This window comes from Sarcophilus harrisii, chromosome 4, assembly GCF_902635505.1.
Source record: "Sarcophilus harrisii chromosome 4, mSarHar1.11, whole genome shotgun sequence".
Taxonomy (NCBI): Eukaryota; Metazoa; Chordata; class Mammalia; order Dasyuromorphia; family Dasyuridae; genus Sarcophilus; species Sarcophilus harrisii.
In genome coordinates, this window is record NC_045429.1 from 23,977,530 (window position 1) to 24,092,123 (window position 114,594).

The following is a 114,594-nucleotide window of genomic DNA, read 5'->3' on the forward strand; positions in this document are numbered from 1 at the left end:
CCTTTGGAGCTATCGTTGATAACTTTGGTCAGAGCAGTTTCAAAGGAAGGAAAAAGTTAGAAGCCAGACTGTAAAAGGATAAGAAATGAGTGAGAGGAGAGAAAGGGGAAATACTTTTTTGTAAATGGTCTTTTCAGGTTTTCAAATTTGGCCCACAACGGTCAGAAAAGATATAGGACGATAGTGGGAATGGAAGGAGCAAGTTTTTTGAGAACGGGGGAAATATAGGAATGCTTGTAGGCAGTAGGATAGGAGCCCATAGACAGGGAGAGATTAAAAATAAGTGACTAACAGAGGGGGCAATCTATTGGAGATGAGATAGAATAAGGATGGTAGAAGGGTCTGTCTCTTTGTATGAGGGAAAAGATAGTGGCACAAGGCATCTGAGTAATATGAGATGAGGAGGAGGAGGGGAAAAGAAGAAACTCATGCTGAATGGATTCAATTTTCTCTGTAAAATTATGAGGCAAGGTTTTTAGCTGAGGTGGCTGGAGGGAAAGGAGCCATGGGAACTTTGAGAAGGAACTAAAAGGTTTGGAAGAGCTCTTGTGGAGGGTGGGGATAGCGAGTTGATAAGGGAAGTTTAGGAAGATTGCCTAGCATCAGTGAGGACCCAGTTGAGGTCATGCAGAATAAATTTGTAGTAGGCCCGAACACAGAAGTTGTGTGATTTTCCCCAGGAAAGAGTGAGAAGGAGATGGATCCAGCCCTCAGGCTTAGTAAGGTTCAATTGTTGAGATAATAAGGAGCCTAGAGATTCAAGAGGACAGGGTAAAGTTGAATTGATTCACAAGGGCTGACCTTAAACAAGGGCTTACTTTCTACCACAAACTCCCTCTTACTCAATTAACTTCAGGGACATCCCAATTCCTCCAGGATCAAAGACAAATCCTCCTTTGGGCATTTAAAGTCATTCAAAAGCCAAACTTGCATTTTACCTTTTCAGCCTTCTTACATTTTATATCCTGGCTGGAGAACACTGTCCTGCTTTCAGTTGCTGGAACAAGACTCTTCATCTTTCAGTATTTTCTCTGGCTACCTGCTCTGCCTGGAATTCCCTTCCTCCTCACTTCCATTTTCTGGCTTCTTTCAAGTTCCAACTAAAATCCCACCATTTTCTCTAGGAAGCTTTTCTCAATCCTTCTTAATTTTAGTGCCTTCCCTCTGTTGATGATTTCCTGTTTCTCTTCTTTATAGCTTGTTTGTACATATTTGATTTCTTGTGGTCTTCCTGATTAGATTCTGAGATCCTCTAGGCAGGAATATTTTTTTCTTTTTTGCCTTTCATTATAACCCCAGTATTTAGCACAGGGCCTGGCACTAATTGGCAGACTGATAGGAGAAGACTACTACTTAGAGGGGAAGTGGTAGCTGGGGAGGGAGTACACAGAGAGGTAAATACAAAAAATATTCAAATACCCTGTTGTGGCTCTATGCCCACCTCTCCTATGGAACTTGTTGCCCACGTCTGGCCAGGTTTGCCATAGACATCATGCTTTCGCAGTTCCCCTTGCCAGGGTGAGGGGACCAAGGGAATACATGGCAACCTTCCTCCCATACTTCATTCTTGCCAAATTAGATTGCTAGCTGTTCCCCACTCCCCCAGCACTAAATCTCCCACCTCTGTGCATTTGTCCTGCACGCCTTTCTTTGCCTCCCAGAATCCACCACCTCCTGCTTTAAGAATCACCTTCTCTTCAGTGTTTCCCGGCCCCAGTTGCCAGTGTCCTATCCTTCTTTTGACAACCTTGCACGGTACTACTCTATCTAGCCTGTGTGTACCCTCATGATGTGGAAACAACATGAATTTGGAGCCAAAGAATCTGAGTCTAAAATCTAAGTTTGGGTATTTATAGATGTGTGAACTGGGCCGTAGAATTCCATCTCTTTAGGCAGCATTTTGCTCCTTCTTGGATTAGAGGGCCTCCGAGGGCCCTTCCAGCTCCAGCTCATGCTCCTTTGTCCTTCTCCTCCGCCCTCATATCTGCCTGCCATATAGTAGGCACTTAATAAATGTTTGTGAAATTCAACCGAGTGGTGAAGGTTTGAGAGGGTGGTTAAATCCTGGCCAGCTGGTCCTGTCCATGGCACAGCCGATCTAATCTATTCAACCTTAAAGGGAACCAGACAATAGGCTCACATCTTGAGCCTCCCAGCCTCAAGGCAAAAGGAGACTCAAGAGGAAAGGGGACATCTTGGAGCCAGACAGGGGGGTCCCCAGGGTGTGCCCCTTCCATCTTTGAGGCCTTTGTTGTCCAATTCAATCGGGTGTGTGTGTGGGGGGGGTGTCAGCTCACAGGGTGTGGGAACCTAAGCCTTGACAGAAGAAACCAGGCACTAAGACACATGAAACAACATCGAACAATGCAAGGCAAAATATAATTAATTTAAATTTTTTCAGGCCTAAATCCTGAAAGAGCTAATTAAATTTTTGAAATAGGATGAAATTGGGTTGGGTTAAATTCCCCTCCCAGCTTCTTCATTCCATTTCCATTAACAACAAAAGACCACAAATCAAAAATTTTGCCCAAAGGGGCTGAAAAACCTTTACAAAGGCCCAGGTTCTTTCTTGGAGTTTGTTTTCTTTAGGTTTTAGAAACTGGAATTGTGGGAATAGGCTTTTAAAAAAAAAATTGGAATAAAATAAAATAAAAAAAATAATAATAAAGGTTTTAAAGGACAAAGGGGACTTAAACCAAAAAGCAAATTTTAAAAATGGAAGAAGGGCTTGGGCAAAACAAAACAGAAGTACCTTGACCTTGGCATAGGACCTCCGGAAAAGAATTCTGGGCTGGAAATTCCTTTGCCCCCTTTCTTTCTTCTGTTTTGTTCTTCTTCCTTTCTCTGTTGTCTTGTTTTCTTTGTTTTTTCTTTTTTGTTCTCTTCCCGCCCCGCCTTTCCCTCTTTTTTTGTTTGCTTGCCCTCCTTCTTTCCTTTGCCTTTGGGCCTCCCACCTTCTTCTTTCCCTTTCTGTCTTTTCTCCCTCTCTCTGTCTCTTCTCTGTTCTCTCTTCTCTCTCTTCTTCTTTTCTCTGTGTGTCTCTTCTTCTCTTCTCTTTTTCTTCTTTCTCTCTCTTCTCTCTGTCTCTCTCTCTTTTCTCTTCTCTGTTCTCTGTCTCTTTTCTCTCTCTCTCTGTTCTCTTTTTCTCTCTCTCTCTCTTCTCTCTCTTTCTCTTTCTCTCTCTTCTCTCTCTCTTCTTCTCTTCTCTTTCTCTCTCTTCTTTTCTCTCTTCTCTCTCTCTCTTTTCCTCTCTTCTCTGTCTTTTTCTCTCTCTCTCTCTCTCTTTTCTCTTCTCTTTTTCTCTCTCTCTCTCTCTCTTTCTCTCTTTCCTCTCTCTCTTCTCTTTCTTTTTTCTCTCTCTTCTTCTCTCTTTCTCTCTTCTCTTCTCTCTCTCTCTCTCTCTCTCTTTCTCTTTGCTCTCTCTCTTTTCTCTCTCTTGTCTCTCTCTTTCTCTCTGTCTGTCTCTTTCTCTCTCTCTCTCTCTCTCTTTTCTCTTCTCTCTCTTTCTCTCTCTGTCTCTCTTTTCTTCTCTTTCTCTATTCTCTCTCTTTCTTCTCTTCTTCTCTCTTCTCTTTCTCTCTTTTCTTCTCTCTTCTTCTTCTCTCTTTTCTTCTCTTCTCTCTCTTCTCTTCTTCTTTCTCTTGTTCTTCTCTTTTTCTCTCTCTCTTCTCTTCTCTCTCTTTTCTCTTTTCTCTCTTTCTCTCTTCTATTTCTTCTCTCTTCTCTTTTCTCTCTCTGCTCTTTTTCTCTCTTCTTCTTCTCTTCTTCTCTACCTCTTTTCTCTCTCTTCTCTACTCTTTATTTCTCTCTCTCTCTTTTCTTCTTCTCTTCTCTTTTCTCTCTCTTCCTCACATTTTCTGTCTCTCTTCCTCTCCCTCTTTTTTCTCTCTCTCTTCTCTTTCTTTCTCTCTCTTTTCTTCTCTCTTCTCTTTTCTCTCTTTTCTTCTCTTTTCTTTTCTCTCTTCTCTTTCTCTTTTCCTCTCTCTTCTCTCTTATTTCCTCTCTACTTTTCTTCTCTTTTCTCTTCTCCATTCTTTCCTCTCTCTTCTCTTTCTTCTTTCTTTCTCTCTCTTCTCTTTTCTCTCTCTGTCTCTCTTCTTTTTCTCTCTTTTCTTTCTCTCTCTCTTCTTCTCTTTTCTCTCTTTTCTTCTCTTCTTCTCTCTTTCTATTTCTTCTCTTCTTCTCTCTTCTCTTTTCTCTCTGTCTCTCTTTCTCTCTCTGTCTCTTTTCTCTCTTTCTTTTCTTCTCTTCTCTTCTCTTCTTTTCTTCTCTTCTCTCTCTCTCTTTTCCTCTCTTTTCTTCTCTTTTCTCTCTCTTCTCTTTTCTTCTCTTCTTCTCTCTCTTCTTCTCTCTTTCTCTTTTCTCTCTGTCTTGTCTCTCTCTTTTCTTCTCTTCTGTCTCTCTCTGTTCTTTTCTCTCTCTTCTCTTTCTCTTCTCTTCTCTCTCTTTCTCTGTCTCTCTCACACACACACAATGTTTTAGATAAGACAACAGGGTCATCGGCTCCAACACTAAGACTAGGTACCTCATTTCCATGGCCAAAGGGCGTCCGGTCATTTCCTTTAACACACAGAGGACCAAAAACCCTCCAAATATATGGCATCATTAAAACCATTTTATTAAGCAAATCAAAAGGGCTGGAAGGAAAACCCAAATCCTCAAATCAAACCCCTTCCCTCAGAAACTGCCATGCTTAGGAGGCGGCTGCAAAAAAACAGAAAGCCGAAACCTGGGCCCAAACGTGGCGAAACTTTCCTGGGTGGTTATTTCCCTCTTGGACCGCCCAGAGCTCAGTAAACCAAAGCCTCTCCCTATGGGATGTTGACGTCAATTTCGAAATCAAGGACTGGGTGTGGGCAAACCCTCCCACCTGTGGCCGGGGCCTAGACGGCTTCGCCCCCAAGTTCCCGGCTCTTTCGGGCTCCTCCGAGGCTCGGGGCTGCAGGTGACGCTCTCCGAGGCTCTCGGCTTCCCTGCCGGCGGAGGGGGGAGCCCCAACGTGGAGCCCAGAATTCGGGGTCCCGCACCCTGGCCCTGGGCTCCCCCACTTTGTTGCCGGACCCCCGCCGGCGCCGAGCGCCCGGGCGAGGTCTCGCCGCAGGGGCTGGTTCCGGCCCGGCTCCCCGTCCGCCGCGCGTTCGGAGGTGGGTGGGGAGGCGGGTGACTGCACAAGTCCCCGACTGTCTCTGGCCGGAGACAGGCAGGCTGCGGGTGGGGCGGGGGAGACGGCGTTGGACCCCCCAGGCTCAGCCCAGCCCCCCCCCTCGCCCCCATCCCCCCCCGCACCTGTTTGCCTTTCGGGGCCGGCGCTCCAGCCCCTCAAGTGGGACCCTCTCCTCGAACCCCTCTCCCCCACGGCCCTGCCCGGGAGCGGACGGGCCTAACAGGTGTGCTGGCCCCGAGCCCCCGCCCTCCTCCCTCCGAGACGGGGGGGGTCCCAGCGCTGCCCGCGAGGCGCCCCCCGCGGGTCTCTGGGCAGACGGACTGCGCTCCCGGCGAACGGGCGAGATGGCGGGGGCGGGAGAGGGTCCTCGCGCGTGAGCCCGCCCCCATCCCCGGGGCGCATCCGTGAGCCCCCCGCCCCTGGCTGGGATGGGGGCGGGGGGAGGTCCTGGCACCTGCTCCCCAGCCTCTGCCCTGCCCGGGTCTTTGCGCCCACTCTCTGCGGGGGGCGGTCCTTCCGCCCGCTCTCGCCCCCGGGGGGGGCCCAGGGAGGGAGGCTGGGGGCTCGCTCTCAATCCCAGTCGCGGGGATGAGGAGGCTCGTGCCCCTTCCCTTCCAAGCTGGGGGGGGGGGCGTTCCCCGGTGTGGAGCGGGGCTCGTGCCCGTTACGCGGCTCGGGGAGGAGGCGGAAGGGGGGCGGCCCCCGGCGCCGATCTGCAGCCCCCGGTCTCCAGTTCCGTCCCCTCCCCTCCCCTCCCCCTCCCTGGGGGGCGCCCTGGCGCCGGGCCCCGGCCCTCGGGCCGCCTCTGCCGGGCCCCGCCCCCCGCCGGCCCCGCCCCCGCCGGCCCCGCCCCCTCCCCGCTCACCTCCTCCGCCGGCCCTCCCCCCCACAATGCAGTTCGCGGCGCGACGACGGCCATGGCGGCAGCGGCGTCCTGAGCTCGTCGCGTCCGGGCCTCCAGCGGCAGCGGCGGCGGCGGCGGCGGCGGGGAGCGGCGGGCGCAGCGCGGACAGCGGGCGCTGGGGCCGGGGCGGCGGCGGCGGCGGCGGCGGAGGCGGAGGAGGGGCGGCAGCAGCGCAGCGCGAGCCCGGCATGAGGAGCCGCCGCGCGAGCCCCGCCACAGGTAGGCAGCCGGGGGCAGCGGGGGGCGGCAGGGGGGGCGGGGGCGCGCTCCCCGTCCGGCCCCCCGTGGGGCGCCAGTGCCCAGCCCGGCTCGCGGCTGCAGGCTCCTTTGCTGGCGCGGGGGCTGCGGACCCTCCTCCCGGAGCCCCCCGAGAGAGCGCCCCCGAAGGGGCTCGGGGGGGCCGGGCAAGCGGCGGCGCAGCCCGCCCGTGCGCTCCCCGCGGAGCCCGCACCATCGATCTATCAACTGATTGATCGGTGTCTGCCCGCCTTATCGAAGGGCGCCCCGCGCCCGCTCCGGGGCCAGGGTCCCCGAGCCTCGCTCCGTCCGGGCTGCTCGCGGCCGCTTCCCTCGGGCGCCTCGGAACGTGCCTCCCCGGACCTGGGCGAGAGAGGCGGCCGAGGAGCCCCCCGGAGGCTCGGGGGGAGGCGGGGGGGGGACCCTGCTTCCGATGGGAGGGGGTGGCGGAAGGAGGATCCCGTGCCCCTGAAATGTGGCGGGGGTGACGAGCCGGCGGCGAGAGAGAGAAAGTTGCCTCTTTCCTCCTCCTCCTCCTCCTCCTCCTCCTCCTCCTCCTCTCCAGTGGCGCGGCCGGGGTCAGTGCGGAGGGTCCAAGTTTGCGGGCAGCAGCCGCCCCCCACGCGCCCCCCCCTTGTCTCGGTCTCTCTCCCCAGGAGTCGTTTCCTCGGAGTGTAGCCTCCGCGCTGAGCCCCGGCTTTGGAGAGCTGGAAGGATGGGTTCGCTCTGACACTTGGTGATGTTATTCTGTCGTTGTGTGTAATGTGGCAGGATCCGCTCTGTCTCGAGCCTTGTAAGGTTTGCAAAGGGCATTTTCCAGGTGGTTTTTATGTCCAGAGAGAGACGGCTTCTCGTCGTATTTGATTATTAATGAAAGAAATGTAAGGGCTTTGGGGGGGGGGGGGGAGCGAAAGTCTTTTAGTGATGTGTCTCTGCTGTGTTTTGCAATTCAGTTATTCATTGAAGTTCAGGTGGAAGGATCCAGAAATGAAACTTATTAGGAGATAGCTGGGAGTGGAAAATGAAAGTAATTGGCTTATCGAAAATTATCAAATACCTAAGTGCATTTGCATATTGATCCGCTTAGAAATGACACAATATAATTGATCTGTTTTGAAGAAAAGACTCCATCCCAATGGACTTTTTTTTTTTTTTTTACAATTCCTAATCATATTTAAAATAAAATTTAAAGAGTGTTTGGGACATAGGAAGTGCTTTTAAAAAGGCTTTGTCTATCTAAAAGTCCCTGACAGCAGATACAGGAGTCTTTGTGTTATTAGGAAAGCTAAGACTTAATCGAATCTTTTGCTTCCAAGAATGTAGCAGTGTACAAAGGTGGACCAGGAAATTTTTGTTTTCATAAAACATGTGATTAAAAACAAAGTTGAATTTTAGAAACACTTTTTTTTTTTTAAAGCCTTCTTCCAGCCACCTCACTTTGCCAGCAACTGGTTGGAGAATTTCTTTTGAATCTTAAAGCACATTCTGATTTGTGAGAATACCATCAATCCTTCAGTGTTTTTACATTGTATCAGATTAGGATCCTCCTGTGGAGAAAGTGTTTAAATGAATTGTCACCAGAAAGTTCCAGCTTTTAAGAAACACATTTTTTGATATATAACTGCTTGTGACTTATCTTTATCCTAGTTCAAAGAAAGCCACCAAACTATTGTTAGAGCAAATTAAAATTTGATTCCTTCTAGAATAATTTGTATGTACTTATCTTAAAGACATTTTGTTGCTGGACACTGAGGCAGTTGCTCCAAATAAACTTTTCTTCTCCCTCTTCCTTCCCCCACCCCCTAAAAAAGTAATTCTAGACAGAAGCTGGGGGAAAACGATAGGACATCTCACAGTGGGATATGTGGATTTTTCATTCTGAAGTCTCCCAAGGATACAGAATTGTTTTTATCTCCTTGATAAAAAAGATATAGTCACTCTGTTTTTGCATCCGAATCTAGAAGATCACACTATTTGAAAAATACATAGAGGCCAGCATGACCTTTTTCATAAACTTGGCCATTAAAAAAAAAAAAGGAACAAGTATATAAATGCAAAAAATAAAAATCTCAGGATATTTTCTTTCTCAACCCCGTGTTCAGAAGAGTGGTTTGAACTGCCATATAAACGTAAAATAGATATTTTTTAAATGTACAAATATGGTTTAATAGATCACTTCCCCACCAAGAAGTTCATTGTTTTCCCATAGTTGTCAAGAAGCATTTATTGAGAACCTACTGTGGGTCTAGTGTGCCATCTTATTTAGCCTTGCAATATACTATTCCTATTTTGTAAACTGAAAGACTAAAGCACATTGAATTGACTTGCTTAAGATCACAGTGTGATTGAACCTTGGCCCAAGGCCAGGCCTCTTGGACCAGTGACAAATTCACTTTGGGTTTAGGAGCCTATTGATTTTTTTTTCAGATTTTAGGGTTTAACCATGGTGACACTATACACAGAGACACACATATACCCCTTCCCGCCCCCAAAATGAAATTACAAATTACCATTGGATAACTTAAATTGAACTTTTGATAAAAATTAGTCTAGATAAAAGATCTAAGTAAGGTCTTTCCAGCCACAAATCCTATCTCAACTTTAATGTTTTTAATGTGAATAAGAGGAAAATGTTATTGTTCGGCTTTTTAAAGATTCTTTATCTGTCCTAAATCATGAAAAAAATGTTTTAAAGATGACCACTATTTCCTTTAGAAGAAGGCAGAGAGGGTTCTCTGCTAGCCTCTCTTTACTGTTTTCCACCTAATCTCTCTCCCACCTCTCTTGGCAGTTTTAGTCCCATTGCTGTCTCATAAACTTACCCAGTAAAGGATTTTTCTTGTCTGCTTACAAATTTGTGCTAAAGTTTGAATGTGTATTTGTACACTGTTCACTGCTGGTGCTTGCAAGCACCAGAGTATTGGCTTCCAAATAAGCCTAGAAAATTGTTTGATGAAACAAAGTTTTATAAACCTGTCTTGTCACCTGGAAATCCAGGTACTGCTCTACATAGAGTTACAGAGGTTTTTGAGTCTTGTTCAAGCTCCAAGGCAAGGTTTTGGAGAGATTTAAGTTTAGGTTGAGCTAAAGTTGAAGAAGGGACATGGTGCTCTCTCTGACATTAAATGTCACCCCTTTCTAAATTAAAAGTGACCATCTGTCCTGACAAAGTCAGGAAGTTCATCCATCCCAAGATAACAGTTGTTTTATTGAGATGTAATCTCAAATTCCAAATGCTGCTGTTCATTCATTTTAGCTTATATCGGGACACCAATAGGATGAATTTTTAAATCCAGATTCTGTAAATCATTTGGCTTTTTTTGACAGTAAAAACAAAAAACACGCCAAAAAAAACCCTTTTCTGAATCTTGATTGTTGATTGTTAACATGATTTTCATTCTCAAAATTGGGGTTTGAGAGGAATCTGGGATAATGGAAAGAGTAGCACTCATTTGAGATTGTGATTACTCCCTTGGTTTTATCTGGATGATCCTGGAAAGGTCCCTTTTACCTTGAGGGGACTAAATTAGAAAATTCTGACATATTCTTTGGTTGGTGATCCTCTCTGATTTTACACTCTTAATTTGGGGGGGGGGGGAGAAATGATACAAAAATATTGCTTATTGTGTGCTAAGAAAAAGTAGGCCCTTTTCCTTAGGAAACTCCTAAAACAAGTACAATCTAGAATATTTTACATGATAAACGGAATTACAGAAAAGATAATGTGGTGTGAAGTCTGAGGTGGAAGGTCATGACCTGAGCGATAAGGAAATAACTGGGGAGGGAAGTCATGGTAGATGAAGAAGTGAATGATTTAAATGTTGTAACAATTTCCCCAAATCTTTTTCTGTTAAATAGTAACAGAATAGTAACAGTTGATGCAAATACTGAAATTTATCACATTGTCTCAATTATCAGTTTGTAAAATTCAAAATTAGGGAAGATTTCAGTTATTTTATTTTTTAGCACTTAATAGTCATGCCAGATTAAATGAGGGGCTGATCCTCAGCAAGCCTTCATCATGCTAGAGAATTGTCACTGGACTTTGAATGGATGTGGTCTGCAGCCCCCTGTTTTCTCTGAGTCTTTCTGGTGTCATTTTCTGGCCCAGTGTCTGCTTCATTGGTAGATGAGAGAAGAGCAAGCCCATTTCCATGAAATATTTTCAGGTCTGGCAATTACTAGTCCTGGGTTCTCATCTAATTGATCTGAAAGTAATGAATGAAATGGTATTTCACAATCTCTAGCTTTTGAACACCAATATCTCAGTTCCATATTATCGAAGCAGCAGCTCAGCCAGATCACAAACTGCCATGAACAAGTGAACCCCCACATCAGGTATACACTACTGATGCTCTGGAGACCCGCTTGAAACTGGGAAGGAACAAGAAAGCCAATGTACTACTTGGGTAGGCTCCTCTGTGACAGAGTCAGCCCTGATTATCTGTGTTTTCTCAGAACAGGGAAAGTACGGGTTGGGTAATTGAAATCCATGGGTGATTCCCAGACCTCATTTTAAAAGCCAGTAATTTCAGTCTGTTCCCTTAACCAAACCACAGCTACTGAAAAGAAGCAAGATTTTTATTTGTCCTGACCACCTTGGGTGAAAGTGCTAAATGAGTTAAAGGTTAGGTGGCTGGAGAAAGTTGGAAAAGGCATGGATAATCCACAAATGAAACATCAACTTCCAAATAAACATTTCAAAATCCTACTTGTTCACAAGGGAGGTAGGGAGAGACAATTCTGATCACAAAAACTCTTTGGAGTTACCCAGAAAAAGAACTGGGTAAATTTTTTAAGCTTTAATAATTGTAACTCTAAATAGTGATAACTACATTAGGGTTCTAATTAGTTTTCCATTAGAAACATCAAAAATCCTTTGCTTCCTATTTTAATTTTAGTAAATTTTTAATGTTTTTATTCAACAAGTATTCACCAATTATTGAATTTGTGAATTATTGAGAAATAATCTTCTATTGATCAAAGAGTGGACTTGTATCGATCACTGTAGTAATGGCATCAGTAGCAGGCGATAAAGTATGATTTCGTTTGAACATGTTCTCAGAAATTTGCAATATTTTTGTCTGTTAAACCTTAGGATAGGTTAATTAGCCTATTGCTATCATTCCAGAATAACAAATAACCAAGAGTTCCATATTAGGTTTTAAGATTTATTAAACATTTTTAATGATCTCTCTTCATTAATAATGCATGCAAACATTTCATTATATGAAGATATTTAGACCTCTGGTTATTTGGACTATTTTGTTTAGCCAGCAGGGTAACATTATAGGCAAATGCAGTGTCCTTCCTTATAGAACATGAGTTTCTTATACTTTTTTATAACTTGTTGAATTAAAGCAACAACGGCACATTAGCAAAGACTCCCAGGACTTCCTGGTTTATTCAGTTCATTTCCCCAAACATTTATCAAGTGCCACTAAGTTATTCTGCCTTGGTGATTTACTTGGTCTTGTGAATTTCAAGGGCTCAATCAAAATGGATGCTCTGTCAACCCAGATGTTTTATGGGTCTGCAAAAAGTCTTCTTGTTGAATTTACAAAACGAATGGGGCCACTCCATGTAGATTAGTGTGGCTTCCTGGTCTGGCTCACAGAGCAGTTACTTACTTGGTCAGCACCTACCCCATATGATTAGGATCCTAGTCTTGTTGGCTGGCTCTAAAGCAGAACTTGGAGGCCTCATAAAACATTATTTACATACAACACCCGCTTCAGTTTAGCCATCCCAGCTTGCCTGAAGTGAGCAGGCCCTCCAGTGCTTAGATCCCTGGAGGAATTCCGGTCACTAAATCCGGAAGTCATTCAGTGGAGAACTAAGGGTTGGTACTCTTTGAATTTAAGAACATTTTCAACAGTGAGCCTGTCAGAAACTGGTTCTAGCAGTATCTATTTCTGCTTGCATTTCTAGGTTAGAGAGTATAGGAAGGGATGGGTCTTAAGACATCTCTCAGGTATCTAGATTTTCTTATAACTCAGTTGATAGAATTCATAGAATCAACAAGCTTTTTGTTGATCACCTTGTATTACTAGCTGCTAGGATCATAGAAATATAGTGTTATAACTATAAGGAGTGATAGAGGACATCTGATCCAACTCCCCTTCTCAGTTGAGGGGACCAGGGCTCAGAGAGATGGTGACTGACTGCCCCAAGTTACACTGTCCACACAGTGCAAGGACATGAGTTTGAATCTCCCTAGCAAGAGTTAGGATCCCGACAGAGGTCCTTATTTCAGATCCAGAGCTCTTTTAATGGAATTAGCAATCGTAGGCTATTCAGCCAGACATTTGGGGGGAGAAGAGGAAGAAAGGAATGGAGAGGGGGCTCATTCCCAGCTGCCAGCCCTCAGGACTTTCCACTTGAGGTTTCTCAGGACCGTTACTGTACTCAAATTCCTTGATGCTTTTAGAGATGATTTAAATCATTTGATTCATAATCCAAGAGATAACCACAATTAAGAAATGAAAGTTCACTTTAATGTAGTTATCTACATTACCTTAAGATGGTATCTCGCCATCAATTATCACAAGGTATTGTGATTGTTTTGTGATGTTTAGAATTGTTTTATAGCGGATTCAAGAAATGTCATAGTTCTGTGGTGCCCAAGTGGAAATTGAGGCACAGAATCGCTATTGTGCTTCAGGTATTTTTTTTTTTTTTTTTTTACTGTGAGGGGCATTTCCAGCAGTGAGTTCTTCCCCACTTCCATTAAGAGGAAAACTTCTCAAAAACATTTAGGACTCTTGCCATATTTTATGGGCTACTCTCTTCATAACTCCCCTAAGACTTAGTTTCCTTATCTGGAAAAATAAAGAAATTTGTCTAGCTTATCTAGAAGACTTTTCCCAGCTCTGAAATTCTATGATTCCAAGGGTAAAGAAAATACTTTTTTTAAAAAAATTTCACAAGTTAAATAAAGGAATTTTAAGCATGTTAGAGCTGGGGTCCATTTGATCTTAACAAATATTAATAGTACTTGGAAAGGAAATGGAAATAAGAGCTTCCCAGAGTATAAATTTTTACCTCTTCCTATATAGCTTGATGCTGATAAGCTAGAGCAGTACCTTGTATTTAGGATCCCAGACTTCTAGTCTGGTGTATCATGTTGAAGTTCGTCAAGAGGAGGTTGGAAATGGACCAATATGTCTATGCTTTTCCCTTGAAAAGGAAATGAATGCAGTCCAGATCCTGTCATTTTGTTCTGCATTGTTAAAGCTTCTGCTCTCTTTATTGATTGGTTTTTTTCAATTGCCTTGAATTCCCTTTCTTGATCACTTTTAAAAAGAATTAACTAGTTTAATGATGCATTTGTTTATTATACAAATTGTTCACATTGTAACAGCTGAGAATTGGGAGGACATGTTTGTGATCAGTTTAATCAAGTTTTACTTAGTTCTACAAATCTTTTTTGAATCTGTTTTAGGAAGCAGAGTCCCAGGATCTTAGAGCCTCAATTTCTAAACTCTTCATACACTTCCTCTTTCTGTCTGAGTGGTTTCTAATAAACTCCATAACAAAATCTCCTTCCCAAATGTTTCCCCATTTTGGTTCCTTGATTTCTTCACCCAAGTTAACATTCCACTGGTTTTATTTTTCTTCCTCAATCTCTTACTGGAGAGTTTTACTCAATTATTTCTCTGGCTGTCCTGGGACATTCTTGGGAAGACAGGAGCTTCTTTCTCAAAATATCTAGCTTTTTCTTCAGGAAGAACCTCAAATTTCTTTTGAAGTTTGAATTGTACAGCTGCCTTTTCTCTCTCTCTTATCCTGTCCTGACAAAGAAAACCCTTTTTACCCATTGAAACCTTGTTTCTGTTTACACTTTTAAGAATCCTTCATTCTTCCTAACAATCTAGAGTGTAGAAAGGTATCATGTCATCCCTTCATCTTCTTCGGGAGAAATATCAGACATAGAGCACAAAAAATAGGCACTTGATAACAGAATTACAATTTCTTCAACTTTCTATAGAGGTTGAGATTCCCAGTCTCTTAAAACTGCTTGTGGATGTTTATCTACTAAATAAATCTACTGTTTAAAAAAATTATATATATTTCACATCCAATTTGCTTACCTGCTCCTCCCTATTCACTCTGTCAGTCTATTTAGCTTTCTTTCGTTACACTTGTGTTTTCTTGCCTTGCTCTACCTTGTGTTACCAAGTACCTTCTCCTTGTTTTTCTTGAGTCTTCCCTCTTCTTCCTTGATTGTCCTTAAGTCTTTACTTATTTGTTACCCTCTTTTTTAACCTCAAAGTAGAATCCAGGTCATCATTACTCATATTGGATTCATAATTTCATCAGTTTCTCCCTAATGTTTGCCCATTTCTCCTTAACTTTTGACATACTTTACCTACATGGTTTCCCTCCCATAGGATTTTATCTTTCTTCTCCTGTTCTCCCCTTACTTCCTGTACCTCCCTTTTCTCATGATAGCCAGTAGGATAAGTGCTCTACCCTCATCAATCCTTATCTCCAGTATTGTGTTCAGTTTGGATACCTTGAGAGGCTAAAAGGTCTTGAATCAGTGACATTTGAAGATCTGTTGAAGTGACTTTTGAGGATCTTGGTGTCTTGAGCCACATCGCTTTTCTCAAGTCTTTGAAGAGCAGTTTTGTAGTGAGCAGATCAGACTTGCTTTTTGTGGCCCTGCGGGCAGAACCAGGTGCAGTGAGTAGAAGTAACAGAGAAATCACTTTTGACTTCATGTCAGGAAGAGCTATCCCACAGTGGAAGGGGCTGCTCCCGAGAACAGGGAGTCGGCTTGTCAGGTACGATTCTTTTTTGTAGAGGGCTTTGGAGTGGAGTCATTGGAGGCCTTTCACAACACTCAGATTCTATAATTTGGTAATTTATTCCCACCATTTTTTCCCCCTCGAAGCATCAGAATTTTACTACTATCAGGTTTCCTGTTTATAAACAGGAGAGTCCTTAGTTCCCAGTCAAGAACTCCACCTAATAAAATATTGGTAAGGTTTATTTCACTCTATAGCAAACAAAAAGGATTCATGCTTAAGCCCATTTACTGGGGAGGAATCTTCCTTTCCCTCTCTGGTAACTTCCCCCCACTTTCCCCAGAACCCTAAAGGTCTTTTGTACTTAGACTTCCCTTTTATTTGAACTATGCCATTTTCTCCCCACTCGCCCAGCTCCCAGGCCACTCAAGGAGAAAGTATTTAAGGTGGATTGTATATGTCCCCAATAGAATTGGCTCAACCAGAGGGACAGAGAACAGTTGTCTTGACTGTTATAGAGGCTGAAGTCAATTTCTCATGTTTTCCTCTTGGGTGAAATGAAGTCTCCCTTGCATTGTTTTTTTAGCCTGAGAACTCTATACTTTTTGGTAGCCATCTAGATGTGAGCCCTCCATTCCCTATGAGCCGTAGCCTCAGGATTGCTTCTCTGATCCTGCAACTTGCACAGAGCTCACAGTACCAGTGAAAAGCAACATTTGGTTTGGCTGCTTGTTCTTTTTTGTCCCTGGCTCCTGCTTTGTCCAAGAACTCCTCTGCATCCAAGAAGCATGGCCCAGAAATTCCCATGGTGTTTGGACACTGCTTATTCACTGTTACCGGCGGGAACTCCTCAGCCCCCTAGTGCCACTATCTCTGGGACTTCTCTCTTGAGGGGTTTTATGGATAGACAGGCTTTCCTTAGAGGGAATGGAACCCGATGTTCCAATCCAATGTATCAATAGTCCAACCCATCTATGTGTGTCTCTTTTCTGCAGCTCCGGTCTACCCGTTTTAAAGGCCACGTCCAAGGGAAGCCCAAGTAGCGTCATCCTCAATTTGGTGTCCTTGGAGTCAGACTACCCAGGGTAAGGTATCATACACCTTATGAAGGAAATTTCAAAAATAGCAAAACAAAAACATCTTGCCACCCTTAATGTCAAAGAATTAACTTTGTCAGGGGAGTTTCATGTCTCTTTAAGAGACATAAAAGGTATTTAGATTCCTCTTGGGTGCAGCCCAGGCAATTACGGTAACTATTAAAATGGTGTTAATAAGTGAGATTCCATAAAAACATTTAAAAGCTGTTTTAAATTTTATTAGATTAGGTGACTGATTGCAATGATATTGAGGAATTAATTTGAAAGATATCTTGAGCAAGGGAAAGAAAGCAAAGGTATGGAAAATTCTCAGATCTTGTAACGATCCAAAAAAGGCAAACTATTAATCAATCAGCCAAATAATTGTTAATCACCTATTATGTGCAGCGGGTACTATGAAGACAAAGAATGAAATAATCCCTGCTCTCAAGGAGCTTAATTCTATCTGGGGAGACAAGTATATAAAAATAGATACCTGCCTTCCCATCTGGATAGACTTTTTATGAGAATAATCTCTAGGTGAATCTATGACTTCTTCAGTGAGGGGATTATAGATGAGCAGACTCTTGTAAAGGGATAGTCTACAGTAAACTATATTTTGTCATTAAACAGTCTACTGAAAAATGTAAATAAGATCCTACTATGCTTATTGTTGATTAAGTTTTTAAAAGCACATTTGATTCCATCAGAGCAAAATGCTGCTCCAGATTGTTCTTCCAATAAGGGATCTCCATCAAGACTACTTAAGATTCCTTGAAGGATAATCAACAAGTGTTTATTAAGCAGCTTCAGGAGCCAGACTCTGCTGAGTGCTATGGGTCAAAGACTCCCCCAGAATGAAAAAGTCTCTACTTTCAAAGAGCTCCCTCTAATCATTAATGTTAACTGAGGCATAAAACAGTAAGACAAGCCCGCTAGCATTGTACACATTTATCGTCCTGCCCTTGTGTACAGTCCCAAGTGAAAGAGGTATTCTAGATCCTCCTGTTTGTACTGTTTCCATCCAGCCCCCATACTTGCACAGTGGAAAAGATACTGACCAAATTCTAGGGGAAGAAGAATGTCCATTTTCTAGATTGCCATACAGTTGAACAATCTATAGCTCTCACTCATTTTTGTGTGTATATCTTGTGTAGATGTTGCAAACAGACAATGGGAAGGTCCAAAGTGTACAGGAGGAGGAAGGGCAGAGTGTGCCGAATTTCTTGGGAGAATGACAGGATTCTTTTAATGACCTCACAAATTCTTCCAAAAACACATGCCAGTGTTCTGCTGGTGGCGTATGGCTGCAAGTCAAAGAATTATAAAATAATCTGCTGCAGAGGCAAGTAGAGAAGCACACAGCAAGTGAACAGGCTGCAGGCAGTGCATCTATTAAGAGTTAGGAAAAATCAAGGTAAAGGGAGGTTGTGAAAAAGGTGACAAGAGAATTAATATTTGAACAAACCGTGTGGATGGATGGTTGGATGGGTGTCCCCCTGGTACATTCTCAGTGTCAGGAAAAATTGAGAGGGCCTCCTCAGCCCTTGGGTGGTGGGTTCTCTGTGGTGAATCTCAAGAAGAGCCAGAACAAGAATTGAGCAGCACGAGTTGCAGACTTCCTCCAAAGAGTTGGAGAACCCCTGTCTGGTCTTGTGGGTTGGAAGGTCAGCCAGGCACAGGTGAGGAACAGTTGATCTACTTACCTGAGTCTGAGGTTAAAGGAATCCAGCTCCCCAATGACAAGAGAAAAAGGGAACATTTCTACTGAAGGAATATTAAAGGAACGTGGCGGGGTCACCCATTTGAAATATCTCCTAACAGAGGTAGCTTAGTATTCTACATTATCTCACTAACATAAGGCCTCGTGCTCAGGAAATGAGGGTTGAATTTCTTATTTTAGGTAAACTTTTTTTAAACTAAAAGTTAACATACTGCATATTATTTCTATTGAAATATTTTGGTTTTGGCACATTGGACCAGCCACAAAAAATTCACAATTAAATCCTAACATACTTTATCTAAGTTAGCATTCTTAATTTTATATATTTGTAACTGATAGATTGTGGAACTTAGTGAATATATAGTTCAGGGGTTTACGTTTGAATTTAGCAGAATTTGTTTTTACCTGGAAAAAAGATTATGTTCAGTTTTAATCTTTATTAAAAATGTTATTTGGACCAAATCTGGATTTGGGCTTTTAATTTTATGGCAAGCTGAAGAGTGAAAAATCCTGGTGTTTTTAAAGTGTAACATAGGTACATTTGAAATATAGAAATCAATTAGCAGTAAAATTGTAAGGCCATTTCCTACTTATTAAACATTTGTGTTTTGTGGCATATGCGTTGTTCCTCCTCTGGGATGACAATTCCCATTATATCCCTAGGACTAAATGGATTCTGGTGGCTTGATTTTATTAATGTCAATTTGGGGTGATGTCGGTGGTTTTGTTCACTTATCATTTATTTTTTCACAGAATGATTAAGCTAGTCATACTTCTAGAAGTGCAGAAAGTCTATTCAAAAGTATTTTTCTTTGTCTAAAAAGGCCTGTGAAGAAAAAAGTAAAGATTAACAGTGGAAATAGGAAGAGCTTGATTTATGAAAGGGTTACCTGGTTAATATCCTGGAAGACATGTGGATTCACCTGGTCCAACAACTCAGAATTTCTGGGTTCCCTACCTTTCTTGTTTTTACATATTAACTCTAAAGATTATTGTTTTCAACTTTGTATTGGTTGATATTTTTATTGAGTAATTACCTCCTACTCTTCAAAAATTCCCTTGTTGTTTTGATGTCATGGTTCCCATAATATCATTAGAACCTCTTCATTGGGTACCTCTCCAGTCTGTTGTATTATGAGTATGATTTAATTCATTGTGAAATGATTAGTTTCTGGATTTGGGTATTTCTCATTTTAGGAAATGATTTTTTTGAAACTTCATTATGTCCCTTATCAGATGTTTATTGTTCTTGTTGTGATTTTGACATTTTGATTGATTGATTATTTGTTTACTCCAACAGACAATATACTTACCTAAACTGGATTGAAAGACACGCACATTACTAGAGATCATCTTTTTAAAGGTATCTCAAGAGAAAAGAAGCAGGTCTTCATAATAATGGAAGAGTCCACAAGCTCTAAAAATGGAAATCATGAACCAAGGAAGTCTGCTCGTGTTGTTTATGAAGAAAGCAAAGCTCTTAGAGCTCCAACCAATCAGAATTTGAAACCTAGAAATGATAGAGTCATAAGGGACATTGGAAGAAGTTCTCCAAGTGGGAATAGTAACAAAAAAAATAAACAAAATGATGTTTGTACAGAAAAAATAGAACTTAAATCATGTAAGGTAAATACCTCTAGTGTCCCAGGCACCAAAGACTTGGGATCAGTCCTTCAAGATCAAAGTCATGGCAAAGCAAAGAAGTCACCGGGACCACTCGCCACGGGAGAAGGTGTGAAGCCAGTGAGAACCCAGCAGGTGGAAGACAATGCTCCAAGCTCATCAGCTCCAAGCTCATCCGCTTCTGAGAAGGACGTAAAGAAAGAAACCTCACCTACTACTGTCCAAAGAGGGAAGCCAGCTCTAGAAAGTGCTCCGGGCTCTCCGAAACTGAAACCATCTACAGATCATACCAGTGACCCTGGGCATGCTGTTTCAGGAACAGAAGACAAATCTGATGACCTGAGTAAGTAGGAGTTACTCTGCACATCACCTTTCTTTGGAGGGAGAGAAGAAATTTCCGTTAGAAATGCTTCCTAATTTGGATTGCTTAATTACCTTTGTTTCCAAAGAGAAGTCTTTGTGATATATTTTCCTCTTAAAGCTAAATTCAGTTTCATAATAGATCTGAATGTTGGATGTTAGTTAATAATTACATATTACTTTTAACTGATCTTTTGGGGGGAAGAGCCAAGGAGATGGTGATTAGGAGGCAGGGTTATTAAGTGATCTGTCCAGGTCATACAGGTAGTAAGTTTCAAGTGTCTGAAGCTAGGTTTAAATTCAGTTCCTTTATCTACTGCGCCACCTAGCTGCCCTACTTTTAACTGATCTTAAAGATTATTTTTGCTTTTGACTTTATACCTTCAAAAACTATTTCAAAAACCTCATTTAGGTCCTTAGTGAGCATGCAGCTATAGTTTTAGATAGGTACTTGGTAGGTCCCTATTTGTTTTTTAAGAGTTCCAATGCTTTGTCCATATTTAGTAAACCTAATTACCCTTAAACAGCTTGAGAAATAGATTCATAGAATATTCGGGTTGGAAGGAGCTTTATCTTATGTCTGGAAATGACTGGTTAGAGTTGATAGAAACCTACCTCTCCACACTCCCTAAACACAGTTTTCTGTCCATTGTAAATCAGATTCCTTCTGATTTTGAGAGGATGAAGGACCAAAAGAAAGTGAGAGAGATTATTTGATTATCCCATCTATTTCTAGTCTATAGAGATCTGAGTAGTAATGCCTTCAACAAATGTAGCATTTAGGTAGAAACTGCTTCCAACTCCATTGAGAACGATCTAGTTCTAAATTTCATTTCGGACTCATTAAGCACCCCATTTAGCCTTATAATTAACCCAGCTGTTGCTTAATGATACATTGGCCATGTCTCCTGAGTGTTTTGATGCCAGTTTCATTGGAATTTTGAATGATTCATCTGTCCCAGGTAACTTTTCCTGATGCGCTGAAATTGGAAGGAAACAGTCATACTGATCCTGGCTGGTTGTAGAAATGAACAAGCTGTGTTCCTGTTTTCAGTGTTCAAGAAGACCTCCGATCAGACCATATCCTTAGAGTATCTGGCCCAATACACCCTCTTTTTATAGATGAGCAAACTGAGGCTCCAAGTTGGAAAGTAGCTTGCCCAAAGTTGAATGGCTGGTAGAAGTGTTGGAGGCAGGGCTCAGGCTCAGCTTTCCTGATTTCAAGTCCAGTGAACAATGTAAAAACAAAATTTTCTTTTCTTTCTTTTTTGCTGAGGCAATTAGGGTTAAGTGACTTGCCCAGAGTCACACGGATAGGACGCGTTACGTGTCCAAGACTAGATCCTCCTGAATTCAGGGCTGGTGCTCTATCCACTGCACCACCTAGCTGCCCCTAGTGAAAATTTTCAATTAGATAATATTTTTAAATTTGATTTTATTTACTTTTAAGCCTAGGCACATTTATTAGTTTCACTTAAGCTAACAAATGGCTGCTCGGTTTTTCCAGTGCAACTTAAATTTATACTCCCCGCTAAGGTTTACAGAGTGTTTTGTCCATATTCTGCCATTTGATGCTCTCAAATTGGGGTAGAGATGCTATTTATTATCCCTGTGTTACAGATGAGGAAATGGGAGTGGAGAGAGTGCCTTGGCCAGATTCCTACAGCTCCTAAGAAACCTGTTACAGGCAGGATTCAGACTGAGGGCTCCCTTAGTCTATTGCTCGACCTCTGTCTTTGGGGGGCTAGAGAGAGCAGTGGTTTTTAAATAAATATACAAGGGAAATGACTCCAGATGTCTTGACAACCCTCCCTTTGCTTCGCTAATCTTATTTTTGTTTTTTTCCATATAGTGAAAATTGTCTAATCCTATTAATGAGGTCTGAGCAAATGTTATTTCACTTTAGAGCTCATAGCCAGAGTGCTAGGGATCGATTCTGATCCAGCGACAAGGAAGCATGAAACCTTTCCTGAGCCCTCAAGTTGGCGCCTGCCTGCTCTTGGGCCCATGTTCTTGACCTCTTATTAGCCTGTTTCTCTCACAGGTGTTGTTGTTCCCAGCCCTTTTTCTCACTTCTGCTTTCTCTTTTATTCTTAATGGCTTTGTCTTCCTCAGAAAAAGTCGCAGGTAACTCATAGAACAGAGACGTCTGATTCTGTTGTAATGTGGTTTTAATGGAACAATAGTAATCAATAATGTTCTTCAAGTAGGTCAAGTTCCACAAATGACCTCGCAGCTTCACTCATGGCTGTGGATCCAGTTGCCTGGGTAACCCGGCTGAACCTTTGAGCTTTTTAATCAAATTGGTTGTGAAGGCTGCTGGTGGTTATGTCTGCACCATTAGACTTGACTTGGAAATTTGGTATACACAGGTACCTGTGTTTTTACCTCCACATGTGGAGGAATGTTTTTGAGCAGGTCTGAGGACAGGAGAGTCTACAGAGTCTAGAGAGGAGTCAGAAGGATAGACCCCTTGTTCATACAGTGCATAGATTGCTGAAAAAGCACATAGGAATTGGATTTTTGTAGCTCAGACCAGGTCTCAAACTAATTTAGTGAAACTTACTTCTAAAAGGAATCTTAAAGTGATGTCTTTTGTAAAAAGTGGCCTTATTATGAGAGTTTTCCTTCCTGTTGTCTCCTCCTGCACATAGATAGATAGATAGATAGATAGATATAGTATTTAATTTATCTTCTCTAAGGTCCTATTTTGGTATCTTAGGGCTGGCAAGTAACCCTGGGCTCTTGAAGATTGGGCAACAGAACAAGTTCTTCAGCCAGACTTATGTTGAGTTTGAATACCGAGATCCTAAGGTCCAGCCCCCCCCTCATTGTACATAAGGGGAAACTGAAGCTTCAATGGCACAATAATTTATTTAAGGTCACCGAGTAGTAACAGAGTTAAGATAGAAACTGCCATGCAGGGCCTTCTACATGCCAGACACTGCACTAAGCAATAAGGCCCTGCCCTCAGGGAGTGTATGTTCCTGGGTGCCAGGCCCTCTGTTCTTCTTGTTATACCTTGTGGTGACAGCAGCGGCTCAAAAACTGTTTACTCTCTAAAGTGTTCTCTGTTTGTTTCTTGGGATGCAGAAGTGAATTTAATCTCAGAGTCTTGTCTTGTGTCCCCAGAACTAACGGCAGGGAGTTCTGGGGCCAAGAACAGGAAAGGACTTGTGTGCTTCTGAGCCCAACATTGGCCATGAGAGAATACCCTCTGATCAGATGGTTCCTGTCTTGGCTGTTAACTCAGGGCTGGTCTGGAACAAGTCAGTTCCTTGGGTCCTCACATATGTGGATCTCCCCCTTGTCCCTCTTCCCCTGTGCTTCTGGCCTTCTGCCCTGGAGTATTTGGTGAGAGCCCCAAAGACCCGAGTGTGGCTTTCCTCCAGCTCTCCTCTGGGTGCTCTTCACGTTCTCCCCCAGGAGTGGGTGTGCTCCAGGGAGGTTCTGGCAGTAGCAGCAGGTGAACTGAGGTGCTAGGAGAAGAGGAGGGACCAGGACATGCAGCAGGACCAGGTCCGAATCCTGGGCAGATCTGGACTGTTTGGAGCTGCTTCAGGTGTAAAATTGGGCACTAGCACACTCCTCACAGTGAGCATCTGATGAGAAGAGAGTGTCATGCTTTGTGCTGCCTCGGGGGGACCTTGGTCTTCTACTCCGAGTGGGTCAGCAGGCTTCCTGCCCCGGAAATGGCAGCTACCTTCTTCCTCTTCTTCATGTCCCAGGCCTCCTGATAGTGATGACTTCCTGCCTGCTTCCTTCTCCAGGTAAACTGAAGAGTGCTGAGCCACCGAAAGACCCTCCTTCGGAGCTGGATTACTTAGAAAACGCCACCACGATTGACGAGTCGACTCTGACCCCTGAGCAGAAGCTGGGGCTGAAGCAGGCCGAGGAACGCCTGGAACGAGATTACATCTTTCGCCTGGAAAAAGTAGACTATCCTCCTTGGCTTCTTGGGGAACTCGGGGCTATGCAGCTTCTCATTCTTCTCCTTGCATGTCTGTCCCTACTGGGCTGGGGGCTGGCCCTCTTCCTCCCTGGTCAGTGGTTGTGGGTTCCACACTTCTCGGTTCCTGGCTGCCTCCTTTGCTCAGACACGCCTCTTCCTCTGCCATTCATCCCTGAGAAAGTGGGGAGCTAAGGACTGAGTTCATGATCAAGGGCCAGGGTGTTGGACAGAAATCATGCTGGGAGGGAGTTCATGGGAGTTTGGGTGATGGCCCTTCCTGATATGGGAAGAAGGGTCTGGGGAAGAATTCTCCAATAGGAAGAGCTCCGACTTGGAGTGAGGGAGGTAATGGCAAATTAGCCAGTCAGAGAAGAGTAGAAGCATTAGGCCCAGGGAGGGGGTGGGGGTGGAAGGTAGGAAAGAAAAGGAGGGGAGAAGAGGGGAGGGAGAAAAGGCAGGAGGACCAGCCTTACAGAAGGCCTCCAGATTGAAGAAGACCCCAGAAATGGTATCCCCAGTGCTCCTTTCAGTGTTTCTGGCCCACCCCTTTCCCATTTTGTTCTCAGCTGCTCTTTCTGGCTGCTGGCAGTGGGAAGCAGCCTGGTATATTCCTGGGATAAAGGAACAAGGTTGTGATTGGTAAAGGGCTGGTTCAGAAGAGATGGCAAGGGAGAGGGATATGGTATGTTGCTGGCTTGGGGCATTTACTTAGTAGGAACCTAATATGAACATGACCCATACCCTCTTCTCTGTCATTTCACTTTGCTCTCTTAATCCTAGCCATGTTTCCAACCTAACATGTACAGTGTGTTTGGGGACTCCAATTCCCTTTTCAGCTTTTTAAAACTCAGCAGGATTGTCCCTCCCAAATCCCTTCTGGCTTATAAATGCCCATAGTGCCTCCAGTGGCCTCATCTAAGCAAAGCGCCCTCACGTTTGATGCCATAACTGAAGTCTCTTATTAGGAGGGCATCTCACAGCTTAGCGGGTGCTTTTTGTCTGTGTTAGGTGCCCTGGCCCTTAGAGCACCCTGAATTAGGCAGAGCAAGGCCTTTGTACCGAAGAGAGAAGTGAAAGTAGCACTCCAAGTAGGGTGTAGGTCTCCCGGAGGAGGAGGGGCTCTGAGAGGGGAGGGCATGCCTTCCTGGGAGTGACCCGGATGCCTCATGGCAGGGAACTCCAGCTTCCTCATTTATCTCGTCGCTGATAAAAGCACCTAGTGAGCTAGGGAGGACTCCAGCCCTTGTGGCCACTAGATCACAAATGAGGAAAGTCTCAGATGACTTCATCTTGGTCCTGAAGCTCTTGGGGACAGACTCTACTCCTTGACTTAGATTGGGCGATCCTGTCACATGCTCTTCTTCTCTTTCCCTACAAACACATATTGTCTGATTAGGTCTGGTAGAACCAGCTATTCTGTAACCTCGTTACATTACTATTATGTTACCATAAAATTTGAGGCTATACTCTTGAACCTAGTCAAGAGTATCAATGAAGGCAGATTTAGAAATGGTCCGTGGTGTCTCTAGTTTTACATTCTAAAGTATGTTTAATTATGGAGGGAGGGGGTATTTCAGGAAAGATAGCATCCCTTAGACCGGGGTCACTCTTGTAAAACACACCAGCCTTAAAGGAAAGATGGCGCGGGCTGAATTCCGCTTTATGGCAGCATGCTCTCACTCCTCCCACTCCTAAAGACCCCGGACAGCCATCTGACCGAGCAATGTGGCAGGGCCAGCATAAGAGCCTGCTGGCGAGTGCAGTGGCACCCCCTTAGTGCTGGGGGGGGAGCAGCAGCACCCTCCTCGGGGCCCCAGTCTTGGCCACATGAGCACTTAGCTGAGCACCTCTTTCCCAGCCTCTGCTTGGGCAGGTGAGTTACTTGACAAGGGGGCAGGACTTGCCATTTCTCCCAACTTCATTTCACTTTTCTGTCACCTAAATTGGTTCCTACTAAATTTGCCTCTTCCTAACCTTCAGAGAAGTGCATTTGAAGGTCTGATTTGTTGATTCAATTGATTTAATTGAGAACAGCCCAACTTGGGTGTTTTCTAGGCTTCATGTCTTCTGTTACCTCTTCACTTTTCTCTTTCAGCGCTCCCCGGAATACACCAATTGCCGATATCTATGCAAATTATGCTTAGTTCATATTGAAAATATCCAGGGAGCACATAAGCACATAAAAGAGAAACGGCATAAGAAAAATATCACGGTAAGTTTTTTTTTTTGTTTGTTTGTTTCTTAAATTTTCATGTCAAAAAAGAATGTTCTATTCGAGTTTTTAATCAGAGTATAAGTAAAGTCCCTTTGCATTCTCTAAAATCTGAATGTTTAAGTAGGAGCAGCACTCCATATGGTGATGGTCAGGGAGGAGGACCTGTGTAAGGAGCAGAGTGCTCCTCTTCCAGGCTGGGGGGTCACCAGCTTAAAAAGGGTGTGAAGTGACAAGCCAGGGGCCATTTTGTTGTATTGGCCACAGCTGCTGCTTCCATGTGGGTAATTTGGTGTCTTTTTCTGGGGGTAGTAGACTTTTTATGCCTTTTGGTAATAATTTGGTATAGGTAATGATTAAAAAAAATTTGGCTCTGAATTTGCTTCCTTACTTCCATGGGTACCTCTGATGTACCTTATTAGCATTGTACTAGGGACTTAACTGCCTTTTGTATTTGATTTCCATGACTACCCAACAAACTATTCAGAACATGTCATGTAACATTATTTTTCTTTCATTCGTTCATTTATTCATTCATCTGAACCTGTCATCACTCAACAATATGAGAGCAGAGATCTATTAAAAACACCAGATCCAATGATCCCTGGCTCGCTCTTTCCATGTCTCTCCCAACAACTGGACCATTGGCTCATCCCACTGAATTTTCCACCTCCCAGTCAGCTGTTTGTGGTCCTGTGGGATCCAGTCTACACAAAGCATTATGTGTAGGTGAAAATAATTTTGTTAAAGTATTCTTGCATCATCTTCTCATTAAACATGCTGCTAATATGCCCTGTTGGTTGAACCCTTTAAGAAGAAAAGCGGGCCTGCAAACCTAAGTGCTTGGCCAAGAAGCGTACTCTAATTGGGAATTGCAGATAAACCCAAGGACGTTTAAAGAAGGGAGGTATCTTGCTTCCCTGGCTTTAGAGTTCCCAAGGCTAGGTGAGCTCTATCTTTAGCCAAGCTTTCATTACAGAGAGACTTTTAGTTTAACAATGAACTAACCTCTGGCGGGAGGGGCTGCCTGGAAATAGGAATAGCGACGGGACGAGCTCTCTCCTCCTGGATCATTCATAAAGTTGGTCATGGCTGGTGTCGACCCCTTAGACTCTTTGACTCGAGTCAGCTTCGGAACTTCTCTTAGGGCAGAGCAGTTGTGACGGTCTAGTCTGGGCTCAGCCTGAGAAAAGCTTGCCGCCTGTTAGAAGGGCCTCAGACGCTTTTACTATGAACCACGTGACGATCCATCGTGTAGAGGCAGAGAATATGTAATGTCGCCCCAGCCGCTGTTATTTCATCCTGATGTTGTGATGGTGGGGTATGGTTCTAACACATTAATGACAGCCTGCTGCCTGAGGTACCCACCACTGGTGGACAGCAATGATCTGCGGGAGTATCGGTGCCTTTCCCCGTGCCATTAATTCCCTGAGCTTGTCTGCTTACTTTCACCACATTGCTTATTGCTCATGTAGAAACATTCCCGTGGAACTAACTGCTTCCTTACCTCCCCTGTGTTCTGCTTGCCATGAGGAGATTGGATTAGATGGTCTCTAAGGTCCTTTCCAGCGAGAAATCCACCCATCCTGTGTTTTCCCAGAGCCCCTTGGCATGGGAGAGGATGCGCTTAGATGGTGTTTTCGGAAAAGTTTGCCTTCTTCCCCCATTCCTAGGGACGAGGGTGCCCACTTTGCAGCTGGACTGTCTCACAATGATAATAGAGGACGTCAAGCTGCAGCTGAGACAGAGTCTTCTTGTCTTATCCGAAACACAGACACCTGCTCCGTTGCACCTGCCATGCTGTAGTTTGAGGCAAAGAATGAGGCATTCTGATTTTATTCAGCACAATAGGAATTTTTTAAAACCATGTACAGTTTTTCTATATGCTCATTATCCCCTAACTGCTCAAACCCAGGCCTTTTCTCAGTCGTCCTCCTTCTGCTGCTACTACTTCTGACCTTCCTTCACTTCTGACCACAATGTTCTTCCCTTGGCTCCTCCGACCTGGCTGCCTTTCCTCCTTTGTTTGCCTGATCCAAATTCTCATTAGTGAGAGCTGCCCGTTGCCGCTCCCTGTGTCCCATGGCTGTGTCCTGGGCCCTTGTGCTCTGTCTCTTTGTTCCTACGTCCAGGTTTCCAGCTATCAGACAGCGCTCCCTGGACTTTCCATCTTCCTTTTAAACAAAACACAACTTTGTCTTCCTCCTTCCGCTTTGCCCATTGGTGCCTTTCAGGTCACCCAGACTGGAGACCTTAGAATCCTTCCTTGTTCCCTTTCCCCTAGGCCCTGTGGCCAGTCATTTTGCAAGTCTCATTGCTGCTGCCTCCACAGTATCTCTTGTGTCTTCCCCCTTCTTTCCATACTCATTTGCACCCTCCTCAGGTTATTGCAATCCCTCTTCATTGGTTTCTCAGCATTGAGTCTCTTTGCTCTCAAGAGGCAGCTAGGTGATTCAGTAGATAATGCACATGGGGTTGGAGACCTGGGTCTCTGGGTCACTCTGAGCAAGTCACTTAGTCTCTTAAAATGAGGACCTCACAGGGTTGTGAGGATCAAACAGATTGATATTTTTAAAATCCTTAGCATAATACCTGGCACTTAGGAGGTGCTAGATCAAGGCTTACTCCCTTCCCTTCTGTCCTAAGCCTTTCTCCAAAGAATCCTATAAATTGGTATTCCTAAAGTACGTGTCTGACAGCATGACCCATCCCCACTCAAAAAGCTGTTTCCTCTCAAGTAAAAGAGGAATCCCCCCTCCCCTGACACTTCCTCTCTTCTCCCTTTTCTGGTCTCCCTTTGACATCTCTGGCCCTCTCTGTGGTTCTTTGAGTCTAACCTTCTATCCATTGCCTCTGGGTGCTTGTCTCCTGGGCCTGGAATGCACTTTCTCCTCCCCTGGACCTTTGTGAGCCCTTCCACTTCTTTTAGCCGCCTCTTCTGTGAAGCCTTTCCAGATTCCTCCCTGATGCCTTGGACTCTCCCTCTTGAAATTATCATATTAACTTAAGTACATGTTGCCTCTCCTTCCTAGATTTTAAGCTTAATAGGTGCTTGGTAGGTGCCTAGTAAATGTCTTTTTGTTTTGTTTTGTTTTGTTTTGTTTTGTTTTTTAATTGAATTGGAAATAGGATTTAGAGCTGGAAGGGCCCTTAGGTATAGATGATCTAGTCCAGGCCCCTCACCCTGATAGATGAGAAAACTGAGGTGCAGAGATTAAGGACTCACTCTAAGTCACCAAGTTAGGAGGTGATAAAATAGGATTCCTAGCTGGTGCTTAACAGAAGGCCTTGCACGCAGTAGGCCCTTCATAAATGTTTGTTGAACTGAAACTCAGGCCCTCTGACTAAACTCAGAGGCCTCTAGGCATCTTTACGCTGCCTCCTGTATTCATAGGTTCACCTTATAATTTTTTGTCCCCTGATAGGAAAAACAGGAAGAAAATGAATTACGAGCCCTGCCACCCCCTTCCCCTGCCCAGCTGGCTGCTTTGAGCTCCACCCTTATGCAAGCAGCAAAAGAACAAGGGATTTCGGACAATGACTTTGGGTTCCGGCAGGAAATTGTGACCGAAATGGAAAAGGTTATACAGCAGCGCCTACCAGGTACAGAGGCTTACCGTCATCATCATCATCATCATCATCCTCAATCAGGGGCTTTTCCTCAAAGGTCTTACACAGAGCCTCCCATCATCTTCTTCCCCTGTTTTCTCTATCATAAAAAAGTTTAAATTAAAATTTTTACTTTAAAAAGCAGTTCTTCTCTGCCTTGCAGGGACTCCTGTGAGAGTCATATTTTTGTATTATTTTATCTACAGCACAGTGAAGAGCTGTTTCTGTTTTACAGAGGGACAGAGAGGATTTAAGTAAATAAATGTGCAGCCACTAGAACGCATCCCTGCCTTAGCAGCAGCATCCACAGGATTGGAATTGTGAGCTTAAACCCTCCTCTTAGAGATCCAACAGCCCCTTCCGTAGCCCTTGAGAAAAAGCCCTGGTGGGTTGCTGCAGCCAGCGTAGTTGCGAGCCTGTTCTCGCTTAGCTGGAGCCATGGATGAGAAACAGCTCCCCCCTCAGAGGCCTGGGATCACATGACCACCATACCATGCCTGCCCCTTAGTGGGGGGAGACTTCTGACCCATAACAAAGGGACCAGAGGGTTCCATGGAAGAAAATAAAAGACGTAAGGGCATTAATGTTGAGGCAAGAAGATAGGCGATCAATTAGGTTTTGACTGGGACAGAGATGTTGAGTTCTCATTGACATTTCTGCTTAAGTAGCGGGTTAAAGTGTTATTTAAAGCATCCCCTCTCCATTGCTTGGGGGTAGCCAGATCCCAGGATGAGAAGTATCAGCACATTTGGTCTTCCTTCTTTGCGAGGCCCTCAGACCTGTGGCACAGGAAAGCTCTGATCAGTCTGCAGGCCCATGGAAATGGCAGCTGAGAAAATCAGTTAAGTTTGGGAAGGCTTATGGCAGAATATTTGCCACCAGGTGATGATTGTTTTTGGCCATGGCAACTCATCAAAGAATCTGCCGAGGCTGGAAGAATTGTGTTGGACATCAGCAGGGCAGGTGCACTCCCATACAGTCCTGCATCTCCCAATAGCTGACCTTTTGTCCTTAAACAGTCTTAAAGACTCGCCTTATAAAAATGTGAAAGAGAAAATCACCGGTACCTTTTTGATTTAGCCAGATCATTTTCAGTCATCATTTGATAACAAGAGCTTTTCTGCTTCAAGAAGAGAATGATAGAAAATCACAGTTTGTGAGAACACCCTGCCTTTCCAAAACGAATCATTGTTCATTCTAGCCTCAGTCATAGAACAGGCTGTCCCACTCATCCTCAGGCTCCCAGATGTGCGCTATCTCTCAGGCTGATCCCCTTGAGATTAATTCTGAGGTGGCACGAGCTGCCCAATTGTCTCCCATTTACCTCTCTTCTAAGATAATATTAGTCATGGCATCTGAGAAGATCCCGATGGCAGCCATTGGCATTTGTGGTTATTAATGACTTGGCTGTACTTCAGCATTGGAAAACTCATCCACCCTGAGTGGACATGGTTTTCCTCCCAGCCCAGATGTGCTGTTCTCTTCTAAGTAGTAAATAGTTTCGGTGCCAGGTGGCCAGAGTCTCCCTGGTGGGTAGCCAAGTGTACACGAATCCTTCTCTTTCCATTCTCTCCCAGTTAAATTGTCAATGAAAATCAAAGTAAAGTCTGAGATTGACAGCTAAGCCTTCCTTGCCTTGGTATCTCGGTCTTGTGGCTGGTCAGAGTTCACCTGTTAGAGAAGGAGAGAAACGGAAAGAGGCACATCTTGGTGGGTTTGTTGTGATTTCTTTAGGGCACTGTCATCTTGTGTGTTTTATGCCTAATGCCCTTCTCTTGTCTTCCAGACTGTTCGCTTAGGCTGTATGGCTCCTCTCTGACTAGGTTTGCTTTTAAAAGCAGTGATGTTAATATAGATGTAAAATTTCCATCCAAGGTAAGTAGCTGTAAAAGTACCTTGTCACTGATCCTCTGAACTCGATCTCTATGCATCCCTTTTGTTCGATATCATTTCCCCCAAAGTAAGAGGACAGTAGTCTCTTTAGGCCTGAGTCCTGCAAGTATTTGTCCGTGCAGATGCTCCTTAACAGAAGAGGCCTGAGTGGGCGCCTCTTCTAGAGCTGACCATTATTATGATAATAGCAACAACTCAGGGTGACAAAAAGCTTTCTTCCCAGCAAACTCTGGGAGTCGGTTAGACTGTTATCCTTTTGGACCCACAGAGGAGGGCTAGAGAGGTAAGTGGTTGACCTACTGACCTTCAGGGGTGTCACTTGGCAGCTGGAGTCTCCTCCTGTGCCTCCTGCCTGCCAAGTGCAGGCCTTTTCATGTTCTTCCTCACTGCCAGGCCTGGGTGCAGTGGAATTTTTTTTTAAATCATTTGTGTGTAAGGATCTCGAATCAGATTATTAAGTCATAAAATGTGCTTTTGAGGTTGGTTCTGACATAACTTGAGTATGTCACAGCCTCTATTCCAGTGGAGTCATCTCTTTCATTAATGACAGTCTAATAAATATTAAATATTAAGACCGACAAGCTTATTGTTTGCAATAGATTTTGGTGGTAAGCCTCTTGGCAGTCTGCTGGTAGTTCTCATGCCAAATCATCCCTAACAAGCATTCAGAGCAGTGACTATCCCCTTTGCTTTTGCAATGAAATTGTAAAATCACTTCTCTTTCTAAGGACTCACAAGTCACCACCTTGTGGTGGTGCTTAAGTACTAGAGCCCACATCATTTGCTAAAGGGTTATTTCTGTTATTGAGATAGATGGTAAATAAAAACATAAAACATATTGATTTTCTTTTCATTTCTGTAATTTTAAATTAAAATGATGGTAATTTTGTATTAAAATGCCCTTTCATGAAGTTGAGTTTACTCTGATGTTCTACCATTTGGACTTGTAAACCTATATTGATTCTACCTTGTAATTTTTTTAGATGAGTCACCCAGATGTTCTGATTCAGGTGCTTGACATATTAAAAAACTGTGGTAAGTTGTTTTTTTTTTTTTTTTTTTTAAATTGGCTTTTTCCAAAGAAGGGTGTGATAGGACATTTTGAGTTTAAATTGCTTATGTAGCTAACAAAATTTAAATGCCTATCCTCAGCACATTTGAGTCATTTATTTCTTTCATTGTATTTATCCTAGGATTTAAGTAGTAGCTATGCTAATTCTTGAAAAGATTATTTCCAACCTAGAAAAGTCAAAAATAAGTAGAATGGAAGCAGTTATATTAAAAGTTTCAACCTCTTTGGGTTTTTTGTTTGTTTATTTTGAATACTATCAAAGCAGAAGTCCTTAGACCAGGACAGAGAACTATTTCTACTTGTAAAAGGGGGGACATAGTGAGAGACTTTGAGAAAAGGGAAATACCAATGGAGTAAATACAGTTTTCTGTGAATTTGGAGATGTTTTATAGCCCTAGTTTAACTGCATTTAAGCATGTACTGAAAACCTCAGATTCGAATCTTGCACACACAATAAACATGCCCCAGATTTCTGATTTGCTCTGGCTCGCAGAAAGATCCTGAAAATTGGTAAGGAATCTGTTTCCAAGCAAGGCCTTATATGCTAATTGGATAGTCTTTGTGTGCCCCAGAACTCAGCATAGATTGTCCCAAAGCAAACTGTGAGTTGTATGTTTGTTTGTTTGTTATTATTATAGCTTTTTATTGACAAAACACGCATGGGTAATTTTTCAACAGTTTCTTGATATAATCATTTTTACATAGACTCTTATGACTTACAGAAAAATGTTAAAAAAAACATAATAGGCAAGTGGGACCCAAACCGATCTGTTTAATCCCCAGACTTACCATGTGCCCCTGTTCAGGATCAAGTTAGAAACGTATTAATCTTCTTCACAAATCATTAGTCCAGATTTCTTCCAGCTTATTCTGACCAGTACTGGCTAGCTTTTGTAAATTGAAAATAAAATAGCAAATCACCCATTTTTGTATATTTGAGGCATTTATTGGGTCTGTAGTGGAAGGTTAAAGGAATGGGATAGGCAGACATTCAATATCCTGTTGATTCTGGGGCCATTGGTAAGACAGGACCTGGATCCATGCAACAGCAAGAATACTAACTGTACAGCAGTGTTAATAACCTGTTCTCATGCAGATGGAAAACTTAAACTATTAACCCATTCATTGTAGGTAGTCACCAGGAGACTCTCGTGGGCTATTGGGTTATTCCTTTGTAAAGTCAGTTTAAGAAAGTCCCAATTCTTACCAGAGAACATGTTTAACAAAATGGAGGGCTCTCTGGGATGGGGAAAACAGTTGATCCTCCCAATGCCAATAATGAAAAAATGAATTATCTGAGAAATGGCATGTTACTTAAATTGTTGATTCCATGGAGCTTACATTTCTTTGTTTTTCCTTATCAGCATTATACTCAGAGGTGGAGTCTGACTTTCATGCCAAAGTTCCTGTTGTCTTTTGCAAAGATGTGAAGAGGTTGGTTGTGATGATGATAGGAAAAAAAAATAGTAATTAGTTTTTCTTTTAAATTAAAGGAATAGTATAGTGAATAAGCAAGTAAGTCTCCCTTTGTGATGTGCTTTTGGATGTAGTTCTTTTTAAAAGGATACACATAAATCTTCAAACCTACACTTGAGTTTGCTGTAATTAGCCAAAACTTTGGTTTGTGATTTTTGATCATCTAACCGGGTATTGATAGGGTGAACTGCCATCTTGAAAATGGAAATTGAGATCAGTATTTAAAAAAAACCCCACTAAAACAAGGCAACTCAAAAATAATAACTCTAAGTGGTCATTGTGAACAGAGTGGGGAGGGAGTAAGAACAGAGGTGTCCAAATACTTTCTTCTTAAAATAAAGTCTTCATTAACTTCCTTGGATTATACTCCCTACTCCCACCCCTACTTTTATTTCATCACCATCCCATTGTGCTTGAAAATAATTTGTGATCTCTAATAGGCTTCTTCAAGGAAAGGCCAGGTAACTCCCTAAAGGTCTAGTTTGGGAGGGAGGGCACAGCAATTTACACACTGTAGCCAAGAGGCTATTCCAGAGAATAATTCAGCTCAGCAAATCTTTATTAAGTGTTTAGTTGTGCTGGCTTCTGTTTGAGACCAAGGGTTCAAAGAGGAAGAATGAGCCAGTTCTTGCCTAGGGGAGAATTTAACATGTTTCCCCAAATGAGCCTGGTGGGAAGGGAAAGGGAGTGATAGCAAAGACTGGGACTGGAGAACACCTCTTCTTGGAAGATTGCCTGGGACGGGGAAGAAGGTTCATATGGGTTGTGATGGCACCGAAGTGAGGTATATACATAACCCCGCTGTATGGACAAATATATGTACATGTGTATACATGTGTGTGTATATGCATAAACATACAAGTGTATATGTGCATAAACATGTATATATATATGCGGGGAGAAAGAGAGGGATATCCTAGGTTAGAGTAAGAAAGATGAATGATGGAGGAAATAATCCTAGACCAATATCCTTTTAGAATCCAGGCTTTTTGTATTTTCCTTGGGATTCTGCTCCTGACTTGGGCGCATGGATTGACTCCCCAGAGTTCTCTGGACCTGAATTTCCTAATCCCAAAAATAGGTACTCGGGCTGCTTCCAGCTATGATGCTCTGCGTCCCCTAAAGACACCATTTAAAACACCACCCCCCTGGAAAGGTGGCTCAGTCCTTGGTAGTATTTAAATTAAAAATGAGTAAGATCTCCATACAAATCGAGTGGGTAATAGAAAGGGCTTCTTTCATTGGGGGTGCCCATTTCCCAGGGCCTTTGCATAGATGCCCTTGGTGAATGGTGGCTTTCAGGGGAATTTCTTATTCTTTGAAATGCTGGAAGTGTAGAAGATAGCTGCAGACTTGGGTGTGATAGGCTGCTCAGGGTGGTAGGTGATTAAAATGAAATTTGTTTCTTTTTTCTCGACAGTGGTTTAATCTGTAAGGTGAGCGCTGGAAATGATGTGGCATGCCTCACAACTGATTTGCTTGCTGCTCTTGGCAAGCTAGAGCCTGTCCTAACCCCCTTGGTGTTAGCTTTTCGCTACTGGGCTAGGGTAAGTGGAATCTGGGAGAAAGTACCTCACTTGTAGAATATACCAGGATTTTTCTTGCACTAACATGGCAGCTAAAGTTCTCTGCTGCCTCTCTGTGGCATGGGGGTGAACTGGCCTGGGTTCTTGAAGTGTCTACCAAGGGAATGGAAGCTCTAGAAGTTCCCACGAGGCTGGAAAAATCTCCAAGGAAAGGCCCAGCCAAAAACTCTTGGTGCACTTTTCAAGGGAAAGGACTGGTCACCAGGTAATGAGTTTTATTGGCAACAGCAACTTTTCTTTAACTGTCTCTTGAGGCAGTGGTGTCCAAGTCAAGAGAAACAGATCCCTGGCCGCTTATTGACTTGGAGAACCAATGTCGTTCACAACATTGTCATATGGCCTTTTTATTTATTTTGTTCAGCATTTCCCCGTTCTAGTTTAATCTGGTTCGCTTTAGTGCACTTTGACACCTTTCTCCTGAGGTGTGGAGGTCCCCAGCCTCATGTATAGAGCAGGCATTTGGGTGACTGGGTGCGGATGTTTGAAGAACATCCCTCTACATGCCGCTTGGGACAAGAATTGGACCGGAGAGTTGGCAGCTTGGGCTCGCCTTGAGTTTCTTGATAAATATGAGATTCCCTTTGAGCCTTCCTATCTTTCATCATCGTCTACCTGCCACAGCCAAATTCCTGCAGCTTTTCAGTCTCTGTTCTCCCTTTACTATACCCTCAAAATAGAACCTGGTCCCTGTTTCATATGGGTGTTTCATTGAATCTTCACTCAGCCTTTGGCACAGTTTCTTTTTTCTTTGATTTTCCCCAAGGAGTCTGTGCTTTGAGGGTCCCTGTAGAGCTTTGAAAGGCTGCTGTCCACCTTGTTTGGATCGTAACAAGGACATGCTGGCCTCTTGTGTTCTTTGAAACAAGCTATCATTTTGTAGCTTTTGTCATCCCGATTTCTTGCCAGTAACTTGTTGGTTGTTGTTTTAATTCTGCTGCCTGGTCTCTGGAGAATATTTTCCCCTTAAGTCTCCCAGACTATGCTTGCACAACTAGTGAAGTAGAAGCAGTTACCTTTAGTTTAAGCCCAGAAAAGCTACAGTGGAGTTTATATTCCTGTCTAACCCAGTGGGATTAGAATGGACTTTTTACTGTGCACTGTGGGACAGAATGAGTCTGACCACTTATCATATCCTGGCAATCTCATTGTCAAAATAGCTGCCTCTTAACCTTCTGGTAGGGGAGAGAAGTCTCTAGATAACACGCCTTTATCTTCTGTGGGTGGGTCTTATCAACAGTTAAAGTCAGGGGAGTTGGTTACCTGTTACTGTTTACTGCTGATTCAAGAATTGGGAGTTCTGGGAGATAGGACAGTCTGCCAATTGGAGTCTGAAAGAGACTCCCTGTAGCAATATTCACTTCTAATTGTTCTCCTGATTAGAGCTTCTGATCCTTTCAGAACCTTGTCTGAAAGAAGGACCCAGAACCCGGCTCTTGTGGGGTGAGAGCCCTGATCTGCCCTGCAAGAGTCACCAAAGGAAGATCGAATCATGGCAACTATTGTTAAATGCAGCCTTATGTTTCTGTTATCACATTTCTTTCAGAACATGGCCCCTTCCGCCTCCTGCAGCCATCCATTTGCCCTTTCCTAGGCATTACTTGTCTTGCCTTCCAGAACTTTTCCATTGTGTGGACACCCCTCCTTTCTGTCTTGTATCAGAGACTTAGCGATAAATTCTCAAAAATAGTTCATTAGTGTACATTGAAGCGTACAGTAAATGGGCAGCAGCCAGATGACTCAGTGGATAGAGTTGCCAGGCCCAGAGTCAGAAAGACAACTCCTCTTCCAGAGTCCAAATCTGGCTTCAGACACTTCCTAGCCAAGTGACCCAGGACAAGTCACCTAACCCTGCTTGCCTCTATTTCCTCATCTCTAAATGAGCTGGAGAAGGAAATGGCCAACCACTCCAGTATCTCTGCCCAGAAAATGCCGAATGGGCCTTCCGAGAGTGTATGTGACTGAAACACCACCCGAATGATAATGTGGTTCCCTCAGGGAGCCGCAACTTCTTGGTGGGTGACCCTACCAGTACCCAATCTCAACCCTTCCCTGACTCGTTCAATGATTTCAAAGGTTGCTGTGGCCAAAACCAGTTGATTACCTGGTTTCCAACCCTCAGGTGATGAGCCTTCTTGCTGCCCTCTGTGGCAAAGCTCCTGTCAGTTTTCTGGCCCCTCCTCAGAGCTTTTGCAGCCGAGAGGTAGGCAGTTCTTCTGGCCCATGGGCACGAGCCCTAGAGAACCCAGAACCACCTCAGCATCATGACGAGACGTCCTGATGAGCAGAACTTTAGTGGAGGCTGGATAGATATATACCTGTATGTGTTTATGTACATGTATACATCTGGTTAGTAACTCTCTGTTAACTAGAATATGCTGGAGAGCGGGAGCCCCATCCCTGAGCCTCCTAAGAACAGCTCACATCTCTATATTTTCTCACTCAGTCCTCATGGCACCTGGGAAAGGTGCAGATGCTGTGAGGGTCTGCCCCCTTTCCAAAATGGCATCCTGAGGTCACCAGCCGGGTGAGCGTCCAGAAGGCTTGGGACCGACTCTTGGTGCTGGGGCTGCCTTCCTAACTCGTTGTTTCTCTTTCATTCTGGATAAACAGGAGTTTACTATGTTCTAGTGCACATTTTCCAAGTTTCTCTGGGCAAGGGTTCCAGAATTTATTTTTTTCCTGAGTAAAAACTTAAGTGGTGTTAATTTCCCTTTTTTGTTTTTCAGTTGTGCCATATTGACTGCCAGGCTGAAGGGGGGATCCCTTCATACTCTTTTGCTTTAATGGTGATGTTTTTTCTTCAACAAAGAAAGCCCCCTCTTCTTCCTTCCTATTTAGGCAGTTGGGTAAGTGTGCACTTGCTCTTGCCTATGTTTAGGGAGGTGGTCCTGGCTGGACTGCCTGAATATGTGCTTATTCTCGCCCCGTTTCCCCTTTCCCCTGGCCCTGCCCCTCAGGTGATGGCTACAGCCACTTGCTTTTGAGCATCATTCTATGTGGAAACCAGGAAAGCTTGGGAAGAGGAGAGAGGAGTCTTTGCCTTTTGAGTGCCCCACAGACAGTAGTGAGAGCGCTTCATTGGATCTCCCAGCAGTGCTGGGAAGCAGGGAAGTTAGCCCCATTTTGAGCAGACTTTTTTTTTATTGGTTTTATTAGGTGGGCCTTGGCCCACAGCTGAGCGCTCCGCTAACTGTGCCACCCACTTGTTTGGTGGAACAAGAATGTGTGAGATGAGGTTGAAAAGGAGGGGCAGTGCCATCCTGTGGGGAGGCTTGAATGCCAGGCATTGGAGTTTATGTGGCGTTTGTTCATCAAAGATATCGAGCTAGAAGAGTTCTTAGAAACCCATTGGTTCTAATGTCCAGCTCTGGGGATAGATTTCAGGAGGGTCTGTGAGCTTGGATTGGAAAAAAAATTACATCTTTATTTTCATTAATTCTAAGTGAAATTTAGCACATCTGTGGATTATTTAAAAGCATGATTCTGAAACTGAAACTGAGTCCTTAAAGGCCCATGGCACCAAAAAAGTGAAGGGCCCCTCTCTTCAGCAGTGTGAGGCCAGAGCGGGGTCCAAAAAAGACATATTCTGGTGGTGATGTCAAGGCTGGAGGAAAAGCACAGGGAGAGAGAGCGGGCAGTGGGCCAGCGGGGGGCCGTGAGGAGGCCCAGCCTCAGCTGAGGAGACAGCAGAATCCAGAGGATGGAAGGGTCAAAGGTAAACTCCAAGGTGCCCAGCTTGGGAGTAGAGGTGAATGGGGGTGTCCCTCACAGAGTAAATGGTCAGGTCAGAAGAATGAGCAGAGAGAGGAGGAAAAGGAGTTCCCCTTTAGGAGGCTTGTCAAGCCATGGCAGAAATGTGGGACAGAAGCTGGTTACCCTTAGTTCTGTTTGTAACCTTCTCTTTTGACAGTTAGCAGAATCAAAAGTAGCATTGGTGGCGTTGACCTCCAGATGGCTAGGGCCTGGAGCTAGTGAGCTAGACAGACAAAAGGGAAACCCCTGTGTGCAGGACGGAATAAATCCTGGAGGAGTATGAACTAGGAGAAGAGGAGTGGCTTGAGGGACCGAAGATCACACAAGCAGACAGTCCTTTTAGTGGGAAAGAATGAAGTAAAAGGATGTAAGATTGTGGGCAAAAAGGAGACCTTTAAAATTCTGGTTCTTAAGAGATTACAAGGTTTAAGATCAACTTGTGTGGCTGAAGTGGGATAGAGAAAACTTTTGTTATAGTTGGAGAAGTTGAGGAGTTGGGTGTTCAGTTTGTCAGAGGGATTGTCAGTATGTTCATCAGAGATCCCCAAGGACAATGTCAGGGCTTACGCTGAAGAGGAGGAAGGTGCTAGAGTCATGGAATAAGCAGAGGGGCTTAGTGATTACAGATGGGAAGGGTGAGGTGCCGGCAGATTGCATGGATGCAGGGGAAAAACCAGTCTGTGAAGGGAGTGGTGAAGGACTGGCCTTGAAGGGGCAGTTTGAAACAAGAGCATCCATATAATTCTTCCTCCTGGCTCTCAGAGGTCAGGGATAATGGGTCAGGAAGGGCCTCCGTGGAAACAGGACAGATTTAATCCGGATTAGCTCAGAGCTCAAAGTCAAATTTAGGAGGTGGATTTTTTGGAGTGTGCACCTCTGAAGTTTTTCTTCTGTGTTGTGGTTCCCTGATTGCGAGCAGGAGCTTCAGAGCAAAGATGTACCCCAAAGCTAGCATCTCCCAGGAAGTGGCTCCTCGGTATGGCTCTTAGAGGTTGAGTGCTTGTGTTTGCATTTTTCCCACTTTTTCCTTCTAATCTATAAGCTCTCTTCACTTTCAGTCTTCCTCAGTTACTGGCCCAAAACTCTGCCCATAGTTCTTAAATGTTGTCAAATGAATAGATACTATCAGTATTCAATGACGTGTATTCATTTGCAGGTTTTTTCCTTTGAGAGATAAAATTTTCTGTTAAACTAAGGTCCTTTTAAATTCCTGAACTTGACTGACTCCTAATATTTCTGTTTTAGATTGAAGGCTTTGACTCAAAACGAGTCGATGACCACCAGCTGAAGGGCATCGAAGACGAAAAATTTGTGAAGTGGGAATACAAACCTATGCCCAGTGGGCCCGGGAAGAACTCAGGTGCCTCTGAGAATAAAACAAAAGCCGATCAGAGAAGTGGCACCAAGAAGCCTACCAGCTCAGAAACAGACTCCCAGAATGGTGCTGCCAAGGAGAGACACGGCAAGGTGAGCCTTCCCCACATCCGCGTAGGCTTGGGGGTACCTGCTCCAGCTTGCTCTTTCCTGGCTAGGCTTTCTAAGTCCTAAGGGGCGATTTCTTATGGGTTACATGCTCCCGTGTGGGTTTGGATTTGTTTTTTAAGCATTAACTTACTTTAAATTAGTAGCCACTGTAAGAGTCATAGTTTCATTGGCTTGGGTGCTCCCCCGTAACAACTAATTAGTGACAGAGACAGAATTAGACACCATGTTGCAGACCTTCTGTGCCCTCTTGTTCAGTACATTCTTGCCAATGATTTCCCATAAATCCTCCCTGGAGGATCCGCCAGATGTGTCCTTTAGACATTCAGGGTTACCCATCCATGACCATGGGGCTCTCAGTCTTTTCTGGAGTGTGTCAAAGTGTTCATTGCAGCCAGGCTTATGTGACAACAAATATCTTTTCTCTTCCAGTCTCCTTTAGCGTTGGAAATACCAAATCAGGTATCCCTGGGACAGTTGTGGTTAGAGCTGTTAAAGTTTTACACACTGGAATTTGCTTTGGAGGAATATGTCATAAGCGTACGGGTACAAGAACTCTTAACACGAGAGAACAAAAACTGGCCTAAAAGGCGAATAGCCATTGAAGGTGGGATGATGTGTGTTCTTTCCTTTAGAAAGTTTCATTTCTGTGTCACTTCTCGTCTGTTTTCTACTGCAGCATTGTGAACTCCTCAGTGTCTGTGCCATGCTTTGTGTGCCACAAGGTCACCATGTCATGTTGTCATCGGTCCGTTTAACACGTGACCCGGGGAGGTCTCGCCCGCAGTTGTGCTTTGTGTCCGAAAGGTACCCATCTGATAGATGAGTGCCCCTGACGTTGCTGGGTTCTGGACAGCGATCTGCTCCGGGTCTCTCTCTCACACACACACACACATCCCCACACCCCCTAGAAGTAGGAGGTGTGGCCCAGTGGGGAGTGACCAGCCAGCATTGGGGGAGGGAGTTTGGCCACCACCAGCACTCTATATTTGGTCCCAATCAAAATGATGATGATGATGATGATCGTGGCGGAGGCCTAGAGCTTCCATCTCCTAGTCTGCTCCTGCTGCTGAGCTCTCCTGCCCTGCAGAGCATACAGGCTCCTCCTCGAGTAGTGCTCACTCATAGGAGAGTGGGCCAAGTGGGAAATTGAGAGGGAGGAGGAAATGGGTTTGAGCCCTGCCTTAACAGCTGTGTCACCACGAGCCAGTCACTTCCTCTTGGAACTGAGGGAGAGTAGATGCTCTCCTCCTCGTAGAGCTGTAGTGAAGAGCTCACGAGCTCCAAGGGAACACCCGCTGTCCGAGAGCTCAGCAGAGCTGGGGCTGAAATCGTTTGCCTCTTCTAGGCCTTTGTAAAATGAAGAGGTCTCTTATGCGAATTCTGTGAGATTGTTTACAATGGGACTCTTCCAAATTTGTAAAAATCTGTCTGGTTGAATTGTTTTATATTCTCTTGCCTTCCAGTTGTCTACTTAAATAGTAGACCAAATATTTGCTAAATGTGACTTAGATGTAGAAAAATTATACTTGATGATAACCCTCCAAAAATATAGTCTCAAGAACATAATGAAAATATGAAGTCCATTAGACTTAATTAATAGAACAGCTTAAAAAGTCTACATTCAGAAGTTAGAACTCCATAGCATTTCTTTAAACTTAGAGTAGGTAATTGGATCATGGTCTATAATTTTAAGTATTTTTTTTTCTCCGTTTACTTATTTTAACAGAGCCTTACATTTCCTCACTGTTAGGCTGGCACCTATTACTTTCTGCCCTTCTGGCCCTGGTCACCCATTCACCCAGATGAGCTTTTCACATGCTCTCATAGAGGAAATATGTACTGATTGCAGCATAAGGACTCCCCATTAGAGAGCATTTTAATGTTTACAAAAGGCTTCCTCACAGACAGTCGTTCGGAATTGAAGTCTTACCCATCCCCATTTTAAAGACAGAGAAGCTGAGATGAGAGCAGGGCTTTGCCGACTTAGGCCAACTGCTCATCCAATCCAGTGTACTGCAGTGATTGGGACCCCTGACCCTTTACTTCCTCCCCTTTTGCAGCCAGAATAAAGAATCAGGAAGGACAAGGAAGAGTTGTCAGGGATCTCTGAGCTTAACTGCTGGGCTCAGGAAGATTTCTTGTCTCAGTTGCCAAGACCAGAGGCCTCTTCCCTGGATTCTTTTGCCTCTTAAGCCTGAGAAAGTTCATCCTGTCTTTTGATGTTGGTTTTGGGAAAGAATATTGTTTATCTTTAAGTATTAAAAAGAACCTCTTTACCCATTGCTTTTCTCCATTCTGTTCATGAATAGTGTTTCTAGAAAAGTGAAAATAAGGTCACTTCTTTTAAAAAATTATATAAGGTCATAGAGATTATCATGGAGAAGGACTTTATGACTAATGTGGCTAATTTAGAGATGAGGGAACAGAGGCCCAGACAAGAAGGGGAGGGTTCCTTGCCTACGGTCATCCAGCAGGCTCTGGGATGCCAGTGCTTCTCTGTGTCTGTGCCAGAATGCCAGGGGTGGAGGTGATTGCAGCTTTATAGGGATTAACACTAGTATTAGCTCTAATTCAAGTATAGCACATGCTGGCCGCATCTTGCATGCATCGAGGACTCTTTCAGGTTGCCATCCCAAGCCCTCAGGATTTTGTAAAGAAGAAGGGGTGCAGTGGAACACCTGCTCTGGGACTCTGGTCAAGTCACTTCCTCCCTTGGACACTCAGTTTCTTTATTGGTGAAGTCTTAAACCAGATGATCTCTCAGACTGCCCTTTGCAGCTGAAGCTCCCACGGACCTAAATGCAGTGTCCTTAAGGAGAAGCTGCAGGTGGGCTCTTCTGCCCGCGGCTGTGGCCCGCCCGACTTGCTGGTTCTTGTTTCTCTCTTTGGTACTGACCGAGTTTGTAAGTTTAGTTTTAATCAGTGCTCCTCCTTCTCGGAGTCTGAACATTGAAGCTTCAAAGAAGGAGCAACAAGTGGGGAGCAGAAGCACGGGGGTCTCTAGGGAGATCAGCAGTCCTATGTGCCGCCATATCAGCAGCCATCTTTGTTTGTTTTCCTGTAGAAAGAATAATCTTAACAAATAGCAAATAAAAGGAGGAATGAAATCTCCATTAAAACCTTAAACCTTGAACATTTCACATTTTACTGTTGCTGTTTTGACACAGCCAACTGTGTATATTGTCATTCTGACTTTGGTTTTCTTTGCATCACTTCATATAATGGTGCATTTACAGTTTTTTTGTCCTCGTCACATGTCATTTTTATGATGAAATAATATTCCATAATGTTAATATGCCACACTTTAGCCATTCCATATAACTAAATTATTGAACATAGTGTCTATTACAAATAAAGTGACTGTGAATGATTCTGTAGAGAGGTTCCCCCCCCCCCCCTTTAATAGCATCCTTAGAATATCAGTTCCAGTCACATTGTATGTTTTATGAGTTCTTGCTTATTGGCAGATTGTCCCACTTCATAATTACATTAACAGTCTTGGAAGGTGATTCTTCCCCCACAGCCCCATCCATGTGAAATCTTACTGCCTTTAACCTATTTTTTGAGAGGCAGTACAGTGTAGGAGGTAGAATGCTGGACTTGGTTTAGATTCACCTCTGACCCTTAAATTCACAAGCAAGCTGTGTGGCTGTGAAATCTTCCTGGGCCTTCGACACCTTTCTTAGACCATAAGCTGGAGATGGCTTTTGAAGTGTGTTGGTAGAGGGAGTTCCCCCACCACGGAATCACAGGTCTATCTGTGACGTTTCAGTATAAATGACCTTTGTCCGTTGTATGGTTATATTGGAGAGTACCTTATCGTTGTTTTAACTGGCATTTCTCTGATTATCAGAGAATTGGAACAGTGTTTGAAACTATGATTAATGATTTCTTTCTCCACCCCACCCCCCAAAAAAGTTCAATGCACTGAAGAAAGGTCATCACTTGTAAATTCATATTAGTTCCAAATGTCACATTTTTATCAGAAGTATTTACTGCACTCCTCCTCCTCATGTTCTGTTTTGGATCCACTTGTTTTTGTTGTGTAAAACCTTTTCTTAAAACACCAGTTCCCCATAGAGTTCCTCTATGCTACCTCCTGTATACAACCAGGTAAGCAAAGCTAGCCAGTAGAGAGCTTGATTCTGACTTGGGTGTATATGTGCACATCCCCTCCCCTCTTGGACCCCCAAAAGGAAGGAAGCACTTCCAGAATCAGTCACCTGAAATCAGTATTGGCCAGCTGATAGAAATTGGGGGAGAACACGATGTGTTTTAGTGTTTTCTTAATTTACTCTGGCTGTATTGTTCTCATGTGACTTGTTTGGCCCCATCTCAAGTCACACATAGTTTTATTTCTGAAAACTCTTCTCTTTTTTTGCCATTCTTTATGGAGTATATAGTTATATAATGTACTTGCTGTGAAATCTAGTCTAGGTTTACTTATGTAACATAAAACTAGTTAGATTCCATTACAGTCATATAGCATATAGCATATAGCAGTTTGTTGAGCTGTACCATATAATTTTCCCCAATCATTTGATGACTTTTTATGCTACTTGCAGTGGATAAATGTCATTCTTTTTTCTAATCATCTTTATCCTAAGGCTGGTTTAGGAAAAAAGCTTAGATGGTTGAAGTTTTAGGAATCTCTCTCTAAAGTGTGACTCTAAATTCATTTTTCACTATGGGGCATCCGGATCCTTCTTCTTGGGGTCCTCCAAGAATAGGTTCCAGTTCATGTTATCTGGCCCTGGGATGGGGTCTTCTACTCTGTGGCCTGGACTTCTTTTCCAGTTTTTCACATACTCCCCGCCTTGATTCTAAACCCGTGGTCCTTTTTGTCAGTGCTGTCCATCTTCCACCTCTCCACGACTTAGTCCAGACGGCATCTCATAGGATCCTAGGGTTAGAGATGAGCACATGAGGGATCCCCTTAAGCACTCCTTTCTTTTTGCACACGACAAGACTTGGGGAAGTGACTTGTCTGTGGTCACACAGCTCGGCAGCTAGCAAAGACAGGATTCAAACCCAGTGCTCGTTGCCGGAGGCTCCGAGCGTCCCGTGGTGCCTCCCGGCTCTTCCTGGGCCCCCCGCTGTGAAGGAGCATCGCTTGGTTCTGCTTGCACGTTTCATTGTCCTTTGTCTGGTTCTTCGTGTATGGGCCTTCCTCCCTGCTCCGTGGGCACAGGACCAGGCCTTACTGTGAGCTGAGAGAGTTAAGAGCTAAGGCTTGGATTTTGAAGTGCCATTTAGAAACACGTATTAACATGCTGGCCTTTTTCTTTTCCACTAGACCCTTTTGCACTCAAGAGGAATGTTGCACGGAGTTTGAATAGCCAGATGGTGTTTGAATATATCCTGGAGAGGTTCAGGACAGCCTATAAATATTTTGCTTGTCCTCAGAGTAAAGACGGGAATAAGTGTAAGGTGGATTCCAGGAAGAAGGAGAGGGGGAAAATGAACAGCAAGAAGCCCGCAAAATCTGGAGACGTGGGCGCCAGCGGTTGCCCTCTCCAGGGGGAGAGTGTGGAGAAGACCAAGCCAGGAAGTAGGTGTGGAGCACACACTTGTCAGTCCGATGAATGTAATGAGCCGGAATGCGCATCCCCCAGATGTAGGAAGGACGTGGGCCGCCTGGGAAAGAAACTGGACGCAGCCGACTCCAGCTACGACGAGGACGCTCGGGAACCTGGGACTGCAAATGACGGCGACGAGCTGGAGCCAAAATCCTTGGAAGAGCAGCCCGATGTGGAGCCTCCGGAGCCCTGCTCGAAAGAGGAGGTCAGCCGCCAGTGTCGCTGCCATGAGCACCGGTCACGGGACCCAGACGCCGTCAGTGACCCAGAGGGGACCCCACTCAGGCCAGACCTGGACACAAAGTGTTTGCCACCGGCTTCCTGCACTGACACTGACACCTCAGCTACCTCTCCCCACTGCCAAGCTCCGGCAGAGGCCTCTGACCTTAAGGACGAAGACCAGCCCTGCCCTCCCGAAATGCACTATGTGTTTGATAAGTTTATTTTGACTTCTGGCAAGGTAGGACCCGTTCCCTGGTCACTGGTGGTGCCCTAGTGGCTCTCTCCTCACAGTCTGTCCCTAGCTGGTCATTAGCCTCTCTCCCTGGTGCTGCCACTGCTTTGGAACCACACGGCATTGTCCCCGCTCATTTACCCGACAAATGAGTCCTGCTGTTTGCATTTCGAGGGATAGTCGCTTCTTTAAAAAAGTCATTTTGTTACCATGAGTTCTGGAGGAAGTTTCAGTGCAAACCATTGGGCTTTCCTTTCTCAGATCTCAGAGAACTGAGTCAGTTTATCTCATGGCACTCAACTTGGCAAAATCAGGCAGCCCCTAACGTCGTGCTTACTCTCCCTAAGTGACATCGTTTTCCTTTTTTTTTTTTTTCCCACCATGATAAAAGGATATTGCATATTCATAGAGCATTTAAAGCTTTCTTGTTGGTTTATGGTTGGTAATACCCCCAAGTGGTCATGTGGGGAGAGCAGGACTAGAAACCAGAGCTTTTTGGTAGTTAAATCTTAGCTTTCAAACTTAGTTTGAGGGTTCGAGGGTATTTCAAACTTGCCCAGTTGCCTCAGTTTTTCTCTCTGTAAACAAAGGACAGTCTTTGAAAAGGAATAGTCTGAAAAATGAAGTGCCTTTTGCAGGAGAAACATAATCACTGGTACCTAGATAGATTGTATTTAGAGCCACAAGCCACCCAAATCCTGACTCTGAGGGATCTCAGGCAATTGTGGGGTACAGATGAGTCTTCCTCATCCATAAATGGGTCAGTTAGACTCGATGGTCCTCCAGGGACCCTTGACCTGAAATTTATGATGCTGTGATCCAGTAATAAATTCTGTCATCAGAAACTTGCTCAGTGCCTAGAAATCCTGTTGAAAGTAAACTTTTTAGTCAGCTCATTCTGTACTATTCCATTTATTCAATAAGCATCTATTAAGCAGCTATACTAAGTGCTAGGCACTGTGCACCAGGCTCTATGCTAAGTTCCGGGGATACAAAAAAGACAAAATATATAGTTCAGACCTCAAGGAGCTTATAGTCTAATGAGGCATCATCAGGTATCTGTCAGACCAGCTGTATGTAGGATAGAGGTGGAAAGGCACTGGAATTAAGAGAGATTAGCATAGGCTCGTTGCCGAAAGATTGTAGTTGGGGCTCAAAGGCAGTCAGGCAGAGATGAGGAGGGAGAGAGTTCTTGGCATTGCAGCGTAGCCAGGAGGATCAGAGTCTGCGGCGGGGACTGCCCCTGTGCTTTAGTGAAATCGTTGTGGTGGCAGTGGCTGAGGAGAGACCCCCAGCAGCTGGCGCAGTTGTACCGAGCAAGGGCCAACCCCCAGCTGGGGGCAGCCTCAGACCAGGGAAGGGAGCGAGATGGAGAGCTGCAGCCAAGGGCAAGTCAGCTGGCCTTGGGCGGTGCCCCCTGCAGGAATAGGGAAGGTCCCAGAAGGGAGAAAGCGAGCGCTTTCTGTTGTGAACGTGCTGACTTGGAGCTGTCGGCTGGACCCCCGGAGTGAGGCAGCTGAGGGATGGGGGTGGGAAAGGCAGAGGCAGAATTTATAGCCACAGAGCTGGTGCCTTCACCAGGGGAAGTAGCATCGAGGCAGAGGGGGGAGCCCAAGCTAGAAGCCTGGGGGGCCCTCCAGGAGCAGGAGCCAGCAAAGGGCCCAGAGAAGGAGCCGTTAGAGGGAGCAGGAGAACAAGAGAGTGACCAGCAGTGGGGGAGGCTGCAGGGAATGGAGAAAAGGCTGCTCTTTGGTAAGATGTCAGTTTTGGTGAAATGGTGTGGTCAGATTGGAGGAGGGAGAGAAAGTGGAGGCTCCTTGTTGGTGTGCTTTCCCACTGGTTCAGAAGAGATACAGAATGAGGGTTCACGGGGATGGGAGGGTCAAGTTGGGGGTGGGGGGAGCTGTGTGGAGGTAGTGGGGAAGGAGCCAGGAGAGAGAAGATTAAATAAGTGAGAAAGTGGGGGTGAGAATGAGATGGAAAGGGCCAAGCTGTGCAGGTACAAGGGGCAGCCTTGGGGAAGAGGAAGAAGACTGCTTGTCTGACAATGGGATGAAGGAGAAAAGGGCAGAGGAGTGACGGGAAAAGAGGGAGCCCATGACCACTCTTTCTATAAAATGTAAGGCAAGGTTTTCCATTGACAGTGGGGGAGGGGAAGCCTGAAGAGGGATGAGAAGGTTTAGAAGAGTTTGGGGGCCTGGGAAAGGGCCTTGACAAGGGAGAGGTGGTAGGATTGCCGTGCAGTGGGGAGGGCCCACCTGAGGTCATGTAACAAACACAAACTGAGTGGATCCGGTTCCACCTTCATTCAGCAGCATGTGTTATAAGAGAGAAGCTCACAAGTGGGAGAGTGATCCAAGGCAGAGGGGAGCAAGAGAAGAGGACAGTGTAGAGTTGACCTGGTTTCCCAAGAGGTCAAGATGGAGAGAAGAGAGAGTGGCTAATGCTGAGGAGATGGCCCAGGAGAGAGTTGTGAGCGATCCAGTTCAGATGAAGAGTAGGGTCCTGTAAGGGGGGAGGTAAAAGGTAGATAGGGAAAGGAGAAAAACCAATAGATTATTATTTCTTCATCTATAAAATTAAGAAGTTGGACTCCCCTTGGCACTAAAATTTAAATTTAAAAAATGTGAAGGCAATCCTTGGATCTATTCGCTAAAGAGAGTTTGTCATACAATGGAAAAGGTTTCTCTGGGTGTAATTTTCCTGGAAGGTGCAGAAACAGCTGGGGCAGAAACAGCCTGGTAGGTGGGTGGAATGATGACTTTACTCGAGATCCAGAACACCGTTTCCATGTATCGCTATGGGGAGCTGCTTGGAAGTCATGCTCTCATTGGGCTGCTGTACCTCCTAGTTAATTGGGACTTCAATGGGGATTTTTTTCCTCCTCTGGTTTTATTAACTTGTCTTACATGCACTAATTTTTCAAATGCATTTAAACTCCCAAGTAGCAAATTAAGAATAAAGGTGCATAGTATTTTGCCAAGTCGGATTACTCCAGATGTTGAATATGTAACTAAAGTACAATTACCATGAGCTATAATTCATGTATGATAAAATAGACATCGTGTAAGCTAAATAGATTCTTAAGGAAAACAAGGACATTATTGTCTAGTGACAAACTATTACACTTTTCTTCCTCCATCCTTAAGTACCACATGGAGTGCAATGACAAGGGATGGATTGCTTGAGGAAGTGTGATAATAGAAAGGAGGACAGTCTTGATATAAATCTCTTATTTAACAGTAAGTGTAAATACTTAGTGCTTAGCACATAGTAAGCACTCTATGTTAGCTGCTATTGTCATTATTATTGCTTTGATTTACTTTTGGGGGTGGGTGAGGGTACAATTTTTGCACTTTGATTTGCCAGCCCCTTGTCTAAGACCCAGAGAAGGAGACGGTTGGGTACTGTGTACCCCGACCCTCTGTCCTCACTAGCTCTTTCACTACAAAGGATGATATCATGGGGAGCCCATTACTTTAAAGTAGTCTTATTTCATTAGTTACCAGAATATTATAGACAGTGACTTTTTACTTCAGCTGGTTGATTGATCAGCTCTTTATTTAGAGTTAATAAAGACACTTGAATTATCTGTGCCCTTTGATTTTTCTTTAAGGAATACTATTTTCTGGACCCCTTTTTGAGTCATTTAGTTACTTAATATACATTCTACTACTTGTCTATCAGCAGCTTTGAAAAAAAAAAGGAGATGGAAGCTATTGGCTTGGGATTTTTTAAAAAAATTCATTCTGATTCTTAGTCATATATACGTACATACATACATACATATATACATATATAAACATATATGTATATATGTATGTATGTGTGTTTCCTCAGCTGTTTAGTACAATTAAAGCTGAAGTGTTCCTTTGGACCCATCTCTGAGGAATTCCTGTGGCTGGGAAATGATATTCCAAAGGCTTAGTAGCTTTTCTCCCTCTTTTGTGTTTGTATGTGCGTGTGTGTATATGTTTCCTCTTCAGCCTCCAACTATAGTATGCAGCATCTGCAAGCGAGATGGGCATTCCAAAAACGACTGCCCGGATGATTTCAAGAAAATTGATCTCAAACCGCTACCACCAATGACATACCGATTTCGGGATATACTTGATCTAGTGTGTAAAAAATGCTTTGGTGAGTACATTTTCATGAGAAATGGGTAGAACCGACCCTTCCCACTTTTCCCCTCCCACATAGTTCAATAGAGGCTCGCAAGTAGTAGTTTGTGGGCTCAAGAAGAAGCCCAGGAGTCCAGCTCAGCTAGTACGTTAACAGATAGAGGACTGCCGGAGATTAACAAAACTTAGTGTGCATGCGTTGGCTAGTCAGCAAATGTTTAAGGCTATTGAGTTCCTCTCATATAAGTGCTATCAGATAAAGGAAGGAAAAAGTTTGTCCTTTTGGAAGAATTTCCCATCTAGCCTGAAAACAAGAGCCAGAGAACAATACCATTATGAAAGATAGTTAAGTGATGGGTCCATTTGAGAATACTATTAGGGAGGGAAAGTGTCTGAGGTTTGAGGGTTGAGCAAGGAAGACTTAAAGGAAGGGCAGATTTTGGCCCTTGCCCTTGAATGGGGAAGGAAGGCCTACTTGCAGCTGCATGAGCAAGAAGCAGGATCAGATCTATCCCCCTCTGTTTGGGGGATAGGGAAATGTCAGGCCTGGCTGCAGGGAGGAAGGCTTGTGCTGAGAAGCAGATGAGTTCAGTTGGGTGTGATGTGAGGACCTGGGTAGGTGATGGGCTGGAGGGGAAAGAGGAAATGCTGTGATATCATTTTCTGTTTGCCCCTGGTCCTAAACCTTCATAGAAAATGAAAAATTGGAGCAACATAGATGTTTTAGGTTAAAAAAAAAAAAAAATCAAATGTTTTATCGTATTTCATTGTTTTTAACTTTTCTTTCCCTCTTAGATGAATTATCACCTCCATTTTCTGAACAACAAAGCAGGGAGCAAATTTTAGCCAGTTTGGAAAGGTTTATTCAAAAAGAATATAATGGTATGTTGTTTAGATTTGCCACTCACTGTTTTGATTTTTTCCAGTGAACTGTCTTGAATACATAAGGGCACATTGTCACATTTGGAGAGAGACTTGTCCATTGGGACGCTAGTGATGAGGAATCGGCTCTTAGCTTAGTTCATATTCTATGCCTTGAGATGTTTGTGTGGGAGGTGTTGGTGGAACTTGGGTCCCAAGGTCTTTCCCAGTGATCAGTCGGTACATTAAGCACCTACTGTGTGCAGGCCTCCCCGGGGATCCACTCGGTCTCAATAATGTCCCTTGCGGCTCCCCCCAAGCCTCTGGGACCTCCTATTTAACAAGGGCATCTGAAATCTGGTGCAAGTGTTTGGCAAAGTGAAGTTAAATCAAGACATCCTGGTAGTTTTTGAAAGAGCTCTCAGGTCTGGCCCAAGAGGCCTTAGAGTTCAAATTCTGATTGCTTTTTCCCTTGGCCAATAGGCCCATGGCCTCTGGGCCTGTTGCACTAGAGTCTCTTAAGGGCTCTTCCCACTCTCATTCTTTGGTATAATGGAGGCAAACCTCACCCAGCTGATAAACACTTTCACTGAGATAAACTGCTTACTTTCTGGAGAAATTCACCCGTGGTTTGCCAAGGGTGATGCTTAGCAGATCAGTGATTTTTCAAGCCTCAACAAGAATGGATTAACCTCTCATTCTACAGAAGGAGTTGAGTTGCTGCTAGTAGGAACAAGTTCAATGATGATTTTCTTCAAAAAAAAGAAATTAGTCTATTGAAAGAATGCAATTTGTCCTTCAGAAACAACCTCAACTTAAATCTCTGCTTTTCTGTGATAGAATTTTTTTAAAAAAACAGTAGGTACGATGACACGTTTCAAAAATAATTAATTCCGGCCAAGAATATGCTAGGCATTTAGATTGAAAAAGGACAATTCCTCTACCCCAAGAGCTAATTAGGAGAAGAGATTATAAAGATCCCCACATATGGGATAAAAAGCAAGTGAACAACCGGAAGAGGTCCAGGAGGGGTTGTCGAAGGCAACAGAGCAGCTTCAGGAGGCTTCCTGGAGGAGTGGGTACAGTCCATAGCTCAGCCCATGTTCCTCCCTGCTCTGCCGCACTGTCTTGGGGAGGGGAGGGAGCCTTGGGGGAGCTTCTCTGCAGCTCTAAGAACACAAAGAAAGTTAGTGATGAGCGACCCAGCCTGGAATGTCGCCAGGTTCTCCCAGCTGCCCGAGAGATGCTTGGGAACAAGCTCTGCTAAATTATCACCAGGGCTGCCCTGTGGGGCCTGGCACTCCCTACTCTGGGGAAGGTAGCTCTCTTCTCCCGCTGTCCCACTGAGGGACAGGAGGCGCAGGAGCAAACTCAGCCTTCCCAGCTGGCCCTCCTTACGACCCATTCTGACCTGCCCTCTGGGCCCCCCCTTAGCTTCATGATTTCTCATTCAGTTTCCATGTCAGGCCTGACAGCATCTTGTTGGATGTTGCTGCCTTTTGTCATACAAGAGTTTCACCCACTCTTCCCTATTAATCCTACTTTTTCGAGTGACTGGAACTGGGTACACAGTACTTACACATTTTGGTTTCTTCTTCTGATTAGAAAAGGCCAGACTTTGCTTATTTGGTTCCTCGAAGAATGGATTTGGATTCCGTGACAGCGATCTCGATATCTGCATGACGCTCGATGGCCATGAAAATGCTGAGGTATCCCTGAGTCTCGGGGGGCGGTTTGTGTTGCCATAAGAAGCTCTTGTGCCCATCAGTTCAAAAGAATTCACCAAACATTTGTTAAACTCCCCTAGTGTGACTCCCTGAGGCTGGGTAAAGACATCCCACACTACGGGCCTGGTTCTCCAGAATTTAGGAGGGGCAGTAAGTAGCGAAGGGTGTTCAGCACAAGGAATAGAGGGCAGGAAGCAAAAGCGTCCCGATGGTCCGCAGGCCCAGCATACGGGGCTGCTAGCGTCTTGAAGAAAGAGTGGCCATTTGGGCTGGATCTGGAAAGACAATGTGAGTCTAGGGCCTGAAGAGCTTTAAAAGCTAAGCAGAACTTTTCCATTTGGTTCTAGAGGTAGTAGGGAGCATAGAAGTTTATTGGGTAGGATAGATTACATTATCTCTCCTGCCTCTAGATATTTGTATGTTGATTTGTCCATCGGAATGTGTATTGCCAGAGGGTGGAGACCCAAGTTTTTTGCCTTTCTCTGTATCCTCAGCCCTTAATAAATACTTGTTGACTGATCGATTTACTGACTCACACAAACCCCCATATCCCCCTGCCTCTTAGTTGGGGTCTCTGTTTCAAATCTTTCTCCTCTTGGCCCGCTGCCACAGCAGTTTTCCTAAAGCCCACATCTGACCGTGCCCCTCTCCTACTTAGGAAGCATCAGTAGCTCCTTGTTACCTCTGAAACTAAATATTCCCCCTTCTCAGAACTCCTTCTTCGCCCTGTTGTTATGGAGACCAGACACCAGAGCATGTGTAAGATGCTGTCTCGGCGCTAGCTCTTGTTACCATCTTTTTTAAAACGTCTATTTTGGTGTAAATTGTAAAGAGCACATGATAATCATTGGCAGAGTGGTGTCCGTTACAGGTAGAAGAGGTAAATAAGTAAACACACAAGTTGTAGGGTCGTATCCACACAGAAGGTTGAAGACCCCTGCTCCAGGGAGAGGCAGTGAGGTCTGAGCTCTGTGACCTGGGATTGTGAGCCGAGAAGGGGCTGGAGGCCGAAGGTGTTGGAAAAGTGGCAGTGAGCACATGCATTGACGGAGTGGCAGCAGACACTGAGGGCATAAGGATGGAGGTGCCCCAGATCGTGGCAACAGGAGGGTGTCCGGCTGAGGTGACCACAGGACCTTACATCTACTAAAAATCCAGGCAGATTCTAGCTAAAGCCTGGGTGTGGTCTCACAGTGCCTCATAAAGGGCTTGTCAGAGGTGTGAGTGGAGTCTGTCATCTGGGCCACTTCTTTGTGCCACATTCCTAGCCGGGCAAGAACCGAGCTTCCATCCATCCAGGTTTTCAGCTGGAGCTGCCTCGGGCCATCAGGAGCCATCAGGACCACAGCACTATTTGATGTGGCCCCGCAGTTGGAGAAGTGGCTGCCCTTTCCCCCTTTCATCAAGTCCCAGCCCTGGGAAGGAGCCCACTGGCTTCAAGTTTGGGAGAGGGGCCAGAGACATGGTCCAGCAATCCCTGGGCAGACTGGCCCTTTATGCTTGAGAAAGTCTCCCCCTTCTGTGGACCCCTCAGGGTCAGAGCTGACCCTGCCAAAAGCTGCCCTGCTTTGGGGGCACTCCTGCCTTCCCCTTTCATTGGGTCCCAAAGAGCTGTTTCCCATTTCATCTGGTCCCAAGGAGCTGTTTCCCATTCTGGGAGAGGCTGCAGGCTGGCAGTGATCCCACCTACGCCCACTTCTGGGCTGCCTGCTTCCCATCCACATCATGGCAGGGAAGGAGTTGACAGAGGGGGCCTCGGGTTTAGTTTTCTAATCCAAGAAAAGATTGTCCTCAGAGCTGTTTTTACCAGAAGATGTGATGTATTTTTAGTCACTCTTTCTGAATTTGCTTCCTAAAGCAAAGCTAAGGAGAAGGGGAGAGAGGCTGTTCAGAGTCGTTATGAAGGAGAGAGGGAAGGGGCTCGGGAGGCAGGGTTGGTGCTGCTTCCAAAGGACTCTGGGTCTCCGTGTGACAGCAATTTTCATCAGGGTGAAGGACTGGGCATTCCTTCTGGAGGTGATCCCATGATCTCGACTAAGAAAAGGGGAAATTGGCTCATTCTAAAACAGATTACTGGTAGGGATGAATGGTTATGCAGTTGAACGCTTTTTACTCCTGGTTCTGGAATCAGAACCTCGTGGAGAACCTCATTATGCAGCTTAGCAGCTTGTGGAACCGAAGGACAGTTAGCCTATTGATGATCCAGGGGCTGTCCCATGCCTGGCAGTGACCTTGAGGATGTTGTCCACTCAGCGTCTTGCCTGCTTTCAAGGACCTTGGCATGCAGCCCATCCCCCGATCAAGCCGGCAGCAGAGCACATTGTCTTGATTGGCGATTGGTTCCTGGAGGCCGAGGCCGAGGCAGAGGCTTAGTGCACCGTGCGCAGCATGGAGCGGGGCCTCAGTCAGTGGGTACAGGCCTCTGAGGCGCCCCTTTTTAGTCTGTGGATTATTGGGCACAGCACGTGCTGGGATGTGTCCGAGCATAAATAGCCCCACAAATAGTCCACGTTTAGACAGGCAGGTGGAACCTTACCTGGCCTTGGATCCAGGGAGACTGAGCTCTGCCACCCTGCTGGCTGGGTGATCCCCAGGGGCTGGTGCTGACCTGGGGCATGTGGGCGTGCCCATGAAGTCACAGGTCCTGGGGCTGCCCTACTTCTGTGTGTGTGCATATTAGCAAACACTTATTAAGCACCTACTCTCTGCCTTTAGGAGGATCAGAGAAAGGCAGAAGCTACCCAGGTCACTGCCTCCTGTGAGTGAACTCCCTGCCATGACCATGAATGTGGGGAGTCTTTACGGGGTTCACTGGCGGGCCTCTCAGCAGGGGGGGGGCCACAGGGCTCCCTGTGCAGCAGCCAGTGGCAGGGGGCTCAGAACTGAGTCTTGCAAAGAATCAGGGAGGTGGAGGCTTCTAAGCATGAGGGATCCTATACATGCTTCATGGGGATGCTGTTCATGGTCCCCTGGCTATTCAGTCTCTGAGGCAGAATGGGCCCCTGGCCAGACTGATGCCTGGCTGCCCCTGGACAGGCAGTGCTGTCACAGAGGGATCACAGGGTCACGTGACAGTTTCCCGTCATCGGACGGTTGGGAAGCTCGCAGCCAGGTCTAAAAGCCTGTGTCCCTAACTGCGTTCGTGCTGCCTCTCCCTTTCTCGAAACTGAGGGCTGAAATGGATGCAGTCCTCCATTCGCTCTCCAAATGAGTGCGCTTTTGCCCACTGCATATGGCACCAGTTAGGCATTGGAGCTCAGGATTGTCCACACTAGATCAGTACATTGGGTAGTTTGGATGGATAAGGATCAATGTTAAAAATTGATCATCTTTTTTTCTTTTTTTTTTCTTTTTTTTTTTTTTTTTTTTTTTTTTTTTTTTTTTTTTTTTTTTTAGAAATTAAACTGTAAGGAAATAATTGAAGGTTTGGCAAAAATTCTTAAGCGACATCCAGGTATGGGTTTTAAATTTGGGCTCTGAGTGTATTGTTTGTGTGGTGAACATGATCTCCCACACTAAATCCTGTTTTATTTATTAGGTTTAAAAAACATCTTGCCTATAACTACTGCCAAAGTGCCTATTGTAAAATTTGAACACAGGCGGAGTGGACTGGAAGGAGACATCAGCTTATACAATACCTTGGTAAGTTTTGAGCCTAGGCCACAAGCTCTGCCCCTGGCCCATTGTCACCATCTCCCTCTTAGGACCTAGGAGGAGGGACCCCCAAATTATTGGTGCTGACCCGAAGGCCGAGATAGGATCTGGGGAGAGACCTGCTCGTTTTTGTGGCGGTTGCTTCTTCCTCCAGCTAAGTCCTGGGAAAGTAACGGCTTCCTCTTAGACAAAGGGCCACCCGGGGCCCCCAAGCAGCTTGTATTCTTTTTACTGGTGACTCAGATGAGGCCCGAGTTAGAACAGTTAATAACTAGCTCAGCAGCTGAGTTGAGCTGCTAGGATCTGGACGGGGGAACATGCTAGGTCAAATATGATGAGACAGGGAGTAGCTTAAGCATCTAGTCCATTTAACAAAATGAACTTGGAGAGTCCAAGTTGGAGTGAGTAGGGAAAAGTTTGGAGAACTTTAGCAAAATGCACGCTCAGTTTGGGTCCATGGGGCAGGAGGCGGCACTGAGAGAGCTAGTGTGACATTTGGCAGAACTCAGGAGAGGCTGCCCAGGCCCAGAGAATCCTCGATCCCCCCGTTCTCTGCTCTGGAATGAAGCTATTCACTTCTGGGCACCACATTTTAGGAAGAACCCTGAGAAGGTGGGGGCCTTCCTGGGGGTAGCAGCTGGGAGGCAGAAGGGCTCTGGATTGTGCCACTGGGGAAGAATATAAGCATCTTCTCTATAGGACCTTCCTTTAAAAAAAAAAAAAAAAAAGTTAATAAAACCATAAAAAAGGAGCTGGGGGTGTCGACACAAAGAAGCAAATTTGGTGTGAGGGATATCCCTGAAGTTGGGTGGGGTGGACTGCTGTGAATGTATTTGACTGAGCTGAAGCAGGGGGGGCTGGGTGTAGGGCGGGCAGGAAGATGGCAAAGAGTACCCAGCTAAAGATCAGCAGGGTAGAATTGGCCCTTCTGGGCCAATCCCAAACTCCCCTGGACACCTCAAGCTCAGCTGATCCCCACTGTGCTCCTGGGGATAGGTGCCTCTGATCCCTAGTGTACCACCAAGAAAACGGAAGCTGGGAGGGGCCAAGTGGCTTGTCCAGGTCTGTGTGGCCACTAACTGTCTGAGACAGCTCCAAACTTGGGTCTCCTGGCATCCATGAGAACCCTCACCCATGGGGCCCCGCGAAGATCACTGAAGACGCTTTGCTAACTCACTCATGGCACACTGTTCTTGCCCGTGCCCACCTCCTCCTTGGCACTTTCCTGTACTCGGCTTCATCGGTGCTCAGCCCCCCAGTCTGCATCCCTGATCTCTCACAGCTTGGGGGTGCTTCTGAACTGTGACCTCTTGTCTCAGATTTGAACATTCCCAAACCCAAAGCTTTTGTTTCAGGCTCAGCACAACACGAGAATGCTGGCTACGTACGCAGCTATCGATCCTCGGGTGCAGTACTTGGGATATACCATGAAAGTGTTCGCCAAGGTACGCGGGAGGGGAGCGTGGAGGCGTGCCGAGGCCGCTGCAGACCCGAGCTTTCTCCCAGGGTCTTCTTTATTTCACTTCATCCTTAGAATTCACTTTGCTAGGTTTTCTCTGCCCTTCTTAGGGACAGAAGGGAAGGGACTGGTCCATGATATCTCCCCTCCTCTCTCTGTCTTTCTCATTCCACCTCCCCCTTTCTCCCCTTTTTCTTTCCCTTTTTCTCCTTCAGTCCCCATTCTTTGACTTCCTCTTCCATTTCTCTCTTTTTCTTTCATTCCTTCTCCCCCTTTATCTACCCCCCCACACACACACACATATATATATATCAAAGCTAGTCCCTTTCCCCCCATTTTGACCATGCTGAGGCTTGTAGTTCTTGCTCCTGTTTTGCCTGGGAAGGTCCAGGTGTGAGCCATGCACAGTGGTACTCCTTGGTTACCTTTGCTGTGGTTAGGCTCGGTTCTGTACATCAGGCCTCGCCTGCAGTTCTTTCAAGGGGATGTTTGTGGGAGAGGCACTGCTCCAAGGGGAGGTTGGTTGGACTGGAATGGCTCTTTCTGGGGTGGTGAAGCCCTTGAGGGACCCTTGAGAGAGCCTGATGGGCCCATGCTGCCTGCCCCATGGTGATCCTGACCCACCTTAGCTCTCCCTCCCTGGCCACAGAATGAAGACTAGATGAGCCTTCAGTGCCTAGCATTTGATGGCCTTCCAGGGCCCCTCCTGTCTTTAGAGCTCTGGTTGCTCATCTGTGGGCAGCCTTCTCCATGACTGCTCCCTAGGTCGCGGGAGTTCATGGAGGGTTCTTTTAATGGATCCGTCCTGTCCGGGCCTCTTTCTTCCCCCCTACTTTTAGAAAGGACCTTTTGCTAAAATTCAGCTCAGACCCCACACTCTCTTCTGCACATTGCCAGCCTGCTTATGTCCACAGTGTGCCCTTGGGACCACTTGCAGATGTGACTGTCGTGGTTAAAAGCATATTGGAAAAACCTCGAAATTCAGTTCCAGGTTTAGAGCTTAGAGGATCCTTTTCCCTGAAAATGTCGCCCAGAATAAGACTAAAGAGGAAGTTTGGTTCCCTGGAAGGAATGCTCAGCTTTTGAAAGCTTGGTGTTCACATCCTGACTGGTGTCACCTCCGTGCATCACTGAGCTGGGCCAGATCTGTCAGGGGAGCGCTGCGAGAGCAGCCCCTGAGCTGGGGGGCCCCCGGGGGGCTGGCTCGCCGTCTGATCTTGCCCCTGACTTGCGGCCCGTGCTTTTCTAGCGCTGTGACATTGGCGATGCGTCCAGAGGAAGTTTGTCTTCATATGCTTACATCCTCATGGTGCTGTACTTCCTGCAACAGAGAGACCCCCCTGTGATCCCCGTGCTGCAGGAGGTGGGTGTTTGCCGGAGGAGTCCTTCCAGCTCAGACGGTCCGGTGGGCGTTAATGTGTGCGGTCTGTAGTGTGTGCTCTGAAGCTCTTTATCAAGTTTTCCAAGGCATCTGGCCTGCTGTATGACTCCGGCCCAGTCATTTGACCTCTGTCTGCCTCAGTTTCCTCATCTGTAAAATGGAAATAAAAATAGCGCCTTCCTCCCAGGGTTGTGAGGCTCCAGTGAGACCACATTTGGAAAGCACTTTGCTGGCCGTAAAGTACCCCGCCGTTATTGGCCATCATCATTATTGTTTTATTGCTACAAAATATACTGGACAGAATGTGAAATCAAGACAGAGTCCATGGCATGTGCTGGGATTTTAACTATACCCACTTTTTTTGCCTCTTCCTTGGATCTTTTTCCCTATCTCAAGCTCTCTGGTGGCCCACCTGCTCCAGGCTGTTCCATGGTCTGACAGATCCTCAGAGGAGTAACCGCCCCGAGGGCAGCCGAGTTTTTGGCCAGTTTGATGTTTCTCTTGAAGTCTGGTGGACTCTGAGCCTGCTGGGATTTTTTTGGCCAGATCTGTGTTTTCCCATGTTTGCTCTGACCAGCACATGGCTGCCTCTGATTAAAAGAGCAGCTTGTTTTCGCTCAGATTCCCTCCTAGAGGGTGAATCAAGAGCCCCAGTTTAGCGTGTTAAAGAGCACCCTTTTCTTCCTCGCTCATCTCCACCTTCTCTGAAGTCGCTCCTTTGAGTCACCTCCTCAGCATTGGGGAGAGTCCCGTTTTGGTTTCAGAGAACGGCGTTTACTTGGAGGTGGGAGGTAAGAAACAGCTATTTAGGGAAGTTACAGGAAATCTCCAAGTGGAGAAGCATCTGGTGAGTGTCATCTGTGCCTGACTATAAATACAAAGGATTTCCATGTGCACTGGTTAGTGCCAGTCCCTGGGGCGCTCGCCCCCTCCTGCGAGGGGAAGATTCTGCAGGATCCCTTTTCAACAGAAAGCTTTATGCCTGGGGGACGGTGTGTATTAGTGCCCAGCCTACAAACGCAGGATTGATGTGTGACCTTGGGGGAGAAAGGATGTGCCAGGGCGATCACAAAGAACACAGACAGCTAAGAGTCATGGATTCCTAGACTACCCGAGCAACAAAAGGCTTTAGATGACAATCTCATAGAGAGGGCCAACTCTTGAGGCAAATGCTTGCTTTCTGTGTCCAAATGCTGTGCTTCTCACTTGAAACTTTGCTTTCACCCAGTTATTTTCTGTAGTCTTGTTGGGAAGGGCAGCCTCGTATATGAAAGAGTATGTGTGTCTAACCTTTGACCCAGCATTGCCACTTTTATGCCCCAGAGAGATCAAGGGAAGAGGGAGATTCAGAAACATATATATGGCCTGTGGGGGGATTTAGCTTGTTCAACTGTCCATATCTGTAAGGAAGATTTTTTTTTTCATTTTAGGGGAGAGGGAGAGAGAAAGAAGAGATTTTTTTGTTTATTTCATATCTATAGGACATATATATATATATATATATATATGTATATAATATGTAGATATACGAATCTAGATGTCTCGCTATACTTATATAATTTCATTGTGATTGTCTGGTGTATGTCTGTACATATGTGTTTATGCATACATACATACCTAGCTGTGCATATATATGACACATCACATAGACATTTTTACAATTATACACACACACACACACACACACACACTCCCTAAACTCCAAGTTAGGATAATTGGGTACTAATTCTGGCTTTGTCACTTAATGTGCAAGAACACTGGCATGTTGGGAAATCTGCTGATTTCCTTAACAAGATGGACAAAACGCTTCCCCTCCCAATCTCACAGGGGCATTGATGAGCCAGATTCGCAGCATTCATATATTATTTGGATCTTCTTATCCTATTACACTGTCCTTAACGTGTCAGGAACATATTTTCAAGTATATATTATTCATTAACTTTTTAATACTATCCCATCCCATGTTTATTAGAGGAGTTATTACTACTATTATCTTTATTTGTACTTTTATTTATTATTATATTTATTTATAATTTTAAAGTAGCTAAAAGTACTAGAGATGACCCCAGTAAAAGTTTCTGTGAAATAACCAAATAATTGGTTTCTTTCCCACAGATATTTGATGGAAAACAAATTCCCCAGCGAATGGTGGATGGATGGAATGCCTTTTTCTTTGACGACATGGAGGAACTGGTAATTTTATATTCTTCTTGTTTGTGTTGGGATTCATGCAGAATTTTGTCTTTAGATCTGCTGCCCCTTTGCCGAGGACGCCTAATAAATTTCTTTTCTCCCTCCAGAAAAAGCGTTTGCCTTCCCTGGGCCAAAATACCGAAACCCTGGGGGAGCTCTGGTTGGGGTTGCTACGCTTTTACACTGAAGAATTTGATTTCAAGGAATACGTTATCAGCATCCGGCAGAAAAAACTGCTGACAACTTTTGAGAAGCAGTGGACATCCAAATGCATTGCAATTGAAGGTAACCGCCGGGCCTTTGGGGATCGTGTCCCCAGGGAAGGCTAATGTGTGGGCTCAGCCATCGGCCGGGGCCTGCAGGACTTCAGGAGGTCAGTGTGTGTTCAACCAAAGTTGGGGCGTGGGGGGGAGTAGGATTTCAGTGTCAGTAAAGGCCTCCTGTGAAGGCTTAAAAAACAAAACAAAACAATTTAGTGCTTTTGTTTCTAGTGATAAACTGCTCCTCAGAATAGGAAGCCCTTCCCTTATTTCCCACAGAGCTGATTTTAAAGCTTTCCAGGCCCTAGGCTGAGGGTACAGTGCTGGGTTAGCTGGTTCTTTCCGTCAAGGAGCTTTCATTCTAATGAGGGATACCCCCCCCACACACACACACACACACACATGTGCACACACGGTTAAACAATTTAGGGGAATGGGAGGGGACGGGGGAGGCAATTCTGGAGAAGTCCAAGCTGAACCTCCTTCATGTGGGGTGTAGGGCTTCCCACCCTCCACTCTAGCCCTGGTGCCTCCCCTGCTTTCTGGTGAATGCTTAAGGAAGGCTTGGGTGGGCCAGTGGCACTTAAAAGTCATGATTTCTGTTCAGAGTTCTTAAAAAAGGAAACCTTTCTTTTCCAGATCCTTTTGACTTGAATCATAACCTTGGTGCTGGAGTATCTAGAAAGAGTAAGTTCGGAATGATTGCCCCATGGTGGTTTTAGAGCAGGGGAGTTTCAGTATTTGCATCTTAATCTACCTTCTTTGTCCCTCTCAGTGACTAATTTCATCATGAAGGCATTTATCAACGGAAGGAAACTTTTCGGCACCCCTTTCTATCCTCTTGTCGGAAGAGAAGCGGTGAGTTGGCGTTCTGGTGCTCAGCACCGGGGATCCCTCCACAGGTTTCTCATCTTGACTGGGTTTATGTAAAATGGCACTCGTTCTCCCTGCCCCACCCCGCTCTCCCCTCCCTCTGCTCCGAAGTCGGGGTTCATCAGCACGCGGTTTTCTTTCTAGGAATACTTCTTTGATTCTAAAGTGTTGACGGACGGAGAGTTGGCTCCCAATGACCGGTGCTGCCGAGTGTGCGGGAAAATTGGGCATTACATGAAAGACTGTCCTAAAAGGAGGAGGTGGGCAAACAAACACTTGGCAAAAGCTCGAATTGCCAAAAACAAGATTTAGGAGGAAGATTCTTGGGCTAGGGGAGAGTGAGAACAGGTGGCAGCCAAGGGTTGGGGTGAGCGGGGAGAGAGGAGCGTTTATAGCAGAGAAAGCGAGGCAATTCTGAGCGGCCCTCTGCCAGGAGCGCGTCTCGTGCTCACACGCCTACGTGCGGCCCCAGCCCCAACCCCAAGGTGATTGTAGCTGATGCATGAAAGATCAGGTTGGATGCTTTAGAGCCAGGGCTCCCACCCAGGGGCACAGGAGACTTGTCAAGGAGCCACGGGGAACCTCTGGTAAAGAGCCAGGTTAGGGAACAAGTCTGTCTCTGCGTGCTGGTGTGAATCTCCTCGGGAAACTGTAAGGTTTCCTTTCTAATTGGATCTGGTGTCAGGGGAAGCTACTGTCAGTGAGGGCCGTGGCTCAGAGGAGGGGATCGCGCACGTGGGCTTAGCTTCCATTGGCCAAGGCTCCTTAGAAATACCTATCCGTACAATGTTGTTGGCATCAGCGCTTTACTGTTTAGGCTGAAAAAGAAAGAGAATGAGAAAGAAGACGAGAAGGAAATGAAGGACGAAGACAGGGAACTCCGCGAGAAGAGATGTTTTATCTGCGGAGACGTGGGACACGTCCGAAGAGAATGCCCCGAATACAAACAGGCTCGGCAGAGGAACAACGGTCTGGCAGGTAAACTTGTGGGCTCAGGTATGGCCGTCTGCACAACGGAGGCGACCCCCACCCTCCCGCGGCTGACCCCGCTGACGGGACGGCTCGGGGAGACAAGACCCCGCCTCAGAGTCCGATGGGAGAGTTGCGGTGACTCCGAGTAGGAAGGGAGCAGGCCTTCACGGGGCGCTCGGTGCAAGGGCTTGGCTTAGAGTCGTTTCTAGTTGGGGGAGAGGACGGGGAGCCCATGAGCGGGGCCCAAGGACGGCGAGCCGTCCGACCTCCGGGGCCGTTTCTGGCGGTCACGATGTCCGAGTGGAGGCAGGAGGCCCCATCCTCCTTTATGAAAAAGAGTCGTTTTTGTTGCTACCTTCTGTCTCTCCCTCACTTAACTCCTGTCTTTCACTTTCCCAGAAAACCGTAACAATGAACTTTTTCTTTTAAAAGAAGAACAAATTTGGCCAAACCGAGCAGTGTGTTTGCCACAGTCCGACAGCGTGTGCAGTGGTCCCCCCCCAGGGCTCCCCTCTCCGACTTCTGCACTGGGAGGAAGGGTCTTTGCATAGTCTTTGCTGGGGCCAGTAGTAGGCCCGGCCCTGGCCTCGATGTGCGCTTCTGTGCTAGTGACCGTCCCTTGTGTCCACATTGTCGGCGTCACCGTGACGTGTTCTCATGGCAGCCTCTCTGTGCGTCTCTGCCCTCTTCTCCTTCTGCAGATAGGTCGTGTCTTAGCGCGCAGCCGCATCTCACGGGGGCTCTGGCCACACTTACGCAGCTTCCCCCACGGGCCAGGCAGCAGGCGGGCTTTGTGGGACCTCTGGTCATTGAGCTCTCGGGGTATCTGCTTAGCAGTGGACGTAGTCGAAGGGCATGGACTTCGGATCGCTCTATTTGCTTGGTTCCAAATTGTTCTCCAGAATGGTTGTTCGCAGCTCAGCTCCGCCCGTCACGCTCTGGCGTGTCCTGCTCCTCCGAGGGGGCCTGGTCTGAGCACCCTCCCTGCCGGGGCCTTCTCTCTCCCTTTTCCCTCTGCTCACAGCGCCCCCTGTACGGTCCGAGTGGGGGGCCACCGGGCGCAGGCAGGGGTTTGTCAGACCCGCTCTTCCCAAGCACGTGCTGCTTGTCGGTTCAGAAGCGTCCGGCGTCCGGCATGTGGCCGGTCGTCGCCGGCTCGCTGATGTCCGGCTCAAGTCTCTGTGCTGTTCTTACCTAGGTGCCCAGCTGGTGCGCGGCCTTGTCGGTGCCCAGGCAGTGGCTGGCTCAGTCCAGCAACAAGTCGACCGACCCTTGCGGACCAGGCAGCCCTCCGAATGCGTAAGTCTGAGCCCCTTGAGGGTCGGAGTTGGCCGGGTCTGCCAGTGCAGCCGGGTAGGGGGTGGGGTGGGAGGCCAGGGCAGGGGTGGTGCTCTCCAGCCACTCGAGGGGCGCAGGGTCCGGGTCCCGCTCTCCAGAGCTCTGCGTACGCTCGGGTAAGGCTGCTAGTGCCCCCGGCCCGGCTCCAGCTGGCCCGGGCCGGCCCCGACCGCCACTCAGGGGGGCCTTTGTAGCAGACTTCTGTGTGACTGTGCGCCTCGTAACTGGGAACTCTCTTTCTTCCCTGCAGTCTGATTCACAGCCGTCATCTTACTCTCCACAGCCCCCGCCATTCCCCCCGAACTCTACTCAGCCAGCCTCTCTTGCCCAGACCACGCCACAGCCCATAGCGCAGCCCAAGCACGGCCCAGCGCAGGCGGCCCCGCCTCCCCATCAGGTCCAACTGCCTTTGTTTAACTTTCCCCAGTCGCCCCCAGGTCAGTATTCTGCCCTGCACAACTTGGGACTGCTGCAGGTGCACCCCCACCCCCACCCCCTGCCTCTGCCCGGCGCCACCTGGCCCATCCACGGCCCCGTGATCCACTCGGCACCGGGGAACCCCGCCCACCCCGCCGGCGTCCCGTTCCCCATGCAGTCCGGTGGCGGCGGCACCACCAACAACCAGAGCACTGTGAGCCTCAACGACCCCAGCATCATCTTTGCACAGCCCGCTGCCAGGCCCCCCCTGGGCATCCCCACTTCTCACGAGGGACACTGGCACAGCCCCGTGGCTCCCAACTCACTGGTGAACAATGGTGCCGTAGGGAACTCAGGTAACCCCTCCTTCCTCTGTCTGTCGGGGTTGGCGGCCAGGGGTCGGTTGGCTGAGGTCCCAGGGGTCATGGGTGCTGCCCTCACTGGCTCGACCAGGCACAAGTCACTCCTTCCCTCGGGGTTCAGAGGAGCCGGGAGCCCTTCGAGCTCCCACAGCCTGCAAGTCCGCAATACGTTTGCCGAGTAGAGGCCTGGGTTTGAGCCTCACTTTCACTGGAAGCGTCTGTCACTAAGGGCGGGTCCAGGCTGTCACCCCCTGAGCCGGACTCTCTGTCATAGCTGGGATAGAGAAGTCCAGGAGATTCGGGATTGGGGAGCGGGCGGGGCTGTGGGGGAAACACGGGGATTGGGCTCCAGAAGCCTGAGTCGGGATCTTTGTCCTGGCCGGAGCCTCTGGGTCAGTCCTGGGCCTCTAAGTCCTCCCTGCTGCCCTCCAAGGGAGGGACTTGTGGCTGGAGGGAGAGATGTGCCCCAGGGCAAAGCCTCCCCCCCCCCCCTCTCCAGCCCCCACCCCGAGCCCCCCCCCCCCCCCCCCCCGGGAAGAATCCCAGAAACCTCCCCCCCCCCAACTGTGGGGATCTGAAGACTTGAGCACCGCCCAGGGCAGTGTCAATACGCCCAAGTGGGCATTGCCCAGGAGGCTGGAATTGGCGGGGGTGCGGTTCTTTTGTGGAGGGGCCCAAACTCAGCACCCCCTCACTGAGCTTAGCCTCAAGAGAAACCCCTCCCCCCAGACCCCTCTTGGCACAGATCAAGACTGGGTCTGCGCCCCACCTCCCTCCTCACTGGCCCAGTGGCCACAGGCAGATACTTTCCCCTGCCTGGAAGCGTCTCCTGGGAGGGAATCCTCGGGCTCGCTGAGCCGGGTCGTTGTTGAGGCCTTTCTTTTTGGGGTAACCAGGCCTACCTCTGCGACCTGGCTCCCCCCACCCCCATACCTGGGCCCACCTGGAGAGATGGAGTGACTTGCCTCAGGGGAATTCCCAGCAGAGCCGGGGCTGGGCCCAGGGCTTTTGGAACCCCTTCACCACCCTAGGGACTGATTTTGCTCAAAGGGCAGCGGACACTTCTAACCATCACTGGATGGGTCCGGGGGGCAGCTGGGGCAGTACAGGGGGCACATGGCCGGGCTCCATGTTGGCTGCGGCCGGACAAAGGGGCAGGGTGGCCTCGCAGGCCCCAAAGGGCCGGGCCCACGTTCTAATCCACCTGTCTTTTCCTTCCCCTTTGGAAAGCAGATCAGGGCTTTCAAGGACAATTTGCAAAACTGACCCCTCCGATTCCTTGGGATCACGGGGCCCCCGCCCATTTCCCCTTCCTCCCAGCGTCGTGGCCTTACGGCGGCGTGCCTCAGAACTTCCTCCAGCAGGGGAACGCCAGCTTTCAGCCCAACAAAGCTTTCTACCCTACAGGTACCGTCCCTCACGCACGGTCACTGGGGGGTGGCTGGGGTCTTGGTTAGGAGCCCCATGGGGGCTCTGAGAACTCAGTGTGATCCTCTCCCTCCAAGTTCCCCTCTTGGTTCTTCTGGGCCATGGGTGAGGTCCGGGCCCTGCTCCGCAGTTGGTCTGGGGCTTTTCTAGAGACACTCTTGGCTGCCCTCAAGTTTGCCCCCTACTGTGAGCTTCGGGTCTGACAGACTAAGTCTCACCCAGTCCTTGTGCCCGTCATCAGGGCCCGGCCGCTCTCCAGGGCGAGGGCTCTGCCCACAGAAGAAGAGGTCGCAGGGCCCCTTGTCCACCCGTGGCTGCCCCGCCCCTCCAGTCTGCACTGCGACCCCCCCCCCGTTCGCCCGCCTCCCTTCCTCCAACCCCCCGTCCTCAGAATAAGAGTAATGGGAGGCACTTGTCCTCACCCCGTTTTTAAAATATCAGCAAACCAGCGAAACATGAGACAAAGGTCACTTGTGGGGACTGCAGGGAGCAGAGCAGTAGGCCCAGGTCACTGCGGGTCGCCAACTCCTCCAGGCGCCCGACTGGCGGCCCCCAGTCCTCCCAGATGTAGCCCCCAAAAAAACGCCCTCAAAGTAAATGGCTCTCCTTGGTTTTGATCGGTTTGCAGCTGGCCCACTGATGCCAAGCAACCCGAGGTTCCCTCTGCTGTCTCAAGGGCACCCGTCCCTCAGCTTGAACTACATCCAGCAGAAGAAATGACATTTCATGGAAATCAAAGCAAATCAGGTCCTGGATTTAACATTTTAACACAACTTGTTTAGATACAGATTATTTAAATTTAAGACTTTTTAAAGTGTATCATTTGTATATAGATACAAGCTATAGTTTTTACTAGTATCACCAAAATGAGTGATACAAATTTCATCTATTTTATTACCCTATTTTTAAGGGACTTTTGTGTTTTGTTTTACCTTGATGAACTGTAAAAAGAGAGAATTTAAAAAAAAAATTAAGTTCTTTATTTTCTATTAGCTGTATTCATACTTTGGTTGCTTCAGACTTTATATATATTGTTCTTAAAAATAAGAATTAGGAAGGGATTTCATGTGTTTTAAAATTTGTCACTTCTATTCTTTACAGAACTATGTAGTGCCAAAAACTTTTTAAAAGGAAAAAAAATAAAACAAAATTGCAACAAAAAGGAAGGCGTCCTGCTTTTTTTTCTTTTCCAGAGGAGAAATCTAGGGAAATTTCAAAGGGAAAACGTTGAAATTATTCTTTTCATCTGTATTGGGAGGAATTCTCTGTGGGGAAATTCTTCCTTGACCACACAGATCTGGTCAGTCTTCCCTCCTGCGGAGGAAATGGAAGGAGAAGTTGACAGATTTCATTTGTAGGGGAGCAGATCAGTCCTAAAAACCAGGCTGAGCTGGTTAATGAGGCACTCGGCTTTTCGGGGGGGCAGCAGGAATTCTGGAGCGGCTGGAGAGCGGCGGGTCTGGGGGGGACCTCGGCTCTGGGTCGCACTACCTGCAGAGCGGATGATCTCTCGGGTCCCCCACTTTGGTCTTGTCTGCCCTCAGAGAGTGGAGGCCCACCCCCGGCCCTGCCCCCTTTGCCAACACCCGGCCTTTTCACTTGTCGCCAAGAGTTCAGGTCAGAGGGTGCTCTCTGGTGATTGGGGAGGGGCTGACGCTGTGACAACTGCCATGATGCAAAAGGGGAAAGGGCCGGGGCCGGAGAGAGCAGGGGTGCCTGCCTTAGCCAGCCCCTGCAGGAGCCAGGGCGTGTGAGGGGTGGGCCCAGGACACAGGTGCTCCCGAGGCAGCCCACCAGGCCGTGCTGAACCTCTGATTGTGGGAGTCAGGCAAGCCGCTCATGCGGACCCCTTGGAGCACACCACAGGATTGCAGGCCCAAAGAGATCCGCTCTCAAGCTTTCTCCTCTGGCCTTGGCCCCCTAAGTAACTCAGAGCCTGGGGGGTGAAGAGTGACTGTCAGTCACAGCATTTGGGGGGAGGGAGATGGCCATCATTAAGTAGAACTTGGAGACATCTGCACCGAACAAGAGCAGTTCCGCAGCCCTGTGAAAGGGCCAAGCCCTGGGTCCGTTTTGGTCTTCATCACAACCCTGGGAGAATATCGGCCGAGGAAACGGAGGCAGAACTGGTCAGCTTGTCTAGGACCTCACGGCTAGCATTGAGGGAGGATCTGAATTCAGATCTAACTGACTCTAGGGGCCATGCCCCCTCCCTGTGGAGGGAGAACCCCACTGCTGGCTTCTGAACAATTCCTTTGTTTGTCGGGCTCTCCATTATCCGCTTGCTTCTTTATTGAAGGCATAGCATCCACAGGGAGGAAATCTGCCCAAACACGCAAACCGCTCACCCTGGACAGGACTGGTTCGAGGCTAAGGGCAGAGAACACGGGGGTACCTGCGGGGCATCTGCTGGACCTCCCTAAGACCTCATGATGATGACCTGATGTAACTACAAGGAGGGAGGCTTCAGGTGGACAAGTGGCCACAAGTCCTGGGGTTAGTCCCAGTCCTTACTCTTCATCCTTAATTCCTGACCTCACAAGCTCCTCATCTGTAAAATGGGCAGGTTGAATTGGCAATCTTTTTGGGGATTCTCTAACAACTCTGGTAACCATGAAAGCCCAATGGGCCCCAACAGCCCCTAGCTTTACTGAGATCTGAGAATTGACTCAAGCGCCTTCCAAAGGGACTGGGTGAATGGCAGCCATCACTCAGCTGGCCAGCCCAGACCGCAGCCTTCACTCCTCCAGGTGGTCACACTCGCATTCTTATTCTTCTTGATTTTTCCTGTTTCTCCATGTTACTCATAGTGTGAGTAACCCGCAAAGCTTGGTCCCGGGCCACCTCTTTTCACTATAAACAGGGATCTCATCAGCTCCCATTGGCACCGTTATCCCCAGTGACCGCCAGATGAATCCAGCCCTAACTCCCGGTCCTCAATGTGCAGCTACCTCTTGGACATCCCAATCACAATGTCCCAGACTGAACCACGAAGCCCTCCTCTCCTTCAAACTTGGGCGCCCAGCCCTCAACCCGTGGTGTCGTCCTCAGCTCCCAGTCTGGATGCTCTGGCAACGATCCACGAAACCCCAACATTCTAGGGCCCAAAGCACATGGCCTGCTGTGGGACAAGCCTTGAGGACCCAGCCCCTGAATCTTAGGGAGATGAGGCCCTGGAGGCCCCTGTCCAAGGTCACCCAGTCAGAGTCTCAAACCCCGATTCTGCCCCCTGCCCAGCAAGAACAGGCTGGCCTGTCTGCCAGGTCCGGAGGCTGAGGCCACTGCACCCGCAATGTTTCATTACAAAGCTCACCAAAGAAAGGGCCGGACACTGTGCCTGGTTAATCACAGTTTAATCTGGATGGAGATAAACCTCGCGTAATCAAAAAAAAAAAAAAGAAAGAAAATGGGGTACAAAAGGCAGCCCTTGGGGCGAAACATCCTGTTCTTCCACCAGACAAATGGGGAAGGGTCCAAAACAAGTCTTCACGTCACAAAAAACAGCACGGCTCGGCTTAGGCCAATTAAAAAAAAGTCGTAGAAACTGGGACAGGGGCTGGGGCGAGCTGCAGAAGGGGCCGACGGTGGCGGCCACAGCGCTGAGGCCGGTCCAAGCTGGCCGTGGGGGCAGACACCTTCGGACCCCAGGAGACCGCTGGTCAGGCGTCTGTCACTCGTTCCCGCGCCGGCTCTTCTTGTGGCTTTTCTTCGACCTGGAAGAACAACACAAATGGCTTCACTCGGCTCCCACCTGGTTCCCTCCCTTAATCAATGAACATTTATGAAACCGACTGTGTTCTAGGCTGAGCCCACAGACTAGACTTGTCCTTCAATGAGGACTGTGGGGGGCACAAAGTCATTTCTTTAATTGGTCAACAGGCATTTATGAAGCACCTACTGTGTGAGAGATGTAAATGGCGCCTTAGGAGGGGCCTGCCCAGGTCCTGGCTCTCCCTCCTGTGGGGCAGCTCTCTCTCAGCCCTGTGAGCCTGACCTTGCCGGGATTAGTCCCATTTTATGGAAGAGGAAAGGGAGTCACCTCCTTAGACCCGTTCAGATCTCCCCCACCCCCACGTCCACATTCCCCACAGATACCTTTCAGGGGACTTTGAGTGGCTCCTGTGTCTGTGGCTCCGGTGGTGGCCTGTGGGAGGGAAGGAAATGAGATGGGGCATTCCCGGGAAACTGCTCCAGCGCGGTCCCTCCCTGGAGGGGCAGACCCTCGTCCCATGGCCCCGTGAAGGGCAGGCTCCAAATACAGAGCCCCAGCCCCAGGACTTCACGAGGGGCTTGGGGTTCAGGCCCTACAGCACAGGGGCCGGACATGACTCCACCCCAAAATTGAGATACCTGGAGACTTAGATCGGGAACGGTGCCGCCGCTCTCGGGACCGGCTCCGGTGGCGTCGTGGGCTCTTGCTGCGATGTCTTTCTCGACGAGGGGATGGACTGTGGGGACACGGCAGCAGAACAAAGTCTCAGCACAATCCCAGACCCAAAAATGTGCTGGAGACAAGAGTCTCACCCCCTCGCCCCCCTCATACCACAGCGGGGCAGATTCTGCTCCGGGTTCTGCCCCCAGCAGCCCTGACTCCACGGCTGCTTAAGCTGAACTGATCAGTCCCCAAATGAGTCAAGTCTTACCTCCTCCTTTTGGGAGAGCGGCTGCGTCTGCAAGGGGAGAAAAGACAACTCCTTTGAGCATATGCTGCCCAGCTGGATCTCCCCACAGAGTGAAGCCGCCCCTCACCCCATGCAAACCCCAGCCTCGGCCACAGGAGCGACCCCTTGCTGGCAGAAGGGCGGCTCCTGGCACCCTTACCTCCTTGGAGAGCGGCTCCGGCTCCGCCTGTAGCGCAGCGTGGGGGAGCGACGGGGCTTGTCCAGGTCTCTGTAGCTTCGCCGGCGGTGATCTGGGGATGGGGCTCTCTCCAGCTGGAAACGGGCAAAGCACAGGAGGTCAGCACACTCATGGGCTCCGAGGAGACCCCAAAGGTTCTGCTCACGAAGAAGTCACCCCTTAGAGCCAACAAAGGACATCTCCTTGTTGGGGGTGCCCACAAATAACACTTGTGTGAAAACTTTCTCTCTGGTTTCCAATGGGTTCTAGACCATCCCCTTTTCACTTTCCATTAACAAATCCATCTCCCTGCCTTTAGTAAACCAGCAAGATGACAAAGACAGACGGACACAAGGACACACACACACACACATACACACACACACAGTCAGGGCCTGCAGGGGTACCTCTTGCCTAGGGAATGGCCGAACAAGAAGCTGCCCGGCACTTGCCAAGACGTGATTATCTGGGGAAATATGGTAAGACCAGCATACACTGAGCACAAAAACAAACATAACAGAATCAGCCCAAGGCAGTGACCGGCTGGATGCCCCACGACTGATGGTGGAAGGTCCTGCCCTCCATCACCCACAGAACCCTGAGTTTTCTGCATTATACTTCCCCAATTATAAGGGGCAGAGCACTTTAGGGGGCTGGGAAGGGGACTTGTCAAATTCTAATAACAACCCTCCTCCTGGAAGCCTTTCCTGATTCCACCCCTGCCCACCAGCACCATCTCCCCCTGGAGATGCTTTATGTTTGGAGTCTTGATCACTCCGGGCACCTGGCACATGGTGGGAAATCAACAAGTGCACATTGTGCACATCAAAAAGCACGGAGAGCACCTGCCAGGCTGGCAAGGGGCCACACCTACTACTTTTCCCAGAAATTCCCCTCCGTTGCCCACCTAGCACCTGGGGTCTTCTGCTGGCCCACAGGTACATTTGCACAGGCATTTGTTTCACCTTAGCCCAGCTCCTGGAGGGCCAGGCGCCCGCCCAGCCTCGTTTTTCATCTCTTCACAGCACCTAGCCAAGCACGTGCTCCCCCCAAGGGGGCCTGTGATGCAGCTGGCATGTTGGGAGTGCCCAGTCAGTGGTACAGAGGCATTACAGCTGCCCACCTGAAGCAGAAAAGGACCCACTACAAGGACTTCCAGGTACCAGCTGCCAAAGGGGAAAGGAGGAGTCCATCCCTCTTGAGACATTCTGGCCCAGGGAAATGCTTTTACTAGTGGGAGAAAGTAGAAAGGCGCCCCATTCTGGGGTAGGGGGCCACAACTCGGGTTTGAGGAAAAGATGCCAACCTTAAAGCTAGAAACCAAAGCCCAGGGGGATTGTGGGGAGTGAGGGGGAACCAAGCCTCTCCCCACCCTCATGGCTGCCCTCTGTTTCCAGAGATCTCCAGCTCCAGCAAGCAAAGCATCAGGTGGGCTCAGGCCGGCCTACACACCCGCACAGGGAAAATCTTAGGAAGCGCTCCACTGGGCTTCTCTCCACATCCCTTCCTGAGCAAGCAGGGAATATACTGTCCCTTTTTATAGATGAGGGGAAAGCGCAGGGAGGCCAAAATCCCAGAGAGTGAGTGAGGGGCTCCGGACCCCAAGCCGGTACCTCCCATCCTCATGCTGAGCTACTGAAACTGCCTTTTGTGTCATGGGCCTTGGCAGGCTTGGGAAGCCTCTGGACCCTTTCCACTATCAGAGTTTTTAAGTCCACAGAATAAAACGCACTGAATGACAAAGAAAGTCAGTTATGTTAAAAGGTAGCTAACAATATGTTGAAATTCAGACTGACAAAGATAGATTGACAGGGACAGACTGATTGACTGACAGTAGATTAAAGCCAAGAGTGCAGATCCCGGGCGAAGAATTTCTAATCTGCAGCTGGCAATCCCAGAAGCTTCTCTGATCTGTCTGACCCCACTCTGGGTGAGGCAGAGGCTGAAGGCTGGGGTCAGAGAGGCCCGTACCCCTCCCGCCACTGCTAGGATGGAGCCCCGGGAGGCAGAGGCGCCTGCAGCACCAAAGAGAACCCAGGAGGCCCAACCCCGTGGCCAGACCTTATCGTCGTCATCCTCCTCCTCTTCCTCGCTGGACTCCACGTCGTCCAGGTCCTCCTCCAAGGCGCTGACGCGAGGTTCCAGCTGCTCGGCCTCTTCCAGCACGTAGCGCTTCTGTGGGGAGCAGAGAGGAGAGTCGGCACGCTGCCCCCCCCCCCCGTATCTCCCGCAGGGCCACGTGGTGCCATCACCCCCACTTCTATCTGAGAAAGCACTAAGGGGAGGGGCGGGCCTCAAACCCGGGCCTTGGGGAACATTTCTTGTTTACACCAAGAGATTGCTGGTTCACACACAGAGGCAGGGAGGTTGCCCTGACACACTGGGGCCCCACCCTGACACACTCGGGCAGCGATCCCAAGCAAACCATAGAGCGTGGCCCCCCTGCCCCAGCACTTCTGCGAGAGGAGGCCGCTCTCTGTGTGGGGAGAACGGCTTCCCTCCTGAAGTCAGACACCTGGCAATTAAAGGAAGACTGATAGCTTCGGAGAGAGCTGTTTCAATCAGTGACGAGCTCAGAAGCCAGAAGGCAAAGTTAAAGGAGTTTTTTCAAATCTATCCATGAAGGGCTGGAGAAACTGAGTAACAATACTATTACTCAACTGGACCGTCTGAGGTTCAGAGAACTAGAGTTGGAAAGGACCAAGAAGCCTAGAATGGGAAGTGACCGAGGACATGCAGACACCATGACCGAGTCCAGGCTGGCTCAAGGTCAGCCTTTAACCCAAGAGTCCCCAAATAGCTTGACTGATTTCCAAACAGGCCAGAGGGGATCTCCGGTCCCTTCTGGAGCCGGAAGGATTTGGCCAGAGAGGCTCTTGTACCACATCTCGGCCAAAGATTCATTCCACCTTCGCTCAAAGGCCCCCAGTGTCAGAGAAAGGCCCCTGCTCCCCAGTAGCCCATTCCCCGGGTCAGCTCATTTTTAGCAAGTCTCCCCCCATAACAAAGCACAATTAGCTTCTCTTCCCCTTCCACCCATGACTTAATGTTACCTCCTCAGGCTACACAGACCGTGTGACAAACTTTAGCAGATAAAAGGAGAACCAAACCCTCAGTGTGGGCCAGAAGCGCCCGGAAGCTTTGTCCACATCTGTGACTCCAGGATGGACCAAAGGCTCTTAAAACAAACCAAGCCCAGAAAGCCCCTAGGAAGCTGGTGACTTGGCCCCAAAGCTCAGCTCTCCAGCTTCTTAAACAGGGATCTTTAAAATAAGTAAAACTCTGGGACTAGATTTCACTATAATTGGCTTTCTTTGTATATTTAGAAACATGACTCCGAGAAGAGTTCCTGGGCTTCACCAGAACACACAAAGAAGGTAAAGAACTCCTGATGCTCCCCGTGATCAGGTCCAACTCAGAACAAGAACACAGCCCCAGGCAGGGAAAAGGGCCCAGGCTCAGCCTGCACAGTAGGAGGGCTCGCTCCGTCTGCCTGCCCCATATGGCAGCCACAAGAGGATGTAGCCCAGAGCTAAGGAAACTACAGGGAGGGGGCACACATGACACAAGTCTCCTAGTCTTGGGAAGAACATCCGTGTGTCACAGGAGATAGAAACTGGCCTCAAAGCTAATGAGATCTGAGTTTGAGTCCTGTCTGTTATGCATCTTAGCTGTGTGGTTCTGAGAAAGTCACCTAAGCCAGCCCTCTGGACAACCTGGAAGACTCTGATACACAGGGAAGATGCCAACCTATCTCCCCACCTACGAATCTCAAGTCGATGCCTTTCCTCGTGCTGTGAGAGACAGGAATCAGACTTCTGCTTGGCCCTAGAGGGTAAGGCTAGGAGCAACAGAGGCAATGTCCCAAGCCGGCCCAGTTCAGATTTCCTAACACTCAGTATGGCCCAAAGGCAGGATAAGGGGCCTTCAGAGCCAGAGAGGTTCCTCATCCTCCCCGGGGGTTCTCCACAAAGGCTTCACCTCTACTTGTCAGGGCTGTCCCGGAGGAAATCCCAATTTAGAAGCAGATCAGACTTTTTCTTACAACATGACAAGTATGGAAACACATTAAAAGGGCCGGAGAGCATATAACCTGTATCAGGTGGCTTACTGTCTTGGGGAGGGGAAGGCGAAAGAGGAATTTGGAACGCAAAGTCTTACATAAATGAATATCAAAAAGAGGTACATGGAAAAATTAAATATTACTGAGGAAAAGAAGGAGAAGAAATGGATCTGACTGGCCCTCGCAATCCCAGAAGCATATGGTCTCCTGGTAAGGGACAATTCAAAGCCCAGGCTGGCAGGCTGTACCACGGTCTCAGGAGCCACCTGGTGGCCGAAGGATGCCGAGGCACCGAGCTGGGAAATGAGGCCGGCCCGGGAGAGCTAGTCCATGCCTCAGAAGCGCGGTCCCCGTCTTTCCTCTGCTGCATGGGTCTCACAGTGCTAGTGACAAGAGCTCACAATTGGCAGGCTGTGTGTCTCACCCCCAAAGTCCTCTGACCCCGCATTTTACAGAGGTCCAAGGGAGCAACTTGTCCGTGACCCATCAATGACCAAAACCCAAATCCCAGGTCCAGGATCTCCCCACATCTCCCCACTACGCCATGTTACCTGTGTCTCCTTAGAGCCATGAGGGCAGAAGTTCCAGCTTCTCTCACAATTCCTCTGCCCACCACCCCTCTGCACAGGAGCACAGTCCAAGAAGACTCTCCTTCCCCTTCCCCTGCAAGGTGATTGTTTCCTCTTACCTGAAGCCGGGGCAGGATGATGTCACAGACACGTTCACTGTGGAGCAGTTCATCAATAAACTCATCTACGTGCATCAATTCAAACTCTGGGGGAAAAGTCCAGCAGCTCAGGGTGAGGCAGAAAGGAAATGAGAAAGCCAAATTGCAGGTGGCCATGCCCAGAACCCCTGCGGGCAGATCCGGACCCCAGCACAGGACGGACAGCCCCTGAAGTCCCCAAAGATCTTCCAGGACAGAGATTTTGAATTTACCTTGATTTTACCAAGTGACTAAAGTGTGACACCCCTGTGGGAGGATGTTATGGAAGGAATTCTTATTTTCAATAGCATTCAGTCAGACAGCAAGCACTAATCAAGCCCCTACTATGCACCAGCCATGGTACCAAGTGCTGGGGAGACAGAATCCCTGTTCTCAAGGAATTCACAACCTAATGGGGGAGACCACAAACGAGGAACTCGGGACAAATAGGTCAAGAACAAGATGAACTGGGGCTGGTCTCAGGGGGAAGGTCTCACAGGAAGGGAGATCCAAAGAGATCTCCTGTGGGAGGTCAGATTTTAGGTGGGACCTGAAGGAAGCCAGGGGAGCCAAAAGCAGAGATGAGCAGGAAGAGCACTCATGGCAGGGAGCCCAGCTAGGGAAAGCACCCAGAGTCTGGAGCTGGAGATGTTGTGTGAGGATCAGTGAGGGGGTTGGGGTCCTAGGAGCAATGGAAGGGCATAAAGGGCAAGGAGACTGGGAATGCAGAAGGAGGCCAGGCTGCGATGGGCTTTAAAAGCCAAACAGAACTTTCTATCTGAGCCAATGTGGTAAGATCTGTGCCTTCGGAGGATTAGTCTGACAACAAAGTGTAGGAAAGGAGGAGACCCCCAATAATCTTTTCCTGAAGATAGGATGGGGAAATCCTCCCTATGAGGACAAAAGTGGTCCAGCGGTGAGAGGCGCCACTCCTGGGGCTCCCCTTTCTCCCCATCCCTCCAACATGACTCTACATGAGACTGTCTTCCTCCTCGCCCCTCCCCTTCCTCACTGTACCCTCCCTCATTACTAATTCTGAAGTTTCATGATATCCCTCCAACCAAGCAGCCACTGGGACCCATGGAGGGGAGAAGCATGAATCAAACACAAACCCTGCAAGGCTCAGCGATCCAGGCTCCCAGAGCACGGCGGCCCTGCACTCACCTCCGTTTCGGTTCTGGCTCTTAATTTTCCGATAGTCATTGTAGAGAGGTTCCAGATACTTGTAGCAGTCGATGGCAGTGCCCGTCAGCCTCATATACAAGGCCCCCAACATGCGGACGTACCTGAAAGAAGACTCAATGAGATAACCAGCAAGCCTAAGACTCGGGAAGAAGCGCATTCCCTCCACACACACAAGTGCCCTTTTGCGACCCCTACCATGTCCAGACCCAAAGAGATCCACGAACAGAAAAGGCCTCGTGTGCATGGTGCCTCCCTCCATGACGACAATGAGCCATGAGGTCCCAGGACGCCCATCACCCGGGGAACGGCGCAACAAAGTGACAGTGCGTGACCGGAAAGGAGCCCTGCCGTACCAGGAGAAATGAGAGGGAGGGTTCCAGAGAAATCTGGGCTGAGGGAAGTCTTTTGTTGTTGTCATCTCTCTGGGGCCCCAGAGAGGAACAATCCGAGCTCCAACCTCCTATCAACTAGAACTGTCCAAAAAGGTACAGTCTGCATCAGAAGGCGGGGGAGAGTGGAGCTGCCCGTCGCTGGGGAAAGGCCCGACGAGGTGAAAATCATGGGTCCTACTTCCCCCACAAGCAAGGAGTCCTCTTGGCCCTATCTCTAACGGACAGTGGGGGGCCAGAAGCCACCGGCCTTCAAGGCCGCCTGTGAGGAGTTTTTCTAAAGGAGCCGAATCTGCTCTGCTAACTTCTCCCTCCTGAACAGGCCAGCCCAAGCCCCAGAACCCTCTCCGGGCCCCAGTGAGCCTCCAACTTGCTGTCAATGAGCCTCTTAAAAGGCACAGGGTCTGGCCAGTGCAACAAACTTCTAACCCTAGCTCACCTTCCATAACAGTGATTGGTGAGAACGGCAGGCAGGTGGGTTCTACATGTCAGGGTTCTTGTACGTATGTAAAGCAGGCATACAAAGCTCGCGGTCGCTGGCAACATCTCGCAACCTTGTAACCGAAACACACTTATTTACAAGTCACAAGATCCCAGACGGACTAGGAAAGGGCTTCACCGCTGCAAAGGACCTCCCAGCCTAACTGCCTCCATTCGCTAATGAAGCTGAGGGTCAGGAGTTCAAGACCACAGATAATTGTCAGAATATTTTTCACCAGAAGAGAAGTCAATTCTAACTTAAGGTCTATTGTAAAGTTAAGACTCAACAGGGAAGTAAGGAGGACCGCGGTGTAGCAGAGGGGGCACAAGCACCAAGGAAATGAAGCCGTTAAGGACAAAACCCGGGGGAAAAGAAGAGCCGCGCTGGAGCCGCCCCGCCAAAGCGCCTGCGCCCCGGGGAATGGGGAGCACTCCCAGGAGGAGGGAGAAGGCGCGTCTCCCACTTACTTGAAATCTTCATTCTTGATGAATTCCACTATGATGTCCTTCTCCGGCTGTATCTGCAGCATCTTCAGGGTCAGGCACAGGAAGGGGGTCGGTTTGATGTTGCCGCCGTAGACGCCCCCCACGAACCTCAGTTCCATGGCCTTGTCAACGACAAGCTCCGCTGAAAACAAAGGGCAGAGTGAGGCGGGAGCCCCGAGGCGAGCCCCGAGAACCTCCGGGCATCGTCAGCGGGAAGAAGCCCGGCTCAGTTCTCGCCTCGGCCTCCGGAAGCTCTCCAGGCGGAAGCTGGAAAAGTTGCCTGCGTTATCCATGGCCCTGCCCCTTCCTGTGGCCTGGGAACCAGAACCGGCAGCGGGCGTCCCGAGCCGAACGCCCCGCGGCAAAGCCGAAGCCCGGCCCGCTCACCGAGGCCTTTCCCTTAAGGAGCCCGGGGTCAGACCCTGCCTCTCCCCGCCCCTCAAACAGCAGCCGCTCTGGAGCGTGTGCTGGGCCCCTGCCGCATGCCGGGCGCAGCCGCCCGCGAGAGCTGTCAGCCAAGCAGGGGGGGCGTCGGCGGAAGGAGAGGCGGCGAGGCGCACGGGGCCGCTGGGGCCCAAACGTCCGGGGAGTCTGCTCGCCGCCGCGCCCCGGGCCCCCCCCCCCCGGGGCCGCCCCGCCCGCCCGGCCGCGCACCTGTGAGCCCGAAGCACTCCTCCTTCCAGTACTTGGACTCGTAGATTCGAGTCCGGATGATCTTCTCCACCAGGTACTGCGGGTTGGTGCCGTGGATGCTGTGAGCATCCTTCACCGTACGATTCGCCATCTTGGGAAGCTCTCGGCGCCGCCTCCGCCGTCCTTCCGGCGAGAGATTTGCGCGTCACTTCCGCACGAGTCGAGCGAAAAGCAGAGTCCAAGGTGCGTCGGCGGGATGACGCCACCTGAATGGCCATCTTGAAACCGGGCATTCGACAGCGACAGTGACGCCTATCTGCCCAGATGCGGTTTCACAATGATGACGTGAGCAGGAGGAAAGAGAAGGGGGGGGCGTAGGGGCGGGGCGCCTGGACGTCCAATGACTTTTTGAATCTGGGAGGGGCGGAAGAGGAGGAGAGGCGGAGACAAAAGCCTCGTGTCCGGACGTGGGGGGAGGAGAAAGGGGCGGGCCCTTTGTGGCTGGCGTAAGGGGCGGGGCCACGTTCGGCTTGGCGCGAATTTTTTTTTTATTTCAAGCTTCTTTCTAGCGCTGCCAGTGGAGAGCGGGGCGAACTGGGCGCACGCGGAGCCACGGATCAAGCGAGGGGCACGAGAGGGTGAGCTCGGGGTGCCCGCATGCCGCCCCCTTTCGTACGCGGGGAAACTGAGGCACGGGAGGCGGCGCTTGCCTAAAGCAGACTGAGAAACTGAGGCAGGCGGGAAGGAGGAGGGGTCCCAGCCCCGGAGCGGCGGCGCTGGCTGGTGCGTCCGGGACCCTCCCTTTCTGCCGGAGGACGGAGGAAAGTACTTAGGGCCAGGCCCAGCCGGGTTTCAGGCCCCTTCTGCTTGATTGGGGCAAGGAATCTGCCCCGGGCTCCCTCCCCCCTCCCCCACCTCGGCCCACTTAAAGCGCTCTGGGTGGGGGTGGGGTGGGGGTGGGGCGGGGTTCGTTATCAGAAACCCCAGAGCCCGGAGAAGCGAGGACCCGCCCTGGGGCCGGGTCCCTCCTCCCTCTGCCACCCTCACGCCCGGAATTGCTAGGTGTGGGCTGCGGGAAGAAGGTTCCCCGGGTGTCCCACCCCCCTCCCCTGGGGTCCCTCATGATCAAAAACCTCCTGGCTCTCGGAGACTTCTCTAAAAGCCGCTGCCCTTTGACCTGAGAGACTCGCTCCACTGAGAGAACTCCACGATATTCATTAAGTCCTTGCTGCGGGGCGCCCTGGGCCTCTCTTCTCCCTGGCCCAGCCCACTCCGAGGGGGGGAAGGGTGGGAGAAATGGGGTTAATCAGGCATTTCGGCCCCCCAGGTTGGAGACTTGTCTCCCCCTCACTCCCCCTGCTGGGAATCGGTCACCATTTCTCCCCCAATTCCTCTGAAACCCGAGGGGGGGGGGGAGAGTGGAGGGGGGGGTCTCCCCAGGAGGGCCGGGTCTGGGGCCAGCCTCCACCTTTGAGGAGCCCCGGCCTTGCTTGGCTGGAGGGAAGCCCTGGGAACTAGCCCCTCTGGGGATCCCTGCAGGGCCCAGGGCAAGTTCCTTCCAGCTAATCCCGGCCAAGGCTGGGCCACAGCATGGAAGCCTTCTCTCCCCCCCCCCCCCGCCCCCATGGGGAACCCCAGCAAGTCCCTTGACTTTGTGGGGAGAAATGCCTCCCCAGGGCTTCTCAGGCCCAGCCCAGCTCGGGTCTTAGAGCCTGCTTTTTCCCCCTGCCCCTCCCCCAGGACCAAAAGCCATGAGGAACCGCTATTTCACCAGACTCAAGGCCGTGCGGAATTATTCCTGGCACGACTTGGAGCTCTATGACCGGAAGCTTCACCACAAATTCTACAGGTAAGGCTGCGGCCCTCGGGGGCTTTCCCGGAGCCTGTCTCAGGCCCAGCCTCCCGGGGCCAGAATCAGTTCCAGGGCTTGGTTTTCTCCCAGAGTCAGGAGGAGGAAGGCGGGCGGCTGCCCCTCGTATCTGCCTGCAGCGCATTTCTGAGGCTGGCCCTGGACTGTCTGGCTGCCTCCTGGCCTTGGTCCGCCCCGGCCAGAGCCTCCTGGCTTCTATCGTCCGCGGGTCCTCCCCCTCGGTCCCAGGCACACACACACCTGTGGAGGAGCCTGGTGAGCCTGGAGGCGGCTTGGCCAGACCGGATCGGCCGGTTCCCTTCCCGGGCTCTCGGGGACCTGGTTTTCCTGCCCTCGGGGCCAATGTCTCCCTGTCCTGCTTTGCAGAAGCATTTACGTGACGGCTCCAAACAGCAGCGTCCGACACCAGATCAGCGTGGGGGACTTCATGCTGGTGGAGGGCCACGACGATGACAACCCATATGTCGCGAAGCTGCTCAAGCTTTGTAGGGATGGTGAGTTCCTCTGGGAAATGCAGCCAGTCCCGGGGGCTCTGGGAGGACCAGGCTCAGGCCCTTGTGGCTGGGAGCAGCTGAGCCTGCCAAGCCTCCCGTCATGGGAGGAAGGTTCTTAACTGGGAGCTACAGTCCTGTGGGGAGAGACACCCAGCACCTGGGGGCTTAGATCAGGACAAGGGGGGACTGGGAAGGAACGGAAATGAAGAGGTTACCAGTTACAGACATCTGATATAGGCATGTGAGCCCCTTCTTGGGGGGGGGGGGGGGGATAAAGGCTGGATACAAAAGGGAATGGCTTCTGGGGGGGAACTACCAGGAGGACACAGGAAGAGAGGGCTGATGGGAGAGCTCCCTGACGGTCAGTCCAGCAGAAGCTGGGGCTCCAAGTAGAATTCCTGACGAGTGAAATGGTTTTAATGGGAAGGTGTGGGGAGGCTCCGTCCCAAGGCCATGTTGGAGAGTGGATGTGAGAAGGGCACCCACGCTACCCAGCTTCCACGGACACAACTGTGGGAAGTTTGTTTGGGGGGACCCCCCAGGTAGTGAGTGAGCAGCATTGGTGGTGTCCGTTTGTTCTGGCCAGCGTCAGCTCAGCAGCTGGGCGTTTTCCATTCAAAGCGGCATTTTACTTCCATCTACTTGTTTTGTGCCCTCTTGGTTTCTTTGAGCACTGACCTGGAATTGTTTCTGACCTCAGACTTCTGGCCATTTTCATGGCTTACTTAAGCATCTGGGTCCCTGTGATTTGCCATAAGCTGGTACAGCTCTCCCCCTCACTTGGGGGGGTCTTGGACCCCTCACACAGTCCACCTGGTCCACTGAGCCCTCTCTCAGAATCGCCGTCTTGTGAGCCTGAAATTTATTTTAAAACCCACAGGCCCCAAGCTAAGTCCTGATAGGTCTCACTCTCTCCCACTTTCCTTGAGGAAGGTAAGGCCTAAGAGGTTTTGTGATTTGCCCGCGAGGACCAAGTGGCAGAGCTGGGGCTCGGGCCAGGATTTCCTGACTCCTGACACGGCTGGCTGGTCGTCAGGAGGAGGAACGGCTCCCCGGGGGCCCAGGCCATGTCTGTCGTCGGCGCCGCCCTCACAAAGTGTGTGTTTCCCTTTTTCTCTTCCTGCTCAGTCTCTTCCTCGGACTCTGAGCCAAACTCGCACGCTGTGGTTCAGTGGTTCATTCGCTTGAGTGAGATCCCCATCGGCAAGCGCAAGCTGCTTGGCCGGGAGGCTGCCAAACAGGAGATCTTCTGGTACGATGACCCTCCGAGGGACGTCAGTGTCAAGTGCATCCTCGGCCCGGCCCAGGTGAGTGGTCCCCCGAGCTTTGGTTCTACCTCCCTTGGGTCCACTCGTCAGGTCACTTCCATCATCACTCGGGCCTCCCAGGATAGAGAAAAAATGGCAGTTGGGGGCTTGGTTTTGTTGAGAGAAAGGGTGTGAGGTATGAGGGGGAGTTTGAGTTTATAGGAACGCACCGTGCACTGCTCGGAGCTCCCAGGGCTCAGTGACCGCTCTTGCGTGTCTATCCCACGTGGTCCAACGAGCTCAGAGATGAAAATCCAGGAGAAACTCTGCAGGGCATCCGCCTGATACCGTTTTAGAGATGATTCGGCCGTGGTCTGGGAGGGGAGGAGGGAGAGAACCCCCCGAGATGGAGGGAGGGTGGCCGAGCAGCCGTCACCCCCACGGCTAAGGATGCCTTTGCGGGGCCTCGGGAGATGAACCTGGGGAAAGCGGGATCAGCCTTGGAAGATTGTAGGGAGCTTGGCCAGCGCGGTCCTTCACATGTTTCTGGTGCGGTTCTGGGGTCGGTCACTATGTACATTTCCACTGGTCCTGCTTTCTTAAGCCTTTCCGAAGGCCTTCACTCTGAAGCCAGCCATAGGTTTTGGTGGTGATGAGTCTGGGAAGGAGCTGCTGCCTCGCCGTTGGGCCCTCATCATTCACGTTTCCTAATGCAGGTCGTGGCTTTGGCCCCAGAGCAGGGGATTCCCAAGGGGCAGAAGGACGAACAGACATTCTACGTCAAACTCTCCTGGGACAACAAGTGCTTCCGCCCCCTGGCCCCAAAGCTGCTTGCCGAGATGAGGCGGCCGCAGGAGCTGAGCCCTCGGCGCAACGCTTCCCCCAGGGTGCCAGGAACCAGGCCCGGGGACACTGCAGAGCGGGGAATCGGACGCATAGAGTCACGGCATTCCATCTCCAAGTCCTGCCCGTCCCAGGAAATACGTGCCAGCCGAACCCCCCGTCCTTCCACTCCTCCTCGGGCCAGAAAACGGCTGAATCTCGGAAGTAAGTCATAAGGCACGCTGCGTTTCTGTTCTCACAAAAACCTTGGCGTGGCCAGCAAGTCGCCCAGAGCGAATCCTCCCTGACACCCTCTCAGCTGACACACTCACTCCATACTTTGCCAAAAACATTTACTGAGGTCATTTGCAAGGAGCTCTCAGTTCTCCTCGTCCATTCCTCCGACACTTCCCTCCTTTATTTTTTGAGGAGAAATAAAAGAGCCGGCCCTTCTGCTTGCCAAGGCCAGTCCCTCTCCCTGCAGCCTGGATGCCTTCCCTCCCCCCTTTAACAGACCACCCCTCTCCCTCTCACTATCACCCTTCTGCCCTTGAATCTCTTTGATTTACCGGCATCTTTCCTCCTGCCTCCACAAGGTCCGCGTCTACCCCAGCCTTAGATTCCTCCCCAGATCGGCCCTTGCCTGGGTCTCCTTCAGTGAATCCCTTTAAAAGGTCCCTACCCTTTCTCTCCTTTGGTTCTTTTCTAAAACCCTCAGTGAATCTTCCTGGTGCCTCTGACAGATGTCGAGGTCTGGGGATAGGGAGGGAGAGTTGGGGAGTGTCCAGGCCATCTAGTCGGAGATGGCTGATGGGACTGAGGTTCAAAGGCAGCTCTGGGCCTAGGCACCTCTGCCTGCACGGAGTCAGCACTTCCCCTTCCTCAGTGTGGGTCATCCCGGTCCCTTTGGAAACCACCACTGGCTACGGCCAAGAGCTACGGGGCCATCTGACCCCCTCTAGGAGGGAGCGTGTCCCTGATTCACTTTGAGCAACCTCTCCTGTGAGGAAGTTTGCGCTATTCTTCTTGGCAACCTGTCGTGGCTCTAACGCTTGGCCCTCTTGGGGCCTGGGGGACGAGGCTGGTCCCTTCTACGTGACAACCCTGCAGGGGGGGCTCCATTCTGGGGGTGGGTAACTTGAGGGCCGCGTATTCCAAAACTGAAACATGGAGAAAGGTAGAGCTGGAATCCATGGGGACCAAGTGCAGAGAGGGGGATTGGGCTTTGGTGCAAAAGGACCCTCCTTGCCAATGAGAGCTGTCCCAGGGTGGCAGAGCTGCCCCGGGAAGTGGGGAGCTCCCCCTTATCAGACAGTGAGATCCAGCATGTGGGCTGTGAGTGACATCTAGTCCATAGCTCTTTTGCTCATCTCCCATAAGATAGTAAGAGACACGGTCAAATCCCTTTGCTGGAATCGAAATCTAGTTACTCCCAAAAGTAAGGGAGAGGAGAATCCAGGGGTTTCTTCTGAGTGTGTGTGTGTATGTATGTGTGTGTGTGCACCCATCCCCACATATATATAATGTACGTATACATTATATACATATTTTACACATCCCCTGCTATCACTGGGCTAAGCCCTTTATAAATCCTGGGGTAGGTGTTATTATATCCCCATTTCACAAGAAGGAAACTAGGGCAAACCAGGTCCTGAGGCGGGACTCGGGCTGCAGCCGCCGTGCCGCCCCAGCAGCCTGCGGGGGGCTCCTGCCCGAAGCTAAGCTGGTGCGTGGGCTGAGCCCTTCCATGTCTCAGTACTCGGCTTCCCTTTAATGTTCTAGAATTTCGTGAGGAATCTGGGATAGGACTTTGGTTCTTGGCACTGGGTGTTTCCTCCTGTCTGTCAGCCACCTGCATAGGTGGGTTTGAAGGTTCCAGGCCCTTTTTGAGATTCTCTTTTTCGGTGACCTCCGAGAACTTCCCAGCAGCCATCTCTGCCAAGTTTCAGTATATGCCAGGGTATGATTCAGTCAGATCTAGTGAGTGGAACTCATTGAGACCATGAGGCGCCCCCCTCGCTGTGTCCTTGGGACGGACGGCCGTCGTCACTGTCCCACCTCCTCCAGGCCGTTATCACAAGCTCCGGGTGCATGTCTGCGTCCTTCTGAGGTGCCCACATCCCTCCTTCCATAAACCGCCCCCTTCTCTGCTGGTCAGCGCCTGGTCCTGAACAGCTTCCCCAGAACAAAGCCGTTGACTGTTGGGCCTTTTGTCGAGGCGCCCCGAGTGTTTAAGTCGTTCAGAATACCAGGCTTCTGTGCTGAGGTGTTGGGGAGGTCTCCTTCCTTCGCTTTTCCTCATCTTTCCCGTCTTTCTGCCCAGGTAGTCTATAGGGTGCTCGCCTGCCACGCGTCCCGACGCTGTGTTTTCCAGCTTTCCCCTTCTTGTCCCCAGGCTGTTTCCTCCTGATAGTTTCAGCCATTTCCTTTGATGGAGACTTCTCACTATGGAGGCCATGGGCCGCTGGGGGTTCTCTACCTGTTCCCCTGGTGACAGGCTCCTCTATGTGGCCTCCTCTGCTCCTCCCCGTCCCCAAGGCGTCTGAGTCATGGACCCCACTTGCACGCTTTATGTAGATGTCTCAGGCCATTGTCTCCTGAATATTTTCTCTGGCAAATTATCGTTTTTCTCTAGTAATAATAATCTTCCTACAAGATGGAGGAACAAGTAAGGGATTATTTTCCTGCTCGGCTCTCTGCTTTCACGGGAACGGAGCGGTTGGGGCTCAGCCCTTTGGGTTTAGGATGTGCAGCACCCACTCCACAGCAGGACCCGAGCCGTTACTCTCTCAGAGGACTCAGACCCATGAAAGGCCAGTTTCCGGCTTCGTGGCAGGCCTGTGGTCAGAGGCCAGCCAGATCTCCATCCGCAGGGGGCAGCTGCGCCAGCCTGGGGTCCGCGGAGCGTCCGGCTCGGTCCCGGCTCAGTCCCAGCTCAGACTTCTCCCCGCTGACTGCTCTCTCTTTCTCTCTCGGACCCCAGGTCCCCAGAGGACACCCTGCAAGTCTCCCCGCACGAGGCTCAAGCTCAGCCAGCCTCAGCTTCCCAGCAGTCCCTGGAGTTCTCCGGGACCAAGTAAAAGGAAAGGGGCCTTGGCCGAGAGCCCTTCCCCCCATAAGAAGACCCGCGCCAACGGCGAGAGTCAAGCCCTTCCCACCTCCCAGAAGGCAGCAAAGATCCATGAGCACCTGAGGCTTGCTCCTATCCAGGGGTCCGTGGGAGCCAGCCCCGCCATGACCCTGAGGCCCCACATCCGCCAGCCCAGGTGGGTGAGGAAGGCTCAGTGTTCAGGCAACGGGGTGGGGGGTGTGTGTGCAAGAGAGCACACCTGAGAGAGGAGCCCAGAGAACATGCCTGAAGGAGGCACACGGCATCAGACCCCGGGGTTCCTAACAAAGCCCAGGCTCCACTCTGGGGGCTGCAGTGCTAGGGTCTGGATGCTCCCCACTCTGGTGTCTCACCCGTGCAGTTCTTTGGTGGGTGTTGCAGACTGGGCCCAGGACGCCCGACGAGTGTGAGCCTCCAGCTCTTTGGCCGAGGGACGTCTTGCCCGGCCCAGGAGTCGGCGTGGTACAAGGGATAGCCCCTTTTGGTGAGGGAGAAACCGAGGCTCCGGACACTTGTGCCCGCTCAGCTCTGAAGTGTCTGTGCCTAGGTGTCCAGACTGGGACCAGGGCACTTAGCGCTCAGGGCTGGTCACCAAAGACCTGGGGCAGGGGGAGATTGTCAGGAAGGCAGGAGCCACAGCAGCTTCTTGCGGGGTTCCCCCCCCCCCGAGGCTGCTGCCCTTGGGTGGGTGAGCCCCCTTCTTCCCAAGGCAGCGCCCGGCAACGTCTTGGGGTCTTCTTGCAGGGGGGCCAAAAAGTCAGATGAGGAGGAGGAAGAGCAGGTCGAGAGGCTGCGGGGCCACAGGAAGCAGTCGCACAAGTCCTTGAGAAAGATCAAGGAGACTTTAAGGTAAGGAATCCCCTTGGCAGGGGGATGTTGCTGCCTTTCCCCCCACCCCACTCCCCCCCTCAGGCCTCGAGCGGGAAGAGCCAAGAGCTCGCGGTCGTTCTGCGTTCTGTGAGCGTCGAGGTGAGCCGGTCTCACCCCTTCCCTAGAATTCTAGGTGACAGGAGTTGGGACTCCGAGAGTGAGGAAGAATATCTGCCAGAAGCAGCCGCCTCCAGCCCCGACTGCAGCAGCGCGGAGGAGGAGGAAGAGGTGTCCACGCCCCACAAGCGCCAGAGAACACGGAGGCCCGTGCTCCGTGCCCAGCGCTCTGCCAGCAAGCCTCCCCTACAGGCCACTCCTTCCAGGACACGGTCTAAGACCCCATCCAAAACGCCTTCTAAGACCCCATCCAAGACACGGTCCAAGACGCCTTCTAAGACTCCTTCCAAAACCCCCCAAAAACCAGTAAGGTTCTTGTAGGTGCATTTTCTGGTGGGGTGGGCACATGTGTCCTGGGTCAGGCTGTGAGGACTAAGAGCTCCAGCCTCCAGGAATGTGGCCGGACAACCGAGGCCACAGTCCTCTAAAGGGACTGCTGCCTCAGGGGGCCGATGGGACCTCCTAGACCCACCCAGGGGAGGGGGGGGGCCGGGCACCGAGGAAAGGCCATCCCCCCTGGAGCCTCTGAGGGGACAATATGGCCAGGAGCCAGAAGGCAGGGGATGTAGTGAGAGGAAGGGACTGGAGACCATGGGTGTGGAGGCCTTGCCACAGAGAGTGGAAGGGGAGGGGGCAATGTGGGCTGGTCGGGCTGGGGCAGAGGGACAAGGTCTGGAGACCATAAGGCTGGGGAGGAATGAGGTGGTTTGGGAGTCGCAGAGGAGCCGCTGGAGAAGACTCAGCTGAGGAGACAGGCCCCTAAATGCAAACCCGAGTGTGACTCATGTGTGAGCTCTCATTCCTGGAGGCTTCTGGGACAGCGGCCAGCCCTGACCGCTCGACTTGCAGGCCGAGCTCCCCGAGAACAGTCATTTCTGGCTTTGCTTCCCTAACGTGTGGCCCGGGACCTGGCCCGAGAAGGCCCTCACGGGCCTGTAGGATGAATGGCAGAGCTTCAACTTAGTGAGCGCTGTGCTAGCCCGAGTGGGGCTCCAGGCTGGCTGGGGGAGACGTCCCTGGTGGGGAGAGTCCCAGGCCCGGGCTGCAGCCTCCTCTCCCCCTTCCTCACAGCCTGAGCTCAGGACCCCCCAGATCCGCAGGCGCAGCCAGGCCGCCCAGAAGCCCATTAGCGCGCTCGAGGAGGCCCGGATCAGGTGAGTGACCGTCCAGGGGGAAACGTTCGGTCTTTTCACAAGGCAGGTTTGGGCCCAAGTTCTGACACAGATTTGTGGGCTGTGGGATGTGGCGAAGGGAATAAGCCGCCCTTCTAAAAAGGGGAAGGACAGGGAGGGGCAGGTCAGAGTCTGCTTCCTGATCCCGAAAAGCTTGGCTGGCAGGGAGTGAGGGTGGCAGAGCTGTGGACGTGGGAGTCTGGGGGGGCGACAAGAGGCTCAGGAATAGTAGGGGGGATTGGGGGGAGGGGGCCTTAGAGCCCCTCCGGGGCATGTGGCCTCCGTTCCCAGGTGTCTCAGCTGCGCTTTCATTCCATTCTAAAGTCTCCCCCCTCCTCTGTCTCCCCTTCAAGGCTCCATGTCGCTTTTGTGCCCGAGTCTCTGCCTTGCAGGGAGCAGGAGTTCCAAGACATCTACAGCTTTGTGGAAAGCAAACTTCTCGATGGGACGGGAGGGTGAGTCATGCGGGGGCCTCTGGGACTGGGAGCCGAGGAAATATCCGGGCCAAGTCCTTTCGGCCTCGGACACAAAGGAGCCCCGAAGGTCTGGGACGCTCGGCCGCGCCCATGCTGTTCGAGGGCCCAGTGGCCGCCGGCCCCGAGTGAGACTCGCTTCTTGCTCTTCCTGAGAAGCTTGGGGCTCTTCTCCAGAGTGGGGATGTGGGCAAGCCTTCAAGGGCTCCAGAGATGGAGCTCCAACTCCGCATGGGCCAGGGGGACGGGGGGGTGTCTGACAGCCACGAGAGGCGTCCTTCCTAGGTGGGGCAGGAGGGGACAGCAGGAAGAGGGTCCAGTGGGGTTTCCAGAGAGGAGGAGGGGACAGGGTGGTGGTGGAAGGTCAGCTGCCTCGGGGCAGATTCAGGTTCTGACATTCAAGGCCCCTTAATCTGGCTCCAATCACCACTTTTGACCTGAAACTGCAATGTATGGGGCAGGCAAACGGGAGCCGCTAGATATTCGTAAATAGTAAATGAAACCAGCGCTCGTTAGACTTGGCGGTGTAAGCCATCGGTCCTGGACGCGCCAACAGCAGGGGGCCTGCCCCGCGCTCTGTATCCCCCCCATCCCGGGGCCCATGTCAGAGCCGCGCCAGCAGCCGCCCTTCCTCCCCCAGGTGCATGTACATCTCCGGGGTCCCGGGGACGGGGAAGACGGCCATCGTGCACGAGGTGATCCGTTGCCTGCAGCAGGCCGCCCACACAGAGGAGCTGCCCTCCTTCAGCTATGTCGAGGTCAATGGCATGAAGCTGACCGAGCCCCATCAGGCCTACGTGCAGATCCTGCAGGTGAGGGAACGGCCCCGGGCCCCCAGGGGGCGCGCTGCATGTGAGGCTGCAGAGATGAGAGGGTCACCACCTCTCTAGGGTGCCAGGGACTGGGCGGGGGCAGATCGCCACGCATAGCCCAAGTGCGGCACCAGGCATCGGAGGACAGAACTCTGGGCTGCCTGGGGTCCGGGGTTGCAAGTGAGCCTAAAGGGAGGGAAGGACTTGAGGAAAAAGGCAAGATGCAGGTCAGGACCTTGTCTGGCCGGGTGAACGTGAATGGGCTGTGGAGGTCCAGGGAGCCCCGGGAGCTGCCAGGTTTTCTGCAGGGACACTTCTTCCCAGGAGCCTTTGCTTATCCTGCTACACCGGGGCGGGGGGTCTTGGCCTGGGGTTGGCAGCACCCCTGTTTAACCTAGTGAGACTAACCTCGGGGTGAGGGAGAGCCTGCTCCCGCCACGGGCACAGCCCAGGTCGGGGCACTTGCGGGGGCTGAGCTGCTGAGCTGCTGCTCATGTTCCCAACCCAGAAGCTGACGGGTCAGAAGGCCACCGCCAGCCACGCTGCAGAGCTGCTGCAGAGGCGATTCAGCCAGCCTGCGCCCGCCCAGGAAACCACGGTGCTGCTGATGGATGAGGTGAGGGGGGCCACGGACCCTGGGGGGCCACAGAGCCAAGGGAGTTAGAGCCCAGGCGGCCAGAGCCAAGGGAGCAGCACTAATGGGTTTCCTCCTCGGGATCCATCCCGACAGCTCGACCTCCTGTGGACGCCGAAACAGGACGTGCTCTACAACCTGTTTGACTGGCCTAGCCACCGGGGCAGCCAGCTCGTGGTCCTGGCCATCGCCAACACCATGGATCTGCCTGAGAGAATGATGATGAGCAGGGTGGCCAGCCGCCTGGTGAGGAGCACGGGGAGCCCGAGTGGGGGCTGGCGGGGAGCATGAGGCCCCCTGGCAGGGCGGCATCTCTGAGCTTCTATCCTCTGGGACCCTTAGGGCCTCACCAGGATGTCCTTCCAGCCTTACACCTACAAGCAGCTGCAAGAGATCATTGCATCCCGCCTGCAGGGGGTGAAGGCCTTTGAAGAGGACGCCATTCAGCTGGTCTCCAGGAAGGTCAGCATTCCCCAGGGGCTCGTTGTAGGCTGCAGGCCGGGCCCTGCCCAAGGCCTCTCGGCCCAGCCGGGTCAGTTGGCCTCCAGCAGCCTGGTGTGCCTTGGGGCAGCTCAGGCCTCTAACCCAGAGGAGAACAAGAAGCAGGGCTGGCCCTAGAGCCCCTCTCGATCATCCCCCAGGTGGGGCCACAAGAGGCCTCGGCCCGCCATGCAGGAAGTAGGATGGGTTAGGAAGGGCTCTCGAGTGGACATCATGGGCATTCTAGCTCACTGCTGGGCAGAAACACATAAATACGTTCCCATAGTAACAGCCCGACCTCTGCTGGGCCATGCCAAGTGGCCTCCAGAACCTCCCCTACTGGCCAGACAAGGCCCAGAGTCAGGTTCATGAGGAAAATTCTCTGCGGTTCCCACTGAGCGGCAGCCCTACTGGAGGCACATGACCTCCCCAGTGTCATGGCCCCGGCAGACTGTGCTGTCAAACCCAAAGGCCCTCAGTTGGTGGGATCCTTGACCAAGCGCTCTGGGTTTCAGGTAGCAGCTCTGTCCGGCGACGCCCGGCGCGGCCTGGACATCTGCAGGCGAGCCACAGAGATCTGCGAGTTCTCCGACCAGAAGTCCGACTGCTCCGGCCTGGTCAAGGTGGCTCATATCCTGAAAGCCACCGAGGAGATGTTCTCCTCTTCCTACATAATGGCCATCAGGTGAGTGCTTCCCTTGGGTACTCCAGAGGCCCCTTGTGACCCTGCGCAGGTCACTGATTGGTCCCTCAAGGGCCATTGTCCATGGTGATGGGAACGAGCATTTTCTTTGTCCATTAAATACCTACTAAGTGCCAGCACTGTGTCAAGCATTTTACAAATGTGATCTCATTTGATCCTCACCACAACCTTGGGAGATGTTATCCCCATTTTACAGTTAAGGAAACTGAGGCAGGCAAGTGAAGTCTTGTCCAGGGTCCCCAAGCACTTTCTGCTGCCAAGTGGCTCCCTAAGGGTTTGTGGAACTTTAGCCGAAAGCCCTCAGGGTGGGGAGCGGGGGCTGCAGGCTCCAATGACTGTCTTCCTTTAGGAACGCCTCTGTCCTGGAGCAGGGTTTCCTGAGAGCCATCCTGGCCGAATTCCATCGGTCAGGCCTGGAAGAAGCCACACTGCAGCAGGTGAGCTTGCTCCTGGGGAGCAGAGGAGCTTGGGGGGAAGGTGGAGCGAGAGCAGGCCCCCAGCCACAGCCTGAGGGGCTTTGGGAGGGGGCCTCCCGTGCCCCCCCTCCGGTGCCTCCGAAGGAAACTCACTGTGGCTTTCCCTGCTTCTTTTAGGTCTACCATCAGCATGTGGCCTTGTGCAGAATTGAGGGTCTGCCGCACCCCACGGTGTCCGAGACCATGGCCGTGTGCTCCCGCCTGGGCTCCTGCCGCCTCCTGCTGGTAGAACCCAGCAAAAACGATCTGTTGCTGCGAGTGCGCCTGAACGTCAGCCAGGATGATGTGCTCTATGCCCTGAAGGAAGAATGATGAGGAAGCTAGGAGAAAATATATATAATTTATTACAAATTATTGCTATTTTTAAATTCAGTTTTTATTTTTTTAAGGAAGGAATGGAAATAGTTTTATCATGTATTTTTAAATTTTACATTAAACATTTTGGGGGGTTTTCTAACACACCTTTACAAAGTTAGAACATCGTTACCAGTCAAGTGTTTTAAACATTGATTTAACATTGACTGGCTTGTACAGAAACATTCATCACCTCGGCTCCCACAGCCCCGTGAAGACTAACTGACATAACCTCAGGTGATTGCTTGTGCTAAAACCCAACCCATTAAAAAGGGAGAAGAGTAGTATCTTTCAACCATCCGGACAGTTCATAAAAATGAGGTCACCACAAGTCAATGGGAAAGACATCAAGGTGAAAATCTTCTGGTTTTGGGAAGAGAAAGGACCTTGCTGTTTCCGTTTGTTCACATAGTCGCTCAGGGAGCTTCCTGATCCAAAATAGGATGTCAGTGTGCAACAAAGAAAGTTGGGGGGCCTGTGAGTGCATGATTTTTTGTTTGCAGATGATTGTACACACGGAAAGCTGAGGTGCGACAAAGTAGGATCAGTTCTAGTTCTCAGCTGCTAATTCTGGCCTAATGCTACCAAGGAAACCCAGATCCCCCATCAGCCAGCAGCACACCATCCATACGTGGAGCCATCGGTTAACAGCAAACGGAGATCAACTAGAATCCTGAAAAATTACAGGATTGTTTTGTTTGGGGTTAAAAGTGATACCACAAGTTGAGAGGTCAAAAGGAATTGAATGAGTGCTGCAGAGGCTTGGAAGGTAAATTATCAGTGAAGTTTCAAAAGTACAGAAAATACAAAAAGGATTTTCTTGTTTCAGAAAGTAACGGCTACTCAGATCTATCAGAACAAGAGAACAAAATGACCACAGAACAAAATCTACTGATCCCCTCAATCAAAATTAGGGAATGTTAAGTCAAAAATTGGAACCAAAAATCAAATTGTTTGTTTTTTAAAGTACATGAATGTTAAGCCTGAGAGACAATGTTTCTGGGTGATTAGACTCTGATTGTATTGTGAGAGACTACCTCCACCCAGACCACTTAACCACTCTAGGCCAGAATTCACCTAAATGAGATTTTCTTTTTACTTTAATCAAAAATAAGCTTTCCAAGTCAAGTGGAGTTCCACCCAGGAATGAGAATGTCTCATATGTGAGTTTATCAGGCTTGACTGCATATTTGTTGCTAGTTTTTTTTATCCCCCCAGGGTGGGTCAAGAAAGAAAAAGTAAACAAGGGAAATTATGTAAATAAAATAAAAATCATTAAAATGAGGAAACTTGAAGAACTTGTTTATGGCTTCGGCTGAAATTTCCAAGCTGACCCAGACCTGGCTCTTCTGACTCGGAGAAAATGGCCCTGATGTGGGTGGTGCGGACGCCGGATGGTGGCAGGCCCTGGAAGTCGGGGCTCTGTCACGGAAGAATTCGCCACGACCATTCTCTTTGGGAAACGGTGGGTTTACGAGAAGGGGTTACGGATAAAATGAAGGGGCGCAACAGACAAGAAGGGTAAATATGAGACAAGTTCTTAGAGGGAAGGGGTGACCCCAAAGAGTTGGTACAGCCTGAGGTGGCTAAATCCCTTTCAGGATTCGGGTACTTCCGGAGTCCAAAGGGGTGGCCAGGAGAGGAAGGAGGCGATGGAGCCACCAGGGCTCCTTGCTTTAAGTGAAGGGTCCTGAACACGGCCCGGGGGAGGTAGAAAGACCTGGGATCTGATGCGCTTCAGGTCTGCTTCCGGGGCGCCGGAAGGGCCAGAGACTGCGACCCAAGATGGGGTCATTCACGGCCCCGCGGGCCAGCTCGGACCGGAAGCTGAAGCGCCCCGGGAGGGCTGGAGACCTGGGAGTCATCGGGCCGGCCAGGGTAGCGGCGCCTCTGGTCACGGAAGTGGGCCCTTGCCCCGGGTCACCCTAATCCCTTGGGGAGCCACTGGCTCCGGGGAAGCCGGAGAACACGGCAGACCTCCCAGGCCGCGGCCACTGCCGGAGGGGGGCGCTCTGGTCCCCGTGTGGGAAAGACCCCCCCCCCCCCCCCCCCTTGCTGGCCGCCCCCTCCGTCCCGGCCGCTGCCAAACTGACCCCTAAGAGGAAGCGAAACCCTCCCAAACCGCGCGCGCCCACAATGCGTGACCGGGCCTACAACACCCCAGTCCTACGGGAAGCCTTTCCCCGTGGTTACTCCCAGGGTGTTCTCCACCGCGGGGGGCTCACACTAGTCCTTCCCCTCCCCCACAGCCCGAGAGCGCCCCCTGCAGGAGCCGGCACACAGCGGGGGGACGCCCGCCTTCACACCAAGGCAAAGCCGGCTCCCCCCGTTTCCGCAGCCCTGCTGCCACAAAAGCGCTCTAACAGGAAAGCCCACTTTTCGGCTCCGCCCTTCCTGGTTTGCTTCCAGCTCCCGCCCACCCACCCAGTTTCATGCCAGCTGTAGGTGGATTTGCGGGGGGCGGGGCCGCGCATGCGGGCTGGCCGCTGCATCGCGCGCTTTTCTCGCCTCCTCCGCCCCCGCACTCTTCGCCCCGCCCCGCCTCAGGCTCTCGGCCCCAGTGCTCCGGCGGGCTTCGCGGCCACGCCCTTCCGCATTCTCCTCGCTTTACCGTCCCGCCCCTCGGCGGCGCGCGTGCGCACTGGGCGCCGCCCGGCGTGCGGGGTCACGTGGGAGGGTGGTGAGGACCGGCCGCGCGCGGCCTCCGGGGGCCTCAGCTAGAGCCGAGGGACGGAGGGGCGGGACGTGGGGAGGGGCGTCCGGAGGCGCGCAGAGGGACTCCTCCTCGTCGCCCCCCATCTCCTGCGGGCGGAGCCTCGCAGCCCCCCCGGGGCCAGGTGGGGAGGGCGGGGCCGCCAGACGTGGGCGAGGGAGGAAGCCCCAGCCCCGGGTCCGACCCCAGGGTCCCCAGGCGGTCGGGCCCGGCCCCTGCCCCGCCCCGCCCCCACCTGGGAGTCTCGGCTCCCCGCGCCTCTGGGATCGCGGGCTCTGAGCCGGGCCCCATTCTCTCCCCAGGGACGTCGGGAGGCAGCCGAGGCCGGGATGCCTGGACAGAGACCCAGGAAGGGCCCCCAGGCCCGAGGCCGGGGGGCGGCGGCGGCCAAGCAGGTACGGAGGCGCGTTCTCCCCCTGCCGGGAGCCCCGGAGGGCACCAGGGGGAGCCCCGGAGGGCGCGGGGGGAGCCCCGGCGGGCACCAGGGGGAGCCCGGACACGGAGGCTTCAGTGAGAAACAAACAGAAAAAGCCACCGCGGGGTGGTCGGGGCCGGGCGGGGCTCTGGCCGCCAACCCGGCGTTCAGCCTCTTCCTCCTCTGGGCTCCTTCCCCTTCGGAACCCGACGCCCCGCCAGAGACCCCGGCGAGTCCTTGTGGGCAAATCCCGCCCACTCCCCCTCCCCCACCCCGGCCTCTGACCTTGGTCCCCGCTGGGAGTCCTGGAGCCCGAGCCGTGCTGCATTCTGGGACAAGGCCCCGGGGCGCACCTGGCAGGAGGCACTGGGTGGGACCCCGTTCCATGCACAAGCCCCCACTGTGGGGGGCAGATGGGCGGGATCCCCGCCACGCGCAGCCCCCTCCTGTGGGACAGGCCCCTCGTCATGTGTCCCCCCACACACTATGGGGGGCAGATGCGCAGCCCCCCCTCCTGTGGGACAGGCCCCTCGTCATGTGCCCCCCCCACACTGTGGGGGGCAGATGCGCAGCCCCCCCTCCTGTGGGACAGGCCCCTCGTCATGTGCCCCCCCCACACTGTGGGGGGCAGATGCGCAGCCCCCCCCTCCTGTGGGACAGACCCCTCGTCATGTGCCCCCCCACACACTATGGGGGGCAGATGGGCGGGATCCCCGCCACGCAGGGCTATGGAGAAGCGTGCAAGGCTCCCCACTCGGCGCTAAGAATACTAAGTCACGCCCCAGATCTTCCTAAAGGGGGGGAGATGGAACCAGGAATAGCGCCACAGTGGGGAGCGAGGGGGAGGGAGGATAAGAAGTCCGAGGGGGTCTGGGAGCATCCAGTGCAGGGTCTAGGAGGCCACTGGGAGAACTTAGAAATATCCCTTGAATAGGACAAGGTTGGTTTAAATTTAGAGATAAGCCCACTTTACAGATGAGAAAACAAGCCTGAGGTAGAACAGAAACGAGCCTTCGTACTGTATGCGTGTGTTTCCCTTGGCGTCTGCCTTGTGGCACTTTACAAACACCTCATCCCCTCTCCCCGAAGGGTCACTACTGTCGTTAGCCACCACGTACAGTTAAGGAAACGGAGGCAGCTCCTGAGCTGGAAAGTTGTCCCCTCCCTCCCTCGGGGCTGCTGCTGTCAGACCCCACTTCTAGCCACGAAGTGACCTTCCCAAAGTGTTCTCGGGTTCATTTTGTGGCGTTTCAGCTGCCAGGGAGAAGTCACAAAAGTTACTTCAAAACTCCTCTCAAGGAGCTTCCCAATCCATGGGGGCCCATCGGTGCTGCAGGGGCCTGCGCTGTGTTCTGAGGTGGGGGTCCGGGAGGCCGGGGAAGGCTCCCGGAGGAGCCTGGAAGGGGAAGTGCCGCCATCTGGGAAGAGCCGTGAGAAAGGAAGAGGAAGGGGGGTCTGACCAGGGAGGTTGGAGAGCCCTTGCTGTATCCTGGGAGCCTCTGGAAAAAGCCCTGGAGACAGGGAGGCCAGTCAGGGCAACCACAGTCCTCTAGGTGGGAGGTGATAGGGACTGCAGGCGGAGGAAGAGGGGAGAAGGAAGGCTTGGCCCCAGATGGGATGTGAGTGATGCGTGTGAGGGAGGATTGGGCACAGGACGGTTGGGGGGAGGGGAGCTCCAGGCTGGCCGGAAACAGCACTGCAGGGGCCCAGGCCCCGCTGTGCCCTTGAAGGTCCCTCCCGCTGGCACTGGCTGGGAAGGGGGGTTGGAAGCATCTGAGGACCCTCCTCCAGAGCCAGCCGGGCCTGGGCTTGGGGCTGCCACATTGTGTCCTGGGCCCAAGTGCAGATTATGGAAGGAGCCAGCCACGGTGCCGGGCAGTTATCAAAGTGCTTGTAAAAACAAGTTCCCAGACCTCCTCGGGTTAAGGGCCCTTGACTTAGAGGGAGGAACCTTGGCTTAAGAGTCTTGCCCTGTTAGCCACTTTAGTTCTGGGCAAGTCATTTACCTTGGGCCTCAGTTGTCCAAAGATTGGGCCGGAGCAGTCCGGTCCACATGGCCTCCGTGGCTGAGGGGCCGGCCTTGATGGAGAAGACCTGCTCAGATCCTGACTCACCGGGTGTCCTCGGCCTGTTTCCTCATTTGGAAAACTAGGTCCCTACCTCCCTGAAGTGATGCATCTGTGCACCTTAAAGCACCTTAGAAGCCTAAGAAATGCAGGCCCTCCCCCTCCCCAACCTCCACTCCTTTCCTCTCCCCCCTCACCCCCGCAGCTAGGGCTCTTTGTGGAGTTCAATCCAGAAGATATGTTGCTGGAGGCTCAGGAGGATGCAGAAGAGGATGGAGACCTGGAGGCGGAGCTGCTGGCCCTCACGGGCGACCCCGGAACCCCAGAGAGCAAGGCCAGGCCCAGGGGGAAAGGTAAGCTGGGGGGCCCTTCTGAACCTCTGAGAATCCCCAGAGTGGGGCTACAAGAAAAGGAGGGTTTGGGGGAAAGGCCGGTCTAGTGTACTTCCAGGGAAGGGGTCAGTCCCAAGAGCTACGGACGGGCAGGGAGCTCATCCCCGGCCCAGGCACCTCTGCCCTGGAGCCCAAGCAGAGATGGGATGGGCTCTTGAGGTTCTCAGGGGCAGCTGTCCTGACTCCCCTCCATCTTCTCCTGGAAAGTCCAAGCTCCTCCATGAATCCCCTCCCACCTCAGGAAATCAGAGCTTGGGCCTCAGTTTCCCAGCCCGTAAATGAATGGAGGCCCAGATGAGCCCTGAGATCTTCCCTCTCCTGGCCTCTCCAGGACTGGGCCCAAGCTCAGCAACGTGAAGCTGGTGGGACTTGAAGTGGGTCAAGTCCAGCCATTTGGTAGCTGAGGAAACTGAGGCAGGGCTGGGGGATAAAGCTGCTTGCCCACGGTCCTAGCCAGGAGGTGCTTGGGGCTGGGATTGCAGCCAAAGCTTCTTTAACTGTGGGCTGGGATGGCGGTGGGAGGGGGGGGTGGAGGGCGGGGATTAGGGTCTGTCATCAGTAAACTTTTGGTGTGGAGAGCTGTACACGCGTGCACCAGGGACACATAAATATAAAGGGGTCATGAGTGGGACAAAACATTGCCTCCGCTGCCGCCACGGCTCCACCAGACTGAGCAGCAGGGGCCGTGGGGGGTCTCACAGCTGCTGTTCTCTGGGGCCGGGCCTTGGCTCTCCTCCATGGGGGCCGTCTGTGCCCACCTGTGTCCCTCACTAGAGTCCTCCAGAGTTGCCGGGGTCAGTGAGGGTTCTGGGACCCACCCATCCAAAGTCACGTGGTCGTGGTTGAGACCCCTGGCCTCTCCTTGAGGTGCTTTGTGATCAAGACCCCTCCTGAAGAGGTCAGATGTGGGGTCTACCCGAGCATCCGAGTTACCTAGGCGCCCATGCATGATGGACCTTGCTCTGTAACCCCCTTTACCTGAGGACTGGAAGTCTGCTGTGGGGGTGGGCAGAGGGAGAATTTGCCCACTGTGACCCTCCCTCCATGGGCCGGGGCCTTGGGCAGTGGAAGCCCCTCATCCATCACTTCAGGGTGAAGCAGCTGAGCCCTGGCCGCTTCCTGGGTGGAGCCAGGCTGGAGGAGGCAGGTGCTTCTGGGAGGGCCAGCCCCGCCCTGCCTGCCAGCCCAGCCGTTTGTGCCCTGCCAGCTCTACCAGCCCAGCCACTTGTGCCCAGCTCCATGCCTCCAGCTGCAGCCCAGCAGCCCCCAGCAAGCCTCCTGGTCTTTTGCCACATGACCTTAGCCAGGTCCCTTTTCTCTGGGGTCCAGTTTGCCTAAAACGAAGGGTTTGTCCCCTGGGTCTCCCCCATGGCCCGAGCCTCTCCAGGAGCCCAGCTCTGAGGGAGCCTCCCTCTACCCCCAGCTCCCCTGCCCATGGCCCACATTGAGAAGCTCGCTGCGGAATGCCTGCAGGATGTGGGCGACGAGGCCTCAGATGAGGAAGACGAAGGGCTGGAGACTGACACAGACCTACTGGTATGGGGTTGGGGGGGGGGCTGGCCCTTCCCCTTAGCAAAGACTTGTGGTCAAACCCCAGCTTGGGTGACTTTGGGTCTAGTTGTTGGCCCCCTGGAACTCAGTCTCCTCTGGGCTGGACCAATGGCCGCCCAGGTCTAATTCCCGGGATTCCAGGAAGTGACTTTTCTGGTAGAATGGGGGACCTGGGGCAGGAAGGGCCCCTCGGGCATCACTCCCAGAGGGAAGGAGCCTAGCAAGGGAAGTTTTCACCTAAAGATTATCTGGAAGTAACAGCCAGACTGGGACTCTGGTCTTTGGTCAGATTCCAGGACCCTCCTCACCCCCCCACTGTGGCTTTTCTCTGGCAAGAAGTTGAGGCAGGCCTGGGGTCCTCATGGAGGGGGCGCCCCTCTGAGTGGGAGGCTTGACCTCCAGACCCCCATCCAAGGTCCCAAGGGCTTCCTTCCCCGCTTCGTGTTCCCTCAGGCGGAGCTGCAGGAGGTCCTGGGAGAAGAGGAGGAGGGAGAGGGAGAGGGAGAGGATAGTGGTGGACGGAGCAGCCCTGAGGAGATGGCGACTTCGGCGGCCCCCACACAGCTTTCTGCCCCAGCAGCACTTGAGGTGCCAGGGCTGGGGGGCGGGGATCCCCTTCCCGGGTAGGTCCAGAGAGATGAGGGTGGAGAGCAGGCCTTTGGGGGGGGGGAAGCCCACTCGGCCACTGGCTGGGGGAGAAGGGGAGGCTGCCCCCAGGTCCCCTGAGGCTCTGGGTCTGTGCTCCCCACCATCGGTCCCTCCGGTCAGTATTATTTGGGGTGGGAAGGACTCCAGCAGAGCACCCCGGGCACCTCCGCTTCCTCAGCCTCACTTTCCCCGTCACAGCCCGTGGGTGCTCAGTGTCCCCCAAATGGAGCCGTGGGGGTTGGCGAGTCCCCTGCTGCCCCGGTTCTCGGCCCAGTGATCCTTGTGCCCCCGCAGGTGGCACCCACGGCAGGTGGGTTGCAGGGGCTGCTGGAGGAGCGGATTGCCAACTACCAGGCCGCAGCCGCCAGCGCCAAGGAGGCCGGGGACGGGGCCAAAGCCCGGCGGTGCGAGCGAGGCCTGAAGGTGGGTAGTGAGACCTGGGACCCAGGGGGAGGAGGGTGATTGCCCCTGTCTGAGCAGTCTCTAGGTGAGGGCCCAGTGCTCTGCATTTGGGGGGAAGGGGACCCCTGGCACGTCCTCCACATGGACCCTCAGACGGTCTCCCCTCGCAGACCCTGCAGACCCAGCTGGCTGCTGTGAAGAAGGGCAAGAAAGTCAATGAGGAGGAGATCCCGCCCCCTGTGGCCTGTGGGAAGAGGCCAGAACTGCCGCCCACTGCAGCAAGCAAAGGTTCTGGGGATCCCCCAACTGCGCCAGACCCCCCAGCTATGCCAGATGCCCCAACTACGCCAGACCCCCCAGCTACGCCAGCTCCTGCCGATGCCCCAGAGCCAGGTATGAGAGCTAGACTGATGCCCCCCCCCCCCCCCCCCCCCCCCCCCCCCTCTGCCCCAGAGCCAGGTATGGGGGAGCTCGGGCTTTCTCCCTCAGCAGCCAGACATGGGAGTGAAGGAACAATTCAGAGCCATCCGGCTTCTCTGTGGGGTCCAGGGGACGTGGGAGGGAGGGGACGTGGCTCGCTCCTCAGCGGCTCTTTCCCCGGGCCAGACTCTCGGCTGCTGTTGCTGACCCGACAGAAGGAATACAAGGTGGCCGCCCTGAAAGCCAAGCAGGAGGGGGCACTGGAGCAGGCCCGGGAGTACATGAGGATTGGCAAGGTGTGGCCTGGGGCCCCGCCCACTCGGAGCCAGCAACGCCAGGACCCCAAGGCTTAGGGCACCTTATTTTCCTGAGGAGGAAATGGGCTCGGGAGTCGGCCAGAGCCGAGCGGCGGCTCTCAGGGAGCTGGACAGGAAGGAGGGAGAAATGAGGCAGGGGATGAGTAGGCAGCCCCTGAGAAGCCCCCACGGGAATGGGCCAGTGGGTTCCCGGCCTCAGGCCCTCACCCAGCTCTCTCGCCCCAGAGGTTCGGTGCTGTGCTGGAGGCTCTGGAGAACGGGCAGCCCGTGGACCTGAGTGCCATGCCTCCCGCCCCTTCAGGTGAGACCTGGGCTCTGGTCTGCAGGTTCCGGAAGCTTAGGCTCAGCCCGGACCAGGAAAAGGGCACTGGGTTTGCCCCGGGAGTGTGGAGAAAACTCGTCTTCCCTTCTTCCTCCTCCTCTTCCTCTTCTTTCCTTCCCTCAGCAAGCAATCATTCCAAGGTTGTTATGTGAAAGGTTGGAGGATGCTCCAAGCCCAGAGGTGGCAGATCCTGGGGGGTCTCCCCCATCAGGGCAGGGGCTGCAGGTCCTGGGGGGGGCCTCCCCTCAGAGTGGGGACTACCGGTCTAGGAGGGCCTCCCCTGGGGCAGGGATTGCTCCCTGAAGCCTCAGGCAGGGACTTGAGCCCAGCAGAACTTGTTAGGTGCCCCCACACCACCTGCTTCTGGAGGGTGACCTTTGATCTCTGTCACTCCCCTTAGAGCTTAAGGCCCTGCCAGCCCCCCGACCTGGTCCACTGGAGCACTCGAAGCCTGTGATGTCGGCCCCGACCCCAGCTCCAGCCCCGGCTCCAGGTAAAAAGTGGACAGCTGACCCTCATGGCAGGGAGGGAAAGGGTCAGGATGGGAACCATTTGTGTTGGGAACCTCAGCCCCAGGTGGAGGAAGCGGGGGTGGGGGGCGGGGAAGGCAGTGGCTAACGGGCTCTTTGGGCCCAGGGCCCCCTCCCCAGCCCCAGACGGTTCTGGAGGCCTTAGGCCAGAGGCTAGGCAAGTACCAAGAAGCTGCAGCCCAGGCCAAAAGCAGCGGAGACCAGAGGAAGGCGCGCATGCACGAGCGCATTGCCAAGGTGACCTTGTCCTCTGGGGGCTGTGGGAGGGGGAGGCCTGCTCTGGAGGCTCAAGGGCCCCTTCATAAAACCACTGAGCCTCTGACCTGGGAGGGACTTTGGAGTCCACAGCCTGTCCTCCTCCTTCTCCTCCTCCTCCTCTAAAGACGAACGGTGACAGAGACCCAGGGTCACACAGCAAATCAGCCCGGCTGCTGCCTCCCCACCCAATCTGCTTCCCTCCCTTCCCCCTCGAGCCTCAGAGAGAGGGCCAGGAGGCAGCATGTCCTTCTGCAGTCCCCAGGGAGGAGGCCTCTTGCCTGACTGACAATGATTGGGGTGGGGGTGCAGAATACGCCTCAGTTTCCCCCTCTGCCAGAGCGAAGGTTGGATGAGATGGTCTGGAGCCCCTGATCCCTATGGGCCACTTGGCATGGGGGGCACATTGCTCTGGGGAGGGGAGGAGGCATTGAGAGAGGGATTAGACCTGCCAGGGTTCCTCTCACCCTTGACCTCCCCTCCTTCCCCCTTTAATCCCAGCAATACCAGGAGGCCATCCGAGCTCACAAAGCCGGCCGGAAAGTGAACTTGGCTGAACTTCCCGTCCCCCCAGGTGGGTCCAACGCTGTGGGAGGGGAGGCCGTGGGAGGGAACCGAGGAGGTTCCCGGGGAATGGCCCCGCTGCTGTGGCCTCCCCCCTTCAGGCCTCTCCTGCTCCCCCAGGCTTCCCTCCCATCCCTGGCCTGGAGGCCCCCTCGGACCCTGAGGACAACCCTTTGGCAGCAGCCCTGAAGGCGGCTCAACTTCTGGGCCGCCCCGAAGGGGAGGACGAGGAGGAAGAGGAGGAGGAGGTAGGAGGTGACCCTGGTGGGGGAAGCTGCCCTCCCTCCAGAGCCCGACTCTGGCTGGCTTAGCCCCTTGGAGCCCCCTGAAGGCCGGCATCTGCTGGCACGAGCTGGGGTTCCGGACCCCCAGGGTGGTGCAACCTCGGACCTCCAACCCTGGCTCCTGCTCAGCCCGGGCCTAACAAGCACCCCCTGTCTCCCTAGGGAGAGCCCCAGGCTCCAGTGGCCAAGAAGCCGGCGCAGCAGCCCGGCCAAGCGCCCCAGGCAGCCAGGCCCTCGGCAGCGCCGTCCCCCGAGCCCAAGGGCTCTGCCTCCCAGGAGGCCTTGTCCCCAGCAGGTGAGCCCATCTAGGGGTCGGGGTGGGGGGACCCAGGGCCCCTAGGGAGGCAAGGAGAGCCACAGGCCCTGGAGCACCCAGGCTGGACCAGCTGGACTTTTGTCCTCCAGCCCGGGAGCAGCTGGCCTCGCTGGAGAGCCGGAAGCTGCAGTGCCAGCGCGCCGCCCTGCAGGCCAAGCGGGCCAAGGACCTGGAGCAGGCCAAAGTCCACCTGCGGGCCGCCAAGGCCCTGGATGCCCAGATAGCCCTGGTGCGCAGCGGCCGTGCAGGCAGCCCCGGGACCAAGGTGGGCCTGGGCCTGGACCCCGCACGCAGAGGATGATCTGACTGGGAGGAGGCCGGGGGCAGGGGACTGGGGGGAGGCCGGCTGGGAGGCTGGGGGAAGGCAAGGGGCTGGGGGCCTGGGGGGAGGCTGGCTGGGGGCTCCCCTGAGCTCACAGATGTGCTGGGCTGGGGCAGGTATCTTCCCCGCTTTCTGATGAGGATGGTGGCTTTGTTCTCATTCGCCACGAGGACGTGGGGCTCTCCCAGAAGGCCGAGGAGGTGTACGCCCAACTCCACAAGATGCTGCAGGAGCAGCAGGAGGTCAGGACTGCACCCCCAGGGCTGCACCCACTCTGGGATTGAGGGTGAGGGGGACAGTAGGAGGGCTGCCTGCCCCACTGTGAGAGCCCCCCTCGGCCTGGGCCCAGATATTCCCTAAGACTGGTTTTTCCAGCCCCTTCCCTGGGGTCCAGCCCAGCCTGCTTTGCTTCCCTTCCCAGAAGTGCCTGCTGTACTCCAAGCAATTCATGCACCAGGGCAACGTGGCAGAAACCACCCGGTGAGCGGCCGTGATCTAGGGAGCCCTGGCAGCCAGGAGGCTGTGGGGGGCCCGAGTGCCGAGGGGGAAACGGGGAGCAAAGATGGAGGCGATGGGGGCTCCCGCACGGGCTGGAGGGGATGGATTTGAGCCTCGCTCCACCGACCCACTGGGCCGGGTTCGGCTGGCGAGAGCTGCCCCCACGTTGAGCAGTGCCCCGGAGTAGGGGCGGTTGGGCCCGGAGGCGGTAGCTTCCCTTCTAGGGAGGGAGGACCCCGAGAAGGGTCAGTCAAGCCCTCCCTGGGGAGGCTGCCCTGCCCACTAGTCTGCCCACCCCTCCCCCCAGGTTTGAGAAGCTGGCCCAGGACCGCAAGAAGCAGCTGGAGATCCTGCGGCTGGCGCAGGCCCGTGGCCTGGACCCGCCCAGCCACCGCTTCGAGGAGAAGACCTTCCAGACAGTGAGGTGGGTGTCCTGGGGCCGGGGAGCGGGGGCGTCCCCAAGAGGCCCCCAGCGCCTCCCTGAGCGTTCTGCCTTGTCTCCCCCAGGATCTTCTCAGAGCTCAATAGCACCGAGATGCACCTTCTCATCGTGAGGGGCATGAACCTCCCGGCCCCCCCAGGTGCTCTTGGGGCTCCCTTTGGGGGGGCTGGGGTACCGTGGGGCTACTGGGAGCTCTGGCCCAGCACTGAGGCTCCGCCCCCGCTGTCCCCTGCACAGGCGTGACCCCGGAGGACCTGGATGCCTTTGTCCGCTTTGAGTTCCACTACCCGAGCTCGGTGAGGGAGGCCCCCCCCCCCCCAATGCCTGCTGCCATTTCCCCCTCCGCGGACAAGGGTCTGGAGTTGTCCCCGCCCTTTGCTCAGTCTCTGTTCTCCCTTGGGCCAGGAGTGGGGGGCACTGGCCTCGGGGTCTTGAGGCCCTCTGGGCCCTGGCTGCTGAGCCCCCTCCCAACTCCCCAGCATGCCCAGAGCCCCTCCCTCCCCGGACACCCTTTTCTATCCGTCTGTTCTCAGGACCAAGCTCAGAAAAGCAAAACGTCCGTGGTGAAGAACACCAACTCCCCAGGTGGGAGCCCCAGTGACCCCTGTGCTGAGGCTGGGATGTGCTGGGCACCCTGGCCGGGAGGGTGGGGGACCAGAGAGAGCAAATGTGGGTTCGTTTGCCCCCCCCCCCATCAGGCTGGCTGAGATATCCTGTGGGACCCACTCCCTGCCCCCCCGCCTCTCCCCCAAGCTCCTGTGGGACCTGCTCCCTCCCCCCCCCCCCCGCCCCCACTCACACCCCCAATCTCTCGCAGAATTTGACCAGCTCTTCAAACTGAACATCAATCGGAACCACCGGAGCTTCCGCAGGCTGGTCCAGAACAAGGGGATCAAGTTTGAGATTTTTCACAAGGGGTGAGTTCTGGACTTGAGAACCAGGGGAGGGGCTCGGGGAAGTCCTGAGGAGGGATCCCTCACACTTGGCGCCCAGCCTCGGCTTGAATTTCTCTGGGGATGGAGAGCTCATTACCTTACAAGGCAGCTCCATAGGATGTTGTTAGCTGGCCCTGGGCCGCCTTGTGGGCCTCCTCACCTTCACCCCGTGGATTTGGGCTGACCCCCCCCACCTCCATCCACAGATCCTTCTTCAGAAGCGACAAGCAGGTCGGGACGGCCCATCTGAAGCTGGAGCGCCTGGAAACCGAGTGCGAAATCAGGGAGATTCTGGAGGTAGGGAGGCTGGGGCCTCACACCCGGGGCTTGGGCCTTCTGGAGGCCAGGACGACTCAACGGCTTGGGGCCCTTTCACAGGTCCTGGATGGCAGAAAGCCAACAGGGGGCAAACTGGAGGTGAAGGTGAGGCTCCGGGAGCCATTGAGCGGACAGGACACCCAGATGGTCACAGAGAACTGGCTGATCCTGGAGTCCCGGGGCATCTGAGGTGAGATGGGGGCCGCTGGAGTGGGGGCAGGAGCAGGGCTGGTGGGGGCCTGTGGGGAGTGGGCCGCATGACAAATCCCCCAGCAGATCTCCTCTCCCTGATGGCCAACGGTTTGTAGAGCTGGGGGGGGGGGGGGGGGGGGGGGGGGGGGGGGGGGGGGGGGGGGGGAGTCCTAGCCAGGGCCACCCAGCCAGAGAACAGGGGGTCCCTGGGGTGCTGGGCCCTCGGCGCTCACGGCGGCTTCTTGTTTGGGGCCGTGATGTCCGAGGAGCCCCTCCCCTGGGCCGAGCCTGCGCCGCGCTCACCCGGGTAGGATCTGAGATCTCGGGGATGAGGCGCTGAGTCTGGAGGCCTGGGATTTGTCTGAGCGTCCAACTGAAGGGCAGACCCCCAGCCCCACAACTGCAGAGCCCTCCCTGGGGTGTGGGTGCGAATTCTGTAGAGCTCTTTGTAGGGGTTTCTCTGCAGACATGCCCACAGGGAGGCGGGAATTGGGGCCCGGGTCCGAATTCTGCCTGAAGCGTGGCAGCCGTCAGTCTGTGCACTCTCCCTCCTTCCTTCCTTGACCTTCCTGGCGCCTTGGGGCGGGGAGTGATTTCACTGGCCCTTTTTTCAGAAAAGGAGACTGAGGCCATGGGGGATCCCTTCCAGGAGCCAGCCCGGGTCTGCTGCTCACTCCCAGCTCCGCCCAGACCAGAAGCTTGGAGCTGGAGAAGATGCTGCTACCCCAAGCACCAAAGACTTAGCAAGAAAATGCACTACTGCTGACCCCCCCCCCCCAGGGGCTGGGGAGCCCCAGGAGGGGAGAGGCGGGCTTCAGCCCCATCCCCACCTCTGACAGTGGATGGGGCTCCCAGCCACCACCACCCCCGGACGGTGTCCGGGCCGGCCTGCGCTTGCTGGCTCTCGGCTCTGGTGCCCGGGTGCTGGCAGAAGGGAAGGGAAGGCCGGCCACTTGGCGGCTCCCATTTGCTCCCCAGCATCTCCCTGGATGTGCCTTTAAAAGACGGAAATGTTGGAGGGTCGGGAGGGGGGCGGGACCTGGGGAACCCCCCCCTGCCTGGCCCTGCTCGGCCCCCACCCGGTTCCGTGCCTTCTTCTTGGACAGTGACTTGCACTAGCTTTCCTACTTCCCCAAAGGTGGAGAGGACAAAAGCAGCCTTGGGTACCACGTGGTGGGAGGGGGCTTTGCTCCTAGACCGTCCCCTCCCCGCCCTCTAAGTAAAGACTGTTAACTGGAAACAAAAGAAAAGCCGCCTGTGTTTTGGGGGGTTTAAGACCCGAATCCTCTTGTGTGGTGCTCCCCCCCAAAGCTGGAAGGAGCCCCCAGGACCATGGGCTTTGCACCCACACTGGCCACTGGGAGGCGGGCATCCAGCCAGCTCTCCCAGAAGCCCACCCAATGGCCTGGCCCGTTTGGGGCGGCCCTGACCTGCGGAACCCTCTCCCAGCGGCTGCCTTTGGCCCCTGGCCAGCTCCCCTCATGGGCCCAAGCAAGGCTGGCCTGTGCAACCGGGCCCGGGGAAGGCAAATAGGCGGGGCCCTTGGATCCCAGCAAGGCTTCTTCCTCCTGGGATGGGCCAGACCAGTCTTCCCCATGGGTCTGGGTGGGCCGAGGAGGACCAGAGAAGGGGAAGGGGCTGCTCTGGACAGGGGGCACCTGTCCAAGTCCCTGCACCTCTCAAGGCTGGAACGGGCTGGACTCCAGGGCCCGGACCCACATGGCCTCTGCTGGGAGGCCCATGGCTGAGCTTAAGCTCCAGTCCCAAGCTCTTCCTCAAACGGGCCAATGTCCCCTCTGCTGTTGGCCCATGCATGGGCTGCCCCTCCAGCTCAGCACGGGGGTGGCTCTCACCAGCTGAACCCAGCCCAGCTCTCTCTGGGCCCCGAGTGGAGCGAGGCTCATCATCCATCTCCTCCAGCCTGGGCAGGAGTCCCCCCATCGCCTCCATCTTTGCTCCCGTTTCCCCCTCGGCACTCGGGCCCCCCACAGCCTCCCGGCTGCCAGGGCTCCCTATATCACGGCCACTCACCGGGTGGTTTCTGCCACGTGGCCCTGGTGCATGAATTGCTTGGAGTACAGCAGGCACTTCTGGGAAGGGAAGCAAAGCAGGCTGGAATGGATCCCAGGGAAGGAGCTGGAAAGTCCAGTCTTAGGGAATATCTGGGGTGAGAGCCCAGGCCGAGAAGGGCTGCCCTCTTACATCTCCGCCCACTCCCACACTCCCGTATCCCCTTCTAGACTGCCTGGCTCTGGAGATAGGTGGGGGTGGGGGGTGGGGGGGGGGCAAACTCACAGCTCTGTGGCTCCAATGCCCTTCTGCGGGCACAATCTGCCTCTTGTGAGCTGCCAGGTTTTCCTGAAGGACCAACATGGGCCCCGGGGGAGCCACTCTTGTGGGTCTCCAGCAATCTGGCCTCTGGGCCTGTTGGGCGGCCGCAGGGGCTCAGCAGGACCCAGCGCCTCCCTTTCCTCGGCTGGGAGGTGCCATCTGCCACCAAACAGCCAAGCTTGCCACCAGGAGGGACTTTAAGGGGTCGGGGGTGAGCTCTGGTGACTTCATATGAGCCCCGTGACAGCTTTCTCAGTTAAATATGGCAGGTTACAGTACCGGGTGATGGGGAAATAAACCCAAGGGTAGTGACTAGCCCAGGGTCACCCACCAGTGTCAGGACTTGGGGTCCGGCGCGCCAGTGCCCACAGTGTGCGGCTGCACCTTGAGCGTCAGTGGCTGGGGGCTAAAGGCCTGTCAGCCATGGCAGGTGGGTGACCTCAGACAAGACCCCTTGGTCTTGGGGCCCGTTTCTCCCTCCCTCTGAAAACGAGGCCTGGTCCCCAGAGTTTCTGAGGTGCCCCTGGGGTGCTGCCTCGAGTTATTTTTCTGTAGCGAGCACAGAGGAGCATTCAGATGAAGGCCTTGGGAAAGGCCGGCCTCAATACTGCTTTGTTTGGCTCCTAAAGGCCCGGCCGGAGCCGCCCACGGCTCCAGTTGGCTTCAGGCTCGTGGGTCTCGGGGAAAAACTGGCCCTCTATTCAGTGGCCGGCCACACACTTAAAGACCTTTGTCGGAGCCGGGCATCGGGAGGGGCTCGGCCTCCCTGGGCTCTGGGAAAAGGCCCCGGGCCAGGCCCAGGATTGGGGGAAGCCACGACACGGGTGACCCCGAGTCAGACTCCTGGGACTGGCGGAAACCCAGCAGTCCCAGGAGAGAGCCTGCCCACTCGGACATCAGCTCTGACCCTCCCGCCTATCACACAGCCTGGGGAGAAAGGCTGGCGTGGGAGTGGCTCTGCCGGGCAAATCCCAGCTCTCCAGGGTGAGTCCTTGGTGAAGGAGGCTGGAGTGGGACCAGGTTCCTTCTAGTTGTGCAGCTCAATGGCCGTCTCCTGGAAAGGGGCACTCACCACCCCCCAAGACCCCCCAGGCTCGTGCCAATTTCCCAGGTGGAGCCAGGAGCCAACGCTTGGGCCAGTCCTACACTCATTTTGATCACCATCTTTTGGCTCCCTCCTCCCCCTCTGCCCACGCTAGGACCTCCAAGCCTTCTCTCCCAGGCCTTCTTCCCACTGTGACCCCTTCAGCTCTTCTCTCAGTCCTCCCCCCACGCCCCTCCATGCCTCTGCCCGGGTCACTCCTACAACGTGCTGAGTGGAGGGAAGACCAGATGCCTGTTCTCACTGCAGATTTATGTTCCTGGGCCCTGGTGGCCGCTCCCAGTCCCTGGTGGCTCCTCCTCATTCCTCCTCACCTCCCACTGCCCCCTGAGCCTCTCGCCTCCTGTTTTGCCGCTCACCACGTGCTCCTCCTCCTCTCCTGGCCGCTTTCTCTGGCCCCTTCCCCACCTGTCTCACACGGAGGCAGTGGGCCCCTCCCCAGGGCTCCCACCAGCATGTCCCAGCTTCTTCCATGCCATCCCTGCCGTCTCCCCAAGCTCCCCTCTCCCTGTCCTTTGGCCACTTCCCAACTGCCCACACACATGGCCAGGGCTCCCCCATCCTCCAAACTCTCCGCTGCCCTCCCGACCCACATCTACCTCCTGCTCTTTGGGGCAGAATTCTCTGAGGAGCCACCTGGGAGGCCTCCACGTGCCCTTTTCTCTTGCTACCAGTGAGCATCCGCTTTTTCCCAGATCGCACTTATCGTGATGGAAGGGGAAAGATCTCGCTAGACTGAGTCTATTTTAAATGGTGCCGTGGAAAGGAGGATCTCCTCGTGGACTAAAAGTTCTACGTGGGAAGCTAGTTCCTGAACCACGGGGAGCTTGAGGCAAAAGGAAAAGCAATTCTGAGGAGGAGGGAAAGGGGCGCTGTCTGAGGAGACGGTGGGAGAAGGTGGAAGGAAAAGGGAGGCAACGCTCGGACTCGGGGCTGCCCCAGAAAGCTGGCCCAAACCAAGAGGGGCTTTAAGGTGGCCCTCGGGGATCCCCAAGGTCAGGAAGAAGTGGACAGAATAACTGGCCCCAAAGACTAGGGACAGAGGCTGGATTTGTATCGGCCTGGTCTTCTCTGTGGAGATGATCCCCGGACTAGAAAATTCAGGGAAAAAAGATAACGAGGGAAATGCTAAGAAGCACTCGGTCCTCCAGCCGATTACACATCCCCGGCTCCCGCCAAGCGACGAACAGGACGGATGAATCGCTGTGGAAACCGGGAGGCACCATGGGGTCAGACAGACAGTTATTAATCATTTGCTCATTACCAGGTGCTGTGCTAAGCAATGGGATACAAGTACAAGCAAAGAGTCCTTTATCCTCGAGGAGTTTTCATTCTAACGGACTGGGTGTAGCAGAGGTGAAGCCTGGAGAGTGAGAAGCAGAGCCTGGAGCGAGGTGGACAAATACCCGACTTTTAAGAAAGGGAAGAGGCTGCAGGCTGCCCAAAGTAAAGACCAGTGAGCTTTGCTTCAATTTCTTGCAAAATCCCAACGTGTCTTACTCGGAGGAGAGTTGGTTAGAAAACATCTGGAAAATGGAACAATAACCATGAGTGCAGATGATTTTTCACCAAGAATAGATTATGTTGGAAAGACAGGCCCACGAATGAATTATTGGTGAAATTGTGAAATGGTACAACTCTTCTGGAAAGCAACCTGGAATTACGCAAATTAAGTGACTAAAATGTCCACACCCTTTAAAATCAGAGATTTTATGACTGGGCCTATATCCTAAAAAAGTCAAAAATTTTTTTAAAAGTTTACATTCTCAGTATTTATACCAGTACTTTTGGTGAGAGCTAAGAACCGAAGACGGCTAAGGAGATGCCCTTCCACTGGGGAACATTTAAACAAATTGGAGTACATGAATATAATGGAGCATTATTCCATTAATAATTAATTTTTAATTAATTAATAAATAACTGGGCTGCAAGAAATGATGTGCATGATGGAATGCAAAGAAACACACAAAGAGCTGTGTGAACTGGTGCAAGTAAATGAAATAGATTTTTAAGGAAAAAAAGGGATAGAAAAATGGAGATGAGAAGATATCCCCAACCTTCCCCTTCCTAAAGGCTGGGACTTTCATACAGGTAAAACGTTGCTTTTACTTTCAAGCTTGTTCAATGTATCAATAAGTGGTGATTCTTTTCCCTCTCTAAAAATACTATTTGTCATATCTGGTGGATCTTCTGGGAGAGGAAGAGGAAAGGACACATGGGATAGTATGGTGATGTACGAAACAAACAAAAAATTTAAAAAAAAAGAAAAAAAGAATGGATTAGCCAGGCTGATTTCTTTCCCTTCTTTCCCTTTTTTTGAAAGTTTGGCTCTGAGGAAGCCCTCAGGGAAGGCTCCGGCTGGGGACCATCTGGATTTGAGCTGTGCCTTTAAGAGAATCTCTCAGGATCATGCAATCAGGTGGTATCACAACTGGCTGGATGGCCAAAGCCAAGGTCATCAGCAATGGCCTGCTCTTCACTTGGAAGCAGTTGTTCAGTCGAGGGATCGAGGGGCTGGGCTTGGCTGGTGCTGCTTAAACATTTTCATCCATGGAAACATGGATAAGGCATAAAAAGTCTGCTCTCCAAATTAGCTAAATGACCCCGAGCCGAGAGTCAAAGCCAAGAATAGTGGCCTGGCGTTGGGAGAGACTCCGATGGTCCTGAGCCTGGGGCGGGCCGGGTCTGGGAAAGCCACAGGGTCCCGCTCTGGGCTCAGAGCAGCTTTCACAGGTACCGGGGGTGGGGGGGGCGTCGTGGGTCGTATATGGCGGCTTGTCTCTGCAGAGGCTTGGGGAGAATCAGCAGCACAGCCCGTCACAAGCAGCTCGTGCCTCTTGGGGCCCAGCCCGTGCCTCGGTTCCATTCTGGGGGCTCCGTGTCGCTGA

At 51.3% G+C, this 114,594-nt stretch overlaps 4 protein-coding genes across 12 annotated transcripts; 3 read left to right on the plus strand and 1 right to left on the minus strand.

Moving 5' to 3' along the window:
* Positions 1 to 6,213: 6,213 nt before the first annotated feature.
* TUT4 (terminal uridylyl transferase 4) lies at positions 6,214 to 69,131 on the plus strand. 6 transcript variants are annotated; one of them, XM_031969111.1, is made up of 32 exons: positions 6,214 to 6,287; positions 16,054 to 16,143; positions 19,158 to 19,823; positions 23,611 to 23,774; positions 25,888 to 26,004; positions 26,577 to 26,729; positions 29,430 to 29,607; positions 31,400 to 31,488; positions 32,490 to 32,541; positions 33,943 to 34,012; positions 35,475 to 35,601; positions 38,367 to 38,486; positions 40,639 to 40,860; positions 41,308 to 41,482; positions 46,175 to 46,917; positions 50,898 to 51,048; positions 51,828 to 51,914; positions 53,499 to 53,602; positions 57,017 to 57,074; positions 57,159 to 57,262; positions 58,630 to 58,719; positions 59,983 to 60,096; positions 62,230 to 62,307; positions 62,415 to 62,592; positions 63,207 to 63,254; positions 63,343 to 63,425; positions 63,585 to 63,700; positions 64,243 to 64,418; positions 65,611 to 65,711; positions 66,001 to 66,523; positions 67,763 to 67,936; positions 68,586 to 69,131. In XM_031969111.1, exons 3-32 carry the CDS (start codon positions 19,256 to 19,258, stop codon positions 68,675 to 68,677), a joined length of 5,055 nt encoding a protein of 1,684 aa, XP_031824971.1. In that variant the 5' UTR covers positions 6,214 to 6,287; positions 16,054 to 16,143; positions 19,158 to 19,255; the 3' UTR covers positions 68,678 to 69,131. The 6 variants fall into 6 exon arrangements, with proteins under 6 accessions (XP_031824971.1, XP_031824974.1, XP_031824973.1 ...); XM_031969114.1 differs by having other exon boundaries at positions 66,034 to 66,523; XM_031969113.1 differs by having other exon boundaries at positions 64,258 to 64,418.
* Positions 69,132 to 71,293: 2,162 nt separating this feature from the next.
* PRPF38A (pre-mRNA processing factor 38A) lies at positions 71,294 to 80,952 on the minus strand. The gene is made up of 10 exons (XM_031969119.1): positions 80,760 to 80,952; positions 80,088 to 80,247; positions 78,730 to 78,851; positions 77,548 to 77,633; positions 74,858 to 74,971; positions 72,779 to 72,891; positions 72,601 to 72,627; positions 72,308 to 72,405; positions 72,053 to 72,101; positions 71,294 to 71,670 (listed from the first exon to the last, which is right to left on the minus strand). Exons 1-10 carry the CDS (start codon positions 80,887 to 80,889, stop codon positions 71,628 to 71,630), a joined length of 942 nt encoding a protein of 313 aa, XP_031824979.1. The 5' UTR covers positions 80,890 to 80,952; the 3' UTR covers positions 71,294 to 71,627.
* On the plus strand, positions 80,947 to 95,289 carry ORC1 (origin recognition complex subunit 1). Of its 2 annotated transcripts, XM_031969117.1 has the most exons (18): positions 80,947 to 81,083; positions 81,308 to 81,376; positions 82,479 to 82,587; positions 82,975 to 83,102; positions 84,231 to 84,409; positions 85,066 to 85,396; positions 88,155 to 88,437; positions 89,025 to 89,129; positions 89,276 to 89,573; positions 90,339 to 90,421; positions 90,793 to 90,894; positions 91,553 to 91,724; positions 92,233 to 92,340; positions 92,455 to 92,604; positions 92,701 to 92,820; positions 93,354 to 93,523; positions 93,891 to 93,978; positions 94,135 to 95,289. In XM_031969117.1, exons 3-18 carry the CDS (start codon positions 82,490 to 82,492, stop codon positions 94,327 to 94,329), a joined length of 2,610 nt encoding a protein of 869 aa, XP_031824977.1. In that variant the 5' UTR covers positions 80,947 to 81,083; positions 81,308 to 81,376; positions 82,479 to 82,489; the 3' UTR covers positions 94,330 to 95,289. The 2 variants fall into 2 exon arrangements, with proteins under 2 accessions (XP_031824977.1, XP_031824978.1); XM_031969118.1 differs by lacking the exons at positions 80,947 to 81,083; positions 81,308 to 81,376 and adding an exon at positions 81,702 to 81,800.
* A 1,738-nt stretch (positions 95,290 to 97,027) lies between these two features.
* CC2D1B (coiled-coil and C2 domain containing 1B) lies at positions 97,028 to 109,518 on the plus strand. 3 transcript variants are annotated; one of them, XM_031969120.1, is made up of 25 exons: positions 97,028 to 97,208; positions 97,387 to 97,479; positions 99,771 to 99,918; positions 101,381 to 101,493; positions 101,962 to 102,096; positions 102,451 to 102,579; positions 102,729 to 102,951; positions 103,165 to 103,274; positions 103,521 to 103,596; positions 104,018 to 104,110; positions 104,254 to 104,384; positions 104,904 to 104,976; positions 105,087 to 105,214; positions 105,413 to 105,545; positions 105,656 to 105,831; positions 106,005 to 106,130; positions 106,310 to 106,368; positions 106,694 to 106,810; positions 106,894 to 106,967; positions 107,066 to 107,124; positions 107,362 to 107,413; positions 107,646 to 107,745; positions 107,970 to 108,060; positions 108,142 to 108,271; positions 108,888 to 109,518. In XM_031969120.1, exons 2-24 carry the CDS (start codon positions 97,414 to 97,416, stop codon positions 108,268 to 108,270), a joined length of 2,541 nt encoding a protein of 846 aa, XP_031824980.1. In that variant the 5' UTR covers positions 97,028 to 97,208; positions 97,387 to 97,413; the 3' UTR covers position 108,271; positions 108,888 to 109,518. The 3 variants fall into 3 exon arrangements, with proteins under 3 accessions (XP_031824980.1, XP_031824982.1, XP_031824981.1); XM_031969122.1 differs by having other exon boundaries at positions 108,893 to 109,518; XM_031969121.1 differs by having other exon boundaries at positions 97,028 to 97,479.
* The last annotated feature ends 5,076 nt before the right edge of the window (positions 109,519 to 114,594 follow it).

Coding starts and splice junctions, on each gene's coding strand:
- TUT4 (XM_031969111.1), top strand. CDS start 19,256: ATGGAAGAGTCCACAAGCTCTAAAAATGGAAATCATGAACCAAGGAAG. Junction 19,824..23,610: donor AGACAAATCTGATGACCTGA/GTAAGTAGGAGT, acceptor TTCCTTCTCCAG/GTAAACTGAAGAGTGCTGAG. Junction 35,602..38,366: donor CTTTTCGCTACTGGGCTAGG/GTAAGTGGAATC, acceptor TTTGTTTTTCAG/TTGTGCCATATTGACTGCCA.
- PRPF38A (XM_031969119.1), bottom strand. CDS start 80,889: ATGGCGAATCGTACGGTGAAGGATGCTCACAGCATCCACGGCACCAAC. Junction 78,852..80,087: donor ATCAAGAATGAAGATTTCAA/GTAAGTGGGAGA, acceptor GTCTTCTTTCAG/GTACGTCCGCATGTTGGGGG. Junction 72,628..72,778: donor CGGAGCCGCTCTCCAAGGAG/GTAAGGGTGCCA, acceptor CTCCCCTTGCAG/ACGCAGCCGCTCTCCCAAAA.
- ORC1 (XM_031969117.1), top strand. CDS start 82,490: ATGAGGAACCGCTATTTCACCAGACTCAAGGCCGTGCGGAATTATTCC. Junction 90,895..91,552: donor CTTCTCGATGGGACGGGAGG/GTGAGTCATGCG, acceptor TTCCTCCCCCAG/GTGCATGTACATCTCCGGGG. Junction 92,605..92,700: donor GCAGGGTGGCCAGCCGCCTG/GTGAGGAGCACG, acceptor TGGGACCCTTAG/GGCCTCACCAGGATGTCCTT.
- CC2D1B (XM_031969121.1), top strand. CDS start 97,414: ATGCCTGGACAGAGACCCAGGAAGGGCCCCCAGGCCCGAGGCCGGGGG. Junction 105,546..105,655: donor GGAGGCCTTGTCCCCAGCAG/GTGAGCCCATCT, acceptor TTTGTCCTCCAG/CCCGGGAGCAGCTGGCCTCG. Junction 107,414..107,645: donor GAAGAACACCAACTCCCCAG/GTGGGAGCCCCA, acceptor AATCTCTCGCAG/AATTTGACCAGCTCTTCAAA.